Genomic DNA, 142032 nt, shown 5'->3' with positions numbered 1-142032 from the left:
GGAGTCTCTACCTTACAGAAGTCTTGAGAGAAATCGATGAGCTGTTAGACTAGTGCTTGGTACATAGTAAGTGCCGTATAAGTGTTCGCTATCATTCATTCATTCGTTCGATCATATTCAACCTTCCCTGTCACTAGTCTGTGGCAGGCTGGGTGGTGGAGGCTCAAATAGGAGTCAGGTCCAGTCCTTGCCCTCCATGTGGCACGTGCCCCCCATATGACACAGGAGACAATGGGCACAGGGCAAAGAGGCCACGGGGGGGGGCCTCCCCCACTATCCTTAGTGCTCACAGCTCCTGCGCTCGCTCATGTGTTCCTTTAAATCAGTTCTGAAAACTGATACCAAAACCAAAAATCAAGGCCCAGCCAGCTGCTGAGACCTCCCATCCATTTCTCATCCAGCCATCACTCTCCCGCTCTCACTTCTGTTTTCAACTATCTTGGATTCTGTGGTCAGTCGTTATGGTGCCCCTTTGCCAAGCCCCTACCCTGCCTTGCCGCCTCCGGTGTGCTTGCCTGGAAAGCCCCAGGCCTGCAGCAATCCAACCATTCACCTTCTCTGGGTGAGGAGGAGAAAGCCACCTGCCAGACAGCCAAGAGTTACAGCTCCCAGATTCAAAGGACGCGAACCAGGCCCAGCAACCCTCCGGTGCATTTCTTAGTAAGCTGGCCCTGTGTGTCTGCGCAGATGACCAGTTCACACCCTTTCTTCTGCCCTCCCTTTTCCCACCCTTTTTCCCCCTTCCCCAATTGCACTCTACATCCTCCCACCTTTTTAGGACTTCACGCCTTCTGTAACCTCCTCTCCTGCACCATGTCTTTCCCTCTCCAAAGAATTATCCTTTCAGCATACAAACAGGTTCTAGAATTTCCCATTAAAAAGAAAAAAACCCCAAAACCTTCCCTTAGAGAATTTAACATTTATCCTGTCTTTTTAGGAGGAGCTGCGGTTCATTCCTACTTGATGAAGGAAAGCTTTTCTTTGTAGAAGAATGCCAGCTAATATACTAGAGGGAATGTGAGAACTAGAAAAACTCCATGTTGCAGCCTCAAGTAGATGATAATCAATTTAGGCAAGAACTGTCAATGATGTGTTAGTCACTTGGGCTGCCATACCAAAAGCCATAGACTGCGTGGCTCAAACGACAAACTTTACTTCTTACAGTTCTGGAAGTTAGCAGTCCCAGATCAAGGTCGGGCAGGGTGGGTCTCTTGTGGGAGCGCTCTTCCTGGCTTGCAGATGGCCGCCTTCTCAATGTGCCCTCACATGGCAGAGACAGAAGGAACTCTGGTGTATCTTCTTTCTTTCTTTTTCTTCCTTTCTTCCTTTCTTTCTCGATACGCGGGCCCCTCACTGTTGTGGCCTCTCCTGTTGCAGAGCACAGGCTCCGGACGCACAGGCTCAGTGGCCATGGCTCACGGGCCCAGCCGCTCCGCGGCATGTGGGATCTTCCCGGACTGGGGCACGAACCCGTGTCCCCTGCATTGGCAGGCAGACTCTCAACCACTGCGCCACCAGGGAAGCCCTCTTTCTTTCTTTTCTTATGGCTGTGTTGGGTCTTCGTTGCTATGTGAGGGCTTTCTCTAGTTGCAGGGAGCGGGAGCTACTCTTCGTTGTGGTGCGTGGGCTTCTCACTGCGGTGGCTTCTCTTTTGGGGGAGCATGGGCTGTAGGCACGCAGGCTTCAGTAGTTGCAGCACTTGGCCTCAGTAGTTGTGGCTTGTGGGCTCTAGAGAGCAGATTCAGTAGTTGTGGCACACAGGCTTAGTTGCTCCGCAGCATGTGGTATCTTCCCGGACCAGGGATCGAACCCGTGTCCCCTGCATTGGCAGGCGGATTTTAACCACTGCGCCCCCAGGAAAGCCCTCTGGTGTATCTTCTTATAAGGACACCTGTCTGATTGGATTTGAGCACCACCCTTATGACCTTATTTAACCTTAACTACTTCCATAAGGGCCCTATCTCCAAATACAGTCACACTGGAGTTTGGGCTTCAACATATGAATTTGTGGCGGGGACACAATTCAGTGCATAGCTGGTGCTAAAAACGCTAGTTGAAAGGTTCTAAAGAGCACAATGTTCACATAACGCTGAAGGAGCCCCGCACAGCTGACCTGGCATTTGCAAAGAGGGTCTCTCTTTTCAATGGAGAGGTCTAGTGGACATCCTGCAACTCACCCCGTAACTGGCATAAGCTGGCAGTACGTGCCTCCTCATGTGATGACTATTAGGTATACACCATCAGTATGAAGAATTCTTGCTACAGATGCTTAGCCTAAATCCAGTCAGGGGTTAGCAAACCATGGGTCAAAGATGGCCCTCTGCCTGTTTCTGTGCAACCCCTGAAGTAAAAATGGTTTTTACATTTTTATTTTATTTTATTTTTTGCAGTACGCGGGCCTCTCACTGTTGTGGCCTCTCCCGTTGCGGAGCACAGGCTCCGGACGCGCAGGCTCAGCGCAGGCTCAGCGGCCATGGCTCACGGGCCCAGCCGCTCCGCGGCATGTGGGATCTTCCCGCACCAGGGCACGAACCCGTGTTCCCTGCGTCGGCAGGCGGACTCCCAACCACTGTGCCACCAGGGAAGCCCGGTTTTTACATTTTTAAATGGTTCTAAAAAATCAAAGAAAGAATAATATTGCGTGACATATGAAAATTACGTTAAATCCCAATTTCAATGTCCTTGAATAAAGTTGTAACTGAAACACAGCCACGCTCCATTTGCATACTGTGTATGGCTACTCTCATGCTACGACGACGGTGCTGAGTACTTGCAACAGGGACTGTATGAGCTGCAGAGTCCAAAATATTTACTTTTGGCCCCTTCACAGAGAAAATTTGCTATCCTGTGGTCTCCACCTAACTTCCAGTTACAAGCGACACCGGGTTTAGAGGAATATGGTAAACGACACTAGAGGGAACCTTCATGCTCACCTATAATGTGGAACATTCTGAAAGACAACTGACTAGGTCATTTAAAACAGTTGTTGTCTTTAAAAAAAAAAAAAGGCAGGATGGGGTCACTGTTCTCTATTAAAGGAGACCAGAGAGACATCATTGCCAAATGTAATGTATAAAATTTGGCTAGATAGTTTTGGGGAAAAAAACAGCTATCAGGGTGTGTATTAGTCAATGTGTTTTTCTGCCTCCCGCCTAGGCTTTTGGCTCCACTAGGGCAGGGCTTTGGTCACCAGGTCTGCCCAGCACATCGATAGTGCCTGGCACCTAGTAGGTGCTCGGTAGTCGTTGGTTGAAAACAGGAATGAAGAAAGGAATGAACTTTGCTTGGGGGAGAGGGATGACTCCCCAGGGGAGAGGGTATCTAGTGGGTTCTGAAGGAGAAATAGGAGATTGCCCACAGGTGAAAACTCTGATAGAGTCCCTCCCCCGACTTCCACCCCCCGAGGCTCTGGGATGACACTCCTTCTGGGGACCCAGACAGCAAAATTCTGACCAGCGGGTGCAGCCTCAGGCAGCAGAATTTCAGCTCAGAAGCAGGAAGAACTACGTTCTCAGAATAGCTCAGCAGCAGAATGGTTTGTCTCAGGAATCACCAGGGAGAGCAACAGAGGAGATCCTCATGGACTAGCCTCATGTATGGGCAGGGGATGGGCCCCCGTGGTGATGCACACAAGTCCCACTGCCAACCCTTGGCCCAGAGGTCTCCCCAGCTGGCAGCCTCTCTCTCCTTTTTTCTTGCCCAGGCTCAGCCTTCTAGGCAGGTGGTATTTTCTCCCTTCCCTGACCCTCGAGCACTTCTTGTCAGCACCGCTGGAGGGCGATTGGCACGTTCTGTCTTTTATGAGCAGCAAGTCTTTACCTGGGTAAGAGGCAGGGCCTCTGACGGGCTGTGTGACCTTGAATAAGGGTCTGCCCACCTCTGGACCTCTGTTTCCTGATCTGAACAAGCACAGGGTGGGACAGGATGCCCTATGAGGCCTATTCAACCTCCAGATGTCTGGCTTGGAGTCTAGTCCTCTTGTCCTCTATGGGACTGGGGTCTCTTGGAGGACAGAGATGGCACTGGCTCAGGCCCCACTGCCAGGACCCCCAGGAAGAGACCTGGCTCGTGGAGGGCATCAGGGTGTGGTGCTGCTCTGACTTCTTCCTTGTCAAAGGTAGGATGGACCAAATTTAAGCCCCATAAGTTACTAGCTATGTTTTCTTGGGCCGTGACTTAACAACGCTAAGCTTTAATTTCCACATCAGTAAAACCAGAACTTAATATTTATCTCCCAGGATGAGGAGTAAAGGATATGATGCCTTTGAAAGTACCTCGTACATAGTAGGTGTACAAAAGGCTGTCCAGAGCCAGGGAGGGATGTCTGATCAGGAGTTTTAGAATCTCTCCCACCATCACTGTATACCCTAGTCCCTGCACGCACGTAAGCTGATTGATGCAAGGAGAAATAATACATACTTTATGTCTATGCCTGATGCAGACCTGGCACATAGTAGACACTCAATAAATACTTGTTAAATGCAAGATTCATTCTCTAACTGCTAGTTCACTGGAGCTTTGAAGCAAACTGGTAAGGGGCAAGAAAAGTATTACTATCTGTTTCAAAGGTAAAGCGACTGCAGCTCAGAGGGGGAAAGTGATTGGCCTAAAGTAACACAACAGAGCTGGCCTTGAACCTAGCTCCTTCCACTTGCTAACCCATAATTAATATCACCTTCCATGCAGCCACCTCACGGTCAGGGACTTGCTAGGTTCTGGCTACACTCACCCTCACATAAGGGTGACCCAGTGGGTGGCACTTGAATAAGCACAAAAAAGGGCAGGTAGCCCCCCAAACCCTCCCCAGGGGCCCAGCTCCACTCCCTGGTGACTCAGAAGCCCTACTGGGTCACTGTATTCCTTGAACAGAGACAGCTTGGCCTTGGCCTAACTGCCCTTTTATCTTAGATCCATGGAGCCACAGGACAGGTGTCTCAGAGCAGCACAAGGGGGAAACCGGTCGGGCGCTGGAGCTGACTGAGCCTGCGGGATTACTCTGGGCAGCTGACCCAGCCAGGGGGTTCCTGACAAGTTGACCTGGCAAGTCAGTGGTGTGCTGTCCCACAGGGCCTGGGCGCCGCCAACCTTTGGGGACTACTATCATGTTTTGTTAGTGGGGCCCTTAACCTGGGTGGGGGTGGGGGGAAGATTTCTAGAAGGGGACTCTGTTTGGCTGGAGGACTGTGAGGAAGCTGGTGGGGTCATCTCACAGCCTCCTCCCAGCAGGGGTGTTGATGCTGCCCTATGCTGATGTCCAGGAGCCATCTGAGGTCCAGGAGGACGCCTGAACCAGCAGGAGCCAGAGCAAGTACTACCTCTCAGTATGTTCTAGGCAGGCCTGGGGGTCCATCTTTGTGGACAGACAGAGCATTACAGAGGTTTGGGGCTATCAGAGTGAGACTAGAGTGTTACTGAAGGGGCTGGAGGATTTTCACTGGGGGTGGAGACTATAATGGGAGTGAGGACCAGAGTATTATAGTGGGGTGAGGAGTATTACGCGTGTTGGCATATTTCAGGGGGACTGGAGTATTGAACTTGGAGCACACATTTAAAGTTGAGCTGCAGGACTTCCCTGGTGGTCCAGTGGTTAAGACTCCGCGCTTCCACTCCAGGGGGCACGGGTTCGATCCCTGGTTGGGGAAGTTCTGCATGCTGTGTGGTGCGGCCTAAATAAATAAATAAAATTAAAAAATAAAGTTGAGCTGCAGCTTAACAGTGGAGTGCTGTTTCAAAGCCGGGGCTGGAGTACTTCAGAGATGATTGGAATATTGTATAGTGAGGGAATGTCACTGAGGGCTGGGTTATTTCAGAAAGTGCTAGAATATTATGGGGAGTGAGGAGGATCTAGAGTATTTCAGAGAGAAGCTGGAATGTGGTAGAGAAGGTTGAAGTCTTCTGGGGGAGGCTGGATTATTTCAGAGGCAACAGGAGTACTTCAGAGGGGGCTGGAGTCTTTCACTGAGTGGGCTGGGATATTTCAGAGGTGAGTGAGAATAGTGGTGGAGATGGTATATGGTCTTGGAGGCTGCCCAGAGAGCACCGTTCAGCCCCGAGTCTGCAGTCCAAGGATTCTGGGGTCCCTGGAAGTCCCATGCTCTCTCCTGCCCCTCAGGGCAGGTCATCACCCTCCAGTTCAGCCATAAGCAGCCCTTCAGTATGGGCTATAAGGTGATACTCGTGACCATGGCCTGGGGGGGGCCAACATCCGCTGTGGCCTCCAAGTCAGTGGCACCAAGGAGAAGCCAGTCCTGATGCAGCGTCCCGTCTGAGCTCTGGGGCTTCCAGATAAGGGTCAGGTTAACTTGGCCATCCCTCTGCCTTTGGGCAGGACTCCTTTCCTTTCCTCAGCAGCCCTTTCTCAAGAATGGGACTCCCAGTTGAAGTGGGGAGCATTGCTGGGCACAGACCCTTCTTCCAAGGGTGTCTCTGCAGTCTACCTGCAGTCCCTCCTGCTTTATGGACGGCTTGCTTATTTCCAGAGTATAGGAGCCCTGTTGGGGTGGAGGAGCTACTCTGCTTCATAGCCTGTGGGACCTGAGGCCCTTGGGGGCCAGGGCGCTCAGTGAGAGGGTGTCAGTAGGTGGTGGGCGGAAGAAAGTGGGCCAGTTTGGGTGGCCCAGGCCCTCAGGGTACAATTCCTATTTGTTCCACCATGCGTAGCGTTAGCGACGCACTGGGCTGTCACTTGGACAAGCAGCAGCTGGACTGTGCCAACTTCTCCAGCTGCCGTCCACACAATGTGTTCACCTTCCAGCAGGTAGTAGCCCGGCAGCTCACTCAACATGGGGCAGAGCGCCAGCCACGCCCCTGCAGAGCACCAGTCCTTCTACCTCCTGTGTGCACATGCTAGCCACACACACACTGCGCAATGAGGTGGCACAATGCTGTGGTTTCTGTGTCAGGCCTGGGGCCGGAATAGCCCTTCTCCGACTGCGCTGCTCTCCATCAGCCTGGCGACTATCCCCTAGACCCCAGCAGGCAGAGGCTCCCTGCGAATGGAGTGACCCTGGGACTGAGGGGTACTCTCAGCAGTCCCCCAGGCCTTTTCATTATGGGAGGAGGGAACACAAATATTGTCTCTAAGACAGCTAGGTCAGCCCGCAGGCCTGAAATCCCTACCAGAGCAGGGAAATAAGGAAGGGAGGAGGGAACACCCTTTACTGAGCACCTACTCTATGCCAGGCCTTGTTCTAGACATTCTACCTGCATTATCTCCCTGTGAAGTAGAGTCATTGTTCCTGTTAATAGGGATAGAGGCCAGAGAGTTCCAGAGACTCACCTAAGGTCACACAACTAGTGAATAAGTGAAAAACTGGGGTTTGGCCCAGGGTCTGCTTGAACCGATTAACACTGCCTTCTCTCCATAACCTTGACGTTGGCCTCTAGACAAATCCTGACTACTCCATTTACTGACTGGGTAACCTTGAACAAGCTGCTTAAACTCCTTAAGCCTGTCTCCTCATCTGTAAAATGGCTATATTTATAAAGTCTGTAATGTGATGAACTGAGATGAGGCATGTGAGGTGCCCATTGTATTGTGTCACTGAGCACACTAAATGCACAGTAAGGTCAATCTCACTGTCCTTATTTTACAGATGGGGAAACTGAGGCCCAGGGAGGCTGAGTTACTTGTCCAAGAATATAGTGATTCATTGATAGTTGTCCCTTGGTATCTGTAGAGGATTGGTTCCAGGACCAATGAGAAAACTGGAGCACAGAGAGGCTAAATAACTTTTCCAAGATTACACAGCTTCTAAGTAGCTGTATTACTACTACAGCTTCTAGGGCTGCTATAAGAAATTATCGCAAACTGGGTAGCTTAAAACAACAGAAATTTATTCTCTCACAGTTCTGGAAGCTAAAAGTCCAAAATTGAGTTGTCAAAAAGGCTCATTCCTTCCGGTGGCTATAGGGAGAATTTCCGTGCCTCTTTCCTATTTTCAGGTGGTTGCCAGCAATCCTTGTCATTCCTTGACTTGTAGATGCAGCACTCTAATCTCTGCCTCTGTCTTCATATGTGTGTGTCTGTCGCTGTGTCCAAATTTTCTTCTTCTTAAAAGGACACCAGTCATATTGGATGTAGGGCCCACCCTAATCAGGGATGACCTCATCTTACCTTGATTACATCTGCAAAGACCTATTTCCAAATAAGGTCACATTCACAGGTTCCAGGTGGACATTTGGTGGGACACTACTGAACCCAGTATGGTACTAGAATGTGTATTTGTACTCAGGCAGTCTGGCTTCTGAGCCTGGGCTCTTAATCACTGGTTGCCCTGCTCCTCAGCAGGAATTTGAATATATAGTTGGCCCTTGAATGACACAGGTGGTTCCACTTATACAGGGATTTTTTCCAATAAATATAGTACCTGGATTTTCATTTTACAGATCTTTAATTGTGTGGGGAAAAGTTTGTGTTTGATTAGCGATCACAATCTATGGAATCAAAAGAGTTAGAGTCTGAATCCTGATTCTCTCCAAACTGTTTCCGTTCCTGCCCTTGTGTGAGTCATTTATCAAGTCCTTTGTTTATGAGGCAGAGAGAGCAGTACATGGGTTTTTCCACTGTGCAGGGATTCAGAGCCCCTAACCCCTGCATTGTTCAAGGGTCAACTGTGTATATAATTCTCCCCCCTTTTCCTACGAAAGGTGGGATATCATATATGCTGCTCTGCACTTTGTTTTTTAAACTTAATATCCCTTACAGATATCCTTTCCCCATCTGGACACACAGATCTCCCTTATTCTCTTTCTTAGTTGCATAGTATCCCATTTTATGGATAGACTGTGCTCTACCTAACCTAACACTTACTAATGGACAGTTGACTTGTTTCCAGTCTTTGGCTATTGCAAACAGTGCTGCAGATAATAACTGTATCCATACATCATTTCTCACTTGTGCAAGTATATCCAAAGGATAAATTCCCAGATGTAGAATACCTGGACTCATTTGTAATTTTGATAGATTTTGCCAAAATGTCCTTTTGGGGACCTGTACCAATTTATATTTGCAGATGTGAGAGTACGGTTTCCTTACAGAAATGCCCACAGAGTATATTATTAAATTTTTGGATTTTTTGCCAGACTGATAAGAAATGGTATCCTAGTGTGGTTTTCCTGATTTTCATTTCTTTCGAGTGAGTTTGATCTTCTTTCTATATCTTTAAAAGCCATTTGTATTTACTTTTCTGCAAACTGTCAGTTCATATCTTATGCCTATTTCTACAGATTGTTGGCCCTTTTAATGGACTTCTGGGAATTCTTTATAAATTAGAGAGATGACCCTTTATCTGTGATCTGAGATGCAAATATTTTCCTTTAGTTTTTCATTCATCTTATGACTTGATTTATATGAGTTTTCCATGAAACAGTTTTAAATTTTATATAGTTGACTTTATCAATCTTTTCTTTTTTATTTATTTATGTATTTAGGTTTTCTTTCTTTTTTTTTTTTTTGGCTGCGTTGGGTCTTCGTTGCTGCGCATGGGCTTTCTCTAGCTGCGGCGAGTGGGGCCTGCTCTTCGTTGCGGTGCGCAGGCTTCTCGTGGTGGTGGCTTCTCTTGTCGCGGAGCATGGGCTCTAGGTGCGCGGGCTTCAGTAGTTGTGGCATGTGGGCTCAGCAGCTGTGGCGCGTGGGCTCTAGAGTGCAGGCTCAGTAGTTGTGGCGCTAGGGCTTAGTCGCTCCGCAGCATGTGGGATCTTCTCTGACCAGGGCTCAAACCCATGTCCCCTGCATTGGCAGGCAGATTCTTAACCACGGCGCCACCAGGGAAGTCCCTATCAATCTTTTCTAATGACTCTTTTTGAGTCATGGTTAGACTTTTCCCACTATGAGATTACAGATTCTTTCCCGTTTTCCTTTAGTGCTTTTATTTTAAATTTATTTATTTATGACAACTAAGTGGCACACAGGCTTAGTTGCTCCGCGACATGTGGGATCTTCCCGAACCAGGGCTCGAACCCGAACTCATGTCCCCTGCATTGGCCGGCGGATCCTTTTTTTTTTTTGCGAAGGCAGCTCTGTAACTTTGTTGGAGAATCAGCAGTTAGTTGTCATCCACATTAACTGTCTGTAGATTTTTGAAAGTGGTGACAGGTACATAGGTAACCAACGTACAGAGCTTGTTTGGTGAATCTTCATCTTCATTCCGTTTTCTGGACAACCGCACACGGACACGTTATGGGACATTCCTTATTCCTTTGGCTCAGACAGCTTTGTTGAGCCTGGTGTCAATGCGTACATCTGGAGTTCCCATCTCCTCCATGGCAAATTTCCGTATTTTTTTGAGTGCCCGAGGGGCACGCTTCTTGAAACACACTCCATGGATGCGCTTGTGAATGTTGATGGTGTATTCTCTGGTCACCACCTCGATGATGGCGGACCAGCCCTTCTTCTTCCCGCCACCCTTCTTTGCGGGAGCCATCTTGCCTAGCCGGGGTTAGAAAGGAGCGGCAGGCGGATTCTTAACTACTGTGCCAGCAGGGAAGTCCCAGTGCTTTTATTTTATTTTAATATTTTTTAACATTTAAATCTTTGGAGCTTATCCTAATGCTCCATGTGAGGTAGAGATCTCATTTTTCCCCCAGTAGGCTACCTAGTTGTCCTAGAACAATTTACTAGAGAGTCCATTCTCTGCTTTGAGATGACACCTTTATCAAATACTAAATTCTCCTGTGCAGTTGGGTCTATTTCTGGACATTCTAGTCCAGCCCATTCCTTTGTCTCTTCCTGCAACCAAAGCAAGTTGTTTTAATTATTGAGGCTTTAAATATAATTATCTATAGTAGTATGGTTAATGGTGTCTTTTCTTTCTTCATAGTTTCCTGATATTCTTTTCTCTTCCCCCCCCCCTTTTTTTTCCCTGAGGGGTGGGGAACTGTAGGAGGTTTCATGGGACTTATACTCCTGTAGGGGAACACACAATAAGCAATACCTGTCATTTGGTAGGGCCAAGAAAAAGATAATAAAGCAGATAAAAGGACAGAAGGCAAGTAGGAAGTAGTATTTAGATGGGCAGTGAGGGAAGCCCTTGGACGAGGTGGAGACATCTGAGTGAAGAGAGGGAGGCCACCTGGCTACCTGAGGAAGACATTCCTAGCAGCACCAAGGGCAAATGCAAAGGCTTGAGGCAGAAGCATGCTTGGCAGGTTGAAAAACAGCAAGGCAGCCCATGCAGCCAGAATAGAGCTCTCAGAGGGGAGAGTGGGAGGCGGTGAGGTAGCTCATGCAGGCCTTGCAGGTCACAGCAAGGACACTGGTTTTTCCTCTGGGCTAGGGAGCCATGGGAGGGGGTTGAGCATAAGAGTGACATGTTCTGACCTCCCTTTTATCGGGATGGCTCAAGCTGCAGTGTGGAGAGCAGACTGCACCGCTGAGGGCAGAACAGGGGAAGGCAATAGGATTGGGGATGGGTGAATGAATTATAACGTGGTTTCCTTGTCAGTCTCTCCCTTTGCAAGGACCAGCACTGAGCTTATTCAGTGACACAGAGTAGGCATGGATAAACATTTGTGGGAGGAAGAGGGGAGAGAGGACAATAGGAGGAGGCAGGAGAGGCAGGGTCCCTTGGGGAATGGCTCTGCAAAGGCCACAGATAGTAGAGGGAGCAGAGGTGATGAGATCCGGCTCCTCAGCAGAGATGGAGGCCAAGCAAATAATTACCTGCCGTTTGGTAGTGCCAAGAAAAAAATAATAAAGCAGATAAAAGGACAGAAGGCAAGTAGGAAGTAGTATTTAGATGGGCAGCAAGGGAAGGCCCTTGGATGAGGTGGAGACACCTGAGTGAAGGGAGGGAGGCCACCTGGATACCTGGGGAAGCTATGCCCTCTCCCACCTGGTGCCTGCCCAACCCAGGATCTGTGACCCCCGTGTGCTGCCCAGACACAGCTGCTGAGGCCCCAGTGGGGGTGGGATCCAGCTGTGTGGAACAGGAGCCATGGGACCCTCAGAACTTTATGATGCTTCCGGCAGGATGGGCCTGGCAGCAGGGCAGGTAGACAAGAGACACCAAGCTGAGGGGTAGAAGAAAGAGGTTGGGCTTTGAAGTTTGCCCTGGCTTGGCCACTATCTCACATGTGACCTTAGGTAAAGTGCATCCATCCAGAGACCCCCGTTTGTGCCTCTGTAAAATGGGAACAGCATCTCCTGCGGGGCTGGCATGGGGTCTGAAGGAGGTAGGAGTCCAGTGCTACTCCTCGTCCAGCTCTTTGGGGTCTGAGTTTGGGGTGGGGGGAAGAGGTGAAGCGTGTCCAGAGGTGTGAGGGGGCAGTGGGGGGCTGTGTTTCTGGGACTTTCCTCGCTGAGGTCAGCGGCCCGAAATAGCCGCGCTTCAGTGAGCGCGTCGAGGTTTGGTCACTGGCTCTCTGCCCCGCCCGCTGCGGGCAGCCTTCCAGCCACAGCGCGGGCCCCTTCCGCTGTCACATGTCCCTGCAGGATGGCGAGAACCTGGCCAAACGCTCGGCGCTACGCGAACGCGACCTCAGGGGACTCCGATGAGCTGAGGCTGGCGCGGCTGCGGACGGCCTCGCCGAGGTCCACGGGCACGCCTTGCTGCGTTCCCTCGCCTTGGGTCCCACTGCATCTACTCCGACAGCAGTGGCTGTGAGTGCAGCCTGTCGTGGCGCCCGCCAATCAGGGAGCAGAGGCTGACTCCGGGCACGCCTCCCGTGCCGTCAATCATCCGGCCCCCGGAAGCCCCGCCCAGTGGCCTGGCCTGAGAAAGGCCTTGAAGGGCTGGTGGGTGGGGCCTCTAGAAGGATGAAAATAACACCCCTGTGAATCGCGCACTTTATAGCTGACCTGAGAAACACAGGCAGGTGAATAGTTTTATAAGTTTTAAAATATATTTGTTCACTCAGTCACTCGTCCACCCATCCGTCTGTCCATCCAGCTGTCCACCTATCTGTCCACCCACTCAACCAAAGCTATTGGACGCCTCTTGTGTGCCAGGCGCTGAGCTGGGTGCTGGCAGTAAATAACGATGAGTCCTGTGCTTGTGCTCAGAGAGCTCAAGTCTAGTGAGCAGGTCTGACAGTAACAAAATGCTTATACCAATCGTGCTGTTATTACAACCGTGATCAATTCTAGGAACATAAGGTACAGGCTGCTGGAATAACAGAGTGTTTAATTTAGACTGGGGGCTCAGGTCTCTGGAGAAGTTACATTCCAGCTGACTCCTGAAGCAACAAGAGTGTTCCAAGCAGAGGAAAGAGCTTGTGGACAGGCACTGAACTTGGCAGGCTCTTGGAGGGTTCTGGGAAGGGAAAAGAGGCCAGTATGGCTGGAAAAGAGTTGGGGGAGGGGAAGGAAGGTGAGATGAGACTCTGGAGATTTAGGGGAGCAGGTTATTAAAGACCTTGAAGGCCAAAGCAAGGAAGTAGAATTTTTTTAAAAAATAAATTTATTTATTTATTTTATTTTTGGCTCTGTTGGGTCCTCGTTGCTGCGCGCGGGCTTTCTTTTAGTTGCGGCGAGCGGGGGCTACTCTTCGTTGTGGTGCGTGGGTTTCTCATTGTGATGGCTTCCCTTGTTGCGGAGCATGGGCTCTAGGCACGCAGGCTTCAGCAGTTGTGGCACGCGGGCTTCAGCAGCTGTGGCTCGCGGGCTCTAGAGCACAGACTCAGTAGTTGTGACACACGGGCTTAGTTGCTCCGCGGCATGTGGGATCTTCCCGGGCCAGGGCTCGAACCTGTGTCCCCTGCACTGGCAGGCAGATTCTTTACCACTGTGCCACCAGGAAAGCCCAGGAAGTAGAATTTTATGCTAAGTGTGATGGGCAGCCACCGTTGGTTTTGAGGGGGTTGGGGCGGATGTCACTTGATCTACTTTGTTTTCAGATCTTCCTCACTCTATGTGGAGAATAGACAAGAGTGAACACAGGGGGGCAAGAGTGGACACAGGGAGACCCATTAGAAGGACCTTGTAGTTGCCCTCCAGGCCTGAGGGTAGTGAGCTAGATGCTGAGAGGGGGGCCATGTGGGTGGAGACGCGTGAACAGACTAAAGAAATAATTAGAAAATAGAATCTCCAGGCTGCCTGGTTGCTCAGTTGAATGGGGTTGGATGGGTGAGGCAGAAGGAGATTAAAATTAAGTTCCTTGATTGGACAGTCACTTATAGAGTCCCCTCTGGGTGCCAGGCACTGTCCTAGTGAGGCTGACTGGGTTTGAATCCTGGCCTGTCACTTGCCAGCTGTTTACCTCGGGGAAGTGATTTGACCTCTCTCTGCCTTGATTTCTTTTCTGTAAAATGAGTATCCTAATAACACCTAAGAAGATTGTGGTAAAGGGACTTCCCTGGTGGTCCAGTGGGTAAGACTCTGCGCTCCCAATGCAGGCGGCCCCGGTTCAATCCCTAGTCGGGGAACTAAGTCCCACATGCATGCCGCAACTAAGAGTTCGCACGCTGCAATGAAGATCCCGTGTGCTACAACTAAGACCTGGCACAGCCTAAATAAACAAATAAATATTAAAAAAAAAAGAAGATTGTGGTAAGGATTAAATGAGTCGATATATGTAAAACCTTGGATCTGGGTGTTTGGGACTGGGTTCTGAAGCTGAGTACTTGGACTTGAGTATTTGGGGCTGAGGGCTTGGGCCTGCTTCTTGAAGTAACCAAGCCCCATTTCTTTACTGGCCTTATATAGAAAATTGAAACAGGATGATATGCTAGCACAGTGGTTCCCACACTTGCCTGTCTGCACATTAGAATCACCCAGAGATTTTTTTTTTTAACTTCCAAAGCCCAAGGCTACACCCCAGACCAGTTAAATCATAATCTCTGTGGGTGAGACACAGGTATCTGTATGTTTTGAGGCCTCCAGGTAATCCCCAGCAGCGGATAAGTTTGGGAACCACTCTGGTAGAGAGAAACAAGGAGGCTGCTTTAAAGTAGTGGTCAGGGAGGGCTTCTCCGAGTAGGTGACATTTGAGCGGAGACCCCAGAGTGAAGAAGGAACTGTCACTGGAAGGTCATGGGGAAGGCCTTTGTCTAGCCTCGGTTCCTGCATGCCTGGAGGTGCCTTTGGGCCTACTTCTTGGAGTAACCAAGGTGCCATTTGTTTACTGGTCTTGTATAAATGAACTGCCCCTAACCTGACTCTCCTCTCTGTGGCTTCACAGAACATGGGAAAGGTGTGACCCTGCCTGTCTGCACTGTCTGCTTCATGGAGACCCCAGAGGGAAAGGAAATAGAAGGCTGCCCTGGGCCACTTCCTAGGGTCTTCCTAGGGCCTTCCTCTCCCTCTGAGCCAGGAAGCCCGTGCTCTCTAATCTTCTGCCCCTCCCTCACAGCCATCTGCTTCAAGGAAGTGGCTCTTTAGTTCTTCACAGGAAGCCACAGGCCTCCTCTGCCTCAGCTCCCTCCGGCTACTGCTGACCCAGGCCCTCTGCTGGCCCAGGTCCCCTTCAAGTCTGGGTCCAGGGATGCCCTCTTCCTGGCATCACCATCTGCTGCCCAGACAAGAAATGTTTGTGTGGAGTGTTCCTCTCATTGCCTTTAAATCCCTGTGGCTCCGGTCTGGAAGCACAGGCTGGAAGTGAGACCTGATTGCAGAGGGTCCTGAATGCTGTGCTCAGGAGATCCCAGCATTGCAGGACTGAGGTCTGGAAGGAGAGGAAGAGGCAGGCCCTGCAGGGATCCTGAGGGTTGACCACTCCTGTGAGCTTCAGGAGCTCCTGCTGCAGAGCAGGCGCAGGGCCTGAATCTTTTTGGTCTCTAACATCTATGGGGGGCCTGGCCCCAGGGAGGGCTGTTGATCTTGGTGGAACTGCTGGAGGATAATTCAGGCTGAGGATTCCAGGCTGGGACTGTATTGCCACCTGGTGGCCACATCCATGCATAGAGCAATGGAATTGTGGGAGGCTTGCCTGGAGAGGGAGTGAGTGGACTTTCAAGGGTCTGGGGGCCAGGGAGGGCCTTAAAGAATAAAATAAATCTCTAGATAAAGGGATTTGTATCAAAGAGCAAGACACCTCTAACTTGAGCACTTTGGAAAGACATTTTAGGTCTAGAGGAGAGTCCAACACTTCCCTTCCTCTGTTTTATAGACTAGGACACTGAGGTCCAGAGAGAAATGATGATGTCAGAGGACCTCAATGCTGTTTTCCATCAAGTAAGCCACACAGATGGGATCTATTTTTGGGCTTGTGTTAGGGTGTGGTCCCAGAGTGAGGAACTGCCCTGCTAGTTTCTAGCCACCCTCATTTGTGACCAAACAGGCATCTCTCAGCACCATCACCCACCTTAGTCACCAAAGTTGGCACCACAAGGTGGCTTTTGGTAGCTTCCAAAAATAAAATCTCAGAGGACCGGGACCTGACAGGACCCAGGGGATTCAGAAGTCTGTGCTTCAGGCTCAGCAGTTGTAGAGCAGGAAGCGCTCGGAGACTCTGATGTCCAGCCCCCCTGGTTTTGAAAATGAGGAAGCTGGGACTCAGAGAGGGCAAGTAACCTGCCTGAGTGCCCCCCCCGGAGCTGGGCCAGGACTCAGCATTGTGTCTTTCTGAAGGCCATTGTCAAGGAGAAGTCCAAAGGTGATTAGCATGTCCGGACTTGTTGCACTAGTGAATTCTGGTTTGTATTCATCATTCTGTCTCATACTTTGTAGACAAGACAATTGTGGTCCGTGAAAGTTGACAAGGGCCAGGATGGGTGAAAGGAGATGGGGGCGAGGAGGTGGTGACAGGGAGAGAGAAAGGGGGTCATGGATGCTTTGGGGGGCTCCTAGTTTGTACGCTATGGGCTCCAAGTACGTAGGAACTGGGTCTCTTCCACTGCAGTGTCCTTAACACTTGGCACAGTGCCTGACACAGAGTCAGTGCCCAGCAAACCGCTGCAGAATGAAAGCAAAGATTTATCCTGCACAGGCCCAAAGGGATCCTGTGGTAGGCAGAGGATCTCCTTAAAGACAAGTCATTGCCGGTGTCATTCAGCTTGAGAATTGCTGAGGCCTCAGATCTAAAATCTGGGGGTAGAGCTGTTCATTTCTCTCTGGCCTTGACGCTGTGCAAGGCAATATGATGTCTAAGGAGGGTGTTTGCCCCTGGGGCAGGCTGCCCGCCCTTAGGAGGAAGGAAGAACAGGGGCTGTGAGCCCCAGAAAGTAAACCCTGACTCCACAGTTAGAGCATCTCATTCTTGGCTGTTGTTTGGCTCTTTCCTCTCTGCTTCATGCAAGTCCTTAATCATAATAATAACGGACATTGACTGAGTGCTTACTGTGTGCCAGCGTCATGTTAAACTCTTTCTGTTCATTATTTCATCTAATCTCATAACAAAATCCCCGCGAGGTAGATGCTATTATCATTCTCAGTTTACAGGGGAGGAAACTGAGGCACAGAGAAGTGAAGGAACTTGTGCCAGGGCATGCAGGTAGGAGATGGCAGGGCGGGTTTGAACCTAGGTCTGTGGGACTCCAGAGGGACATCCCTAACCACTCTGCTCCACTGCCTTATTGAAAACCCAGCCTCATCTGTGCTAGAGAATATTGAATAAAAGGTTAGGGGCCTGTGTTTACTTGACCACAGTGTTAAAGGGGGTTGAGGTCCCCTCTCCGAGGCCTGCATGGCAGTGACAGCGGGTATTATCAAGGGCTCCCCAGGGAAAGAACAAGTGGTCCAGTCCCTCCTTCCCATGAAAGTTGGGAAAGGTAAAGGGACAGGTAGATGGGCGGAGACTAACCTCAGGTTCAATTCTACCCACATATATTGAGCACCTACTGTGTGCCAGGCACTGGGGAGGAGAGATGAATTAGATGCAGTGCCCGCCATGAAGGGGCTGAGGGATACACGTTTCTGTCTCTGGGATATCAACTCTACAGACTGGGGTGCAGTTACCAGGCCTGGGAGAGTGTGATGCTTGAGACCCCATCCCCTCCTGGGCAGAGGTCCACTCCATCTGCCCCTCAGTGAATGGCCCGAACAAAGGCAGGACTCAGCTGAGGCCCAGTGGTGATTATCAGGGCAGGGGACTCAGCTCAGCTTCCGCTCTTGGACACAAGCTGTGCAGACAGTGTTTGAGGTGCAGATAGTGCCTCCACCACCTGTGTCCCCTCTTCCACAAACACTGCTTCTCTGGGGGCCTGGGGCAAGCCAGCTAAGGCAAACCATTGCCACCTGCAGGGGTGGCGCTGGACCTGGGGATGGGAGCAAGCACGAAGGAGCCTCTTACCCACCTCCATACATTTGTAATCGAAGAAGAAATTCTGGATTAGAAGTGGGGCTGGGTAGGGGAGGCCTGAGGACAGCTGGCTTGGCCCTTTAGTGACCAGCTTTTGTAGTTCACACATGGCCACTTCCCAGGGGTGCAGATCTCTCTAGAAGGCTGGTCTGGTATCGAGGCTGGTACACCCACTCAGACCAGAACCACAGCACGATTGGTGCTAGAACCAGCCCTAGCTTTACTACCAAACAATTTCCAGGGCCTTTTTGCCCTCCCCCTGCCTAAGTCCTGGCACTCTCGTTCACTGAACAGGCCTCCCAAACCTCAGATCCTCCCAAGGGCTTGGCCTTCCCTTCCCCCTCAGAAGGCATGTAGGCTCCGCATGAAAACTGCCTACCCTGTCCCCAGAGTTTTCTGAGGGAAGGGAGGCCTTGTTGACCCCCCAGAAGCTGCTGTTACACCGTTTCCCCAAGACAAATGTCTGGCCTTCTATCCTCCGCCTGAGGGAGACTACTCTAGCACTTCTTTGGAGAATGGAGATCTGGCTTCTCCATCTCTGCCCAATCAGGGAAGTAGTTGGAAACTTCTCTCACTGAAAACAGAAAGAATCTGCCTCCCCAGGAACCCTGAGAAATAGAGCCTGAGCATTCAGGCTGTGACAGGAGTAGCAGCTCTGCTGGGAAGGAGTCCCGGAGGAGGAGCTGTCTGAGCTGGGTTATGAGCTTCAGAAGGACATTCTAGGCAGAGAGAACAGAATACGCCAAGGCTCAGAGGCAAAATCAGCTAGTTTTGCCCCAGGAGCTGTGATGGCCTTTGGGGGAAATGCGGGTGGGGTGTGTGGATGAGGCAGCCCAGAGCCAGATCTTGTTGGGCTTCTCATAGCCAGCACGACTCACAGCAGGACAGAGTGTTTTCTGAGAGAGGTTTATTCTGTTTTACCTAGGTCATTGCCAAGTGTGAAAGAGGAACCTCTGGACTGCAGCTGGAAAAGGAAGACAAGGAGGAAGGAGGGGGGTCCAGGGAGCTGCTAGCTACTCCTCATCCGCTCTCTCCTTCCCTCTGCTTTCGATTTGCTTGTGGACAGTATAGCCCAGAAGGGCCCCAATCTTGGCCATGAGGGCACTGCCACCGTTAGCCCCTGTAAAGCAAATACAGTTGGTGAGAGAACAACCACCTTATAGCACAGGACTGTTTCTAGCCTTGCCCACACCCTTCACCTCTCACTGCAGACCAGGGGTGCAGCCTGGTCTGTGTCTTCCTCTCTGCCCCCTCTGAGAAGGGCTGTGTCCTTTTGGGCTGGTTCTTTGGGCTTTTGCCATCCAGAATTGAGGGAAGATGGAGGGTTCAGAAAGGCAGAGGGGCAGTTTGTCAGGGGTGGTTTTTCTGTAGGATTTTGGACGCCTCAGAGGGGGAGAGGAAAAAAAAAAAGAAAGGGCTGGAAGAAAGGAGAGAGAGAGAGAGAGAGAGAGGTGAAAGCACGTTTTTTAGAAGCACCATTCTGTGCTCTGTATCCATCCCCTTCATGATGTTCAAGAAATGCAAGAGCAGGGTTGGTATGAGATTGAATCGGGTCGCTTCACCACATTTCCTTGGCACTCTGGTTCTCTGGGATTGAGGGGACTCATAAAATGTTAAATTGAGGATGTTTATCCTGGTTAACGCATGAGGAAACTGAGGGACTTGTGACTTGGCCAAAGCATTAGTGAAGGCTCTGGCCTTAGAGTCTGAAGACCAGAAGGCAGACTGACTGGGTTTGAATCCTGGCCGTGGTGCTAACTATATGGGAGAATTTGAGTAAATTCCTTAATCCCTGGGTGCCTCAGTTTCCCCATTAAGTGGTGGGGATTAGAAGAAGCCCCACCTAGTAGAGCTGAGTTAGCCTGTGAAAAGGGCTCAGGACAGAAAAGAGGGCCACCTGGGCCGGCCCACACTCACCCAGGCTCTGCAGCGTGGCCACCAGCCCCCCGGCGGGCACTCCGCCCCCGTTCGCCACGGCCGACCAGCTCATCAGCGAGGCAGCCACCGAGTTGGCGGCGATGCCTGTGCTCGTGAAGCCCAGCGCGGGCAGCGCCACGGCCATGAGCCCTGGAGGAAGAGGAAGCAGTGAGGGACGCCAGCCGCAGGGCCCGCCCCACCTTCCGGGGCTCCCCGCCCTCCAGACCCACCTCCTCCGACGGCCATGTAGGTCAGCGTGCCCCAGAACCCGGACTCACTTTCTTCTGGAAGGAGAGTGGGCAATGTCCAGTGGGGAGCAGGGTCCACCTACTCTGTGCCTGATGCTCCGGACCACCCCCGGAGGTGGGGCCACCATCCTCCCATTTCGGAGAGCCTCAATGAAGGGAAGGGACTTTTCCCAGGGCGCTCTGCCTGGTACAGAACTGGCATGAACTCATTTAGGGAGAATGGAAGAATTGACAGAGCAGGGATTCGAATCTGGGACTCCAGCTACAGGGACCCCGCGCCGCGCTGTCCATTGGAATAGCTTCTCTCGTTCAGAGGCACGCCTGGGTCTCGAAACCAGGGATCCTGAAACTCTCCGCTTCTTTATCCCGGAGTCCCCAGGTGCCCCAGGATCCTTACCTGTCTCCTCGCAGCCGCAGGTGTTGAGTAGCAGGTAGCACAAGACGAGCGATACCGCCTTCTGCCGCATGGTGGCACAGCGCAAGGCTTTGTCGCCGTACTTGGGATGGGGGAGAGGGAAGAGACGGTCCCCAGAGCCCTATTGGAGCCACTCCCGCTCTATTGTATTCCCTTTAGATTCGAGGGGGAGTCCACAAAAAGCAGCAAGATGCTCTGGACTGAGCCCAGGACCCCTCTAAGGAGCCGCAGGCTTTCCGTTTCCTCACGGCACCAGCGGGCTGATGTTCCTGCCACACCGGTGGTTATGAGAATTACAGGATGGAATCCTCTCCGGTACAGTGCCTGGCATGCACTGTGCACTCAGCGGAAGTCAGCTAGTATCATTACTGTGGTTTCTGTTTCTGGCTTTGTCTGGTTTTGTCATAAGCAGGATACCTGGGGCTTCTCTGAGCCTGTTTCCTTATCCCTAAGGTGGGCCTATTAATAAAGCCTATTTCGGAGGGTGGCTGTGAGTTTTGCAACCGTTCACCACTATATCCCTAGCAATTAGAACAGTGCCTGTCGCACAGAATGTTCTAAACGATGGTTGATGATAGATTTATTCTCCCACTGCATTGAATATTTACAGGCCCCAAACACTGGCTTCACATCAACTTCCTTTCTCACAAAGAAAGCAGAGAGGGGTAAAGGAGCTTGCCCAGGGTCACACAAGAAATTGTGCAGCCTAGACACAAACTCAAGACTGCAGAATCCAAAACCTATGCTCTTTCCATTACACAGCAAAATAGAAACACACTTCCCTTCCCCCACCACAACTCACCTCTAATGTGAACTTTGTCCGCTCAAAGCATTTTCCTTGAATTGAAAACGAACAAAAAACCCAAACAACTTCCCCTCTACTGAGCACTTCCTCAGCACTTTATGGTACAAGGTTATTTATACCCATAGCAACCCCATAAAGTAGGTACCTTTGTTCTAAACCACACGTTATAGATAAGGAAACTGAAGCTCAGAAAAGTAATAATCCCAAGCCTGCTAAACTAGGGAGTAGCAGTCAGGATTTAAAGCCACAATTGACTAATGCCCAAACCCACACTTTGAATATCTACTTCAGATCACTTCATCTATCCTCAAAGATAAACTCACTGTCACATTAGATTCTGCAATAAATGGGTTTCAGAAATCGTCCAGTCCTTTGGACAGGTAGCTTGATTCTCATTTTACAGATGAGGAACTAAAGCCCAAGGAGGTGAAGTGGCAGGGTTAAGGCCAGAGACTGCTGACATGGCACCTATAAGCTAAGTTTCATGACTTTTGGGGTTTTGCAACCCAACCCCCTAAAAGCCCACCAACACATCCCCTCAGACCACTCTGAGTCCAGGGCACTCAGGGGTGTAGACTCCCTGAAGAATGGGCATCCCGGCTCTCATGGCATGAGCCTCAAGGGCAGGCAGCCTGGCAGAGGTTGGCAGCTTGACACCCACATCTCATAGCTTCTGGGTTTACCTTTGAGGAGAGCAGAGAAGGAAGCTTCCTGCTTGCAGCCTGCTGATAGACGGGAACAGCAGTGAGGTAACAGCTCTTAGGCTTGTTTTTTATAGCCCTTTCAGATTGCCCCCAGGTGGCCAATCCCTGTCAGAGTTTCTAGTTTTGGTTTCCCCGAGCTCTGCAGAATCTTTTCTCTTCCCCTCCAGCTCTGCTCAGTGACAACATCTCTGCTGAGCTGCCTACTGGCCAAAAAGTGTAATTCAAGTCGGAGACTTTCCGAATAGCTAAGAGTATTCAAAGCAGGTCAAGCTAGAGTGAGATCCACAGCCCTACTGGGCTTAGTGAAGCCCGATCACCAGCTCCTCCTGGGGCAGAGGGTCTTTCACAGTTTAATTCAATTAATAATAATGCCTACCACTTATTGAGCACTTGCAGCATACAAGGGCCAAGAAAGAGATCCAATCCCACAACAGTCTTGTGAAGTACTAGAACTGTTTATAATCCTATTTTGCAGAAGAGGAGATTAAAACTTGCGGAAATGAAATCACTCCATTCCATTGTTCTCTCAGGCTGGCTGCTTCTGGGTGATGGGCATATGGTAAGACCAGTGAAGCCCATGTTCATGAGGCCATGGTCACATATCCTTTGCCATAAAATGAGTCTTCTGGCTCTGGGTAATGGATTGAGCATTCTTTCAACCTTTGGATGGCGATGCTTGCAGAACTAGAAATGCAAACCATATTTGGAGTACATAATTCCAGTAAGGATGAATCATTGCTTTCTGCAAGGTGGAAGGGGGTTGATACAATTGACCTGCCCACGGGGGCTGGCTGCCCTCCCTGACCAATGTTTCTATGCTGCTGCCTGCTGCTGGCTGGTTGACTAATTGTTGGCCATTGTCAGATCAGCCTCGATGAAAGGGAGCCCAAGTTGTTGGGTCCATTCATAGACTCCATCCTTGCCACTATGGCCACCATTTTATGGGTCTTTTGCAAAGCAACAGGGTGGCTAACTTTAGAGGCTGGCTGACATCCATAAGATGGGACATTTGGCCATCGGGCTGGAGAGCCTCGATGGTCTCTGGTGAGCATTAATGTGAGACACAAGATCTGCATACTTTGCACCCACTCCGATAAGTTCATCTATGTGCCCCTTACCCAGACCTGCTTGTCTCTGAAATTCTGCTCTTTCTCTTTCCATGCCCTTGACCAACTAGCCAAGCCATTTGCCAGTTATTAGGAATTAGTGTATATCTGTGCTTCAGTCATATCTTCCTCCATACAAAAGGAAGGACAAAGTATATTGCTTGGAGTTTTGCCCCCAGGGAGTTTACCGCCGTCCTTCAGGGCTACCCCTTGGGGTTGTAATAGAGTGGTTCATTTCCAGCTTGTGCCTATACTGACTTGCGTGTAAATTGGCTTCTACTCCCTTCCTCCTTTATCAGTTTGCTATAGGGAACCCTCCATGAGGCCATAGGTATGAATTAAAGCAGAGGTGTCAGATCAACAGAGTTAGATGCCATGGGAGTCTGAGCTACCTGTTCATTTGATTTACTCATGCCTCTGAACTCTTTGAGCCCAGCCCTGAATGTACCACTTCCATCATATTGGATTGCTGCTGTGCCTGTCTGATAACATGTAGCTTTAGACATACAGCCACCTGATATCTGGTGGTCACATGCTCAGTCACTACTGGGGCCCAGTGACACATCAGAACCTTTTTGTTCAAATGGACCATGGTAATTATGGCCTTACTCCAGAATCCTAGGGGTCCTCACTGCAACTCTCCTATTTGAGCTTTCAGAGACTCCCCACAGAAACTTTAGCCACCACAGATTCCTCAAGCAACATTGTATCTGCAGGATCATATAATCCAAAGTGGCCGCATTGCCTGTTTTATGATCTGAACCTGCTATACAGTCCTCTGTTGGTCTGGGCGCCACTCAGAATTGGCAGCTTTCCAGGTCACCTAATAAAGGGTTGGAGAAGTAGTTCTAAGCGTGTCTATTCTGTCTCCAAAATCTAAAGAGGCCCCCCAAAAACTGTGCATTTTTCTAAGAGATATGTGAGGTGAGATAACTTGTCCTGGCATGCCCCAAACCACTGAACCCCTAAAAATATTCCCAGTGTGGCAGGACCATGAATCTTCATGAAGTTTATCTTCCACTCTCTGGCAAATATGGTGCTTACCATTTCCTTTTCATGTCCAATGAGCATGACGTCATCAATATAGTGGACCAATATGATGTTCTGTGGGATGTCAAGGTGATCAAGTTCCCTGAAGACTATAGATAACAGAGAGCAGGAAAGTTAACAAAGCCCTGAGGGGAGAGAGTGAAGGTGCTCTCACTGTCCTATTGTGATGTAAAGGCAAACTAACTGCCTTTGATCATCTCTTCTCTCGGGTATTGAAAAGAAATCATTTGCTAAATCAATAACCACACACAAGTGTTCGAGATTGTGCTGATATGCTCCAGTAAAGATACCACATCCAGGAGAACATCTCTGATTGGGGCTATCACATGGTTAAGTTCACAGTGATCTATCCATCTTCTACCTGATCCATCTGTTTTCCTGGAGGCTAGACAGGTGAATTGAATGGGGATACGATGGGGAATCCAAGCTCAGCTAAAGTATTAGATCAGAAATAATACTGCACAAATCAGCTGTAGGGCAGTGTAATGGTTAATTTTACGTGTTAACTTGGCTAGGCCACAGTACCTGGATATTTGGTCAAACGCTACTCTAGATGCTGCTGTGAGGTAGTTTTTACATGAGATTTATATTTAAATCAGTATACTTTGAGTAAAGAAGATTACCTTCCATAATGTGGGTGCGCCTCATTCAGTCAGTTAAAAGCCTTAAGAGCTAAAAAATCCTGACTCTCCCTTGGAAGAGGGAATTCTGCCTGCAGTCTGCCTTCGGGCTCAAGCTGTATTATCAATTCTTCCCTGGGTCGCCAAGTGGCCAGCCTACCCTGAAGATTGTGCACTTGCCGGCCTCCACAATTGCATGAGTTAATTCCTTAAAATAAATCACTCCCTTACTATATATGTACACATCCTATTGGTTCTCTGTTTCTTTGGAGAACTCTGACTAATACAGGGAGTTTCAGGAGCTTCTGCTTGGCTTTTCCTATCATTATAGCCTTTACTCTGCAGATCGTGGAATCAATGAAAGGATTCTGTCAGCTTCTTTGGGACCCATTGGACTTAAACTCCATCTATATCACCTGCGCTCCTTTACTCCCTGCTCTAGCCAGAGAACTCTGTTTTGTGTCAATTCAGACTCCATTTCTTTAACAATCTTTCAATATTCTGAATATTGTCCTTTTTCCAATGCACAGTTATCCTGGTAAATGACAGCAGATTCCTTTGGGGAAGGATTGGAGGAATATTTACTATATATAATTATGGTATCACTGGAGAGCTGTTTCTTTAGGGGGATGGCCTCTGCTGTAGTCAAGGGGTTCTGGCTCTGTGAACTTAGATCTAGAATCTAGATGAGGGACTGTGGTTATCCATTGTAGCAGCTGATGTCAGTCGTCTGCTTACCAGCTCCTGATTTTTTAAAAAATATGAAAATAGAGGATCACCCAGTCAGCGGTCCATCCATTCCATCTCCATAACAACTTGCCATAGATTCCTGCAGATCGAGGCATCCTCATTGTCACTCTGGCCTTGCTGCCCTTGACAGTAATTATATTCACCTGGTCTTGGATGCCACCTCTGCCATTCTGGAATCCCAACATTAGTATTGATATTAGGGATCCCAATTCCATGGCAGCATCTATTACTCTTAATCCCAGGGTACCCAAAACAGTCACCACTGAGCTACTCAGAAGTGCTGGTGTCCCTTTTATCAGTGAGTTCCTTTTTGACTTAGTGCAGAGGGTGTCATGTGGGCCCTCCTAGAGAACATGGGTGCTGAGTTCTTAGATCTTACATTCCCACCTCCCTGAACTTTCTGACCTCTTCTTTTTTTTTTTTTTAAATTTTTAAAAATCTTTATTTATTTATTTTGGCTGCGTTAGGTCTTTATTGCCACATGGGGGCTTTCCTCTAGCTGTGGCGAGCGGGGGCTACTCTTCATTGCAGTGCGCGGGCTTCTCATTGCGGGGGCTTCTCTTGTTGCGGAGCACGGGCTCCAGGTGTGCAGGCTTCAGTAGTTGTGGCTCTGGGGCTCAGTAGTTGTGGCTCGCAGGGTGTAGAGCGCAGGCTCAGTGGTTGTGGCGCACGGGCTTAGTTGCTTCGCGGCATGTGGGATCTTCCCGGACCAGGGCTCAAACCCTTGTCCCCTGCATTGGCAGGCGGATTCTTAACCACTGCGCCACCAGGGAAGTCCCTGACCTCTTCTTAATACTCTACCAAGGAAGTTCTAGCATCTTGACCTCATTTATTGTAGGTCATCATCCTGCTTTAAGGAACCATCCTTGCAAACTATTAAGATCATATTTCAATCATCTATTGCTGAATAACCACCCACCCAAAACTTAAAGGCTTAACACAACAGCAATTTATTATTTCTCACAATTCTGCAGCCTGGGTTAGGCTCAGCTGGGTGTTCGTACGCTTCATGTATTGTTTGTAGGTGTTGCAGGAGGCACAATGTCCAGGATGTCCTTTTCACTTACATAAATGGCAAATCAGCTGGGATGGACAGAACATGTGGGGCTGGTCAGGCATCTCTCTTTCTCAGCATGGTGTCTCTTCACAGTGTAAGGGCGTCCGTGTGGTTGGATTTCTTACATGGTGGCTGGCATCCAAGAGGGAGGAAATGGAAGCTGCCAGTCTTCTCAAAGACCAGGTCTGGAACTGGAACAGTGTCACTTCTACCATATTCTGTTGGTTATGGCAAGTTGTAGGCCAGTCCAAATTCAAGGAAAGGAGGAAAATAGACTCCATCTTCTGATGTGAGGAGTGGCATGTACATAGAGGGAGGGAAGGAATTGATGGTGACCCTCTTTGGAAACTACCAGAGACCAGCTCAGGCATCCTTGCAAGCATATTAAAGCCTGACTTACTCAAGTGTGGTCCATGACGATGTATTCCCCATTAGCCAGTCTTATATTCTGCCATGCCTGCCCCCTCACTGCCATGTCTAAAACTCCCAAGATCACTCCCACATATATTAGCCAGGCCTTTCGATTCCTTTGATGTGTAGCTTATTTTTCCTGGGTCAGGACTTAAATCTCCCCACTTAGGATTTGCTAGGAACTGATCCCAGTTCTTTGAGTGTGTTTTGGGAGTGACATTTGTATTAAGGAGAACAAATATCTTATGAAGGACCTGCTTCATGTGAGATCATTGTATAGTCTCAAGGAAGTGAGAAACTGTTATTCCTTAGCAAGAGGGCAGGGGCTGCTTCTGCCACCCAGGAGAACTTATGAGATAAAGATTCTTAGGTTTGTCTACACTGATGTCCCTAGCCCAGGTCTCAGGATCCTACTCTTTCCCTATCAGGGCCTTGACTATGACAAAGGAGATCTACTGACACTGTACATTTAGAGACCTTTGCAACTCTGCCACTTATAATGTGATTGGCTGTGATTTTTTTTTTCTGCATAGCCTTCCCTTCACCACAAGTGAAAGCTTTACTAATTGTGATGCCAACTGAAGGGCAAAGTTATTATCACTCCATCTACTACCAACAATGAGATCCCTATTGCTTTCACATGGGTGAGAAATTCAACTACAAAATCACACCCTGGAGGTCTGTTTTCTAGGACCTCTTCTGGTACTAAATGTCAACCTATGTTCCTTAGAAAATGGAGCCTGAATCAAAGGTTGTACACTGATGCTTTCTTGGGTGTTACAATCCCAAGGAAGCAAAAATGAGAGGGAGAACAGAAGTGAAACAAAAAGAAGGAAAGAAATATAAGCTCTTACATTACTTAGCTGGCCAGAGCCCCACAGAAACCAAGGCCAGTTGCTCAGTCACATGGGATCTCTTCAAAGAGGTCACATGGAACCACTATGTCTTGAAATAGTCCATAGTAAGGCAGAAGAGTGAGGAATTTATCTGTCATCAATTTTTCATTGTCTAGTCTCATGGTTGCCAACAGGGTCTTAACAGTCTGCCCTTTGGAACTGTGTTAACTCCTTCCACTGGGCTGTTGCTGGGGAAGCCAGAGCCTTCATAAGCCCAGTTGGGTCAGACATGAGTGCCAAAGCTTCTGGTGTTCCTACTGTAGCAGGCTTAATTGAGTTCATGCCAAAGACTAGCTCTTGCCTCCTGATGATGCTGAGGCAGCCAGTAACGTTCGGCAATGAGGCAAGGATGTTGACTGCTGAGAGACATCTAAACTGAATCTGGTACAATTAAAGGAAAGACTTTGGCATTTACTTAGAATGAGATGGGAAGCTATTGGAGAGATTTGAGCAGAGGAGTGACATGTCTGAAAAGCTTTCACAGGATCACTCTGGCTTCCCAGGAGGGCAGGGACAGAAGCAAGGGGACCAGTTAGGAGTCACTTGCAATAATCCAGATGTATCCATCAGGGTTCCATCAGAGAAGCAGAACCATTAAGAGTGGTAAGAATAAGGGATTTATTATACATATTTGATTATATGCAATTATGGGTGCTGGTTACACAGTTTATGTACAGCTGTTGTTTGTGCTTCTGCTGTTGGGTTAGGAGTCAGCAGGGAAGTCCTAAATGATGGGTATTCTGAAAGGTGGACATGAAGTGGTGGAGGGCAAGGTCAAGCTGGCACCCATGAAGATGAACTGGAATCTATGAGAACAAACTAGACCTCCACCCCCGCATTTCTCTCTCCCCACCTCTAAGCCTCCAATTTTGATGATGACCGGCAAGAGAATCTGGTGCCTTTCATCAACACACACCTACCCTGGAGCTGGAGAAGCTGGGGCGGGGAGGGGGTGCTGGAGGAGCTACGGCCCAGCCGCTGCCTTACACCGACAAGGGGAGCCAACAGATCAGTGAAAACATGTATGAACTGCAGCAGCACTTGACCCTGTACTAGCCTTCCAAGCGTAAGCATGTCTACAGCTTCACTTCCACCTCCTAAATCCTGCCTAAATTTCCCTCTGTGGCCAATTCTCATCCAAAACTATACAAGGAAAGGAACTCTGGGAAACATAGTTGCAGCTTGGTTGAGTTGACGTAATACAAAGCCCACCACACCAGATGAGAAATTGAAATGGCTTGGACCAGAGTATTGGCAACAGGGGTGTAAGAAGTGCTTGAATTCTGGAAGTATCCTGACTATCCCTCACTATCTGAATCTATGTGGTTTCTGAGCTTGGATGGTGAGCTCTGATGTGAGAGTGGTCCTGTCACCTTGAGTTTGATGAGGGAGAAGCAAACAGGCCCACCACTCACTTCTACAGGGCCTGGGACAATGGTATAAATGGATGCTCACCTACCAGATGTCTAAATATTTAAAAACTCTAAATCAAGACAAAAACCTATTATTTAAGGTATATTCTATCTTCATACCTTAACAAATATAGTTTCATAACAACAAAATGAAAAATATGTATAGAAACCTATGGTTTTTATATGACTGAAAGTCTGTTAAAATGACTGAATATTAGTACATACCTGGGTGTTCTATTGGTGGACTGGAAATACTTGGATGAGGAGTAAGAAAATATGTACACAATTAATAAATTATGTATTTATTCCATTTAAGAAAGAAAAAAAAAAGGAGGCTGGCCTGGCACTCAGAGCTAGGTCATGTTATTGAACATAAATGACCAGACAGAATACCAGTCTTAGACAAGATTACTCTGACACCATGATAAAATGAGACAAAACAAGGCCACTTTATATTTTGTCTAAGCATAGACAACAAGTCAAAATATCAAACAACCCCACCTTAGCTAAAATGAGTGACTGCTACTTCTTACCAATTAGTTTTACCCTTGGGCTAGTCTCTTCCTTCTATAGATCAAACTTGCATCCCCAATCATAGCATTGTCCTTGCTTTCTATCTTTTTTTTCTTTTTTAAAATATTTATTTATTTATTTGGCTGCGCCAGTTCTTAGTTGCAGCATGTGGGATCTTAGTTGTGGCATGTGGATTCTTTAGTTGTGGCTTGTGAACTCCTAGTTGTGGCATGCAGGATCTAGTTCCCTGACCAGGGATGGAACCTGGGCCCCCTGCATTGGGAGTGCAGCATTCTAGCCACTGGACCACCAGGGAAGTCCCTGCCCTTGCTTTCTGACATCCAATCTAGAGCAATCCCTCACTTTCTTAGACCTTCCCCCAAGTCACTCAACCTTAGCCCAGATCCTATAATAGGTTCTTCCTAACACCCTCTGAGACATCCTATGATTCCCAGTGATGTGTATTCTCCCTCACTGCTGGGAGTTATAAATCCAATTCATTTAACTACAGGTGTGTTTCTGCTGGTCTTTGGCTGAAGGGTACTGACACACCTACAATGTATTTTTCTTGATTTTGTTTCAGCAAAATTACTAATATTTTTTCATAATTAAAAATTTCACATAATTTGTGTTCTCTTGACAGCACTGGAAAACTATAACCTGTGGGCCAAATCAGGCCTTTTGTCCGTTTTTGTAAATAAAGTTTTATTAGAACACAACCACATTAATTCATTTATGTATTGTCTATGGCTGCTTTCATGCTACAATGGCAGAGTAGTTACAACAGAGAATGCAATGACCAACAAAGCCTAAAATATTTAGTATCCCTCCCTTTACAGAAAAGTTTACCAACCTCTGATTTAAAGAATTAAAATTAAAATGTAGGGCTTCCCTGGTGGTGCAGTGGTGGGAGTCCGCCTGACGATGCAGGGGACACGGGTTCGTGCCGCGGTCCGGGAGGATCCCACGTGCCGCAGAGCGGCTGCACCCGTGAGCCATGGCCGCTGAGCCTGCGCGTCCGGAGCCTGTGCTCCGCAACGGTAGAGGCCACAGCGGTGAGAGGTCCGCGTACTACGAAAGAAAAAAAAAAAAAAATTAAAATGTAATTGTTTTCAGAATACACAAAATTTGAATATATTTTCATCAAAAGATTAGCTAAAAATTAAAATTTTATTATATATTTTAAAATTTAAAAAATTACTTCAAAAGATTTAAATCATATATTACAAATAAAAAAGCAAGCTATACATATTAATATAACATTTTTTTTTTGCGGTACGTGGGCCTCTCACTGTTGTGGCCTCTCCCTCTGTGGAGCACAGGCTCCGGACGCGCAGGCTCAGCGGCCATGGCTCACAGGCCCAGCCGCTCCGCAGCACGTGGGATCCTCTCAGACCGGGGCACGAACCCGTGTCCCCTGCATCGGCAGGCGGACTCTCAACCACTGCGCCACTAGGGAAGCCCCTAATATAACATTTTAAATCAAAATTTGAAGCTGATATATTTTGTTTTGGTAAAGTTTATCAAATCTTATTTTTTTTAAATAAAACTTTCTACCATTTTAGTATTCAATATCTATCTAAATGCTAATAGAAAGAATTTGTACTATGCTCCACATATAATCTAGAGCTATACATACCCAGGTGAGTAATAATTGTTTAATCGGAAAACATCCCTTTGCTGCCATGTGCAGCTGTTGTGAATGTTGAGGTAAGTTATGAGTACGTCTCATTTGGAATTGAAACTGGAAGAGAAGCAAGAAAATGGATATTGGGCACTACCGGCAAATGATGCTTTGTCATGCAAGGATTTATAACTACATTCATGCTATCGGAGAGGAAGGATTTGGCAGGTCAACCAGTTTGTTGTTTCTCTTACCTAAGCTCTTCCGTCTCTCAGTCTTCCCCAGACACTGTAGCCGTGTCTGTCCCTGATGTTGGCAGCAACGCAACCTGTAAACTTTTACAGCAATCGACACAGTCAACTTTTGTTTTGAGGACATAGGGCAAGAGATTTTAGAAGCATTCCCCAGGGCCTGAATGGTGCTAGTCCAAGAGCGGATGTTTATGATTACGAGCTGTGCTGTGCCAGTGCTGGGCTTCGGATCCTGGGAGTCAGAGGCACTTGTGTGTTCTTTATTTGATGTGTGTGATATGCAGGGTCCCCTAAAACACAGGGCCTAGGTGGAAGGCTGGTTGTAGTAGTAAGGGCTCAGATACTGAAGGACTTTTCAAAATAGTTATCTGTGTCTTTTTGGTTTCTGAGTTTGGATAACAGGAGTTCAACTAGTGAGGGATACGTAGCCTTTACTGACTGTCCAGATGTGAGATATGAGAGAAAGAGAGGAGTAAAGGATGACACCAAGATTTTTGGCCCAAACAACTGGAAAAATGGAACTGTTGTTAACAGAAAGGGGGAGGACTCCAGGACTTTTTCTGCCAGTTCAACTCTACATGAACTAGCCTGTGGAAGGAATCTGGGTGCCTGGATGACAAGAGAGAGCACAGCCACCAGATGACTTGAATGTTAGTCCTTAGACCATGATCGTCAGTTCAGGCTGCTATAGCAGAAGACCATAGACTGGGTGGCTAATCAACAACAGAAATTTATTTCTTACAGTTCTCTAGGCTGTGAAGTCCAAGAGCACGGTGCTGGCAGATTCAGTGTCTGATGAAGACACCTGTTTCCTGGTTCCTGTCTTCTGTGTCCTCACATGGTGGAGGGAGAAAGGGAGCTCTCTAGGGCCTCTTTTGTAAGGGCACTAATCCCACTTGTGAGGGTTTAGCCCTCTTGACCTAATCACCTCTCAAAGGCTCCACCTCCAAATACTATCACACTCAGGACTAGGTTTCAACATATGAATTTTGGGAGGACATATTCAGTCCATTGCAATTATACAAGAGAAAAAGAAACTTCTATTTCGTTCAAGCCACTGAGTGATTGTTCATTCTCTTTGTAACAGCAGCCTAGCCTTAGGTCCTCACACCCAACCCAGTCCAGGAGCAGTAGAAAAGGAATGGTTGGAGAACGTGACTCCTCATGTTTGAGGGTGGCACCGGGAGCAGTGGAACATTTTCTCCAGTGGCCTTGAGCAGAGTAGGTGTGGCACATATTGCTGGCAGGCATGAAGAGGAGGACACAGTAGCAAGCCACATGGGCAGATGACTTCACACCAGGTAGGAAGGAAGATGTCAGTAAGGACAGATGACCAAGACTAGGTATTCCTTACCCTGCTCCATTCCACCTGTGTTTGTGGTTCAGAAGACTCCTAGAACTTAGATGCAGGCCCTGGGAAGTGTGTGGGGAAAACTCTAAATTATTCCTCCTGCTATGCCTATAGGCAACTTTCAACTTATACACTGGATCCCATCCCCACTCACCTACTCAAAGACTTTGCTCCTGCAAATTTCTCCTCCTTCTCCTGTATCACTAATTTCCCCTTTACTGTCATAACCCCTATTTGAGAGAAAGAGGTCAAACTTCCCTTGACCCCCAGGCCCCCCTTCAATTATTATCCTGTTTTTGTTTTCCACTTTTTCTAAATGCTTCTCTATACTCCCTGACTCCACTGCCTCACCTCTCATTCTCTCTCTTTCTCCTCTTCTCCCCCCATTCTGTCTTTAACCCATCCCAAGCAGGCTTTTCTTCCTGCCACCCCAGTGAAACTGGTCATGTCGGGCTCACCAAACACCCTTTACCACAGATGATCACTTCTTTCTTGAAGCCATTTCTTCACTTGGCTTCTGAGACTCAAAACTCTCCTGGTTTATGGGGCTTTCCTGGTGGCGCAGTGGTTGAGAGTCCGCCTGCTGATGTAGGGGACACGGGTTCATGCCCCGGTCTGAGAAGATCCCACATGCCGCGGAGCGGCTGGGCCTGTGAGCCATGGCCGCTGAGCCTGCGCGTCCGGAGCCTGTGCTCCGCAACGGGAGAGGCCACAACAGTAAGAGGCCCGTGTACCACACAAAAAAAACCAAAACAAAACAACTCTCCTGGTTTTCTTTCTTCCTAACTGGTTGTACCTTCTCAGTCTCATTTGCTTATTACCACTCTCTCCTTCCTTCATCCCATCCTCAGTTCCCAATCTATTGTTTGGAGCTCCGGGCCTGTCTTTGGAATTCTTTCTTCACTCTTCCCAGATGATGCCACGACTTTTGAAGCCATCTACATGTTCATGACTTCCAAGTTACACTTGCAGCCCTCGCTGATACTCTACACCCCAGGTCTGTATCTCTAACTGCCTATTCATCTTATAATCATCTCAAAATTATCATGGCCAAAATGGAAGCTTTGATTTTCCCTTCCAAATTAGCACCTCCACGACTCTTCCCATCTCAGTAAATGCCATCACTTTTTACCCAGTTGCTCAAGCCAAAAACATAGGACACACATCCTTCATTCCTCTCTATTGTTCACACCAATGTCCAATTCCTTGGCTGGCCATTTAAGTTCTAGTCTCGAAACTTATCCCATCTTCATGATCTTGGATTTGGTAATAGTTTCTTAAGTGTCACAACAAAAGCACGGGCAACAAAAGGAAAAAATAGACAAATTGGATCGCACCAAAATTAAAAACTTTTATGCATCAAAAGACATTATCTTATTACTCAGCCATAAAAGAGAACGAAATAATGCCATTTGCAGCAACATAGATGGACCTAGAGATTACCATATTAAGTGAAGTAAGTCAGACAAAGGCAAATATCATATGATATCACTTATATGGAGAATCTAAAAAAATGATACAAATGGACTTGTTTACAAAACAGAAGTAGACTCACAGACACAGCAAACAAACTTATGGTTACCAAAGGGAAATGGGGGGAGGGATAAATCAGGAGTTTTGGATTAACATATACACACTACTATATATAAAATAAACAATGACTTACTGTATAGCACAGGGGACTATACTCAATATCTTGTAATAACTTATAATGGAAAAGAATCTGAAAAAGAATATACATATATACATATATATTATATATATATATATATATATAACTGGATCACTTTGCTGTACACTTGAAACTAACACAACATAGTAAATTAACAATACTTCGATTTTTAAAAATGTTTTAAAAAGACACTATCCAGAGAGTGAGAAAAAAAACCCACAGAATGGGAGAAAATATTTGTAAATTATATATCTGGGGCTTCCCTGGTGGCGCAATGGTTGAGAGTCCACCTGCCGATGCAGGGGACGCGGGTTTGTGCCCCGGTCCGGGAGGATCCCACATGCCGCAGAGCCACTGGGCCTGTGAGCCATGGCCGCTGAGCCTGCGCGTCCGGAGCCGCAATGGGAGAGGTCACAGCGGTGAGTGGCCCGTGCACCACCAAAAAAAAAAAAAAAAAAATTATACATCCAATAAGGGATTAATATACAGAATATATAAAAAACTACTACAGGGCTTCCCTGGTGGTGCAGTGGTTGAGAATCTGCCTGCCAATGCAGGGGACACGGGTTCGAGCCCTGGTCTGGGAAGATCCCACATGCCACGGAGCACCTGGGCCCGTGAGCCACAACTACTGAGCCTGCGTGTCTGGAACCTGTGCTCCACAACAAGGGAGGCTGCGATAGTGAGAGGCCCGCGTACCGCGATGAAGAGTGGCCCCCACTTGCCGCAAGTAGAGAAAGCCCTTGCGCAGAAACGAAGACCCAACGCAGCCAAAAAATAAGTAAATAAATAAATTTTTAAAAAAAAGAACTACTACACGTTAACAACAAAAAACAAACAATCCAATTTAAAATTGGGCAAAGGATTTGAACAGACATTTCTCCAAAGAAGATGTACAAATGACCAATAAGCACATGCAAAGATACCCATCATTAATCATTAGGGAAATACAAATCAAAACCACAATGAGAAGACCTCTTCAGACTCACTAGAATGACTATTAAGAAAAATAATAGGAAATAAGTGTTGGCAAGGATGTGGAGAAGCTGGAACCCTTATTCATTGCTAGTGGGAATGTACAATGGTGTAGCTATTGTGGAAAACAATTTGGAGGTTCCTCAAAAAGTTAAACATAGAATTGCCATATGATCCAGCAATTCCACTCCCAGGTATGTATCGCAAATAACTGAAAGCGAGGACTCGAACAGGTACTTGAACATCGATATTCATAGCAGCATTATTCACAGTAGCCAAAAGGTGGACAAAACCCAAATGTCCAACAATAGATGAAAGGATAAACAAAATGTGATATATACATACAATGGAATATTATTCAGCCATTGAAAGGAATGAGGTTCTGATACATTCTTCAATATGGATGAACCTTGAAAATAAGCCAGACACAAAGGGACAAATTTGTATGATTTCACTTATTTGAGATTATCTTGAATAGGCAAATTCATGCAGACAGGGGTTAGAATAAAGGTTACCGGGGCTGGAGGGAGGGGGAATTGGGGAGTTATTGCTTAACGGGTACAGAGTTTCTGTTTGGGATGATGAAAATGTTCTGGATATAAATATATAGATGGGTGGATATAAATAGTGATAGTTGCATAACACTGTGAATATATTTAATGCCACTAAATTATAGATCTAAAACTGGTTAAACTGGCAAATTATACATATTTTACCACAATGAAAGAAAAAAGACTTATCCCAAATCTGGCCACCTTTCACCATCTCTACCTTTTTCTCCTGAGTCCCAGGCATCATCACCTCTGGTCATCTAACTGGTCTCCCTGCTGCCATTCTCATCTCAGATCAGCCAGAGTGATCTTTTAAAATGTAAATCAGATCGCACACTCTGCAGTTCAAAACCTTCCAATGACTTAGCATAACCCTCGAACAACATCCAAACTCCTTATCATGGCCCATAAACCCTGGAGGATATGGCTGCTGGCTGCCTCTCTAACCTATCTCCTACCATTCTCCCTTTCACTGGTCTTATTGTTACTCGGACATGCCCAGCGCTCCTAGCCTCAGGCCCTTTGCACTTACTGTCCCCTTCCTCTGGAATTCTTTCCCCCAGATCTTCACATGCTTGACACCTTCACTTCATTTAGGTGTCTGCTCATGTGCCACCTCCTCAGGGAAGCCTTCTTGACCATTCTATCTAAAATAGAGCCTTTCCCATCATTCTCTGTCCCTTTCTCCCACTTTATTTATTTTATTATTTCCCCCACTTTATTTTTTATCAGAGCACTTAGCATCACTTGAAATTATGTTATACGTTTGTTTACTCGTATTATCGCCTGTCTCTCCCCTCTCTGGAATGGAAGCTTCATGAGAGCAGGGACTTTGTCATATTCATTGCTGTCCTTCCAAGGCCTAGCACTAGATACTAGATGTGCAATTCATGTTTACTGGATAAATAATATAGAAATTAAATTCAGTTATATGTCAATTATATCTCAATAAAGCTGGGGAAATAATTAACTTTAAAAAAATTAATTAATTTATTTTTGGCTGCATTGTGTCTTCAATGCTGCACGCGGGCTTTCCCTAGTTGTGCTGAGTGGGAGCTACTCTTTGTTGAGGTGCGCGGGCTTCTCACTGTGGTGGCTTCTCTTGTTGTGGAGCACGGGCTCTAGGTGTACGGGCTTCAGTAGTTGTGGCATGCAGGCTCAGTAGTTGTGGTGCATGGGCTTAGTTGCTCTGCAGCGTGTGAGATCTTCCCAGGCTGGGGCTCGACCCCGTGTCCCCTGCATTGGCAGGTGGATTCTTAACCACTGCGCCACCAGGGAAGTCCAATAATTAACTTTTTTAAAAAGAAATTGAATTCAGTTTTTTTTTAAGTGTGTTGGTATTTGTTTTCACACACACACTGTATTTTATTTTTACAAGAGATAAATAAACTGACACCAAGCATTGTAAATGGATGACCACAACAAAAGCAACAATGATTGCAATTACCAAACACGAAACACACTCATACTATGTCATAATATTGACATTCACTCCAGTAATCCTCCACTGTAACAGGTCCTTTACTTTGCAGTGAAAATTGATTTGAATATTTTTTTGCCTCTGAGCCCTTGTGGGATTTTTCTTTTATTCAAAAAGAAAGTCACAAAAATTATAATCATCCTCATCAGTTTGCTCAGACCCATGTAATTAATTTTTTTTATCTTGATCTTTTGTTAGCACTTTTATGAATTCATCAGTTTTCCATTAGAGTTCTAAAAATGCTTATTCATTCAGTTCAGCAGTATAGTCAGTTACCAGAAATCTGTACTTGTCAGAGTCTTTTCCATGAATTCCTTGAAGATGAAACCCTTTTATAGGAACATTTTTGCAAAAGCATCAGAGTACACCCAGAACTGTCTGTAAATGACAAAAGACTTTAAAATGACCACGTTAAAGATTTGATGAAAGTTCATAATAATGCAATTGACAAGGAAATTTAGTTATTTCTGAGATATACATTTTAAAGTAATAACTAGAATTATGACTTATAACATTATACCAGAACATATAAGATTTTTAGAAATTTCATGTAATGTCTGAAACATTTATATTAACATATTTCCATACAAATAACCCAAGGAAAGTTTAGTATGCTTTTTTGTTTGTTTGTTTTTTTATACTGCAGGTTCTTATTAGTCATCAATTTTATACACATCAGTGTGTACATGTCAACCCCAATCACCCAATTCAGCACACCACCATCCCCACCCCACTGCGGTTATCCCCCCTTGGTGTCCATACGTTTGTTCCCTACATCTGTGTCTCAACTTCTGCCCTGCAAACCGGTTCATCTGTACCATTTTTCTAGGTTCCACATACATGCGTTAATACACGATATTTGTTTTTCTCTTTCTGACTTACTTCACTCTGTATGACAGTCTCTAGATCCATCCACGTCTCAACAAATGACTCAATTTTGTTCCTTTTAGGGCTGAGTAATATTCCATTGTATATATATATCACATCTTCTTTATCCATTCGTCTGTCGAAGGGCATTTAGGTTGCTTCCATGACCTGGCTATTGTAAACGGTGCTTCAATGAACATTGGGGTGCATGTGTCTTTTTGAATTATGGTTTTCTCTGGGTATATGCCCAGTAGTGGGATTGCTGGATCATATGGTAATTCTATTTTTAGTTTTTTAAGGAACCTCTGTACTGTTCTCCATAGTGGCTGTATCAATTTACATTCCCAGCAACAGTGCAAGAGAGTTCCCTTTTCTCCACACCCTCTCCAGCATTTGTGGTTTGTAGATTTCTGATGATGCCCATTCTAACTGGTGTGAGGTGATACCTCATTGTACTTTTGATTTGCATTTCTCTAAGAATTAGTGATGTTGAGCAGCTTTTCATGTGCTTCTTGCCCATCTATATGTCATCTTTGGAGAAATGACTATTTAGGTCTTCTGCCCATTTTTGGATTCGGTTGTTTATTTCTTTAATATTGAGCTGTATGAGCTGTTTATATGTTTTGGAAATTAATCCTTTGTCCATTGATTCGTTTGCAAATATTTCCTCCCATTCTGAGGGTTGTCTTTTCGTCTTGTTTATGGTTTCCTTTGCTGTGCAAAAGCTCTGAAGTTTCATTAGGTCGTATTTGTTTATTTTTGTTTTTATTTCCATTACTCTAGGAGGTGGATCAAAAAAGATCTTGCTGTGATTTATGTCAAAGAGTGTTCTTCCTATGTTTTCCTCTAAGAGTTTTATAGTGTCCAGTCTTACATTTAGGTCTTGAATCCATTTTGAGTTTATTTTTGTGTACGGTGTTAGGGAGTGTTCTAATTTCATTCTTTTACATGTAGCTGTCCAGTTTTCCTAGCACCACTTATTGAACAGACTGTCTTTTCTCCATTGTATATCTTTGTCTCCTTTGTCATAGATTAGTTGACCATAGGTGTGTGAGTTTATCTCTGGGCTTTCTTGTTCCATTGATCTATGTTTCTGTTTTTGTGCCAGTACCATATTGTCTTGATTACTGTAGCTTTGTAGTATAGTCTGAAGTCAGGGAGTCTGATTCCTCCAGCTCCATTTTTTTCCCTCAAGACTGCTTTGGCTATTCAGGGTCTTTTGTGTCTCCATACAAATTTTAAGATGATTTGTTCTAGTCCCATAAAAAATGCCATTGGTAATTTGATAGGGATTGCATTGAATCTGTAGATTGCTTTGGGTAGTATAGTCATTTTCACAATATTGATTCTTCCAGTCCAAGAACATGGAATATCTCTTCATCTGTTGGTATCATCTTTAATTTCTTTCATCAGTATCTTGTAGTTTTCTGCATACAGGTCTTTTGTCTCCCTAGACAGGCTTATTCTTAGGTATTTTATTATTTTTGTTGCAATGGTAAATGGGAGTGTTTCCATAAGTTCTCTTTCAGATTTTTCATCATTAGTGTATAGGAATGCAAGAGATTTCTGTGCATTAATTTTGTATCCTGCAACTTTACCAAATTCATTGATTAGCTCTAGTAGTTTTCTGGTGGCATCTTTAGGATTCTCTCTATATAGTATCATGTCATCTGCAAACAGTGACAGTTTTACTTCTTCTTTTGTAATTTGTATTCCTTTTTCTTCTCAGATTGCCATGGCTAGGACTTCCAAAACTATGTTGAATAATAGTGGTGAGAGTGGACATCTTGTCTTGTTCCTGATCTTAGAGGAAATTCTTTCAGTTTTTCACCATTGAGAATGATGTTTGCTGTGGGTTTGTCGTATATGGCCTTTATTATGTTGAGGTAGGTTCCCTCTATGCCCACTTTCTGGAGAGTTTTTATCATAAATGGGTGTTGAATTTTGTCAAAAGCTTTTTCTGCATCTATTGAGATGATCATATGGTTTTTATTCTTCAATTTGTTAATATGGTGTATCACATTGATTGATTTGGGTATATTGAAGAATCCTTCCATCCCTGGGATAAATCCCACCTGATCATGGTGTATGATCCTTTTAATGTGTTGTTGGATTCTGTTTGCTAGTATTTTGTTGAGGATTTTTGCATCTCTATTCATGAGTGATATTGGTCTGTAATTTTCTTTTTTTGTAGTATCTTTGTCTGGTTTTGGTATCAGGGTGATGGTAGCCTCATAGAATGAGTTTGGGAGTGTTCCTTCCTCTGCAATTTTTTGGTAGAGTTTGAGAGGATGGGTGTCAGCTCTTCTCTAAATGTTTGATAGAATTCACCTGTGAAGCCATCTGGTCCTGGACTTTTGTTTGTTGGAAGATTTTTAATCACAGTTTCAATTTCATTACTTGTGATTGATCTGTTCATATTTTCTATTTCTTCCTGGTTCAGTCTTGGAAGGTTATACCTTTCTAAGAATTTGTCCATTTCTTCCAGGTTGTCCATTTTGTTGGCATAGAGTTGCTTGTAGTAGTCTCTTAGGATGCTTTGTATTTCTGCGGTGTCTGTTGTAACTTCTCCTTTTTCATTTCTAATTTTATTGATTTGAGTCCTCTCCCTCTTTTTCTTGATGAGTCTGGCTAATGGTTTATCAATTGTGTTTATCTTCTCAAAGAACCAGCTTTTAGTTTTATTGATCTTTGTGATTGTTTTCTTTGTTTCTATTTTATTTATTTCTGCTCTGATCTTGATGATTTCTTTCCTTCTGCTAACTTTGGGTTTTGTTTGTTCTTCTTTCTCTAGTTCCTTTAGGTGTAAGGTTAGATTGTTTACTTGAGTTTTTTCTTGTTTCTTGAGGTAGGCTTGTAGAGCTATAAACTTCCCTCTTAGAACTGCTTTTGCTGCATCCCATAGGTTTTGGATCATCGTGTTTTCATTGTCATTTGTCTCTAGGTATTTTTTGATTTCCTGTTTGATTTCTTCAGTGATCTCTTGGTTGTTCTGTAACGTATTGTTTAGCCTCCATGTGTTTGTGTTTTTAACGTTTATTTCCCTGTAATTCATTTCTAATTTCATAGCGTTGTGGTCAGAAAAGAAGCTTGATATGATTTCAATATTCTTAAATTTACTGAGGCTTGATTTGTGACCCAAGATGTGATCTATCCTGGAGAATGTTCCATGTGCACTTGAGAAGAAAGTGTAATCTGCTGTTTTTGGATGGAATGTCCTATAAATATCAATTCAACCTATCTGGTGTATTGTGTCATTTAAAATTTGTGTTTCCTTATTTATTTTCATTTTGGATGATCTGTCCATTGGTGTAAGTGAGGTGTTAAATCCCCCACTATTATTGTGTTACTGTCGATTTCCTCCTTTTTAGCTGTTAGCAGTTGCCTTATGTATTGAGGTGCTCTTATGTTGGGTGCATATAGATTTATAATTGTTATATCTTCTTCTTTGATTGATCCCTTGATGATTATGTAGTGTCCTTCCTTGTCTCTTGTAACATTCTTTATTTTAAAGTCTATTTTATCTGATATGAGTATTGCTACTCCAGCTTTCTTTTGATTTCCATTTGCATGGAATATCTTTTTCCATCACCTCACTTTCAGTATGTATGTGTCCCTAGGTCTGAAGTGGGTCTCTTGTAGACCGAATATATATGGGTCTTGTTTTTGTATCCATTCAGCAAGCCTGTGTCTTTTGGTTGGAGCATTTAATCCATTCACGTTTAAGGTAATTATCGATATGTATGTTCCTATAACCATTTTCTTAATTGTTTTGGGTTTGTTTTTGTAGATCCTTTTCTTCTCTTGTGTTTCCCACTTAGAGAAGTTCCTTTAGCATTTGTTATAGAGCTGGTTTGGTGGTGCTGAATTCTCTTAGCTTTTGCTTGTCTGTAAAGCTTTTGATTTCTCCATCAAATCTGAATGAGACCCTTGCCGGGTAGAGTAATCTTGGTTGTAAGTTCTTCCCTTTCATCACTTTAAGTATATCATGCCACTCCCTTCTGGCTTGTCGAGTTTCTGCTGAGAAATCAGCTGTTAACCTTATAGGAGTTTCCTTATACATTATTTTTCATTTTTCCTTTTCTGCTTTCAATAATTTTTCTTAGTCTTTAATTTTTGCCAGTTTGATTACTATGTGTCTTGGCGTGTTTCTCCTTGGATTTATCCTGTATGAGACTCACTGTGCTTCCTGGATTTGGGTGGCTACTTCCTTTCCCATGTTAGGGAAGTTTTTCACTATAATGTCTTCAAATATTTTCTCTGGTCCTTTCTCTCTCTCTTCTCCTTCTGGGACCCCTATGTGAATGATGTTGCGTTTAATGTTGTCCCAGAGGTCTCTTAGGCTGTCTTCATTTCTTTTCATTCTTTTTTCTTTATTCTGTTCCACAGCAGTGAATTCCACCATTCTGACTTCCAGGTCACTTATCCGTTCTCCTCCTCAGTTATTCTGCTATTGATTCCTTCTAGTGTAGTTTTCATTTCAGTTATTGTATTGTTCATCTCTGTTTGTTTGTTCTTTAATTCTACTAGGTCTTTGTTAAACATTTCTGGCATTTTCTTGATCTTTGCCTCCATTCTTTTTCTGAGGTCCTGGATCATCTTCACTATCATTATTCTGAATTATTTTTCTGTAAGGTTGCCTATCTCCACTTCATTTAGTTGTTTTTCTGGGGTTTTTATCTTGTTCCTTCATCTGGTACATAGCCCTCTGCCTTTTCATCTTGTCTATCTTTCTCTGACTGTGGTTTTTGTTCCACAGGCTGCAGGACTGTCTGAATTCAGTTTTTGAAAGTTTTATTTCTGAGTTTGCAGATCAAGAATTTACACCTGCCAATAGAAGGCAGTTTCGATTTTTATCAACTCCCCCCTTCCACCCTGGACCTATACCATCCTCCTTAGCATGAAGATTTTTCTGGAGATTGTGAACAGGAGGCAAGCAGTGACACTCTGGGAGAGCTGACCCCGTTGAAGCTAAGTGTCCCCTCCGTGTACTTCCACAATACTCTAAGCACAGCACAATTCAGTCATCCATTATTCTGTCCATGGTTATTCCCTTTTTGTCCCCCTTTTCTTTTGCTACCATGAACAATCCTGCTAGAAATACCCTTTTTTCCTACTGTTCCCACAGGGACACACCCAACTGCTGTTGCCAAAGACACATGGAAGGAAACTTGATAAAGGGAAGGAGGGATAAGGTTTGACAGGCTAGACATTCAGCAAACAGGTGTGTGTTCAGATCAGTTCAGGAAACATCAGTCACTGTCATCACTTTAGTCTCCCAGTAGCTGATGCCACTGTTGACTGATGTCTCCTGCTCTTCTCTTGGCTTCTGTGAAACTACTCTCCTCTCTGAACTCTCTTGCTCATGGCTCCTTTGCAGGCATCTCCTCATGACAAGATCTCTGTTGGATGGACTTTCTCTTGACTCAGGAAGGGGCACTGCTATCTTCTCTCTCTAGGCTTCCAAGGTAATATCGTCCAGTCTCAGGGCATATATGCTGATCATTTCCCCAGAAACTCTCTTCATCCCAGACCTCTCCTCTAAGAGATATACAGACTAGAGCCGCCACCTACATAATGTCTCCCTCTGGAGGTCCCATAGGCATTTAGAACTTACTATGTCAAAAATAAAACTCTTGGCAATTCCCTGGTTGTCCAGTGGTTAGGACTTCATGCTTCCACTGCCAAGGGCCCAGGTTTGATCCCTGATTGGAGAACTAAGGTCCCACAAGCCATGTGGCGTGGCCAAAAAAAAAGCAAAGAAATAAAACTCTTGGTTTTGTCTCTGAAACCCGTCCTTCTAGTCTTCCCTTTTGCTGGAAATGATACCATCATCTGCACATAGCTGGGCACATAGACCATAATTTCTTTCTTTCCCTCACCACCCCCTAAATCCACTCCACCCCTAAGTCCTGTTGACTCTATCTTCAAAATATATCCTGACTCTTTCCACTTCTCTCCACTGCAAACTTGTCATCATCACCTCTCACCTGGATGACTGCAATAGCCTCCTCACTGATCTCTGTGCATTTATGCTGGCCCCCTACAGTCTATTCTCCTCGTAGCAGCCAAGTAAATTGTTAAAAAAATTTATATCTGTCACTTGACTGCTTAAAAACTGCCTATGGCTTCTTTCCCATTATACTTCATACGCTGTACTTTGAAAAAAAAATCATATGCGCATCAGGGTCTACAGGCTTTGCACATCTGGCCCCTGCTAACTCCTGCCAACCTCTCCACTTGCCCTCTGTCCAACTAAGCCCCAGCTATACTGGCCTCTCCTCCATTTCTTGAAGATGCCAAGAAATATTCCACCTCAAGGTCATCACCTTTCCCTCTGCCCAGAACATTCTTGGCTAAGTCATATGTCTAAGTCCTTCTCAACCTTCAGGCCTTGGCATCCCCTGGCCTTCGCTCTACCCAAGTGACTCCCCCTACCTTCTCCCTATCCCAACTTTGTTGTTTATCCCTGCGGCATGTTTATTCGTTCATAGTCTTTGCTATTTAACTGTCTTTGCCACTAGACTGTTGGCTTCACAAGGGCAGGGATCACATCTGTTTTACACACCAGCGTATGCCCAGCGCCTAAGCCAGAGCCTGGCACATAGTAAATATGTAAATATTTGTTGAATGAATGGGTTAATTAGCCCTGCACTGGATGAATAGGATACAGAGGACCCAGATATGGTCTTTCTGTTCCATAATGCCATAATCTGATGCATGAAAAAGAAGTAGATAGGTAATTGCAAAACTGGTAAATAATAGAGACCAGAACTGGAGGCAGTAGAAACATAGAGGGGCCCATACCCCAGTGTGGAATATGCATGTGAGCAGAGAGGAGGCTGTGTTTCCACGATCGATGGCACCAGCATCTCCCTAGAAGAAATTCAGTTTCTCCTAATAGCATTTATTTAGTGTACCAAGTTCCATGTACTGTTTCTTGTTTGTTTGTTTTTAATAGGCCCAAAGTCATACAACTTCTAAGTGATAGAATTGGGATTCAAAGCCAGGCAGTCTGGTTTCCAAACCTGCATCTTTTAAAAATTTTTTTAAATTAAATTGTTTATTTATTTATTTTGGCTGAGCCACGTGGCGGCTTGCAGGATCTTAGCTCCCCAACCAGGGATCGAACCCAGACCCCCCTGCAGTGGAAGCACAGAATTCAAACCACTGGACTGCCAGGGAATTCCCTGCATCCTTTTTTTTAAAAAAATAATTTGAGGTGAAATTCACATAATATAAAATTCATCATTTTAAAGTGAACAATTCAGTGGCAGTTAGTACTTTCACAATGTTGTGCAACCATCTATCTAGTTCCAAAACATTTCCATCATTCCAAAGTAAAACCCCTTATCCAGGAAGCAGTTTCCCATTACCCTCCATGTACTGTTTCTGATCCCCACAATGACCCAATTGTACAATTGAGGAAAGAGGCTCTGAGAAATTCAGCTATAGTGAGAAGTTCAGAAGTTCAAGGTTACCTAGCTAGTAGAAATGGAGAAGTGATTTTTGAACCTTTGTTTTCTGACCCCAGAGTCTAAATCTTTGATTAATACGGGTCTTTGGGCAAAGTCACAAGTAGCGGGCTGGATTTGGGTATCAAAGAGAGTAAATGGAGGGGGGGGGCACGGACTTATAAGCCATAAATGCGCCCTCGGTTGTTAAAAAACGCACGTTTAGGTAAAACTGCAATTAGCATCGCTCAGGCGAGCACAGTCAAAAGTAAGAGCAGGGTCTTCCCTGGTGGCGCAGTGGTTGAGAGTCCGCCTGCTGATGCAGGGGACACGGGTTCGTGCCCCGGTCTGGGAGGATCTCACATGCTGCGGAGCTGCTGGGCCCGCGAGCCGCGCGGGCCGCTGAGCCTGCGCGTCCGGAGCCTGTGCTCCGCAACGGGAGAGGTCACAACAGTGAGAGGTCCGCGTACCGCAAAAAAAAAAAAAAAAAAAAAAAAAAAAAAGTAAGAGCGGCTATAGGGCAGAGACCTGGAAAGGTCAGCACTGCCGGAAGCTTTGCCAAAGCCTCAACAACAAGTTTGTAATTCCTTGGACAGCCCCTAGATGCACCACGCTGGGACCTGAAAAGAGACAGAGTAGCTGGGAGGGTGTGGCTTGCCTTCCTGTGGCCGGACCTAACCAGGAAACGCCAGGGAGTTGTTCGACAGAGAAGCTGAGGGTGCAACTGGATTAGGCACAGTAGGAAGCAGTCCTCAGGCCAATTGCATCCCACTCAGAGTGGGCCTCCTGGGCACGAGTACTCTCAGGGGTGGAGGGCCTCGCCTTAGTACCCGTCTTCTCCTTCCGGGAGGAGCTGTCATCACTCTAGCACCCCTCTTCCACAAAATAGGGGTGCTCTCTCTGGGGCTTCTTTCTTTCTCTCGGGAAGTCAGGGACCCTGGAGGTCCCTCTTTTTTAGGGATCTCAGACAGAGGGCATCCCTCTAAGTTGCCTCTCACGTTTCCTCTCCTCCCTCGAGTGAGAGGGCTGTGCGGGCCCCTCCTACCCCGACGTTGGAGGCGTTTTCTCAGAAGCCCCCATCTCCTTCAGGCTCGGGGTGGCGGCCGAGTTCTAGTTCAACAATGCACCGCGCTCGGCTCAGCCAGCTGCGAGAGGGCAACTCCATGGAAACCAAAACATCACAACTCCGTGGAGATATCGCGAGAAGCACGGTGGCTCCAGCTGCTGAGAGAGGAGGAGCGAGGGCGGGAACAGAGAGCGAAGTGGGAGGAGCCTAGGCACTTCAGAGTCCCCCGCGGGAGACCTTCCCTCCCAGCGGCGCCCCCTCGTGACTGCGCTTTACATAATCGAGGCCGCGCGCGTCATAAGTGGCGTACTCCAGTCCAGACCGAATCAGAGTCGTAAGGAGCTCCGTGTTCCGCCCCTTCCTCCTTGATAGACGTCAAAATGAACCAGTGAACGGGCGTCCAGCGCCGCCGCGCCAGCCCTGGTCCGCTCGCACACGAGAACCCGCCCGCCTGCCGCAGCCCGCAGCCTGCCGCCGCCAGGTTGTGCTTCAGACTGTCAGATAAAGCGGCGGGCCGGGCCGGTAGGGTTGTGAGCACGGCCCGGGCCGGACATGGCGGCGCTCTACGCCTGCACCAAGTGCCACCAGCGCTTCCCCTTCGAGGCGCTGTCTCAGGGGCAGCAGCTGTGCAAGGTGCGCGGGCTGGGGCGGCAGCCGGGAACTGGGACGCTGGAGGCGCGGCCCGGAGCTCCCGGTTCTGTGGGAACGCCCGGCGGGGTCCCCCGGGCAGGGCGTGGCAGGCCCGCCTAGCTGCGGAACCGCACCCGCTCCGCCGGGGGCTGGCGGGGCACGTGGGGGAGACGCGGGCCGTGTCCAGGCCCCAGCGGCCGGCGTGTCCGGGTGCTTAGCAACAGCGAGGGATTGTTCTCGGACCCCGTGAGGTCGGGGGAGGGGACAGCTGGTCCCCCGCTCGCCCTCGACCAGCCGCGGCGGAGATCCCTTTTGGGCTGGCTTCCTCCCGCGTCGGGGTCTGCCGGGTTTCAAGCTTAGGAACCTCCTGCCCCGCCTGGGACAGAGCTCCAGAGTTGGGTGCTGTCTGGGACGATCGTGTCGAACTGGGCGCTTCACGGGCACTTTTCAGCCAGTTCCAGAGTCGGAGGTAGCCAGGCTTTATAATAAAGCCCCACAGTCAAACGCACGAAGCAAAAGGATGATATTTCAGCTTCTAGTTAGTGACCTTCTGTCGTCGCAGTAACCAGCTGCTGATCAGTTTTTACCCCTGAAGGTCCAAGTTCTCTTTTTTTCTTTTAAGTTGTTTCATCTTGCTTTGCCTATTTAAATGAATAGAGGGGCTGTGAAGCGACAGTTAAAAGTCACCAAGCCGGCTGGAGAGTGATGTTGAGATATCTCCAGATAATCCAGAGTTTGTGTCTCTGGTATGGCTAACTCATAATTGTGTGTCATCAATGCTTTCAGTGGCCATGACTTTGTCTCTTTTGTTTACTAGGTATGAGAGAACTCAAAAAGTCAAATGTCTGAATGCCTTTTTGGCCTTAAAAAATACATATTTGATTATATGTTTGTATATGTATATATTTATTGATTTTAAGGGGGTTTTATATATGTAAGCAATAATGATTTTAATTCAGTACTTTGATTTCACAAGTGAACCTGCTCAAAAATCACACAGTGGCGGAGGCAGAACTGGACTAGAATCCAGGGCTTCTCATTCCCTAGGTCTGAGGCTTATTCATACCTTTGTTTTACAATTTATGACTAGTTCCATATAAATTCTTACTTAACTCCCACATCAATGCAGGGTGGTGGTGCCAGTTTTACAGACAAAAAAAAATTAGTCCCAGAAAGTTTAAGTGACTCACTCAAGCACAGTGGCTATGCTTGGAATAGTACCCAGGTCTTCTGCCTCCTACTGAAGACTTTCCATTTCTGACTGCCTTTTAAAATTATATCCTCATTTCATTTCAGGAATGTCGGATTGCACACCCTGTTGTGAAGTGTACCTACTGTAGGACTGAGTACCAGCAGGAGAGGTACAGTTTTCGTTGACCATGAGCTTTTCCTTTGAAAATCTGTAATCGATTGCATTTCAATATACAGATTTGTAATCAGTTGCATTGTAATATATAGATTTGTAATCAATTGCATTATACACAGATTCTGCCATTTCCTGTTATAACACAATGGAAGTAAAATACACATATTTTTCCCTAGTTATTCATTAATTGCTTAAATTATTAGTTACTTATTTTTCACATCCTTGATAATTTTATATTGTGAGGTTTTTAAAATAAATAAATTTATTTATTTATTTATTTTTGGCTGCATCGGGTCTTCGTTGCTGTGTGCGGGCTTCTCATTGTGGTGGCTTCTCTTGTTGTGGAGCACGGTCTCTGGGCACGCGGGCTTCAGTAGTTGGGGCTCGCTGGCTTCAGTAGTTGGGGCTCACTGGCTTCAGTAGTTGGGGCTCGCGGGCTCTAGAGCGCAGGCTCAGTAGTTGTGGCCCATGGGCTTAGTTGCTCCGCGGCATGTGGCATCTTCCTGGACCAGGGATCAAACCCGTGTCCCAGGGAAGCCCTGTATTATGGTTTTGACATTTTTGACACTAAGAAACCAATCCCACAACAGTAAAACATGAGCCTTGTGCTCTAGTATATTTATATGCAGAGTTTGAAGAACTTATAAGCCAAAAGAAGATACTTCTGAAAATGTGACAATCTGATAAAGAGTTTGTTAGCCCTAGTCACATTTGAAAAAACTCACTTGCCTTTACACTTGCCTTGTGTGAATCTCATTTTGAAAAGTGTGAAAAATATTTAGGTGTGAATGAACACACATCTTTGGGGGACTTTTTAATAGCAGCAAAGTGGTTTATTGGTATAGTAAGTTAAACTTTTGGGGAACCGTGGCTGTAGGTAATATTGCCTTAAGCAGGATGGGGTCTGTTTGCCAGCTCACACATGGACCCAGAAGCCTAATTTTGGTCAGCTTCATTTCAATTCTAGGAATATTTTCCCTGATATTTCGTTATGTATATTTTCAAAGGAAAAAAAGCTAAAAAAACTAGATAGTAAACACTCATCTACCCACTACTTAGATTCTACAATTTACACTTACTACTTTTGCATCTATCCATCTCTCTATCCATCAGTGTATTAATCCATCTTATTTGTGATGCAGTTTAAAGTTGGGGACATCAGTGTACTTGACCCTAAACACTTCAGCATGCATATCATTAACTTAGAGTTCAATATTTGTTTATGGTTTTTAAATTTTTTTAGAGGTAAAATTTGCACACATTGAAATGCTCAAATCTTAAGTGCATCATTCAATGAGTTTTACAAACAGTATATATCTGTGTAACCCTAAACCCCATCAAAATATAAAACATTTCTATCACCCCAGAGATTCTAACCCCAACCCAGTCAGTCCCCACCCTCCTTGCTTTTTCCAAGCAACTACTGTTCTGATTTTCCTTTCCACCATAGATTAGTTTTACCTGTTCTAGAACTTCATGTAAATGGAGACACACAGAATATACTCTGGAAGGTTTATATTTTAGCTTTTACATTTAGGCCTATGATCCCTTTCAAATTTATTTCTGTGTGTAGGGTGAGCTTTGAAGTATAACCCTTAATTCACACCATACATAAAAATTAATTCAAGATGGATTATAGAAATAGGTTTTTTTGCATTTTTTTCTAAAATGTCAAGAGCATTTGTATATATTGATATATATGTCCCACTCCTTGAGTAATAAATCTAAAATAAACCCAAATGTTCAACATCACAGAATCACTGATGCTAATCCTCTTTCTAGAGGTCTCTTTCAATGTACTTCACTTCCTGAACTGCCTTTTTTTTTTCTTTTTGGCCACCCCGTGGCTTGTTGGATCTTAGTTCCCCACTAGGGATTGAACCCGGGCCACGGCAGTGGAAGTGCTGAGACCTAACCACTAGACCCCACTGGACCACCAGGGAAGTCCCTGAACTGCCTTTTTAAAATGGCAGAAAATTGCCCTGGGAAATATTTTGTTTGAATATCTCATTTTAATTTAATGATTTTTACTTTGAGGTTTTTCTTTTGTCTTTTAAGTTTGTAGTCACTTTGATAGGAACTGTATGGGAAAAAAATCACAAAGTAACAATATACTGGATTTTTATGTGATTTTGTTTTTAGCCCCCAAATATTGTTTAAACTGTTGTTAAACATGAAGCATTTGTTTGTACCTCCCTTTGTGAAGGGTTAGACTTTATTTGAAGATAATATTTTTTCCCCAAGGCAGTTTATCAGTTTAGGCATGTAGGTAATATTATGACTTGGATCTTCACAAGGGAAAGGGCGTGTTTATTTTTGTCAGTGCTTAGCTCTTAGAGAAATTGGAAATATTGAAAAAATATTTGGTGTTAGCATCTATTTCCCCACATCAGGGATTTTCACATACTTTTACTTTTAGAGGAGAACATAGAGTAAGGTCAACATGGATAGAGTCTCTGAGCTTATATCCCAAACACAAATACTTTACTCCTCATCTCGAATTTCTCAGCTGCTCATCTGAATTGAGGAGAATTAATTTCTTTTTTGCTAGTCCATTTTGGTCTGACATAATATTCTTTTCAGGGTCCTTTGCATATCTGATAATTTTACTTAGTGGTACTTGGAGATGTCATAATCATAAATAACTCACTCTTCATTTTAACCAAAGCCTCCTTGTATTTGAGCTAATAAAATTTATAACTACAGAATAATTAAAAGAGTTACTGGCCAGATACTCACCCTTCAGTTAATCAAATGTCCAAACCATATTCCACCTTGGCACTTAGTAAGGAACAAATTCCTTGGACTTAAGGAAGAATCAGTTTTCAAATGTTGTAAGTAAAATGATTTTTTTCTTATAAAGCCTTGTGTCTCTTTCTTCCTTAACAGTAAAACCAATACAATATGCAAGAAATGTGCTCAGAATGTGCAGTTGTATGGAACGGTAAGTAGGGTTTCTCTGTACCTAACAGTCAGGTCTCTTGGGACCGTACATTCTGTGGACTATTAATATAATTACAATATTTTTATTAGAAGACCTAGTTATGCGTAAAAATGTTCTCAGAAAAATTTATGTAGTGTTTTAGCTTTCAAACTTAGCTAATACTTAGTATTAAGGAGTTCTGTGTTTATAGTCACTGTGGCAGGATTGTGATTATAATTTTCCTTGAGAAGCTTCAGTAACCAGTATGTAAAGAGAAGGGGAATGATGAATCCTATGACGTGACCTCTTTGTTTGGTAACAGTTGACTATTCATTTTGATGAATGATTTTTTTTCTTTCAGTGTTAGGGTTCAGCATACTGTGTCCTTGCAGGCATTCTCCCCACATGTTTATACACTGATAATGTCAAAGAGGCCTTTTCAGAAATTTGGACGCACTTGCTCATTTCTCCAAGAGCTGGTTCTGTTGAATTGGTTAGAGAAGTCCCAGCATATATGCTAATGGGTTTTTGTTATTTGTTTATTTATTTAAAAATCAATAGTCCTGTGCAGAAAAACACTTTACATGGTGTTAGGAATTGGGCTTTATTGGATCAGTGTAAAAGGAAATTTATGAAGTTGGGAATGCATTTTTACCATGACTAATGAACTGTGTATAATAGAAATCATTGCTTTAAAAAATGCACTGGAAAAAAAAATGCACTGGTATTTTACAACATACTTACTTGACACTTTTTTTTTTCTCTTTAAGCCCAAACCTTGTCAGTATTGCAACATAATTGCAGCATTTATTGGCAACAAATGCCAACGCTGCACAAATTCAGAGAAGAAGTATGGACCACCATATTCTTGTGAACAGTGCAAGCAGCAGTGTGCATTTGACAGGAAAGATGATAGAAAGAAGGTAAATCTCTGTGTTTTTCTGGATATTTTTTTCTTTCAGAGAAATTCAGGTGGGCCAATTGTGTTAAAAAGACATATAACCAAGATTGATTTCTCAGTTCCTCTCCAAATTCTGTTATTGACTTTGAAGAAGATATTCAGCCTTTGTTTTCTTCATTTATCAAATGTGGACCATTATATTATAACATTTCATAGGTTAGTATTTCATGAGAATTTGAATTACAGTGTTCAACATCCCTTATAAGTGAAGTGGTGATTGGCAAAATTCTACAAAACTCTTTAAAGGAGAGATTGTGACTTAAGCAGGATATAGTCTGTTACCAGTTTTACTATCTGGCTCTTTAAATGTTTCTATCTGTTGAAGTTAAAGACCACAAGAAGATGATATAGATAAACCTCTATGTGGAATGATGGTACCTTGGTGGAATTAAAATGATTTAGATTTGGTCTGTTTAAAACCCTCAACTGGCTTCCAGTTGCACTTAGAATGAAACCCAAACTCCTTCCATAGCCTGCAAGGCCCATACCTGACTCTCAGTCTCATCTTCCATCACACTCCCCTCCTCCTCCCTTGGTCCAGCCACACTGGCCACCTTTCAGTCCTTCAGATATACCAGTCTCATTTCCACCTTTGTGCCGGCTGGATTTGCCTGATACACAGCCTTCTCCAGAGTGTCATAACTTGTTCCTTGCATCAAGTCTCAGCTCAATTGCCAGCTTCTCACAGAGACCTTCTTTACTAACTCCCCCGATCACTCTATCATAGTACCCTGTTTATTGTCTTCATAGCATGTAACGTTATGAGAAATTATCTTGTTTGTTTACATGTTTGTCCACCCCCACTAAAGTATGAGTTCTTTGTCCATCTGTTTTCATGCTGTATTACCAGCAGCCTGGCACATAGTAGGTACTCGATAAATTTTTTTTGAATGAAAGAATGTAGTACAGAAACTCTCAGTGTCCAGAGATGCTTTTCAGAGATGCTTAGGCTCTCAAAAGCTGATTCGTGGTAACCAAATTCATTAGTTTACAATGGGAGGAAGTAACTTTCCAGTGACCAGAATACTCCTGCCTGCCAACCAGGGCACCTCTTCCCTGAATCAAGATACTAGAGAAGCTGAATTAGTAATCAGAAGGTAACATATAATAATAGTTGGAGCACAAGCTTTTTAGTCCCATAGATCTGGGTTCCAGCCCACTTCTGGCTTAGCTGAATGATCCTGGGCAAATTATTTACTCCTGTTATGCATCAGTTTTGTCATCTTTACTGTGGGAATAACAGTAGCTACTTCACAAGGGCATAGGGAGATTTAATTGAGATAGGTATATAAAACAATTTTGAGCCTAGCATATACTATACTTCATTAAATGGTACCTATATTATTATTATTTGGATTACACTAGAATTCATTGTTTCTACTTTCTAGTTACAATCCTATCATAAGAGTTTGCGTATTTGTAGGCATCCTCAATCATCTATTTATAAACTTTAGGAGGACCAAGCTTAGGGATTGAGAGTGGATGATCTGGACTCAGAGTGCCTGGATTGAAATCTTTGTCTGTCACTTATTTGTTGTGTGACTTCAGGTGAGTTAATCTATCAGTGCCTCAGTTTCCTCATCCGTAAATGAGGCTGCTCAGACCTCATCGTTGTTATGAAGGTCAAGTGTAATCCCCTTCAGAAGGAATCTGGCACATGATAAGTACTCAGTGTTATCTATGATTATTTCTTTATGATAGTTTAATTCTGAGAGGGTGATTTTATATTTTTAAAGTTTGTGAAGGAGAGATCTGAAATAAAGTGTCCTGTGGTTCAGTGTGTGATTTTCATGTTTAACGTTGGCTCTCTTTCAGTGCAGTTGCTTTGTTTTCAAACCCTTCTTCAGTGAAAGCTCTTTCGTGGAGAAGGTCTCCTATTTTTTTTTTTTGGCTGCATTGGGTCTTTGTTGCTGGGCGCAGGCTTTCTCTAGTTGCGGCGAGTGGGGGCTACTCTTTGTTGCAGTGTGTGGGCTTCTCATTGCGGTGGCTTCTCATTGCAGAGCATGGGCTCTAGGCATGCGGGCTCAGTAGTTGTGGCTTGCGAGCTCTAGAGCGCAGGCTCAGTAGCTGTGGCGTACGGGCCTTAGTTGCTCTGCAGCATGTGGGATCTTCCCGGACCAGGGATCAAACCCGTGTCTCCTGCATTGGCAGGTGGATTCTTAACCATTACGCCACCAGGGAAGTCCTCCTAAAGTCAGACCTTCAGGCCATATCCCATAACCATGAAATGCAGCAAATTGAAGTTTGGTTTCAAAATTCATTTATACATTCGTTAACAAATAATTAGATGCTTATCATATCTCAGACACTGCTCTGGGTGTTGGAAATACACTGATGAACTAAGCAGAAGAGACCTTATTCTCTCAGAGCTTTTATTTATGTGTGTAAGAGATGGATGAGAACAAACAAGGAAATAAATGAACACAGATTTTAGGTGTAAGTGCTATAAGGAAATAGGGTATATGGTAGAGAGTGACTGAGGAGGCCAGTTTTGATTGGGCAATCAGGAGGACCTGCATGGAGTTAAAATCTGAGCTGAAACAGGAAAGATGAGAAGGAAGCAGCCATGGGAAGCCCTGGAGGGCAAAGATCCTGGAAAGAGAGACCAGCTATGAAAAGACCCAGAGGCAAGAATGAGCTTGGCAGATGGGAAGAACAGAAAGAAGCCAGAGTGAACAGAGAATGAGATTATAAAGGCAGGCAGAGGCTACATTAAGTCAACATAGGCTATGGTAAAAAGTTTAGATTTTATATTTTAAGGCGAGGAGAGACATAATCAGATTTACATTTAAGGAGCCCTCTTTGGCAGCTATGTGGAAATGGTTGATCTGGAGAAAAATAGTGAGATCATTTGGGTGGGTCTTGCAGTTGTGACAAGTAAGAATGGCTTTGCTTGGGTGGAAGCAGTGGAGTTGGAAAGAAGTGGGTAGATTCGGACGGATGACTTGCTAATAGGTTAGGAGAATAAGGTGCAAAGAAGCTTTTGCTAACAAGACAAATACTTTAGGTAAATGATGGTCTGGCTTACCCATGTTCAAGATGGGGCAGAAGATGTAATTTAGAGGCAAGACATGAAAACTAAGATTCCATGAAATATCAGCACACTCCCTCCTCAACCTGAGTAACTGCAACCAGCTCTGCTGCCCTGCCACTTGTACCAGGCCACCCCACAAACTTACTTTTGCCATCTGAGTGCTGTACAGAGGCACCCCAGCTTCAGAGGATTGTGGAAGCCCCATTCCGCTTTCCTAGCCCTGTGCCCTGCACCCTGGTACAGAGCTGCTTCTGCCCAAAGTGATCAACTTTTTCTAAATCAAACAAAGTGCCATGGTAGGCCACCACCAGGGATTGGGGCCCTGGAAGCTACTTGCCCATCAGTCTTTTTCTGGAGACATTTTTTTTTTAACAGAAGATATTGGGGATAGGAGTTTATTAATTAATTAATTGATTTTTGCTGTGTTGCGTCTTCGTTTCTGTGCGAGGGCTTTCTCTAGTTGTGGCAAGCGGGGGCCACTCTTCATCGCGGTGCGCGGGCGTCTCACTATCGCGGCCTCTCGTTGCGGAGCACAGGCTCCAGACGCGCAGGCTCAGTAGTTGTGGCTCACGGGCCTAGTTGCTCCGCGGCATGTGGGATCCTCCCAGACCAGGGCTCGAACCCGTGTCCCCTGCATTAGCAGACAGATTCTCAACCACTGCGCCACCAGGGAAGCCCTCTGGAGACATTTATTTCCATCTGAGAAAAGATATCCAGCATACCATTTTATGAGCCATTTATAAGGTATTAAAGCTAAAGTATAGGGCTTCCCTGGTGGCACAGTGGTTAAGAATCCGCCTGCCAAGGCAGGGGACACAGGTTCGAGCCCTGGTCTGGGAAGATCCCACATGCTGCGGAGCAACTAAGCCCATGCACCACAACTACTGAGCCTACGCTCTAGAGCCTGCGAGCCACAACTACTGAGCCCATGTGCCACAACTACTGAAGCCTGCGCGCCTAGAGCCCATGCTCCACAACAAGAGAAGCCACCGCAATAAGAAGCCCATGCACCGCAACAAAGAGTAGCCCTCACTCACCACAACTAAAGACAGCCCATGCACAGCAACAAAGACCCAATGCAGCCAAAGATAAATAAATAAAATAAATTAAAAAAAAAAAAAAGAAAAGGAAAAGCTAAATTATAAATTTTATGTTTCATCTTCTGTCTTCTCTTTTCCCTGCTGTGTTTTCCTTGATGAGCACCATAGAGATATTTGTGTCTTTTGAAATTCTTATGGGAACTTTGCTCTGGTCTGTGTTAAGTTGAAGAAAAACAAAATAAAAAAAATAAATAAAATTAGCAGCTCATTTTTATTTTATTTATTTATTTAAAAAATTTTTTGGCCATACCACACAGCATGTGGGATCTTAGTTCCCCACCAGGAATCAAACATGTGCCCCCTGCAGTGGAAGTGTGGAGCCTTAACCACTGGACCGCCAGGGAAGTCCCCAGCTCCTATTTTATTGAGCAATTTTTATGTACCTTGCACCATGCTTTACCTACATTATGTCACTAGATCCTTGCACCAGCCCTCTGAAGTAGGTTCTATTATCCTTCATTTTATAGATGAAGAAATTGACCCCATGAGTACCCAGCTGACTTCCGTAAGGTCACACAGCTTGTAAGTGGCAGATCTGGACTTAACCAGAGGTTCTAGCTCCTAATACCCATGTTCTCAGCTACTGCACTAGCACATTCCTTCTTCTTTATCTTTATCTCCTCATCTTCCAGGTAGATGGGAAATTGCTATGCTGGCTGTGCACACTTTCATACAAACGGGTCCTTCAGAAGACCAAAGAGCAGAGGAAGCACCTGAGCAGTTCTTCCCGTGCCAGCCACCAGGAGAAGGAGCAGTACAGTCGACTGAGTGGTGGCAGCCATTATAACAGGTAACCCTGAGATGCATGAGATAGGACTAGAGGTGCTGGGAGGTCAGATGTAATACTCACACAATTAGCCATGGAAGATACCATTTTGTCTAAATTTTCCTATTTTCTCTCTAGTTATTAGTCTATAGAGGGAATCTCCTTTGTCGTAGTTTGTAATTCATGTATCATCCAAGGGCCAGAGAGACTTCCATAAGGCATCAGGATTTTCTGACTTGGTTTCTGTTGTGTCTTAAAAGTTTGTGGAACTTACTCCACTTTAACATGTAATGTTCTCCCCTCCGTTAGAGTGGGTTATCTCCCTAGAAGATTGGGGTAACATTTCACAGTCTGAGGGATGCAGCTTTTTTATGCATATTGGCTAGGAGATTGATAGATATTCTAGGTTTGTCCTTGTGAGATCCAGTCAAAATGATGTCCTTTCATTGTCTTAAGCTTCGTTTCAGAGTATCTGTAGAATTGTTAAGAGTTCTGGCTTTGGATTGAATCCTGGGTCTGCCAAGTTTTCTGTATGGGATATTGGGCAAGTTTTTTCATCTGTGAAATGAGGGAAATAATAATATTACCTCATGGAGTTGTTGCAGAAATAAATTATATAGTATGTGCATACTGATTAGTTTTATAACCGGCATATAGGAAGCTTCAATACATTTTAGTTATTCGTTGTTATTATTACCATTGTGATTTTCTTTGTTCATTGTTAAGTACTTTCATGAGCCAGGTTCTCTGCAAGGAATGCAGAGATAAGTAAAAGACTCACGCTGCTATCCAAGAGTATGCGGTCTGGTAGGGAAGACAGACCTGTAATCAAATCATTGCAGGATAATTCGATGGGCATCACAGTGGAAACATGTCAAAATACAGGCATAAGAGGCAGTGGTAATTAACTGCCTTGGGAGGTTAGGGAACGAAAGATCAGAGAAATGCTGGTGTTGGAGCTAGATCTTAGGATGGGTCAGAATCATCAGATAAGGAATGGGCAGAGACATTCTAGGCTGAGGGAATAGCATTTGCAAAGGCATGGAGGGCATGAGACCACACGGAACTTGGGAACAGCAAGTCCTTTTATTTTGCTGGAGCTTATGATTGGGAGCTGGAAAATGGGAGGAAAAGGAATCCAGCAGACCTGGTAAGGAGCATGAACTTGATCTTAGTGATCTTAACGGGAAGCCACTGAAAGGATCTATGCAGGGGAGGGGCCAAATCTGCATTTAAAAAAAAATTAACCCAGACTACTGGGGAGAATGCATTGGAGGAAAAAGAGGCTGGGGCCTAGTTAAGAAGCTTTTTTGGTAAGAGTCCAGATAAGAGATGTTAATAGAGAACCTCAACTTGAGGCAGTGACACTGAAGAGGCAGATTCAGGAAGATACTTTAGAAGGAGATTTTTGAGTAAATTAGATAATGTGATGAACAGATAGATGGTCAGGAGCTGGGTGAGTAAAGGACAATTCTCAAATTTCTTACTTGGGTGAATGGGTAGATCCTTATCTGAGAGAGCGTATAGGAAGGGGGAAAAAGAAGTTCAGTTTTGGAAAGTTGAGTTTAAAGCATCAAGAAGAATTATTTAGCTCTTTTCCGTAGCACCTTGGAGGTGAACGGCTGCTTCAGGATGAAGCTGAACATCTTTCCCAGCCACTGTCTGCCAGAAACTCACTGAAGTGAACTATGAACGCAAACTTTATACCATCTGTGAGAAGTTTATGGCCATGGAAATCGCTGCTGATGCTCCAGGTGAAGAATGGACGGGTTATGTGGTGAGAGTGACAAACAAGGGACCATGAAGCCGGGTGGCACGACCCACAGCCGCGTCTGCTTGCTACTGAGTAAACAGCATTCCTGTCACAGGCCAAGGAGGACTGGAGAAAGAAAGTGCAGATCTGTACAGGGTTGCATTGTGGATGCCAATCTGAGTGTCCTGAATTTGGTCATTTTGAAAAAAGGTGAGAAGGATATTTCTAGATTTGCTGATACAACTGTGCTGCATTGCCTGGGGCCCAAGAGCTAGAATCCGCAAACTTTTTAAGCTCTCTAAAGAGGATGATGGGGCTTCCCTGGTGGCTCAGTGGTTAAGAATCTGCCTGCTAATGCAGGGGACACGGGTTCGAGCCCTGCTCCGGGAAGATCCCACATGCCGTGGAGCAACTAAGCCCGTGCGCCACAACTACTGAGCCTGCGCTCCAGAGCCCATGATCCACAACTACTGAAGCCCGCGCACCTAGAGCCCGCGCTCTGCAACAAGAGAAGCCACCACAATGAGGAGCCCAAGCACCGCAACGAAGGGTAGCCCCTGCTCACCCCAACTAGAGAAAAGCCCGCGCGCAGCAACAAAGACCCAAGGCAGCCCAAAATAAAAATAAATAAATTTATTAAAAAATAAAAAAAATAAAGAAGATGATGTCTACCATTATGTTGTGAGAAGGCCCTTAAACAAAGAAGGTAAGAAACGTAGGACTAAAGCACCCAAAATTCAGCGTCTTGTTGCTCCACATGTTCTGCAACACAAACGTCGGCATATTGCTCTGAAGAAACAGCATGCTAAGAAAAATAAGGAAGAGACTGCAGAATATGCTACACTTTTGGTCAAGAGAATGAAGGAGGCCAAAGAAAAATGCAAGGAACAGATTGTCAAGAGACAGAAGCTGTCCTTGGTCAAAAAGAAGATGTTCTAAGAGTAACAAATAAATAGATACGACATCCAAAAAAAAAAAAAGAATTATTTAGTGGAAGTTTAGCCTAAACTCACAAGAGAGGTTTGAACATGAGCCATTGGTAGCACATAAGAGTCAGTGGTAGCAGAGATTAGTTTAAAATGTGGATTTCTGTGGCCCTACCTCAGAGTTTAATTCAGTAGAATCTAGGATAGAGTCCAGGAATCTGCTTTGTTTTATAAACATCTCAGATGATTCTGATGCAGGTGATCTGGGGAACATCATTTCTAACCACTATGATAGATAGTTGTTAAAACCATGCTCTTGAATGACACGACTCAGGTTGGAGGCTGAGAACAGATTCTAGAAGCACTCAAGAAGGATGGAGTGAATATTTGAAAACCAAATATCTGATCAGGGTTAATATCCAAAATATATAAAGGACTCAACAGTATGGTGTTTCCTGAAAAAATTAAAAATAAAACTATCATATGATCCAGCAATCACTCCTGGGTATATATCTGAAGGAACTGAAATCAGTATCTCATATTCATTATAACTTTATTCATAATACCTAAGATATGGAAGCAACCTAAATGTCCTTCGAGGGATGAATGGCTAAAGAAAATGTGTATATACATACAATGGAATATCCAGCCATAAAAAAAGAAGGAAATCCTGCTATTTGCTACAATAGATAAACCTGGAAGGCATATGCTAAGTGAAGTGAGCCAGAGAGAGAAAGACAAACACCATGTGGTATGACTTTTATGTGGAATCTTAAAAAAAATAAAGCTGATTTCATAGAAATAGAGAATAGAATGGTGGTTGCCAGGGGCAGGGGGAGAGGGAAATGGGGAGGTGTAGGTCAAAGGGTACAAACTTTATAAGAAGAAGTAGTTCTGAGGATCTAACGTGTAGCTTAGTGACGATAGTTAATAATACCATATTATATGCTTGAAAGTTGCTGAGAGTAGATCTTAAGCATTCTCACCATTAAAAAAAATAAAAGAGGGAATTCCCTGGGAGTCCAGTGATTAGGACTCTGTGCTTCCACTGCAGAGGGCATGGGTTCAATCCCTTGTCGGGGAACTAATATCCTGCAAGCCACATGGTGCAGCCAAAAAATAAAGTAAAAGAATTAAGTATTCGAGGTGATGGGTGTATTAATTATCTTGATCTTGGTAATCATTCTATAATGTACATGTATATCAAATTGTCACCTTGTACACTTTAAATATGTACAATTATATTTGTCAGTTATTCCTCAATAAAGTCAGGGGGGGAAATAGATGGCATGGTCAGTGGTATCAAATATTGAAAAGAGGCCAAGTAAGAAAAGGTCTGAAACATCCTTTGGGCTTGGCAATTGGACATCCATCAAAGTAAAAGGGTTGCAGACTAGTTTTAGGGGGTCAACTTATTGGGGCTAAAACTGATCTTTAGTGTTGTTGTGGGACTCAGACACCAGAAGATTCACAGAAATAGAGTGAGGAAGAACTGGACTTGGAGTTCAAATATGTCAGCCTGGTGTCTAGTCCCAGCTTCACTGCTAACTAGCTGTATATCCCTGGGTAGGTCAGTTAACCTTGATGAGCCTCAGTTTATGCAAAATAGAAATAATCCCTTGTATATACCTCACGGTATTATAAGATACATGTGAGACAATGAATGTGAAAGTACTTTTTAAATTGTAAGATAGATTATACTTCTGAGGTTTTATTGACTCTGTTCTCATAGTTATTAATAAAGCAGATAATATTTAATCAAGGCCAAGAATTTGGGGGAGGACGATAGAAACGAGCTACCCATGCATCCAGGACCTATGAAATCAAGACTTTGATGGATTTTGATGATCAAGAATAATTAGCTCTTAGATCTTAGATCAGGCCACCTGGACATTTGTGCTTGTTGTCTGTTTCACGCGGACATTGTGCCCCACCTGACCTCAGAATTGAAAGCTTTACCCCCTTTAAGTAACAACACAGGTTCATGTGTGTTCCTTGTGTTATGTTGTATTTTTTTAAGTAAAATAAATGAAAGAGAAAAAAAGAATAATTAGCTCTTGCATAGAATGGGTACAGTATTACATTGGTCCCATTTGACAAGACTTTCATTGTGATGTTTTATTAATCTTTGATTTCTAAAGTGTGTGTATCTCTCTCTCTCTCTCCTTTTTTTTTTTTTTTTTGCCACTAAAAGTCAGAAAACACTTTCTACTTCTTCAATTCAAAATGAAATCCCAAAGAAAAAATCCAAGTTTGAGTCGATCACAACCAATGGAGATAGGTAAGCCAATTCAAGTGTGTGTGCATGCTTCTGTTTGAAATGCATACACAGTTCCTGAAACAGGAATACATTCTAGGGTGTGTCATGGAGCTACTCTGTGGTTGTCAATGAACTTCTCAGGTTTGCTACACTAGCCACTTGATATCTTATAAATAAACAGTACTGATATTTGTTTATAAATCTAATCTTGTCTAGAACATATAACTGGATTTCATAGCAATTGAATTCTGCAGTCCACAAATAACTTCCTCACACGAATTCAAAGAAGTCAATAGCTAGATGCTTTTTATTGTGATCTGTGCCTGTAGCCTCCTCCAGGCAGGGCAGGAGTTGGTCTCCAGAGGCAAAGCAGAGACAAGTTGGGATTTTTCTTTTTTGGCTGCACTGCACAGCTTGTGGGATCTTAGTTCCCCGACCAGGGATTGAATCTGGGCTACGGCAGTGAAAGTGCTGAGTCTTAACCACTGGACCGCCAGGGAATTCCCGACAAGTTGGAATTAAGGCAGTATTGCTCAGTCTGTGAGGGATAATCCATGCTTCCTTAGCATTAACTGAGATAGCCCAATGCAAATGCTGGCTCAGGAGAGAAGATGTGTTTAAATATTTTTGTTTCATTTTAAGCCTTTCTAAATGCATTTTTATTCCTCACTTTGCCCTCTCCTTCTCAGTGATGCTTCGCTTACGAGCTACTTTCTCCTCATATCCAGGGTGCCCCATCCATGTTGGTGCAGTGGGCTGCTTCTCAGCAGAGTCTTGGGGCCACCTGTTTTCCTGTTCTTCCAGGCCTGGGCATCCTGAAGTGAGACCACCTGACACACTGTTCCCTAAAATCCTTGGAATCCTCTCCATTCTGAAAACTTCCATTCTCGGTTCTCCCTCCCAGGCAGTGGTGGGTATGGGAGCAGACCAGCATATAGGCTTACCAGCGCTGAATTTTGTTTATTTAGCTGGTTACACAGCATCTATGAAGTTGGCTTTTTCATTAACTTGATTTGAGACTCTGCAAGCTGTCTTCTTAATGCTAGTACTAGTGACTTTAAACTTCTTGAATTGATCCTTCTAGAAATGCTTAATTAGATATTCTGATTACATAGGGGAAGGAACCATAAAGACCATCTTTCTGGTCAGCTTTATTGTTTATTCTCTGAGCAGCTAGTTTGACCATTCTGAAGAAAATAGATGTGGCGCTGATTGTCCCATCACCTCTGCCAGGATTCATGATCCTGTAAAAACTACTTTTTAAAAGAGTGAACCATTCTGAATGCCCTACTTTATAAAGGCCTAAGCCAAGACCCACAGCCTTTAGATTCATCATTTCTGTTTTGTGCTATTTGTGACGCAGGCTATGTTTGAATGACCCAGAAAAGCTCATTTAGTTTAACTTTTAGTTTAACCAACAGTCCTTAAAGTTTGCCTTCTATTAGCTCATTTTGTTCTTGAGATACTGCCACTATTCTTTCTGACTATTGTTATGGATACACCAAGCCAAAGACTTAAACTTTCTGCTCAGTGTTTTATTGCGTCCGGTTACCAGCAATGATTGTTTTCCTCAAGTAGGATGCCGATCCTTAACTTAGGTCTGTAGTCTTTCATAATGTCCTCTGGGAAAGATCTTTAAAAATAATTTTTCCTTTAAATGTACATGGTAATTAAAAAAATAACTTATCCTAATAACTTGAAAATTTGGAAAAAATTTTTCTGCTGCCAAAAAAATTATTTTCATATACAAGTTCCATTTGAATGTTCCTGTATTAGCAATCTTAACAATCTATTCCACTTGTTTACATTTCTGTCTTTTAAAAGTTCATATACAAGGTAAATTACATTTTTCCTTTTCTTTTTACTTTTTGTGTTTTTTTTCCTTGCTTTTCCTTCACTTAGAAAACATTCTGACAAGACTTTTTTTTAACAGTCCTTTTTTTAATGTCATGCAAACCAAAAATTTTTTCCTGAGTATCCATTTTGAATTCAGTTCTGTAGTAAATGTTACCAGTTTTGTTTCCTAACTATTGTGACTGCCTCCCAGTTTTTAATTAATCACAATCCACTTTGCTTGTCGCACTCTTAAAATATCCATATACTTTTTATTTTATTACAGTATAGTTGCTTTACAATGTTGTATTAGTTTCTGCTGTACAGCAGAGTGAATCAGCCACACATAATATACATATACTTTTAAATTTATGCTTTTATTCTTTCATTTTTATCCCTTCATGTCTTCTGCAGGTTGCTCTCTAACAGTTTTCCATTGACCTTTCTATACTACCATATTCTCCTCTCTTTTTTTTTTTTTTGGCCGTGCTGCACGGCATTTGGGATCTTAGTTCCCCAACCAGGGATCAAACCCGCGCCCCCTGCAGTGGAAGTGTGGAGTCGTAACCACTGGACCATCAGGGAAGTCCTCTTTTTTATTTTTTAAATATCGAGGAATATTTGATTATTTTTTCTCATCTTTTTCTTTTTTTTTTTTTTTTTGCGATACGCGGGTCTCTCACTGTCGTGGCCTCTCCCGTTGCGGAGCACAGGCTCCGGACGCGCAGGCTCAGCGGCCATGGCTCACGGGCCTAGCCGCTCCGTGGCATGTGGGATCTTCCTGCACCGGGGCACGAACCCGTGTTCCCTGCATCAGACTCTCAACCACTGCGCCACCAGGGAAGCCCTCTTCTTTTTCTTTATTCATTAGCCTTCCATATCATAGAGAACCCATTACTTTAGGAGTTTTTTTAAAAAAATAAAACCATTTTTCTCATGGTTTTATACTTATAAAATGCCTTAGTCTTTTTATTTTTTAGTATCCTATAAAATTCACAGCCTCCATCTCAATATTTTATAGTTTGTCAAAATTGTAACAACTCTTCAATTTGAAGAAAATCGGGGTTCATTTCTAGCTTTCCTTCCCTGAGAAATGCACTTTTTGATCATATTTGTTTATTGTTCTATGGGCAGTAAAAGCAGTGGGTGACCTCCAGGCACACCTTGTGGTTTATTGTTTCTAAAGGGCATTCTTTTCCTTTCCTTATAGTTTTATTTTATTCTCCCTCTGAAATATGCCTGAAAGATTAGACTTACTCTGTGTGGCCTTTGAGGACAGACCCAGGACTAATGGATGGGACTGATAGGGAGGCAGCTTTTGGCTCAACCTGAGGAAAGATGTTCTCTTAAGCTTTTGGAAAAGACAAGAAGCTTCCTGGAGAAATAGTGAGTTCCCTGTCTTTGGAGGTATTTAGAAAGAGACTGGATTTGATTTTCTGCCTTGGTAACCTAGCCATCTGTTTTCATTTTGATACCCAGCAGTTCTTATTAATCAGGAGTTACAGAGTTAGAGGTCAGGACCTAACACAAGAAAGACACAACTAGTTTTGTCAACGATTTATTGGTATAGGAAGACTCCTCCCTCAAGAAGCAGGTAGAGCCAAAGCAATCTTGAGAATGAAGAACAAAGTTGGAGGTGTCATGCTTTCTGATTTCAAACTGTACTACAAATCTGCAGCAATCAAAACAGTATGGGATTGGCACAAAAACAGACACATGGACTGATGGAACAGAATAGAGAGCCCAGAAATAAACCCACACTTATATGAGCAATTAATCTGCAACAAAAGAGGCAAGAATATACAGTGGGGAAAAGACAGCCTTTTCACTAAATGGTGTTGGGAAAATTAGACAGCTACATGCAAAAGAATCAAACTGGACTACTTTCTCACACTACTTACAAAAATAACTCAAAATAGATTAAAGACTTAAATGTAAGACCTGAAAACATTAAAATCCTAGAAGAAAACATTGACAGTATGCTCTTTGACATTGGTCTTAGCAACGTTTTTTGGATATGAATCCTCAGGCAAGGGAAACAAAAGCAAAAGTAAACAAATAGGACTACCTCAGACTAAAAAGCTTTTGCACAATGAAGGAAACTATCCATAAGATGAAAAGGCAACCCACTGAATGGGAGAAGATATTTGCAAACGATATATCCGATAAGGGGTTAATATCCAAAATGTACAAAAAAATCATATATCTCAACATCAAAAAAGCAAACAGTTCTATTTAAAAATGGGCAGAGGGGACTTCCCTGGTGGTGCACTGGTTAAGAATCAGCCTGGCAATGCAGGGGACATGGGTTCAAGCCCTGGTCTAGGAAGATCCCACATGCCGTGGAGCAACTAAGCCCATGCACAACTACTGAACCTGCACTCTAGAGCCCGCGAGCCACAGCTACTGAGCCCGTGTGCCACAACTACTGAAGCCCGCCCGCCACAGAGCCTGTGTTCCACAACAAGAAAAGCCACCGCAATGAGAAGCCCACGCACCGCAACTAAGAGTAGCCCCCACTTGACACAACTAGAGAAAGCCCGCACGCAGCAACGAAGACCCAGTGCAGCCATAAATAAATAAAGTTTATCAAAAAAAATAAAATGAGCCAAGGGCCTGAATAGATGTTTTTCCAAAGAAGACATACAGTCACATGAAAAAATGTTCAACATCACTAATCATCAGGGAAATGCAAATCAAAACCACAATGAGATACCACCTCACACCTGTCAGAATGGCTATCAAAAAGACAACAAACAACAAGCGTTGATGAGGATGTGGAGAAAATAGAACCTTGTGCACTGTTGGTGGGATTGTAAGTTGGTGCAGCCACTAGTATGGAGGTTCCTCAAAGAATTAAAAATAGTACTGCCGCATGATCCAGCAATTTCACTTCTAAGTATTTATCCAAAGAAAACAAAAATACTAATTCAAAAAGATAGGGCTTCCCTGGTGGCGCAGTGGTTGAGAGTCCGCCTGCCGATGCAGGGGACACAGGTTTGTGCCCCGGTCTAGGAAGATCCCACATGCCACGGAGCGGCTGGGCCTGTGAGCCGTGGCCGCTGAGCCTGCGCGTCCAGAGCCTGTGCTCCACAACGGGAGAGGCCACAACGGTGAGAGGCCCGCATACCGCAAAACAAAAACAAAAACAAAAACAACAAAAAGATATATAGACCCCAATGTTCATTGTAGCATTAGTTACAATAGCCAAGATAATGAAAGCTACCTAAGTGACCATTAATAGACAAATGGATAAAGAAGCTATGATGTGTGTGTGTGTGTATGTATACACACACACACACACACACACACACACACACACACACAGTGGAATATTACTCATCCATAAAAAATGAAATCTTGCTGTTTGCAACAACATGGATGGATCTAGAGGGTATTATGCTAAATGAAATAAGTTGGAGAAAGACCAGTACTGCATGATCTCACGTATATGTGAATCTAAAAAACAAAGCAAAATGAAAACATGCTCATAGGTACAGAGAACAAACAGGTAGTTGTCAGAAGGGTGGGGGTGGGGGATGGGCAAAATAGGTTGAAGGAGATTAAGAGGTATAGACCTCCAGTTATATAATCAGTAAGTCATGGAGATGTAATATACAGCATAAAGAATATGGTCAATAATATAATGTTATATGGGGACAGATGTTTACTAGACTTCCGGTGATCATGATATATGCAAATGTCAAATCATTATGTATGAAACTAACATAATATTGTACGTCAACTATATTTCAGTTTAAAAAAAAGAAGAAGCAGGTAGAGCAGAGTATTAGGAGCTGTGAGGACAAGAAGAAGTTATTTATACTAGCCCATTACTCTATTTCATTTGTTGCTCTGCTTATGGGTTTACCTAGATTCTGTTGGGTTGAGGGAAGACAGTCCCTTGGTGAGCATGAAAACCGGTGGAGACAATGATGGGTCCTTTCAATATTTTCTCCTGCATGCCTTGTTTTATTATTTTACATTTACTTTTTGTTACCCAGTAATTCTGCATGTTTATCAGTTAGAAAAGCAGTGATCCATTCTTCCTCTGACATTCTTCTCATATGCTTCGTGTAGACAGAGGGGGAATATTCTTATCAATGGAGTGTGTCTTCCCATTCTAGCCATAGAAATGTTTGACTTGGTAACTATGAGGAGGTTTGTCCAGTGGTTCACCTTGTTATTTGGAGTTTCTACCTGTGTAGAGAATTATTAGTTATTAGATGTTGTTTAAGATGTAGGAAAGAACCAACAGCAGGGGGTCTCTAGAGTAGTCGCTATATTGATATAGGGAGTTGGGAATCAGTATTGCAGTATCTGTTAGGAGAAACAGGTTTGTGTTTTACTTTAAAGGTTGCCCTGGGAAAAGTAAAGAGCTTCCTTTGGGAAGTCTGTAGAGAAGGGCAGGATTTGACTCTCTTGGCCATGATTCCTTAACTTGTTTGGGTCTAAGACACCTCTGACCAGCCTTAGAAAGCTATGGATCCTCACCCTAGAAACCATCCATTGTATGTATACATAGAATTGTACATACAATTTCAGAGCTTTACAGATTCCCTGAACGTGTCCTGGTTACTCTACTAAAAGGATGGAGTTCACCTGGCACTTTGACAGAGTGTAGTGCTCAGAGACTATTACTGGGAGGAATCTGTTGAAAACCCCAGGTTGTGGTGTGGCTTTGCAGTTTGCCACCTCTTTGTTCTTTTCCTAACTAAATATTGCAGAATTCTTGATATTGGAAGTGACAATGAATAGGCCAGTTGTAGTGGGGGAAGTTGGCTTCTTTCCTATTAATTTCATCTTCTTTCTATCACTTTTTAAAAAAGACTGACTGCTCCTGGGGCAGAACACAGCAGCTGCACCACATCGTGGGCTTTGGAGCAGAAAACAGAGTCAAAAACTCTATGGGTAGCTTTAAAGAAAAACGCATGAACTTACAATTGATAATTTATCCAGATTCTAGGGAAATTATCTAATCACAAAAAAATTATGACTCTCACCCATAAATAATCGGAGATCTTCAGTGAACCTGGGACAGAATATCCTTGGCTCTTGTGAGAAGGCATTTATTTTAGTCCTGAATGTGAGCAAAGGTGCTGCAGGAATGCTATGGGTTGTGGCTTTGGTTGGTATAATTATCTGATGGCTACCTTACCTTACAGTTTAGCAAATACTCTCAAGTCAGGTGTGTATTTTGCTTGATGCTGGGAATTCAAGTAGTTGCTCCTGCTCTTGCACTTGCAGTCAAGTGGCCTACGATGTGTACTCAGGTAGAAAAAAGTTTATCAATCCAACTGATTTTCTCCCCCTCCATTTTTCCACTCAGCTTTTCCCCAGACCTGGCTCTGGACTCACCAGGCACTGACCACTTTGTCATCATTGCCCAACTGAAGGAAGAAGTAGCCACTCTAAAGAAGATGCTGCATCAAAAGGATCAAATGATTTTAGAGAAAGAGAAGAAGGTACTGTTTAGTTAGTGCTTCCCAGGTCAGAATGAGACAGGCGGGTAAGATATGTGGTGCAGGGCATGATGCTGTTTTTTTGTTTTTTATAAATTTATTTATTTATCTTTGGCTGCGTTGGGTCTTCGTTGCTGTGCACGGGCTTTCTCTAGTTGCGGTGAGCGGGGGCTACTCTTTGTTGCGGTACATGGGCTTCTCATTGCGGTGGCTTCTCTCCTGTTGTGCGGTTTCTCTCTTGCACCTGGGCTTCAGTAGTTGTGGCATATGGACTCAGTAGTTGTGGCTCGCAGGCTCTAGAACGCAGGCTCTCAGTATTTGTGGCGCATGGGCTTAGTTGCTCCGTGGCATGTGGGATCTTCCCGGACCAGGGCTCGAACCTGTGTCCCCTGCATTGGCAGGCGGATTCTTAACCACTGTGCCACCAGGGAAGTCCCAAAAGTTGATTTTTCTTTCTTGCATTTGGAGGAAGCTTCCACTTCTAAGGGAGGACCGATGTTGACCAAGCTTACAGAGATGATGTGTAAAACTATAATGTCTGCCTCTTAATTCACAACTATAATGTCTGTCTCTTAATATAACGGAGTACTACTCTTTTCAGCATAAGCTGTCTAGGAAGCTTGTAATCAGAGGGTGCTGAATGAGCACGGAGTTGAGACAAGAGGAAGTAGTTACATAATTGGAATTTTTAGTGCTCTCAGGCTAGGAGAACCTGATGCCTCCGTCTCTATTATTGGGATGGCTGTGTCCAGGGGACAGTAATACTCAAAATATGTGGACCAGGTCTCTCTCCTCCCTGGACAGTGTTCAGGTAGGCCTTCCTCTGTAACTGCATCACTTTGTTTCTATTGCTGATAACTCCCTTCCTGAGTGACCTACTCTTTGAGCTCATTAATATCTTCAGTAAAGCCTTACTCTGGTCTAAGAGCCATCTCCCCCTCTTTCGGGGAATTTTTTATGTCCTTGTTCTGATTCATATCTATTGTTTCTTATTTTCAGATTGTTAGAGAATATCTCATTTTTGCCTTAATATTTTAATAACAATAAAAATAATAGCTAACTTTTTTGGAGGCTTATTGTGTGCCTGACCCCATTCTAAGTGCTTATATATATTAACTCATTTATCCCCATAACAACACTTTGAGGTAGGAATTATTATTATCATCATTTCATAGATAAACAGTACCTTCAGTATTTTTCCCCTTAGGGTTCCAGTCCCTTCCTCTAGCTCTGTTTTCTTCCGGAGGCTGTTATGTTGTTTTGCACTGTGTTCGGAATGCTATGATTCATTCTGAATGGCTAACAAAGACATTTATAATGTTAAAATCTTTACGTGCATTCTTTGCATCTGATTTCTACCTCATCTTACAAATGAGGAAGTGGACCCAAGAGGATTAAACAACCAAATTAAATGTCCGAATCACACAGCTGATAAATGACAGAACAAAGGAATGAACCCAAATCTTCCTGACCCTACTGTGCTGTGTTTCTACTCTGCCAGAAAGGTGGAGATTCATGGGAAGAGACCAATATTCTTTCCAATTTACTACATGACTGTCAGATGAAAGCAGACCCAAGTATATTTTCTTCATGAACTAGATCAGAATGACACATAAAAGGATTTTTGCAAAATGGAGACAAAATGAACCCTTGTTTCTAGTGCTTTGCAGTTGCGGGATCTTAGTTCCCTCACCAGGGATTGAACCTGGTCCAGGGCAGGGAAAGCGCTGAGTCCTAACCACTGGACCGCCAGGGAATTCCCACAAAGTTAGGGTTTTAGAAAGAGCAAAAACAAGTAGTAGATTATTTCCCATAACTTTCAGGATCAAGGTCACACTCTTGGGTTGGAACACAGGCTCTTCCACATCATGCCTGCCTATCAGTAGCCTCATCTCCTGACACTCTCTTCAGTCATTTGAACACGCTCTCAATTATCTCGCACTCTGCCTGTGCCCATACTGTTCCCTTTGCTCGGATGCCCTTTTCCTTACCTCATCTGCCAGTTGCTGCTTGTACCTCAAAACTCAGCTCACACATCACTTCTCTGATTTAGATACCTCTTCTCTGTGTTCCTTGAATAGCATAGTCAATAGAAGGCCTGGAGTTTGAATTCTAGCTCTGCTACTTGCTAACATGTATGATCTTGGCCACTTTACTTAACCTTTTCTAAGGCTTTGATGTTCCCATCTATAAAATGGGAAGAATAACATTACTGCCCCACAGGGTTGTCATAGGATTGAATGAAATAATATAATCAAACAGTTTGCCTGGAACAAGGTAAAAATTCAGTAAATGGCAGCAGCTGTTATTCTCATGGCTTCTCTCAAACTGTCAGTCATATTTGTTATAATCACTGATTTATTTGGAGGTATTTGAAAGATTATTGCATATATTAAATACATGAAATATCTAAAACCTTCTAGTAAGTGGTTAAGTATCAAACATGCTATTTCAGGATTTTGTGTAATTTTCAGGAAATCATTAGAAAAAATAGGATACACAGTTCCCTGGCTTTGATTTAGGTATGAATCTTTAGGAGAGCCCTGGATTTCATTAATTTGGGGGACCATTTAGCACTCTGGTACCAAACCATTTCTCATTGCACAGAGATTTCTTCTGGTCACTCTGCCTTTTTTTCCCTCAGATCACAGAGCTGAAGGCTGATTTTCAATACCAAGAATCTCAGATGAGAGCCAAAATGAACCAGATGGAGAAAACCCACAAAGAAGTTACAGAACAATTGCAGGTGACTCTTCCTATTTAATATGGTAACTCTGGTTTATTTAGCTGATGGTATTTTAAGTGATCATCTCTTAGATTTCTTTTTTCTCAGAGAATTAAATCACATTAATCCACCTTATAGATGTCTTTTAATATTTTCTCTTGGATGTGTTCTGATCTTTTTCTCTCAAAAACAGTGGAATTAATAAATGTATTCTTTGATTTTTGGGTAAACCAGATGTGATTCCAGATGTCTGAATTGTAAATTCTGTTTATCCAGCACATTAAGGCACTCCACAGTTCGTTTGTGTTGCATAAAGCATCCTTTTGTAATAGTGGATCCCAGGAGATTGAAGTACACTGATTAATCTCCAGCAAATACTTTCTTCCCTCTGAACCAAACCCTAGAGCTTTCTATTGTTTTCTGCCTCTAGAATTTGTTCACCTCTTCCTGACCTCTGCATTGTCTCCCTTAGCATCTGCATGAAAAACATAGCCTATCCTGCTAAAACGTCTTGTGTGCACTGATTTTTTTTTTTTTTTTAAAAGGCCAAAAACCGAGAACTCCTGAAGCAGGCAGCTGCCTTGTCCAAGAGCAAGAAGTCAGAGAAGTCAGGAGCTATAACCTCTCCATGAGAGACCACAAGGACGCTCCTGGCAATAGCAATGGATTCCTGGGTTAGGGTGGCAACGTAGCTGTTCTCTGGGAATTGCAAGCTTTCTTAAGAAATCTCTATTTTACTATAGTTATCCTTCTTTGTGCGATTGCAGTGGGGCTGAGTGGAAACACCTGGTTTGTGCTATATTATGACTGCATGCTTGAATGTTTGGGGTTTCAGGCTCTCTCTCTCTCTCTCTCCCACTCTCTCTCACTCTCCCTCACTCCCCTCTCTACCCCCAACCCTCCTCTCAGTACTACTGTCTCTCTGTCTGTCTCTATTTTGTTACTTTTTTATGTGTGTGTGGTGTTCACTGCTCAGTGTTATGTGCAGAATGGTTTGGTTTTTTTTGTTTGGTCCATCATGGCATCCTGCCATACCCATGAGCAAATAGTTGGCATTAATTACATATCACTGCCACCCTCTGAACTTTGAAAACTGCCACCTTAAGACTTGGTACAGTGGAAGAGAATTTTTCTCTCCAGTAAACCTTTTGCTTCAGGGTATACTCTTGGGTTTTTTTCCAGGTGTATTATGTACTTTGTACTATGTATAGCCAGAGTTTTATTTATTTTTTAAAAAAAGAAACTTTTTCTTGTTAAAGGAGTAATGGTAGCCTAGCGTGTTCTTCTTGTAAAAGTGATGCCTCTTAAAAAAAAGTCCTACTCTCTAGCGTTTAGTAAAAGAATCAGATCTTTTCTTTCTTGTTACCTTGGAGTCTTAAAAACTGATTGCTAAGGAGAAACAATTCAATATATAAGTATGGAGTTAAGTGCCTTTTGGAGGATTTCTTGGAAGACCATGTAAGAAGATACTTAAGGAAGGTAGCAAAGATTTGGGCAGTCTGTCTAAGTAAAGGCAGAAAGAAGGGTTGTCCAGGTTGTACTGGACACTTCTCTCCCCCACCCCTTTCTTGATTGTTTTACGTGACTGATTTTAAATTCTCACACTGCCACCTCTTTTTTAAAAAATGCCCTTTACTTATATCAGTTGTCATACTGGGCCATTTTCAGGTAACTTTTTTTTTTACATGATTCAAAATGGGATAATACTCAGACTACAGAGCATTTTGGAGGTTAGTATGAGCTGCTCAAGTATGGACTGTAAGTCCTGGGAGAATGATATCACTGTACCTTTTCCCCACTCCTCCTCACCCACCCCAGCCTGTACACTCCCTGCCTTTAATGGAAATGTGTTGAAAACAGCTGCTTCTCAAAAGCAGCTTGGCCGCAGCCTGAACTGTGTCCTGTTTTCCCTTCTTGACCCAATAGGCACATGGATTCTCTTTTCCAGGTGAGAGGATAGATTTGCATTTCTAGCTGTACTCTCAGGTCCTCTAGATGATGTTTGTGAAAGGAACTAGAGATGTGTAGTGTGCCATGAAACAGTAAAACCAGCTACCTTGGAATCATTGATGCAGGGGGTGGTACTAGAGTTAGAGGTAATCATAAGGGCAGATGACATTTGTACCTCAGTCTACCAAAAGTGTAGCAGTAAGTTTAACTTGCTAGGCATTTCCTAGGAGCGAATGCTTCTAATCTGTGAGCATTCTCACAAGTGGAGCCATGCACATAATTGGACAGAGATGTGGCAATGAGTGGCTTCCTTCTGGTAAGAGGAACAATGGACCATGTTACTTATCTATCACTCTAGTAGAGGATGTAATTTTCCCTTCTAAGCAAGGGAAATGGCAGTGCTAAACAGTTTTGTAACTTTTTGAATGAGAAACTTTTAGGTAAAGATAAACTGTCAGATAATATTTTCAGCTGCATTTACATTGACTATGGGGAAAAGATTGTGAAAAAAGTTACAGTCATCTTTTTTTTAATTTTAAAGACTTGAGAAATTCTGTTACGTGAAGTGACAATGTAAAAACACATTTAGTTTTATACTAAATCTTTTTTTAAGGTCTTGGCATTTAATATAAAGCAAATCCACACATTTTCTAACTTTCCACAAGTTCCAAAAAGGGAAGGAAGAAACCTCAGTCTTGAAATTTTGGTTTTTAAAAATCATGACACTGTTTTACCGTGAAATTGAGTAGCTAACTTTTGGTAACACCTTTTGTTTATTTGTATGTTTGTAATAATGGACCTTTTAAAACACAGGAATGTTTTGGTTTGTACAGACTTTGAAAAATGTGTGTTAATAAAAATTCATATTGACTTAAGTATAATTGTTTTTTTTTTTCATTTCTTGCTGGTTCACCAATAGACATATCCCATAATCCCCTTCAACCTAGAAAAGAGTCAGTTTGTCTTGCTTGTAGAATTTAAACAATTAAAAACCTAACAGTGCTAATAGGGAGTTTTGTGTCCATAAAATCATTCTCTTTCTTCTTTGAGTTTATTTATTCAGTTTAAGTGCTTGCTTTGTTATAAGCATTGGTAGGCAATGAGGATACAGCAGTGAAGACAATTGACAAAGTTACTCTCCTCATGAGGCTCCCATTTAATGGAATATTGGACTACACCATTGTTCCTTGATTTTATATTTACCATTATTACTCAAAATTAATACGGGATGAATCTTTGTAAGGTATGAGTGAAAGGTTTTTGAGATGTCATCTCAAGGAGAGGAATGTATTGGTTTGAAACATTGGTGCTAGTAGGTTTCTAAATAACAGGTGCCTTTCAGACATTATCACTGTCACATCCTGGTCATTCTATTCTATAGGTGCAATGACAACTTACTTTCTCTAAATAAAGATAGTTTTATAGGTGCTATGGTCTGAATGTTTATTGCCCCTCTCCTCTCCGCCAGATTCATATGTTGAGATCCTAACGCCTAGAGATGGTAGTGTTAGGAGGTGAGGACTTTAGGAGGGGGCTTAGGTTCTGCCCTCATGAATGGGATTAGTGCCCTCATAAAGGATGCTCCAAATAAATCCCTTGCCCCTTCTACCATATGCCAGCTATGAATCTGGAAGAGGGCCTTCATCAGAATGCTGACCCCTTGATCTTGAACCTCCCAGCTGCCAGAAATGTGAAAAATAAATTTCTGTTGTTTATAAGCTACCCAGTCTGTGATATGTTGTTATAGCAGCCCAAACAGACTACAACAGTAGGTTATGTTTATGACCGCATTTATTGTGTGAATTACCTTAATTTACCCATTTACACAGCCGTATGAACGGCTGTAGGGGAAGGATATAGTATAAACAGAGAAAGATATCTAGTTCTTCAGGAAGTTCTTCAACCACTCTAACTAACCTTAAAAGCAACTTAGCAGGATTTTGGTTGCATCCTTTTCAGTTTAAGACCGTATGTTACCTGCAGTATAGCTATCTTCAGCTAACGGTCAGTTCGAGGATTTGGGGGGAGGGGCCGTTTTCGGGAAGGTCCAAACTGTCAGGACCTACAGAGTGTTGTGGTTATTATTCCTGCATAACAAATTACCCCCAAATTTAGGTGTTTTGTTTTTGTTTTGTTTTTTGGCTGTGCCGGGGGCTTGCGGGATCTTAGCTCCCTGACCAAGGCAGTGAAAGCACTGAGTCCTAACCACTGGACCGCCAGGGAACTCCCCAAAATTTAGTGTTTGAAAACAACCATTTTAATATGCCCACAAACTCTGTTGATCAAGAATTTGGACAGGGCACTGTGGGGACGACTGGTCTTTGTTCTTTAATGTCTGGGTCCTCAGCTGGGAAGATTCAAAAGCTGAAGGAAACTTATTGGAACTGAAATCATCTCTCTGAAGGCTCTTCTTACTTGTGTATCTAGTGCCTGGACTGAGATGACAAAGTCTAGTAATGCTGACTGAAGCACCTATGTAGGGCTCCTCCATATATACCTTGCCTTCTCCAGCATGATGGGCTCAAGGTAATCAGACTTCTTCCATGGTGGATCAAGACTCCAAGCACAAGTGAACAAATCTGAAGCTGTGTTTCATCATCTGACCTGTCCTCAGAAGTCACATTACCTCACTTCTGCAGCATTTTATTGGTCAAAGCAGTCAGGAGTCCATGCAGACTCAAGGGGAGGGGACATAGATCCCTTCTCTTGATGAGAAGGTGACAAAGTAGAAGAGCATGTGGGATGGAAGCTACTGTGGAGGCTATTTTAAAAAATATAATCTGCCAGACTTCCCTGGTGGCGCAGTGGTTAAGAATGCGCCTGCCAATGCAGGGGACACGGGTTTGAGCCCTGGTCCGGGAAGATCCCACATGCTGTGGAGCAACTAAGCCCGTGTGCCACAACTACTGAGCCTGCTCTCTAGAGCCCGCGAGCCACAACTACTGAGCCCATGCTCCACAACTACTGAAGCCCGTGTGCCTAGAGCCTGAGCTCCGGAACAAGAGAAGCCACCACAATGAGAAGGCCACGCACCACAGCGAAGAGAAGCCCCTGCTCGCCGCAACTAGAGAGAGCCTGCACGCAGCAGCAAAGACCCAACAACGGAGACCCGACGCAGCCAAAAATAAATAAATAAATTTATTTAAAAATATATATATATAAAATCTGCCACATAGAGAATGGATTTTGGAAACAAACCGAATTTAAGAGAACAAGGCACAAGGCAGAAGCTGCAATGACTTTCATGGCCTACCTTTGGATGTCACACTGCATCATTTCTGCAATACCCTATTGGTTACAGAGGACAAATTACACTGGACTTCCCTGGTGGCACGGTGGTTAAGAATCCGCCTGCCAATGAAGGGCACACGGGTTCGAGTCCTGGTCCGGGAATATCCCACAAGCCATGGGGCAACTAAGCCCATGCGCCACAACTACTGAGCCTACATGCCCCAACTACTGAAGCCCGTGCGCCTAGAGCCTGTGCTCCGCAGCAAGAGAAGCCACCACAATGAGAAGCCCGCGCACTGCAACAAAGAGTAACACCCGCTCGCTGCAACTAGAGAAAGCCTGCACACAGCAACAAAGACCCAACACAACCAAAAATAAGTAAATAAATTTTTTTAAAAATTACTGACACTATTCAATGTGGAATGGGACTACCCATGTGCATTCACATCAGGAGGCAGAACCACTGGGGTCCATCTTGGAGACTGGCTACCACATTGACCTTTGACCAATAAGATTGATTAACAACTATGTGAATCTCTGGATTTTGAAGGCAGGAATGACAGTTGGCATTTGGGGGAAAGGAGTTCATATTTCCTAGTTATGACTGGAGTCAAATAACCACTTTGCCTGCCAGTGCTTGTCAGGCTGTCACTGAAGCAGATGATCAACTCTACTTGAAAAGTGAGACTGTGTCAGGCTGTGGTTAGCTCTAAAGTCAGACTGCCTGTGTGTGAGTTCTATCTCTACTTAGGGTTGTTGTGAGGATTAAATAATGTATGTAGAAGTCTCTAAAACAGTGCTTGGCCCATAGTATGCACTCGATTTTTTAAGCTATTATTATCACAGAATCTACATTTTCTGTTTCTTGAGAGAGAAAACAGTGACAAAATAGAGTGAACATATATGTTCACTTTTTAAAAATTTATTTTATTTATTTAAACTTTTTTGGCTGCATTGGGTCTTCGTTGCAGTGCACGGGCCTTCTCCAGTTGCGGCAAGTGGGGGCTACTCTTTGTTGCAGTGCGCAGTCTCCTCATTGCGGTGGCTTCTCTTGTCGCGGAGCACGGGCTCTAGGTGTGCGGGCTTCAGTAGTTGTGGCACGCGGGCTCAGTAATTGTGGCTCGCAGGCTCAGTAGTTGTGGCACACGGGCTTAGTTGCTCCGCAGCATGTGGGATCTTCCTGTCCCAGGGCTTGAACCCGTGTCCCCTGCATTGGCAGGCGGACTCCCAACCACTGCGCCACCAGGGAAGCCCTGTTCACTTGTTTTTTGTTTCCAAAGTTACTTTATCTCCAGATCACTTTATCCCCAGATTCATGCAAGACACAACTTTTATATCTTTTTTTCAACTCCACATTACCCACCTCATGCGTGCCACTTCATTACACTGATCCTTAGAGTGCCATTTTTCTTTACGTTTAATAAGATATAACTTGCATATGGTAAAATTTATCCTTCTCAGTGTATAGATCAAAAAGATTTTGATGGATGTATGCAGTTGTGTAGTCACCACAATCAAGACATGGAACATTTCCATCAGCACAAAAACTTCCCTTGTGCCCCTTGGCAGTCAGTTCCCTCCCCCAGCTCCAGGCCCTGGCAACCATTAATCTGATTTATATCCTTATAGCCTTGCCTCTTCCAGAATGTCATATAAATGGAATCAAACAGTATGTAGACTTTCATGTCTGACTTCTTTCATTTAGCATATGCATTTGAGATTCATCCACGTGGTTTCACGTCTCAGTAAATTTATTCCGTGTTTCAGTAGTTTGTTCCTTCTTATAGCTGAAAAGTTTTCCATTGATAGATGTACCACAATTTGTTTATCTATTCAGCAGCTGACGGATATTTGAGTTATTTCTAATTTTTGGTTACTATGAATAAAGCTAACACATTTGCATATATATCTTTATATGAACATGTGCTTTCATTTCTCTTGGGTAAATACCTGGCACTGGGATTGCTGGATTGCGTGATAAATTTATGTTTAATTTCCTAAGAAACTGACAAACTTTTCCAAGTGGTTGTACAAGTTTGCATTCCCACTGGCAATATATGATGAGTGCTAATTTTAACACAGTCTTCTTTGCAAACTTCTTTGAATTTCTCCACTGATTCTTCCCTACATTTCCCAGAAAGCTTGTTATATTGGTGATAATGATACTTTATTTTTAAAATATGAGATGTATTTACTGAAGTGTAGCATATATACAGAAGAGGACACACATCACAAATGTATGACTTGATGAATTTTCACAAAGTAAACACAGTTATATAATCACCATCCGGATCAAGAAAGACTGCTACCAGCACCCTAGCCCATCTCATGTGCCCATTCCTAGTCACTCCCTCTCTTCCTCAAAACTGAGAGTTCCATGGTGGCCTAATGCTTAGGATTCCAGGTTTTCATTGCCGTGGCCCGGGTTCAATCCCTGGTCGGGGAACTGAGATCCTGTATAGCTGCACAGCAAGGCAAAAAACCAAACAAAACCAAAAAACTAACTACATGCTACTCTGAATTTTAATAATATAGATTCATCTTGCTGGTTTTGAACCTAATAAATATGGGATAATACAGAGTGTACTCATCTTTGTCTGCTTCTTTTGCTAGACGTTATGTTGGACAAGGTCACCCACATTGCTCACATAGCAGTGGGCCATGAATTTTCATGCTCTATGATACTACAACTTATCCATCCTACTGTCGATGTACATTTGGGCTGTTTCCAGTTTGGAACTTGTAAAAATAAATGCTGCTCAGGCCATCTTCATAATAGCTTCGAACTGGAAACTATCCAAATGCCCATAAATAAGAGAATGGATAATCAAATTGTAGTAAGATCATATGATAAAATACTACTCAGCAATAAAGACCAAACCACTGACATATGCAATATCATGGATAAATCTCAAAAACATTATGTTAATTGAAATAAGCCAACACTAAAGAATACATAACGTATGATCTCTTCTTGATGGAGCCTGAGAATAGGCAAAACTAATCTGTAATGATAAAAATCAGACAGTGATTTCTGGGGATGAGGAGAATTGATTAGAAAGGAACACAGCCTGGACTTCCCTGGTGGCGCAGTGGTTAAGAATCCAACTGCCAATGCAGGGGACACGGGGTCGAGCCCTGGTCCAGGAAGATCCCATATGCCGCGGAGCAACTAAGCCCGTGTGCCACAACTACTGAGCCTGCTCTCTAGAGCCCGCGAGCCACAACTACTGAGCCCATGTGCCACAACTACTGAAGCCTGCGCACCTAGAGCCCATGCTCCACAACAAGAGAAGCCACTGCAATGAGAAGCCTGTGCACTGCGACGAAGAGTAGCTCCTGCTCGCCGCAACTAGAGAAGCCTGCGTGCAGCAACGAAGACCCAACAGAGCCAAAAATAAATAAATTTAAATAAATAAATAAAAATAAAAAAGACATTGGTGACTTACAAAAGAAAAGCATCTCTTAAAAGAAAAAAAAGAAAGGAACACAGCCTGAGGAAACTTCCTTGGGTAACAGTGAAAGTGTTTTATTTCTCAGTTTGGATGGTTGTCATGTGGGTATATACAAATGTCAAAATTCATTGAAATGAACACTTAATACCTGTGTACTCTATTGTGTGTTAATTATGATGAAATAAAAATTAATACAGAGAAATGCTGCTTAGTCGTAAAAAATGCTGTCATGAACTTTCCGATACTTGGTTTTTGGAACACATATGGATGCACATCTGTTGAGTATACAGGTAGGAGTAGAATTGCTGGGTCATAGAATATGTATGAATCATGGCTCTGCAATTTAATAGCTGGATGACATTGGGCAAGTGCCCAGAACCTCTAGAGAACACCAGTTTCCTTATCTGTTACCAAGGAGCTAATCTCACCTTGATGGGTTCGAACCATGAAAACTGTTTTTGTCAGTTAGCAAAAAGACATAATGTTGAGAAACCTCATTTTCTAAAAGGACTGCTTTTTCAGAAAATTTGCTATTTGAAATATCAGTAAGAACGGAATATTCCACTCTCGCCTGGAGGATCTGAGTAACTTTGACACAGAGAAGCAGCCTCAATTTCCAACCCAGGTGCAGAGCTTCAGATAAGGGGTTTCCAGATACAGCATTCCACATTTATCTTCACGCTGTAGTTTCCAAGGAAACAGGATTCTGAATCTTCTTGTTAGCTCAGGCCTGATGATAATCCCTTTACACATAGCCTGGTGTGCTTTGAGGCTATCAAAAACACTGCTTCTTTTAAATTTTACCTACACTCCATCTTTCCAAATCCTGGAATAATTCTATCTCTCCTGTGCTTGGTGAGATACCCCATGATTCCTCTGGTGTGTAGTCCCCCTTGCAGCAGTAAGTTAATAAACCTAACTTTGTCAGACCATATAAAGATAAAGCCACTTTATCAGATGGGCTTTATCTTGGGTATTACCAATAACTTCGTAAAATGTGTTCACATTACCTGGATGGACATTAAGAAATGATAGTTATTTTTTATTATTCATGTATAAATTCAATATATGTTCATTTGACATCTAGTATTTGCGAGGCACAAATGTATTGCTATGAGAGATAGCACAAGATAGCCATGGCACAGATGGAAAACCACTTTTTATTTTAGCTGGAGAAAGAAACCAACAATAACAACCACCACTATGTTTTCAATCCTAGGAGAAAAATACCTTTACTGAACTTCACTTTAAATAGAATCAAATGTAAATGAAAACATTCTCAAGACTATTTTATAGGTAAAAAAGTACAATGTACACGATTTACTATAAGATAGGACATAAAACTATGGATTCTAAGAAATCATATGGTTTTAATAACCAGAATGAGAGGACCCAAATGTCGTCTGACCTTTTCTAAAGAGAAAAAATTGCTCTTATAAACGCTCCAACGAAAAATAGAGACAGCATTGCTTACAAAAGCTCTAAGGCTGAATGCAGGCTCATTCACCCATTTAGGGTCCCCTCCTACACAGGCAAGCAGCTTCCTCTCTTGGTCATTCCCCAGAGATTGCAAAGCAGACTGGAGTGAAGTGGGGTGGAGAATACAGGAAACAAACACTGCCAGTTCCCCTTCACTTCTCTCTATCTTGATCTCCTCCCAAAGCAAAATCCTACTCTTGTCTTTCCATCTAACATACGCTCACAAAATGCAGTCTTCTATGGGAACATTGAGGTCATACACTCCAAATTACTTAAGAGAATGATTTTAAAAATTTGACAGTCTAGTTCTCCAAGAAATCCTGGTTTGGGATATAGATGAAGAAGTTATTTGGGAGGGATTTAGATGGAGAATGAATTTGGTAATATGAGAATGCGTTTTAGGGACATAGCAAGATGAAAATACAATTAGCTTAGTGTTTGGGTTTTGCAGTCAAATCTCAGAAAAACAAATTAACCTCTATGGTCTTAACTTTCTCAACTGTAAAAGGGAAAATAATAATGCTTGCTCTGTCGAGTTACTTTACTTCAACATTAAAAAAAATCGATTGTCCGTTATCTAGTCTGAAGGTAAAAATATAGTTAGAACATCGTCCCTTGCTGTGAAAGAGCTTATGAACAACTGAATTGCAGTGAGGGGATCACAAATAATACGTGCTCAAGAAATCTTATTATTATCATTTTATTGTTTAGACTAGAAGAGGGGTGGAGGGAGAAATGAAAGTAATTTGTAAACCATAAAAGTGCACTCCAATAAAGATGTAAAAAAAAAAAAAAAAAAAAAAAGTGCTCCACAAATCCTAACAAAGCCCTAGAGGATGGAAGCAGAGTGAGGAATTTCAGGAGTTTGGTTACGGATCTGGGTTTCAAGGCTGTCGAATTCTCCATATTTGGGCCTGAATGCTCAGAATAGAACAGAATAGGATGTTAGGGCTGAGATCATCTGGTACAATTTTATGCTAATCGAAAAATTCTTGCCTTCTGTCACCGTGCCCTGGCGATAAACAACACCGCCACCTCAGATTCTCCAATCCGAGCCCCAATGGTATGATGTCATCGCCCCGCCCCGCATCCCCAAGCTCCAGGGCGTCACGTCTCTAAGCTACCGTGCCTACACCAGTTCCAGAGGCGCCTGCGCAATGTGGGGGAGCCAGGGCGGACGTGTGCGCGCTGCGAGGGGGCGGGGCTAGCGCTCACGCAGCTTTAGCCCCTTCCCCGCCCTTTCTCTTCCCGGTTTCCCTGTCAGCCTGCTGGTCGGGTCTGGCGGCTGCTTCCGGTAGGAGCGCGGTGCAGGGCGAGTCGGTCTCGGCTCCTCGTCATGTCCTACGGTCCCTTAGATATGTACCGGAACCCGGGGGCCTCGGGGCCCCCGCTCCGGGACTTCAACAGCATCATCCAGACGTGCAGCGGCAACATCCAGCGGATCAGCCAAGCCAGTGAGCCGGGGTACCGGGCTGGGGGGCGGGGGCCGTCCCGGGGACAGGCCCGGGTGGGGCTGCCGGGACGCGGAGCCCGGCTAGGGCTGCGGCCAGGGCCACACCTGAGGCCGTCTTGGGTGCTCTACTCTGGGTACGGCGGGCTGCTATCCCCGAGTCTGCCAGGCCCAGGCACCCCGAGGGTCCGGAGCCCCAGCTGCAGCTCGAGTTTCTTCTCAGGAGTTCTGCTCTTACCGTGTTGGGGCCAAGACAGCAGTCCTGACAGCCGCAGGGTGGGGGTGTGTGTGTGTGTCCCCTCCAGGCAGTGAATGAGTCGACTGGCTCCAGTGGTCAGCCTAGTTTTTCCTGTCATCTGCCTCCCTCCACCCACCTGTCTTTCCTCTGGCCAGCTTGGATCGGGAGCTGTTTACTGGTTTAGACTTTACATTCTGCTGAGCTTCTGGCTTCTTGGAAGTCAGAACCTTTCAATTAAGGGAAGTGGAGAGTGCATGTGTTTTGGTGAATTTTATACAGTTCTTCCTGTAAGGAATTTGGAAATCAGATACAATGACTTGTATTCGAGGGGTGAGATGACTTCTACTTTAATAAAGAGAATTCACCAAAAACATTTTAGTTTACATTCTTTTGTCTTTTGTAGCAAAAGATTTGCATATATTTTTGGATTTCAAGCCAATGAGGCTTTCGTTTTCCTTCCCCACCTAGTTACTCTTTTGAACAAGCATGATACACAGAGAAGCTCAGGGACATGGCCACAATCACATAGCAAGTAAGACATGGTAGAGGTGGTGGTGGATTTCAGAATGTCATTGCTTGTCTTAAAACTCCCTCCCCACCATTAGGGTCTGAATGATACTATAGTTGAATGAGTCAAATACACGTTATTCCTTGTGCCTGAAAATTAGCTCAGAGCCTTATAAACAGGAGGTCAGCAGCAGCAACTACTTGGAAAGAATGGTATCATGATCCTTGTTGTTTATTATTGTGTTTTTGTGAGCTTGGTTGTACCCTGTTAATAGGTACAACTAGTTGGTCCTGAATTACAATTATGTTCTATATTTTAAAGAACAATCTATCACTTAGCTTTTAAATTTAAATATATAATGAGAGAGGGAAGTTTCTGATGGGAAGCGTTTGAATCTGGGCACTTTGGAAGTGGAAAGAAGAATATGTGGTCTGTTAAATCCAGAAATTTGAAACAAAAATTAATGTGACCACTGGTTAGAAAGTATAGTACTTTGTGTTCCAGTTTCCTTTTGTGAGGGAGCTGTAATACAGGTTAGATCAGAATATTCTCGTTCAATACTGAAAGTTTCTTATTGAGGCCAAATATAATTTTAATGTCTATTTGTGAAATTTTCATTCTGCATGTATTTGAGTATGGGGCATGTAGTATGTATAGGAACTGACATGGATTCCTTCAACAGGGAGCCTGTGGCGTACATAATGACTGAAAGCGATTGCTACTGTAGAAGAGATATAATAAAATTATAGATATTCAGGAGAGAAAGACACCTTTTTCACTTGGGAGAGGCCAGGAAAGGCATTATTGGCATTTGAGCTAGGTCTGGAAAGATGGTGGAAAGTATTTGAACTTTCGAGAGTAGAGAAGGGAAGAGCATTCCAGGAGGGAATAAAATGAACAAGGCATGGTAGTGGGAAAGCATGTGGTGTGTATAGAAAAGTAGAGTGATTTAATTTGGCTAGACTGGTGGAGTCCAGAAAGTAGTGGAAAATAGGATTGGAAAGGTAAGTTGGGGCCCAAACATGAAGTGCTTTAAGTGCTACACTAAGGGGGTTTGGATATAATTCTTTAGAAATGTGTAAATTGAGTTGGAAGGGAGAGAGACTGGAATCAGAGACACCAGTTAGGATCTGAAAATGAAAAGAAGGAAAGGATAGGAGAGGTGTCTGGTGATAGAATTGTTAAGGTTTAGCTGTTGATTAGGCATCAGGCTCAAGGGATAGTTGGATTCATTTCATTAATAACATTAATAGCTAACATTTGAGTACATACTGTATGCCAGGCAATATAAGTGCTTTACATGCATTCTCTTAATTTTGTAACAAACCTGTGAAGTAATTACCAATATTATTTCTTTTTATGGGTTAGGAAACAGGCTGAGAAAGGTTAAATAATTACCCAGCTTACAAATGGCAATACCTAAATTTGAAACCAGATCTGTCTCTTATGACCAGCATTCAGCCTTTTTATAATTTTTAATTAATATTACAGTTTTATAACAGTTAACACTTCAAGTTACAAGTGACTTTTCTTTCTTTTTTTTTTTACTCTTCATAGGAAGCTATGGGGAATACCTGAGGCTGTGGAACTTTCTCTTCTTGTGGTGTGTCTGCCTCTCCTGCTAGATTGTTAGTTCCTTTGAAGAAATGGGACATGACTTATTCATCTTTATATTTCTAGTACTTATCTCAGACCCAAGTATATGTTAGATTCATTCATTCACTGTTCAACAAATATTCTATGAGCACCTGCTGAGCACTGGGGCTGGAGTGATGAGCAGGACAGACAAAACCCTGCCCTGATTGTGTGTATGTGTGTGTGTTTGTGTATGTGTACGTATACACACATATGCATACATGCACATATATAAACAATATTGAGAAATAATAAGTGCTATGAAGAAAAAAATAAGGGGACAGAGAGTGAGGAGAGCAAGAGGGTGGGTGTGCTATTTTATATTTTTACATCAGTTGGTCAAGGAAGGCCTCTCTGAGGGGGTGATGTTTGAGTAGACACCTGAATGAAGTGAGGGAGGGAACCTCGTGAGTAGCTGGGGGAAGGCATCCTAGGCAGAGGGAATAGCAAGAGCGAAAACCTCAGTGCTTTCAAGAATAGCAAGGAGACTAGTGTGGCTGGACTGCAGTTAGAGAAGGGGAGCGTAGTAGGAAAAGAGGCCAGGGAGGTAGCCAGGGATCATATCATTTAGGGTCTTGATGCTTAGTAAATTGTATTTAGTAGATTTGAATGAATGAGGTTTCTCTACCATCTTGGAACTCTTCCTGACTCATTTACCTTGTGCTGTGTGGTTCCTACCACATCTTATGACCCTAGTCAGTGTGAGTTGGAATTCTCCCCTTGGGATTGTTTACTGAGGCACTGGGAATTTGAAATTGGTAGGGTGACATTGCTTCTACCCACTTATCAGGCTGGTGCCCATCCCCCAGACGTGGCCAGCATACCTAAGTATACAGTCTGAATGTGACCTCCCAGACATATGCCCACATCCATAAAGTCCTGCAAGGACCTGTATCTATTGAAAATTTGAGAGAATAGCTATTCTTTTTTTCTCAACTGTGGGTTTTTTCACATATGTGGGTTTGGAATTGCTGAGCATATCAGCCTGAAATACGGCAGGCCACTGCATGGGTTGTTATAGGTACAGCTAAGGTTGACTGCCTGGTACAAGGGGTTGTTACCAGTATGTGTGGGCTACAGAAGAAAACTGCTTGACTCTGTCTATTGTGAAACAAAGGGTCTGGGCAAGTATTGCTGAGGCAGATATAAGGAAATAACCTTAACAGGCGCCAAGTTATCTCTGAAGAGATTTAAAGAACATCATTTCTGTTCTTTAACGTTGCTAATTTTTTAAAAAAATTTATTTATTTATTTATTTTTGGCTGTGTTGGATCTTCGTTGCTGCGCGCGGGCTTTCTCTAGTTGCGGCGAGCGGGGGCTACTCTTCGTTGCTGTGTGCAGGCTTCTTATTGTGGTGGCTTCTCTTGTTGCGGAGCACAGGCTCTGGCGTGCGGGCTTCAGTAGTTGTGGCACGCGGGCTCAGTAGTTGTGGCTCACGGGCTCTAGAGCGCAGGCTCAGTAGTTGTGGTGCATGGGCTTAGTTGCTCTGCAGCATGTGGGATCTTCCTGGACCAGGGCTTGAACCGATGTTCCCGGCATTGGCAGGTGGATTCATAACCACTGCACCACCAGGGAAGCCCAACGTTGCTAATTTATTGATATGGTTCTGTTTACTAAAAAGATGAAAAGCAGTTGAACTTTTAAAACTGATTATCGTGTGCAATCCTCTGGGTTGTTCTTTCAGAGTTATTTTCATATTGGCCCCTTGCTCTTTATTTCATTGTCCTCCTCATAAGTCTTCATGATCTCAGCCTCTGTCGTCCAGCAGCATAGTCTCAGTGTCTCTGTTCCCATTCTAGTTCATCCTGATAAGGCTATCAGCAGTTTGTCTAAAGTCCTGTTTTCATTATACCACTCACCTCCTCAAGAGCCTATGGCGGCTCTCTGTTGTCTGCTGTATCAGATCTTAACATTCCACCTTGCTTTCACTGTCTCTGTCATCTTAACCCAAATTAGCCATATTTTCTACTTCTCTTTGTTACAGGCAGGCTGTTTTTCTTAACATCCCTAAACACGGGGTTTTGCTGCAAGTTTTTGCTCTTTCTGTTCCTCCTTTCTTTAATCTTTCCCTATCTCACTAGCTACCTAAATTATAAAAATCCTTTGAGTTGCGCTTAAATCCTGCCCCTTGTAACTAAGCCTTCCTTTGCTTTTGAAAGAGTGAAGTCAGGAAGAGCCTGGGCCTTAAGCTCAGTAGATCTGTGACTGAGTCCTTGCTCCTCTGTGTTGTACTGTTCACCTTGGGCAGGCTAGTTCCCCTTTCTGTCTGTTACCCCATATGTAAAATGAATGGTGTTGTTAAAGTGGGATGTTTGAAAGTGCCTAGTCTAGTGCCCGGTACATAGTAGACATTCAGTAAACGGTGATATCATTGGTTGAGCCCCCTGCTCCACTATAGTTTAGTAGTTAAGTGAGCAGGCTCAGGAGTCAGACTGCCTGGGTTTGAGTCCTAGATCTGCTTCTTACTAACTATGTAAACATATTGCTGTACCTCTCTATTTCACAGCTTCCTCATCTATAAGATGGAGTTAGTGATAGACTCTACTTCACAGGATTGTGAGAATTAAGTGAGGTAATTTATATAAAGTGCTTAAAGCAGTGCCTGCAACATTGTTTAAGAAATGTTAGCTATCATTTTGGTTTTTTCCTTTGAACTTGCAAGCTTAGCACTTACTTTATTCTGTAGTCTTTAATTCATGCTTTTTGACCTTGTTATTCCAACTGAGAGATTACTATTAGTTTTGTTGTGGGGATAGTGATCACACATTGTACAGCTGTCTTTAGCTTCAGTGCCTGGCACAGCAGTGGATATGTAGTTAGCATTCGATATGTACTTAATTGATTTTATCGTTGCTAAGTACATTTTTCTTGGTCTCAAGTTTGATAATAATAGCTATCCTTAATTGAGTTCTTTTAAGTGCCAGACGTGTTATAAATTTAGCTTCATATTATCTTAGGTCATCCTCACAACAACCATATGAGGGTTCTCTTGTTTTTCCCATTTTTTAGGTGAGGAAACTGAGGCACAGGGGAATAGAAACTTTTGGTAGGAAGTGGTGGAACCAGGAATAGCACACAGCAGTCTTAACTGAGAGTCTGTGCTCTTAACGAGTTCGTGTCCTGTCATGGGTATGGTAAATAGAAGATTATACCTTTGATGTTTAGTATTCATGTTCAGTTTAGTTTAGAGCTTTACTATTGTAGTATAGTGGCTACTTTTTTTTTTTAGTTGTTTTAATTTTTTAGCTGCATTGGGTCTTCGTTGCTGTGCGCGGGCTTTCCCTAGTTGAGGTGAGCAGGGGCTACTCTTTGTTGCGGTGCGCGGGCTTCTCGTTGCTGTGGCTTCTGTTGTTGCGAAGCACGGGCTGTAGGCGCATGGCTTCAGTAGTGCGGCACACGAGCTCAGTAGTTGTGGCGCGTGGGCTCAGTAGTTGTGGCTCGTGGGCTCTAGAGTGCAGGCTTAGTAGTTGTGGCACACGGGCTTAGTTGCTCTGTGGCATGTGGGATCTTCCTGGACCAGGGTTCGAACCCATGTCACCTGTTTTGGCAGGCGGATTCTTTTTTGTTGTTGTTGTTGCTAGAAATCTCTCCTGTCTTAGGAAGTTGACAGAGAGATGCTACTTTTTTTTTTCTTGAATTTTATTTATTTATTTATACAGCAGGTTCTTATTAGTTATCCATTTTATACATATTAGTGTATATATGTCAATCCCAATCTCCCAATTCATCACACCACCACCCCGTGGCAGGCGGATTCTTAACCCCTGCGCCACCAGTGAAGTCCTATAGTGGCTACTTTTAAAAAGTCAGGTCATTTTCATCGTAGCTTTGCAAAAGCAGTGCAAACCTAATTTTCAAAGACACTGAGATGACTTCATTGTAATAATGACCACATAGGCTATCACTTTCTCATTTAATGTAAATATTGCTCTTTCTTTTTTTTTCTTTTCTTTTTTTTTTTTTAATGCTCTTTCTTTGAATTTATATTTGCTTGTTTAATATACTGAATTAGAGCATTCGAGTCTCTCAGATGAAGAAATTTTTACCTGTATGGTAGTTGCTTTTGATATGACTAGACGTTGATTTGGATTAAGGTTCATTTGGAGATTCACATTCTGCCTATATCAGCTAAAAGCACACGAAGAGTGTTCAGTTTAGAGTAGTTCCTAGTGTGGATGTTAGCTGTAATGTGCAATAAATTGATTTGCTTCGTAGTCTTTTAAAAATTTTAGCCAGGACATGCTTTTAAAAGTGAGAGGTCAGTGATAGGAGAAATTGAGGCCTAGTTTTAAAAATAACAAAATTGCTTACACGGAACTGAGGCCTAGTCATCTGGTTTCCAGGATTATGTAGCATTTCATAGAGAATAGATACCCAATTATTTTCATCCAAAATATTGTGACAAATCAATCTAAAGTAAAACTTTTATTTACTAGAATGCTTAGAAAAGGAGTTTTCTCATTAACCAAGCTGACCAGAAAACCCTTTTAGATGTAGCCCATTTTGGTAAAAATTGTTCCAAGAAGTATCACTGTACTTTTTGACATTTTAAGTACATTCAAGTGAAAATAAGCATGTATGTAAACATTCACACTATTCTATTTCTTTTTGTGCTTTAGGTTTAAGGGATTCATTTCTTAGTTGTAAAACAGATGGGTCATTAAGTCACTATTTTCAAATAAACCTCTGATGTTGGTGGTTATGGAGGGCGGTATACAAAACAATGATACTTCCAGTAGATGTAGACACCACTGTCTTTATCGTTTGAGTTTTGGGGCATCTGATACCTGAGTCTTGCTGGAAACTTTTAGGAAAATATCAATATGCAGGAATTTAGATAGAATTGATGGAGGCTTGGATTCATTCTGGTGCTAAACTAGTAAGTGACCCTATAAAGTCCTCCTCCGCCCCACCCCCCATCCCAATTCAGGTAATCTCTGCAAACAAAAGAAGTCAGAAAAGTCTAGATAAATAAAAGTTCTCAGCTGAGAATATACAAAGAGCAGCTGAATTTCAATTGATTTTTTCCCCCCAAAGTCTGTAAAGTCCCCTTTGCTCTCTAGGGCATTTAATATGGTTTGATAGACGATTAACAACTTGAAACTTTGACATACCTGTAGAGTTTCTAAGGAGAATGCTCAATATAAAGACAATCAGTAAGATGAAATGTTTCCTTGAACTGCCATACTAGTAACATTTCCCTTTATATGTCACCCTGTAACCAACTATTTTCTGGAGGGGTATGTATGTGTGTGTGGTTATGCAAAAATGAGTAGAATGTGGTCAGTGCCATCAGAGGCATATAGTCAATCCAGTCCCATTTGTACACAGGCAGAGTCTCTCTAAGCCAAACTCTGGCTTAAAAACACTGCTTGGTTACACAGCATCATTCTGGGACTAGAGCTTCTTCATTATTGCTGAATTTTAGCATTGAGCAGTGGTGGGAGTACTTAGAGATCATTTAGTCCTTACATAGTTGTAATAATTTAATGAATACAAAGCCCCACACAAATAGTAAGTACTGTGACAAATAGTAAGTACTCAATATATGTTAGTTAAACCTGAATAAAATATACAATTGATGAAAGAGACCCAGCAACATGAAATGACTTGTCTGGTGCCATACATGTAGTTAGTGGTCGAATCTGGCTTAGAGTTTAGGTCTCATTATTCCTAGCTCATGTTTATTCATATCTTCTGCCTTGAAAGTGGCATGACATAAAACAGAGGCTAACTCAATTAATCAGCAGTTACTTATTACCCGCTGGGTGCTGGCACTCTGCTGAACTCTGGTGAGTACACAGGAACCTTACCAAAGGTGGGAGGGAGTCCGGGAAGGGAGCAGGTTAGAGCAAGGGCATCAGCCTATCTGGAGCAGAGAGCTATTAAGTTAGGAAGCTATCAGATAAGCAGGTGGGGCGAAGTGGAACACTGGGAAACGGAGGCCTGCCCTAAGTCACTAGTTCTGTGTATTTCCTTTAAGCGTCAGCCTTTTGAGAGAACCTAGTGTGGCATAAAATATATAGTCATTGGGGGCTTCCCTGGTGGCGCAGTGGTTGAGAGTCCGCCTGCCGATGCAGGGGACACGGGTTCGTGCCCTGGTCCGGGAAGATCCCACATGCCGCGGAGCGGCTGGGCCCGTGAGCCATGGCCGCTGAGCCTGCGTGTCCAGAGCCTGTGCTCCGCAAGGGGAGAGGCCACAACAGTGAGAGGCCCGCATACCGCAAGCAAAAAAAAAAAAAAAAAAAAAAATATATATATATATATATGGTTATTGGAATTAGCCCTCCTGGGTTTGAATTCTGGTTTTTATGACACTCTGCTCAAAACCATCAGTGGCCTTACATTTCTTTAAAATTCGAAGTCCTTGCTCTAGTTTACAAGGCCCTATGTAATCTGGCTCCCCTCTCTCTCTTACCTCTCTTTTGCTCCCTCTAGGCCTCCTGTGCCTCCATCACAAGTGCTCTTGCCTTGGGGATTTTGTGCTTAATGCTCTCTGCTACAGAGCTCCCCCAGAAATTTCGCATGGCTTGATCTTTCACTTCCTTTAGGTCTCTGCTCTGTGTCACCTTATCAGAGAAGTCTCTGACCGCCCGTGTAAACTAGTACCCCCTCCCTACCAGCCTTTATCTGAATTTATTTTTCTTTATAGCACTTATCACCACCTGATATATGCTTATTATCTCTTTTCCTTAAAATGTAAGCTTCTCGAAAGCAATATCTTATAGAGCATATAACAGTGTAGAGCAGGTATTCTAAATGAATGAATGAATGAGTTTTGTAACACTCAGTGTGAGCCTCAGTGTGCCCATCTGTAATAATGCTTATTTAATAAGATAATACTTATCAAGTGTGAAGGAAACACACTTCTGTGTTTCCTCCACTGTCAATACTTCTGACACCAGATGTGTGGATTTACCACACACCAAGCAATTATCATATTCTCTGGACTTCAGTTGGGTGTCCTCCAATTTAACTCAATTCTGACACTACCTGGAGTTAGCATCAGATTCCACAAATTAAGGACTTAGTCCCACAAGACTCCCCCCACCCCACCCCCTTCAGATGCCAATTGTAAGTCCAAGTTCTTATCTGTGCTTCTGACCAGTGAGCCATATTGGAGGTTCCCATGAGCCCCTCCTCAGGTTCAGCTAGTTTGCTAGCTCAGCTCACATAACTCAGGAAAACATTTACTTACTAGATTACTGGTTTATTATAAAAGGATATAATTCAGGAGCAGCCAGATAGAAGAGATGCATAGGGCAAGGTATGTGGGAAGAGCTCAGAACTTCCTTGCTCTCTCTGAGCGCTGACACCCTCCCCGCATCTCCGCCCCCACCCCGCCCTGCCTTTCCAGAGGTTGATGGGTGGAACTGAAAGTTCCAACCTGATAATCACTTGATCTTTCTGGTGACTAACCCCACCCAACCTGAGCCTATCAGGAGCCCTACCCTAAGTCACTTCAATAGGTAAACTCAGTGTGCTCCAAAGGAACCCTTTATGAATAACAAAAGACACTACTATCACTCAGGAAATTCCAAGGGTTTTAGTAGCTTTATGCCAAGAACTGGGGACAAAGACCAAATATATTTTTTATTATACCACATCAAGTATGTAGCCCAGTGTCTGGCACATGGTGAATGCTCAGTAAATGCTAACGTCTGTCCTCTTTCTTAAATTATTTGTTTGGCCACCCAGTAGATAGCTTTGACTCTGATTCCCATTTGACTTAGGTAAGAAGGACATTATACATCTTAGTGATGAAAAATGATTATTTATATCTTACATAGTGTTTTTTTTAGCAGAATGCAGTATTTTATAGTGCTTACATTTTCCAATGGAACCAATAAGCTAAAAACCCTCATTTAATAGAATAGATATATTTTAGGAAAGTTTGTCAAAAGGCAACTTTTTAATCAAGTGAATTCTATATTTCTATTGTAAAAGTGGAGTTATAGTTTTACTTAAAAAATGGCCTCAAAATAAGATAAAATCATAATTTGAAGTGTTGGTTTCCAATATATTCTTGACTTTGCAAAATTTTGCTTTGTTACACCCATGATGACACAGGGATTTGGGCTAGTGAGTGTTGACCTAAAACAGAGACTGCCAGATATTTCTCCAGCAAAGAGGGGTTTATTCACGGTCAGCAGAGAGTTGCAGTTTGGGGTCTGCAATCATGGCTAGCCAAGTGGAATCCCCCTCCTGGCAAGGGAAGGGGAAAAGGAAGTTGGGAGGGGTATAGCAAACAAAGAGTCCGTGGCTTTTCATTGGCTGAGAGGAGTCTTCTTCATAGCAGTTGGGCTTGGCTGTTGTGGCAGGGTGTGCGAGCTCCCCCTTCTGGTCTCCCAACTCTGTTTAACTGAAGTTTCTGTTTATTAATTTTTTACAGGAGAAATAACTTGTACATGCTGCTAAGGACTAAGTTGTTCAGTTTCTACTTAGGAGAAGAGTCACTCAGCAATCACCTGGAAGATTTTGCTTAATTATTGTTTCTTAACAGACTTAGAGGCTATTAACACATCTGTGTTTTTGTAAGGTAACTGGTACTTAATAAACCTCGGCTTGCCTTTTTACTACCCTTGGTGACCGAATAAGGGCCAAGGTTATGACTCTGACCCCCAAATTTTGTTATTTAAGAAGCATCTTATCATAAGAAACAGTTAATTTTTATTTATTAATTTAAAAAAATATTTATTTATTTTGGTTGTGCTGGGTCTTAGTTGCGGCAGGTGGGCTCCTTAGCTGCAGCTCACGGGCTCCTTAATTGTGGCACGTGGGCTCCTTAGTTGCGGCAGGTGGGCTCCTTAGTTGTGGCACGTGGGCTCCTTAGTTCTGGCGTGCGAACTCTTAGTTGCGGCATGCGTGTGGGATCTAGTTCCCTGACCAGGGATCGAACCTGGGCCCCCTGCATTGGGAACACAGAGCCTTAACCCCTGTGCCACCAGGGAAGTCCCAGGAACAATTAATTTTTAAAATTTAAAATTCTAATAAGTGCAATTTCGTTTTCATTGGACATTGAAGCTTTGTTTATATATTGTTACTATGAGATATATACAAATGATACAGTATACAGTGGTTTCCTCATCTTCTTCCACTAAGCCAGTCATTTAGCAGTCTGGTGTTTCACAGGTGAAACTTGGGCATTAATCCTGAGAGGGTAGGAAAGGCCCTCACAAAGGACACTGTCTTTTGGCTAGAGGAGCCATATATTACCTATTGTGTTATAGTATCTCTTGAAGTTCTAGTGAAACTTGAAGATAATTAATTGTGTTTCCCCTGGGCAAAAAGTACTCTATTATTGTGTTCTGTATTCCAGCTACTTGCAATAGAAGACAGGGAATGCTCTTAAAATGCAAGCGTGTAAACAAACAAAAAAGTCGTACAATAAAATTCCAAGCTCTGCAAATGAATGAATGAATGAATCTCCTTCGTCCTCCCTACCAACCAGAAAAAGAAAATAGAAAGCAGGACATGGGAAATCAGGGACTCTGTTCCTGTTGCAGAGGTCAGTGAGGGACAAGGGTGTTCAGATTCCCAGGCAGGCTGGTGTTTCTCCTTATTGAGAGATAATCCATTCCTCTGCTTTCCTAGTCCAGGACTAGGGGCTTAAACATCTAGGATTCAAACATGACCATTCCAAATCTTAGCACAATATCTAGGTAGAGTAATCTGAACAAAACAATACACTGTCTACAGACAGCGTAGTTAAAATATAGGCATTGCAGTCTGATGTACCTGGGATTGATTTTTTTGCCCTGCTACTTTTTGTGTGCCCTTATATAAGATATTTAACTTCTTTAAATACATTTCCTCATCTGCACAGTGGAGATACATCTGCTTCAGACTGTTGCTGTGAAAATTAATAAGATTATGTATACAAAGCTCCTAATATAGTACTTGGCACATAGAGGTGCTCAGTTAGTGGTAACTTAACAATAAGGGTACATTGTCTTTCCGAAAATGTTTGCCGTATAAAATATTGTGTATGAGTGAATTTAAATTTTTATTGTTGTGAATTGATATTTGGTATCAAGGCCATTCCAAAAGCAATGAACATTTTAACCAGTGCCATGGGAAATCTGGCAAAATGTGGGAGTTCTTTGGGAGTGACGAACAAAACCACCACCCTCTACTTAGTGGCACAGTTACTCTAGAGGAGAAAGGCGGACCTTATAAGTAGCTTTAGACGGGAATATATATGCCAAGGTCTTGATCATAGCATGCTTTCTATTAGTTGTATGTACTTATTCAGGATGTGGAGAGAGACCAGTGATCTGAGAATTAGGATGCTCGTGATGAATGTATTTTTCTTTTTTTAAAAAATTTATTTATTTTATTTATTTATTTTTGGCTGTGTTGGGTCTTCATTGCTGAGCGGGGGCTACTCTTCGTTGCGGTGCACAGGCTTCTCATTGCGGTGGCTTCTCTTGTTGTGGAACACGGGCTCTAGACGCGTGGGCTTCAGTAGTTGTGGCACGCGGGCTTCAGTAGTTGTGGCTCACGGGCTCTAGAGCGCAGGCTCAGTAGTTGTGGCGCACAGGCTTAGTTGGTCCACGGCATGTGGGATCTTCCTGGACCAGGGCTCGAACCCGTGTCTGCTGCGTTGGCAGGTGGGTTCTTAACCACTGTGCCACCAGGGAAGCCCTGTGTTTTTCTTTTCAATAAATCTTTTTTTCTTCTCTCCCCAGCTGCTCAGATAAAGAATTTGATGAGCCAACTAGGAACTAAGCAAGATTCAAGCAAGCTACAGGAAAATCTGTGAGTAGCTTCCTAACAAGGTTGGGATTTGTGAGGACCTTCTGGGGACACACTTAATACCCTTGCTGCCTGGCAGCTGAGGTTTCAGGCCTGTGAAATCAGAATGAGAGGCAGTGGGATATGAGGTCATAGCTGGATCTAGAAGGGGAGCAACAAAATATATTAATGGGTTGTGATCTCCGTTGCCTCGCAGAGTCCTTGAACGCTGCTTCTTTCCTCCCTTGGGCAGTTTAGCGGAACAATTTAGGGAAGCAGAGAGGGAATCCCTACCACTCATAAACTACATTCTGCCTAAATGAGCTTCCTTGTTGGCAGAGGCCTCCTGATGAGCTACAGCGCTCGTCTAATCGGGTTGGATTTCCAACTGTCTATCATATTAGAAAAATGTATTCAGAATGACCCGAGGAGAGTCTGAGGGAGAGAATAGTGGAATAGATTCTTTTTATTATGTCCTTCTTGACTCCATCTCTGCTTTTAGAAGTTCTAGTTTTCATCTTTAACACGCACTGAACAATATTCTTTGTTTCCTGTCCTAGACATTGTGAAGTGAGAGAATGACTTACTACTTTGAGCTTTTTCCAGGGAGATGTGAGATAGCTCTGGGTATGTTAGTACTGTCTACGATGCTCAGGCTTCTGATTGACTTCCCTCTTGGGGTTTTTTTGTTTGTTTGTTTTGTCTCCCTCTTGGTTTTGACTCCTTTGTTTTATTTATTTTTTTATTATCTTGGAGGCCCCTTTGCAGGGAAAAAACATTAGTAATTAGTGGTGTGGTTTCCCTGTCCTCCCTTAAACCCTTTGTACAAATGGCCAGATAGTAGAGGAAACCATGACTAAAGGAGCCTTTTTTTTTTTTTTTTTTTTTTTGCGGTACGCGGGTCTCTCACTGCTGTGGCCTCTCCCACCGCGGAGCACAGGCTCCAGACGTTCTCCCGTTGCGGAGCACAGGCTCCGGACACTCAGGCTCAGCGGCCATGGCTCACAGGCCTAGCTGCTCCGCGGCACGTGGGATCCTCCCGGACCGGGGCACGAACCCGCGTCCCCTGCATCGGCAGGCGGACTCTCAACCACTGCGCCATCAGGGAAGCCCTAAAGGAGCCTTTTTTGTATTTCTACTACCTTTCAATCCCACTTTATATAGCACACATTCTTCCCTCTTTAATTTCCTTCCCCCTCTGCTCGTTACATTTTTTTACACAGTATAGGGCTTCTTTGTTTTGGAGGGAAGAGCCAGAAAGTCAGGCCTAAGGGACAGGTAGGGAGCCAAGGATAAAGCTGAAAAAGCATGAGCTTTAAGCAAGAGCGTGGGAGTAGATCTTTGGAGGTTGTTCCCTAGGGTGGAAGCTGTGCTTCTAATGCACATTTCGTCCAACCTCCAGTGCCTGGATTCTGTCACTAGTCCGTGGACTGTGACAGACAGTACCCATGCAGAACTCCTGGGCAAATCAATACGAGAGTTTTGAGAGAGCGTTCAGTGTGTTAAAACTCTTAGATTGAGGTGTGGGGGCAGTTGCTCTTCTTCTATCAGAACTGCTGAGAATGCTTTTCCTTCCTCCCCGAGGAGTTAAAATACCCAGTCAGCAGGTTTCCTTGAGGCAGGTTCTTTCTACTCAGTAACATGAAGACGACTTGAGGTGAGTATGACTGGATAGTATTTCCGGAATTTTGTTGTGAACCTGGGCATCTAGGAACCCATTTCTTCAAGTGCCCTTTCATTCCCTGCGTTGTGAGACACTGAGAATGAACTGATACCAACAGCTCTCAAGAAGTGAGAATATCCTAAAACATATCTTTTCTCTCTTAGGCAACAGTTACAGCACTCTACAAATCAGCTTGCCAAGGAAACAAATGAATTACTGAAGGAATTAGGGTCCTTGCCCCTTCCTTTATCTACTTCAGAGCAGGTTGGTATTTTGTGGGGTTTTGGCTTGTTTTTTAATAAGAAAGGACTTTGTTTTTGTGGAGAGGCAGTGTGTGAAACAAAAAATAACTTGGCCTTTGGTTCTAGATAGACCTTCTCTGAACCTCAGTTTCCTTATTCATAAAATGGATAAGTGTCTTTTGTGACAACAGAAAGAACGCATGCACCAGATCTTGCAAAGTGCCTAGCATTTAGTAGGTACTCAATATGGGTAGTGGCTGCTGTTACTAGTAATAATATATTAGTAAAATGGGTTTAACTGGAGAAGAATGTCCATGTTTGCATCTTGTTGGGGTTTGACCTGCAGCTTTATGCTTTCAGGCTTGATCCTAGTTTTCTTGTATCCTGTATCTATACATTTCAAGCAGACGTCTTTTATATTTTGTAGTCACTTTCATGTCGCATCATGAATCATTTATAGGTCTCAGGTTGAGGAAATGCTCAGGGAAATAGATTTCTCTATTTAAGTCATTTTATTCAGTGGCCATATAAATCCTTTAAAAACACACAATTTTTACTGGAATTCATTTTTCCCTTGATATGCGTGCCTTTTCTTCAGACGTTCCTGAAGTCAGATGTGCCCCCTCCATTGTGGCTTGACTTTTTAATCTATTATTCATTGTCTGCCTCAGGCCTCAGATCCTCTCTCTTCCAGGGCAAAAACCTTCTCCATCTATCTTAGCCTATTATGATTCTATTTTGCTTTTAGTTTCTGTACCATTCATGGGAGCACTTAACTTACATTTCTTTTTATTATTGAATTTTTTTAAATGATGGTATCCTATCTCTGATGGCTCTAAAGATGAAGCCTACCACCCCCCTATCCCGGGTTGTCTGTGCATTGTGACTATTGGAACATAAAACAATTTTAGTGTGTTGTGATCATCATTTATAAAAATGAAACAAAGTAGAAATATCAGAGTGTGTAACCATGTAATAAGGGTAAATACTGTTAATGAAACTTTCATACATATATATATATATGGTGCTAGGTCAAGATGTCACATTCTTATTCTGTGTCTCCATCAAAAAAGTTTGAAAATCATCAGTTTAACCCACTCCTGGCAAGTCATTTAATGAAGTATACGTTCAGTCTTTGGAGTTTTGGCATCCCCTCGCACAAAAGAAAAGAACCAAAACTAGGTGCTTTTGTCATCCTGCTACAAAGTAGTAACCTTAATGTAATCACCCTTTGACTATCCGCATGTGCTGTTTGTTTTGTTACTCATCCTGATATTTCAGCTATGGACCAGTTCCCCCTTGCCATTCATTATCTCAAATTGTTCCCAAATCACCCCTTTCCTCCTCCCAGCTGTGCACTTAGGGAATACACACTTGCAGATAGTTTTAGCAGTAATAAAAAGGGAGTCTAAGAGTCTGATGTAAACAGAGTATTGAAAGTACTTAAGTGTTAAATAGTAGCCTAAGCAAAATATAAAGTTCAATCTGCTTAAAAATAAATCTAACGTATTCCAAAATCAAATAGAATTTAGTTTTGGATTATGCATGCTCTTGTTCCCTTACGTTATCTTGGATCATTAAGAACATGAAATAAATCTACAGACATATTCTCTCTGGTGAAATACAAATCCTTGATTCCCTTCCTCCTATTGTGCTGAATATTCTTTGCACTTTCAATTGTTTCTTTATCTAATTAATGTTAGCCCTGTCACCCATCTTTTTGTTACTGGACTATCAAACCATACATCCTACTCTCAACATTTTTCTCATACTTACGTGCTATCATCAGTAATCTTCTAGTTGCTAAATCCAGTGGCCTTTTTTGAGTTTATTCACTTTTCTTTGTTTCATTTGATCCTCTTGCCCATCCTGTCTTCGCTGAAACTTTCTTCTTTCCATGATCTCTGTAGTAGAGCCTACAAAGTAGTTTTCATGTCTCCCAACTCTGGTGATCCCTTTCTGGCCTATTTTCTCTTACCCCAGGTTGAGTCTCAGCCTCCTTCTCTGACTTTATATCTTCCTAGAAGTGGGTGTGCCCCAAGGCTCTGCCATTGATCCTGTAATTTTATTACTCTATGCTTTCTCCCTCAGGAGTCTTTTCTACTGTACTTTTATGAGCTTCCTGTCACCTTTATGAATGTGATCCCCAGATCTTTTTCAAGCCCTAGCCCCTAAACCTCTAAGTATTTGACCCATATTGCCAATTCCTGCTCTAACATCTCCTCTTGAATATGCTGCCTTCATCTAAAATTTAATGTGTTGTCTTATACTGAATTCCTCCTGTTTCACCCAAACCCCTTAACTAAGCTGATTAACAATGCTTATTGTCATAAAAAAGTTTGTGCCTTTTGACCTAATGTTCCCACTCATGCAGATGTGTCTGCGTTCTAAGAAAAAGAAACCAACTATATACTCTGGAGCCAAATTTCCTGGATTTAAATTCTACCCCTGCCATTTACTGTGTGATCATAGGCAAATTGCTTAACCTCTCTGTGCCTCATTTGTCTGATCTGTAAAATAGGTACTATAATAGTACCTAATTTATAGGTTGATGTATGGATCAAATGAGTTATTATATAAGGTACTTATAACAGTACTGGTACATGATAAGCACTGTATAAATATTAGCTGTTACAATGGGGCTCACTTTAGCTTTATTTATAATGGTTAAAAATGGAACAGTCTAGAAGGAATGTTTACCTAAAATTTACTAGATCAACTTGATGGAGTGTTATATAACAAAGACCATAATTGTGAAGAGTATGGTAACATGGAAAATGTTAATGATATACTTAAAAGATAGTACTTTTGTATAGTGAGATTGGGGAGTGATGGGTTTTTTCCCCCCTATTGTTATAATGTTTATGTAAAAATTAAAATCCAAGAAAAGGGATAAAAAGTCCCTTATCTAAATTTGCTTTTCAGTATTACCATCGCTCTCCCAGGTGTGAAATTTGAGTCATCCCTTGACTTTATACCCCTTTCCCCACAGCCAGTCACATAATATTCCTTAGATTCATTTCTTTGTGTTCCCATTCCTGATACCACGTCTTCCTAACCTTAAACCTAGATTATTGCAGTCATCTTTTTGACTTGTTTCTTTTTCCCATTCCATCACCATCACGGACTAATTTTTCTAAGTTATCATTTTGTACCCATCGTGTTCTCCACACAGAAATCTTCGTTGCTCTTTGTTCTGTAGAGGTTGAATCCCAAACTCATTATCTTGGCATTTAAAACCTGCCGTGGCCACCCCCTTTCCTCCTTTTCCAATTTTATCTTTTAGCTATGCTCATGAAAAAGCCTTTGGTTCAAGCCAAACTATCTTTTTCTAGATCCTCTGCAAATTTCTGCCACCATGCCTTTGCTCATGCTGTTGCCTTGCCTGGATTCGCCTTACCCCTTCTCTCTGTTCTTCACGCCTTACTCTTCCTTCAGTGCCCACCTCCTCTGGAGGCCTTTTGATCACTTAGATTCTTACTGATCATACTTGCCTCTGTATAATGTGTACAGTACTCTGTATAGTACTAATTGAATATAGCAATTATTTGTATTGATTTGTTATTTGTATATCTAAATTCTTTATCTCCAAATAGATGATAAGCTGTTTGAGGTCAGGGGTGACTTTTTACTTCTGTGTTCTCAGCACCCAGCAAGTGCTCTCAGTATGTGTTTTTTGAGATGTAGCATCAGTAAGCTTAGTAAAGGTAGCTTGTAACTCTACAAAGTAGTTTTCAGGTTCTCAAAGGTTTTGAACCTCACTACAGTGTGAAGGAAAATGATTCCATGGTTTTCAGGTAAGCTGTGAACTCAGTATAGATGAATACAGTTTTAACATTTTAGCAAGAAAACAATCTCTGTTGGGTATTCTGCTTTTAGATTCTCCTGGGAGCTAACGTTTTGAATTGTGGTTCCCTCTGAGATTCCCTTACCAGGTAAATGATACCCAATTCCCAGGTTTGTCAGAATGAAAGAAGGAAAACTCTGACTTGGCCTATAGTATTAACCAGGGATTTGAGTTAGAAAAGGACAAATTTATTAATTTAAGGAAGAGCCTATTTCATAGTAATTTTCCTAGTTGGAACTCTTTAGGAGGTATAATTTTGCTTTTAATGGGAATTAAAACCAAATGATTCTGGGTTAATGTGAAATTTCAAGTTCTTATTTAATTTCCTTAGCGCCAGCAGAAACTTCAGAAGGAACGTCTCATGAATGACTTCTCTGCAGCCTTAAACAATTTCCAGGCTGTGCAGAGAAGGGTATCTGAAAAGGAAAAGGAGAGTATTGCCAGAGCAAGAGCTGGATCTCGTCTTTCTGTAAGTTTATTTCCAAAAGAAGACCTTTGCAAATTTCAGGATGTTCTTTCCTAAGTTTTTAAAATTTTTTTGACCATTTTCTTTGCTTACTATCCCTCCAAATAATAAACATAGACATTAGCTGCTGTGAAAATGTCAGATTGCTTTACCCTTTGTTTAAAAAAAAAAGTATACATATGGTCACTTTGTACACTAGACTAGAAAAGAATGTGCCCAAAGATTTAGAAAAGTGACAGGTAGAATTGTGTGTAATTTTCTTTTTCCTTTTTTCTTGTCATGTTGATCTTATGTTAAAAACTTAAAAAAAGAAAAAAGAATACATCTGTTTCCTAGAATATCGCAGGCTAGGTTATTTGGACAAGCCTTCTCTTTGAAAAGAATTAACAAATACTAGATTTTAACAACCCAATTTCTTAAAAATATTAAGAGCCATGAAAATATTAAGGTCAAAGTCTAAGAGAAGGTTTGAACCCATAGACATAAGCAGAGCACTGAAACTGCTTTTCCACTGAGTGCATTTACTGAGGGCCAACTTAGATTCAGTTTTGATGTCCTCATGGCATGAAGGGGGACAAAAGTCAAAGCCAAGGATCCATGCATGGTGGATAGTCTAAAAGAAGGTGCTCCTCAAATTAAACTGGGCCCTAAAAAATGAAAAGTAAGCCCTCCTTTCCCCTAGCAGACTGCAAAAAAGATCGCATTAGCACTGAGGATGGCAGGAGGGAGGGGAAATCCAGACAGTAAGTTGTACCACAAAGTAACCTTCAGGCAGATTTACTGCCCAAATTCTACCTGAATGGTCCAAAAGCCTAAAGCTTCAAGTAGTCCTGGTCTGGTTGAGTACCTACATGCCAGACAGAAGCAAATAGAAATCCTTTCTGTTTAGAGGCCTTTATCCTAGCCCTAAAAGAATACCCTCAAATAATTTTTGAAGTGTAATGAGCAGCCCAGGGTACACAAATAAACAAATAACCCCGGACAAAAACTAGTAGAAACAAAAGTGAGGTGAAATAGACCTATAAAGACTTAATGTATTAGAATTATAAGATAACTATACTTATTGGGTTTAAAGAAATAGAAGATCTTGAACACATCTGCAGGAAGAAGGAAACTACAAAAAGCTTTGTAAAGAGTCAAAAGATTTTCTAGAATTGAAAAATATAATGTGGAAATTAAAAACTTAACGGGTGTGTGGTTTAACTGGAAAATAGGTTAGAAGATATTATCCAGCATGTAGGACAGAGGGTTAAGAAGTTAAATAGGGAAGAAAGGTTATGAGAAATGGAGACTGAAGTAAAAGGATCTAAAATAGTTTTTTAAAAATAAATTTATTTATTTATTTATTTATATTTGGCTGCGTTGGGTCTTTGTTGCACACGGGCTTTCTCTAGTTGTGGCGAGTGGGGGCTACTCATCGTGGTGTGCGGGCTTCTCATCGTGGTGGCTTCTCTTGTTGCAGAGCATGGGCTCTAGGCACACGGGCTTCAGTAGTTGTGGCACATGGGCTCAGTAGTTGTGGCTCGCGGGCTCTAGAGCGCAGGCTCAGTAGTTGTGGTGAACGGGCTTAGTTGCTCCATGGCATGTGGGATCTTACTGGACCAGGGCTCGAACCCGTGTCCCCTGCACTGGCAGGCAGATTCTTAACCACTGTGCCACCAGGGAAGTCCCTATAATAGTTTTAATTAGAGTTACAGAATGAGGGTAGAGCAGACATAGATCAGAAGTCATATTTGAAGAGAGAATGGCTGGTAATATTTCAGAACTGATGAAAGTCACTAATCTACAGTTTCAAGAACCCCAACAAATCCCAAGAAGGATAAATTTAAAAACTCTCATTCTAGGTATATCAAAGAGAAACTTCAGAACACCGAAGACAAAGAGAAAATCATAAAAATAGCCAGGGAGGGCTTCCCTGGTGGTGCAGTGGTTGAGAGTCCGCCTGCCGATGCAGGGGACACGGGTTTGTGCCCCGGTCCGGGAAGATCCCACATGCCGCGGAGCGGCTGGGCCCGTGAGCCATGGCCACTGAGCCTGCACGTCCGGAGCCTGTGCTCCGCAACGGGAGAGGCCACGGCAGTGAGAGGCCCGTGTACCGCAAAAACAAAACAGCAACAACAACAACAAAAAATAGCCAGGGAAACAATAGAATATCTTCAAAGGTGCAATAGTTAGACTTCTCAACAGCAACACTTGAAGCCAGTAGAGTGTTGTCTTTAATGTTATGAAGGACGATAATTGCCTCCCTAGGATTCTAAACCCAGTGAAAATAGATAACCAGAATGAGGGCTAATTAAAGACGTTTTCAGTCAAAAGAGAGTTTGCTATCAGCACACCTTACTTGAGAACATTCTAAAGAATGAACTTCAGGCAGAAGGAAGGTGATCCCAGATAGTAAGCCTGAAAAGCAGAAAGGAGTAAGAATAAAGCAAGTGGTAAATATGTGAAAAGACAAATCACAAACAGGGAGAAGATACTGCTGTTTGTACAACTGACAAAAGACTGGTATCAACAATATATAAAGAATTCTCAGGAATCAATATGAAAAAGACACAACCCAACAGAACAATAGTTTCTTAAACTTTTTGATTTCAGGGCCCCATTAAACTCTTAAAAATTATTAAGGACCCCAAAGAGCTTTTGCTTGTATGAATGATACCTATTGATATATATTGTATTAGAAATTAAAACTGAGAAGTTTTAAAAATGTTTATTATTTCATTTACAAATAATAATAAACCCATTACCTACTAACATAAAAATATAAATGAGATTTTAATTAATACTACTTTTCCAAAACAATAAAAAAAGTTTTAATGAGAAGAGTGGCATTGTTTTCATTTTTGCAAATCTTTTTAATATCTGGCTTGACAGAAGGAAGCTAGATATTCATACCTGCTTCTGTATTCAGTCTGTTATGATATGTTGTTTTGGTTGAGGTATCTGAAGAAAATCCAGCCTCACAGAGGTAAGTAACTGGAAAAGGAAGGAGTATTTTAATTAACCTCTTCAGATCATTGTTGATATTTTTCCTTGATACTACATCAAAACTGGACAAAACTTAGTTGCATTGTGGAATCAAAAACCATTGTCAATGACTTGTTCATACTCTGACGCATTAAAATCTTGTCTGTCTTATGCTTTTATTGGATCTTTTATCCGTGTATGATTTTTATAACATCATATATTTATCATTTGGAAAATATTGGTTCCCTGACTTATGCAGGTCTTCTAAATGTTGATATATTTCATTATACAATATCAAAAAATCATGTATTATCTTCAGCTTGACCAGAAAAGTCTTTAAATATTGAGAATCTCTCAAGTTCACAAGCAGTAGATACAAGTTTTCCAGAATTCTTTTTTTTTCTATTTGAAAGCTAGATTTTTATCACTGGCAACAAACACTGTGCATTATTTTCCTTGAAGTGACAGGCTCACATTGTTTATCTTGAAGACCTTGTCTTTTGAATACCCATCTGAGTAACCATAGATTGTTAGTTATTCTTTTATATATATCATATATAATATATGTTTGTGTATAATATATATGTGTATATATATATATATACACAAATTGTATTAAAAGTTTATATATTTTAAAAGTTTTATATATAAGTATAAACTATATTGAATAAGTAAAAATGCTATTCCCTAAAAAAAGTAGCTAGTTCACCCAGCAACTCAATTACACAAGTGCTTTTCCTGGAGACAAACATCGTATTGCTGTTTGTAGCAGGAGGGCTTTATGTATACTTCCCATTTCATCATACAGAATATTAAAAAGACATGTACTAAAAAAAAAAAAAAAGAGACATGTACTGAGATTTAGTTAATTAATACATTTAATGGCTTCATTAAGGACGAACTGGCTTTTATCCCCGTATGTGTGGTGATAAAGAATAGAAAACTAGTATGGTTTGGTGCCACTGCCTTGATTTGTGTTAAAGTGCAAGTGGTAGTTTTGTCCACCTTTGTTTTTGTCAACACAGTGAAAAAAGCAAATAACATCTTAGTATTGCTTTGAATAATGGTCAAATGGGCCATTTTTAGTAGTCATGGAATTACACATTAAAACCACCCTGAGATACTATTTCATGTCCAAAATAAGGACAGAAAAAAAAAAAGGCAGAAATTTAAAATTCTGTGAAAAGGGAGGGTTGTTGCCATGGATATGATGCACAGGAACTTTCCTATCTGGCCAGTGGTAGTATGAGTTGGAACAACCACTGGAAAACATTCTGGCTGCAACTTCAGAACACATGCACACCTTATGACCCAGCAGTTCTATGCTAGAGAACACTGTAAGTCTGTACCAGGGTATATGTACAGGAATGTTCATAGCAGCATTATTTGTAGTACTCAAAAATCGGAAACATCCAAATGTCAATTAACAGTAGAAGAGATAGGGCTTCCCTGGTGGTGCAGTGGTTTAAGAATCCACCTGCCAATGAAGGGAACACGGGTTCGAGTCCTGGTCCGGGAAGATCCCACATGCTGCGGAGCAACTAAGCCCATGCGCCACAACTACTGAGCCTGCTCTCTAGAGCCCGTGAACCGCAACTACTGAAGCCTACGCGCCTAGCGCCCATGCTTTGCAACAAGAAAAGTCACTGCAATGAGAAGCCCGCGCGCTGCAATGAAGAATAGCGCCTGCTCGCCACAGCTAGAGAAAGCTCGTTGCGCAGCAACGAAGACCCAAGGCAACCAAAAATAAATAAATACATTAATTAATTTTAAAAAACATAAAAAATACAAGAAAATGATGATCACAAAGTCAGGATGATGGTTACTCTAAAGGAGAGGGAGGTGGTTGTAACTGGAGGAGGGCACATAGGTAGGCTTTAGGACACTAGCAGTGTTCTGTTTCTTTTTTTTTTAATTTATTAAATTTATTTATTTTTGGCTGCATTGGGTCTTTGTTGCTGCGCGTGGGCTTTCTCTCATTGTGGCGAGTGGGGGCTACTCTTCATTGCTGTGCACAGGCTTCTCATTGCGGTGGCTTCTCTTGTTGCGGAGCACGGGCTCTAGGCATGCGGGCTTCAGTAGTTGTGGCACACGGGCTCAGTAGTTGTGGCTTGTGGGCTCTAGAGCTCAGGCTCAGTAGTTGTGGCGCACGGGCTTAGTTGCTCCGCAGCATGTGGGATCTTCCTGGACCAGGGCTCAAACACGTGTCCCCTGCCTTGGCAGGCAGATTCTTAACCACTGTGCCACCAGGGAAGCCCTTGTTTTGTTTCTTGATATGGGGAAAGAGTAAAAATGTTTTTTAAAAAAACCCACAGTGTTCCTCTGGGTGGAAAGAATTTTGAAATTTTCTTTATTTTGCTTATCTTTTTAATTATTGTTATCATAAAAAGGGGCGGCTTTTTAAAAATAGGAAAAGATTGCTCTTTTAACATTTTTTCTTGGTTGTTAAATTACAAAAGTAATACATAATTAGACTGATTTTTTTAAGTCAGTTTGCCACTTTAGTACCTAATATGCTTTAAATGTCCATTTTAGAAAATCTTCACATATTCTGAAAATTTGTTTCCTAGCAAATTTTCAACTCCTTCCCTTAATCCACCTGCCTCCAAATTTTAAGATAGGTTATCATTATTATTAATTTTTATTCCTTTCTCCTATCCATGTTTTCTCCGTCCTACTTAGTATGGTTTCTGTTCTGAATCCAAATTGGAATGCAGATTTGCTTTCAACTACTTCACACCCATTTCCTGGTCCAGTCAGATTGCCAGAGCCCTGTGTCATCTTACAGAGTCTGTTGGAGCCAAGGGATGTTACTTCTTTATACTGTAGCTAAAGGAAGCCATTGTGTGTGTGTGTGTGTGTGTGTGTGTGTGTGTGTGTGTGTGTGTGTGTGTCTGTCTGTCTGTGACATGTTTCTGGATAACAGCAGCAATAATGCCATCTGCTTTCTAGGTGGAGGAGAGGCAAAGAGAGGAGCAGCTCGTCTCATTTGACAGGTAAAGGAATTATTCTAATGTAGAGAATTGAGATGGGATTTTATACTTAATTTTAATTTTAAAAATCAATGAGAAAAAAGGAGGAAAAAGAAAGGGAGTCCTGGAGTAGGTAATTTATAATCCATCAAATAAAAAAGTCAAAACTGGGGGCTTTTCCAAGATCTTTGAATTATGGAAGGAATAATTTCAAAGTGAATAAAAAACTTACAAGAAAGCTTTGATGTCTATGTGTTGAGGAGAGGGTGTGGCTCAATAAGAATAAGTATGAGCCCCCAAATCTACGGATTCGGAGGTCTAAATAATTTTACCTCAAATTCAGATTTAAATTATTCAAAGTTCTTGGGTCTGTGTTTACTCATCCCTAAAATGGAGGCAACCCATCCTTCTAGGAGTATTAAAAGAAAAAGCAAATAATTTGTATCTGAAGAACATCTCCTTTCTTAACTTCTCCAAACTGAATTAACTAATTCCATAAAAATGTATTAGTATTAGTTGAGAACATAAAATGTTTTCTTATAGGTATGTATCTATCTCCCCCCCACTATACTGTGAGCACCTCAAAGGCCTGGGGTGCTTTCTTATTCAGTTTTGTATCTCCAGCACATGGAGGAAATTCTTTAAATATTGTGGAGATGATTTGTGATTTATGTGTACTGTTGGAAAATGCTTAATACTGAATTTTCAAAGTGTTACATTTCTAGTATAAGATGTCGTATGCGTTTCTTTTAAATATGGTACCTGAAAAGACGAGTTATAACATTTCACTAGCTTTTTACTTTGGCTTTCTGTTAAGAGGCATTTAACCTAAAGCATAACCTCAAAGAGATTCTCGAAAACCAGGGGATATGATTCTATCGGACTAATTGGTGAAGCACTGACAGGTCACTTAACCTGCTCTCCTCCACCTGTCTAGTACCTGAGATACCAATACAGCTTGCACTTTGAGAGTGCCCTGGGAGAGAATGGGCCAGTGTACTTTGTTGATTTCAAATCTCTGCCCACTTCTGTCTAGCAAGCCCTAGCAAGATTGTAGAGTGTACCCCTGAAGGGGAACAGCAAGGAGTCCCATCCTTATAATTCTGCTTCCTCTTAGTTTTGCCCAGGAAAGCTGAGACTTTGTTTTCTTGGTATTACCAACTCTTTGCCTCTGGATGTGAAGAATGTGGCCTCTGACACTTGTATTGATACCAGAGGAGTTGGAGCCCTGGTACTGTCTTTGGGCAGGCTCTGCTGGCAGCAGAGGTGGTGAAGGTATGTCTTATGCACACCTTAGAGAGGAGGAATCAACTAGTGTGCTTGTCTCCCTGCAGCCATGAGGAGTGGAACCAGATGCAGAGCCAGGAGGATGAGGTGGCCATCACTGAACAGGATTTGGAACTTATTAAAGAGAGGGAAACGGCAATTCGGCAGCTGGAGGTGAGAGCCAAGTCATGTTTTTTGTTTAACTCAATGTAGATGCAGTCTCTTAATTCACCTGGTTTTTCTCGCAGTGATTATGAAAAAGGATGAAATGAGTTGTTGTATGGCTAATGAGACATATTATGTCTCAGTGTAATCACAGTGAATTTGAACTACTCTTATGTTGATATTGGCCATGGCACCTGAGAATACCTGAATCCTCTCCTCAGTTACTATATCTTATGTGGTCTCCATGAGACTATGCATAGAGAACAGAGCAAGGCCAACAAATATTTTATTGCTCATTAAGACTTTGTCCCCAAACCTCAATGCCAACCTCTAGGTTAGGTAGGGCTCTATGGAGAGCCCTTTGCTTAGTCTGAACAGCCCAGAATAAAGATAGGCCAAAAAGGTTTGCTCCATTTTTGTGTATCCCAAAGTCCACTCCCAAGTTTTGGATATCACGTCAGTGAGTCAGAGAAACAGGAAGAGTTTTTGAGGTGGGGGTTGAGAGAGCGGTCTCGAGGCCTCTCTTCCCTGAGTTCCCAACTTTAATCTTGCACAGTGACCAGTAAGATATCCTTAAACCTGAGTACTTTTCTCCTCCATGGAGATAGAAAACTGCCATCCCCGGGGGCAGTGGGGAGGGGAGGCTTGAGAGAGGAGAAACTTGGAGCTCCTCCTTGACCTTCATCTGTGGCAGTCGTTTTGAACCATGACTGCACTTTAGAATCACTTGGAGATTTGTTTAAAATTCCCCAGCTCTCCTCCTCCACTACCAATTACTATGTTTGGACTATATGATTTGCCTATTTTTCATAGATTAAAAATGGGCAAACATCCACAAGAGGCCCTGGCCGTGGACACTTTTCGCCTTACAAACTTCGCAGGTGATTACAACGTGCAGTCGAGGTTGAGCCCCACTGCCCGAGAGCCCATCAGTGTCAGTTTTTTTGATGGGACAGCCCATCCTCAAGTTTGATTATTACCTTCAAAAATGTCATGTCTTTTCTCTGTTTCACCTATTGCTACTAATCATTGACTTGGTTCTTTAACATGAGAAATCCTGTTATAGCAGGGAGTAGAGTGAGATATATGGAGCTAAGGAGAAGAACGTAATGTAGTAGATGTCAGGAGTGTAATGGGCACTTCACATTCAACAGAATTAAGGCCAAATTCCTTAGCCGGGGCTGGATTTTCATATCCAGTCATTTCCTGCATCTAACATACAAACCCCATTCTAATGGTGAAGCATCACACTCCTGTGTGTCTCTTCTACTCTCACACTACACTTCTGACACTTCTGGCCCCCAGATGTGTGGGCTTATTCCCACATCAAGCAGTTCTGCCACACCATCGGGTTGTCCTACAATTCAACTCAATTCTGACACTATCTCCCTGGAGTTAGCCTCAGATCCCACAAGACTGACCCCCCTCCCTGTGACTTCAGATGCCACTCCCAAATGCAGGTCGTCACCTGTGCTTCTGACTGACAGGCTGGAAACTGGAGGTTCTCACGACCCCATCCTTGGGTTTGATTAATTTGCTAGAGCTGCTCACAGAACTCAAGAAAACAGTTTACTCACTAGATTACCGGTATATTATAAAAGGATACAGCTCAGGAACAGCCATATGGAAGAGATGTATGGGGCAAAGTATGTGGGAAGGGGTACAGAGCTTCCATACCCTCTCCAGGCGCACCACTCTCCCCAAATCTTGTGTTCACCAACCAAGAAGCTCTCTGAACCCTGTGGTTACATGACATGATTGATTAAATAATTGGCCCTTGGTGGTTGATTTAACCTTGAGCCCTCCTCTCCTCCCCAGAGGTCAGGATTGGGGCTGAAAGTTCCAACCATCTAATCACCAAGTTGGTTCCCCTGGCAACCAGCCCCCATCCTTACTGGTTTTCCAAAAGTCAAGCCATTAACATAAACTTAGGAGTGGTTGAAAAGGGCTTGTTATGAATAAAAAAAGACATCTTTATCTCTTTTATCACTTAGAAAATTCTAAGGTTTTTAGAAGCTCTGTGCTGGGAATGGGACAAAGACCAAATATATATTTCTTATTATGCATCACAATATCACACCTTATGTTATAGCCAAACTGGGCTGTTTGTTCTTTAACCCAGTTACCTTTCTGTGTATATGGCTTCTCTTTTGCTGTAAGGCACAACTCAAGTCCTACCTCTTCTGCCATAGTCTTCCTCCTCTGCTAGACTTCCTATACCATTTATTAGTCATTTACCATGTAACACCCTTTCTTGTTATTTATCTTATTGTATACTGATCCCTCCCCGCCCCCCCCCCCGTTAGCTATTATTAAGCCCTTTTATATTCACAGCAATTAGCAGACTCTCCCAACTATAGTAGACTCTTAGCAAGTAATTGAGGTTCTGGCAAGAACTATTCTTGCAAGTTATGATTAGGAAGTCATTGCTTTGAAGGCATCATTTTTTATTATAGCATTCTGAGAGGCAGTACACTTTGAAAGAGCGTGGGCTTTAGGGATATAATCCTGGCTGCAATGCTTAGTTTCCTCAGTGACGAGTTGTATGACTAGACAAGTTACATAACCTCTCTCAGCCTCATTATCCTCAAAGATACTTAATTCATAGAGTTACTGAATGATTAATTCAAGTATCAAGGAGGCATAGTAACAAAAGATCATGAACTTTTAATTCTCAGTTCTGCCACTTGCTAGCTGTGAGACCTTGGGACAAGTCATTAAACCTCTTTGAGCCGTGATTTTCTCTTCTGTAGAATGGGGATAATACATGTCTCATTGGGTTGTCATGAGGGCCAATTAAGTAATAGTTAATAATAGCTGACCGTTATGAAGTGGTTATTTCACAGTTTTAAGAACTTTTTATTTAGTACTTCTGAAAACCCTATGAGATGGGTACTGTCATTGTCCACATTTTAGAGGGGAGGTCCAGAGAAGTTCTTAATTTAAGGTTGGACAACAAAACTGGAGGATTAACAGTCCTCTGTAGCTGACAGGCTCCAAGAGACTGTGCTTTTAATTACCTACCTGGTATAGTACTTGGCACGTAGTAGTCATTTAGTAAATGTTAATAATTAACTATTTTTCATTTTCTGTTTATGGAGAAAACATGATTTATAAGCTTTAAAAACACATGTGTTGTTACTAGACAAAACTTCAGGTAAGTAGAGGAAATGAATCTTCTAACATGTTGCTTAATGTTAATTGTTTTTTTGTGTTCCTTAGGCTGATATTTTGGATGTCAATCAGATATTTAAAGATTTGGCGATGATGATCCATGACCAAGGTGATCTCATTGGTATGTATTATTGATACCTTTAACATGAAGGTGAGTTGACAGTATTTGTGTGCAAAGAAGTCAGTAAGATGTGTCTTAGGAATTTTGGAATACCATATAAAATCATTAAATTCATTTTCTTAGCAATTTTCTTATGTTGTCAAATGTGTAAGTTAAAATGAGGCTTCCGTGAATAGTCAGCTCCATTCACTTGCCATAGCCTCTTCGTAAGTCTTTGGCTGTTTAGGGAAATATTAGCTGTCAGCTCCCCAGTTTTTATCTCCAGAAACTTGCACAACTATGGGCTTAGAAACCCTTTTTTTTAAAAGCTTTTTATTTGGAAATAGTTTCAAGTTTATAAAAAGTTGCAAAAATGAAAATAATAAGGAACTCCTTGGGCTTCACTGGTGGCTCAGTGGTTAAGAATCTGCCTGCCAATGCAGGGGACATGGGTTCGAGCCCTTGTCTGGGAAGATCCCATGTGCTGTGGAGCAACTAAGCCTGTGCGCCACAACTACTGAACCTGTGCTCTAGAGCCCGCGAGCCACAACTACGGAGCCCACGAGCCACAACTACTGAAGCCCATGCGCCTAAAGCCCCTGCTCCGCAACAAGAGAAGCCACCGCAGTGAGAAGCTTGTGCAACGAAGAGTAGCCCTCACTCACCACAATTAGGAAAAGCCTGTGCACAGCAACAAAGACCCAACACAGCCAAAAATAAATAAATTAAATAAATAAAAAATAAGGAACTCCTTTATAAACTTTACCCAGATTTACCTCTTGTTAACGTTCTACCCCACTTGCTTTTTATTTGTACTCACTCTTTCTCACTCTATGTATATACCTGATTTTTTTCTGAACCATTTGTGGGTAAGTTATATACTTCATAACCCTCCACCCCAGTATTTATTTCCAAAGAATAGAGCTATTCTCTTATGGAGTTAGTAACTTTTGATTTCATGCCTGGATAGTTGGAGTGATGGTGGTGAACCAGGACCCATAGCATCATAATTGTCTTCAGTTTGCAGTCTTGAGACATCTGAGTGTGGTAAAACATCCACTGCCCTTCTTTTTTGCAGACAGCATAGAAGCCAATGTGGAAAGCTCAGAGGTGCATGTAGAAAGAGCCACTGATCAGTTACAGCGAGCTGCTTACTATCAGGTAAAAGCAGGTACTAAAGAAAGTCACTGTGTGCTGTAGACTTTTTGAGAGCAAGCTGCAGCCTTTTGCTTAGACTTAAGCTGGAGACAGGTAGTCATAATTGCAGTCCCAGCTCCATTTTTAGTATTTTTCTTTGCAGAGAGATCTACAAAAAGGCATCAAACTTTGAATAAACTGACATAGAAGCCTCTTAGCTGCAAAGCTAACCACGTAAGCTAGCATGATACCTAATCTGGTATAAGGCTACGTTTATAACCTAAACAGCTGAAGTTTGTTTCAATTAGGATAGTAATAGGTACAAAGTAGAACTTTGCAGATGGTTTATGTTGACCTTTGCCACAGAGGATGGACAAAGAATCAACTCCGACAGCTATTTATGAATTAATAGGGGCTTATCATTTTGGGGTTATTTCATATGAATAAATAGGGGTTAATCGTTCCACTTTCTGTAAAGTGATATTTTTCTACATATGAGTTGAAACTCTAGTTTTATGACTTTTATCTGGGTCTTTACCTCAGTTTACAAATATTGTGAATGAGGTCCCTCTCATTTCTCCTCAATTTGGTGTTGCATGGCTTTTTAGAAATAAATAGCATTCAGTCAGTTACCATGTTCCTAAGATAGCTGTATTTCACCTGGAACTGTTCTTAAAGAAATTCATATTTAATAATAGTGTTTCCCTTTAAAACTGAATGATGACTTTAATATCCAACAGTAAAGGAACAATTAAGTAAATTATATACATCCACTCAATGTTATGTGGGAATTAAAAGAGATGTTTATGAAGAGTTTATAATATCAAAATTTTTATGCTAAAATATTAAGTGATAAAAACATCAAACATCATACAGTATGGTCCCAATTATGTCAGATAACAATATGCATGGATAAAAGATCAGAAAGAAATACAATCAAAATGTCAACTGTTTTATTATCTGTGGGTGATTATTTTCTCTTCTGCTCGTGTGTATTTTTACAGTGAACATAATTTTACAGTGAACAAAATTTTATACTAGGTATAAAACCTTTATTAAAATACACATGTATGGATAACTTATTTTATTGCAAATAATGCTTAGCAACATTGGTATAAACAGTTCCTTTGCAAAATTGTATTTGGGAGCCTGGAATTAGAACTTGCGCTGCTGGCTAGCACTGGTAATTTGAGATTTTTGAGAAGGTGTCCGCATAGTCATACATGGATAGAGTTAATTTTGAATTACCAGGAGGCAGATTGATGAAGCACTCTTGGGGTCTTAGATTGAAACATTTTTTACTTGTTTCATGAGTGTCTTCTTTACATATTTCTCTCCTCAGAAAAAATCTCGCAAGAAGATCTGTATCCTGGTGCTTGTCCTGTCAGTGATTATTGTAATCTTGGGACTTATTTTGTGGCTAGTTAATAAATGAAGTGATTGCCTCCAAGCCTTCTCCTGCTGAGCTGTTTTCAAGGGCAAGTGCTTGCTGGAGTCTTGCCAGAACAAACTGATCACAAGAAGACAGAATACACCAGAATGTCCTGTAATAATTTAGTTAGAAACTAACTACTAACTAGTCCTTGGAATTAGTGACCTGTGGAAACAGTATTTATCAATTTATGTATACATTTTATTGATTTCTCAAATTAAGAATTAATTTATGTGGATTTTGCTTTCTCTTATACTCTGATTGCCCTTCGTCCCAAGTGTTTACTGAAAATTACATTCTAGATATTCTTGTTTTGGTAGGTAACACTATAGTCTTGTAATATTGTCTTTCTATGTACATACAAGATTTACCTTTTTACTAGCAACTGAGATAGAATTACTTTCTGTCACCCAGCATATTGGAGTCTGTCAGAAACTGTATAATAAGCCAGCAATTTTTATTATTTAATATTTGTTTGAATTTCTAAGAAGCCTGCCCCCTATATGCTTTGAAAGGTTTTGGCAATGTATTTAACTAGAGAATAAAAAATTGCACAGGTGATCCAGATTAAATGAGAAGTAACTATTTGAGCTGGTCAGCTGTTGGGGTGTGTGTTAATCTGTGTTTAAGTTTATTATCTGCTAGTGTCATCGACTGCAATTCATCCATATATACACTAAATGATTTTGTTCACTTTTTGAAGAGTTTCATTTAATTAACATGATTCTCTGTGGGGTTCCTCTCCCACCTGTCTGTATAGAAGGGGAGAATTAGACAAAGCGTTCTTCTGGAGAGCAAATAGGAATTGTTTGGAATGATTTAATCTTTTGTTGTTGTTGCTCAGTTGTGGTTCTGCATTCCTGGTAAATGATGAATGTTGCCATCAAAAGGCTGCCCCCTACCCTAATAAGGTTTGCTGGGCATTTGATGGCAGGAAGATTTTAAAAGCTAGACTGAAGTTGGTTTAAAATTTAGTCCTGTGAACCTGGCGATAAAGCAAAGGTTCTTTTTTGTAAATAATACTGGTTTGGAATAGTGATGTTAGACTTATCCTAATTTATGAACAAGAGATTAATCTCTCCATGCATAGTTTTAGACAAAAAATGTTTCAATAAACGATTGCTGTCTTGTAACATAAATGTTGTCCACTCCCCTTTTTCACAAGTGTAGGGAAGTTAAAGGGAAAGTAATTTCTCTAGGCTCTCACATAAATGTGAATTGGGCCGACGATTTCAGTTCATCCTTTAGTGAATCAGAGGATCTCACTACCCTGGATATATTTATACTTATTTCTTCCATTCCCTTTAATGTTACTTAATCTTCTTTTACTAAACTAATGTGAACAGCAGGGAAACAGGGCTAAATGCATAAGTTTCTTTGCACTCTTGCAGCATTCCACCCACATAAGACAAATAAACATTTGAAAAGCTTTTGTAGTAAGTTTTTATGAGTTAACATCCTAATGCAGTAGATATTGGGTAATGTGCTGTCCAGAGAAAAATTGAGACCTGCAAGAAGACTGGAGATCAGGTGAGGACTGGTTTAGGGGTGGAATAGGTCCTTTCCTTGAGGAACAGGATAGAGCTATTGGGGCATCAAGTGGCCCAAGCAGCAGCTTCAGAGGTAATTCCTTGGTTATACAGTCACTGCCCCTTCAGCTCTAAATTACGGTTGGACTTGAATACATCATTTGTAACATTCCAGGCAAGAAAAAAGTCTTGACTGTAAAAAAATACCAAACAAACAAAAAAAAAAAACACGAAACCTTTCAGTTTGGGTAAAATGAAGCCACCATAGTTCTGTTCTGTGTTATCCAATGGTGGTGGTAATAGTAGTCATGGGTAGCAAATATGACCTTGGCCTAGAATTTCAATGGCCTGGAATTTGTAGTAGTCACCAAGAGGTTCTGCTAAGTGGTCCTAACAAACCTGTTCACAGAATCCTCCTTGACTGTGCTTTGTCCACCTTTAGGGCACCATGGTTTAGGGCAGTGGCTCTTAACCATGGCTTCACATTAGAAACTAAAAAAATACTGATACCTAGGTGACCGTGCCACAAGATTCTAATTTAGTTAGTTTGGGATATAGCCTGGGTATAGAGACTTCTAAAAGCTCCAGATAATTCTCAGGTATAACCATGGTTGAAAACCATTGGTTTGGAGGTCAGAAACTAGACTGGGGTACAGAAGGCCTGGGGAATCTTAGCTCTGTCATTAACTTGCTGTAGGTATTTGGACAAGTTATTTAACCCACAGGCCCCTAGTTTCCTCAGTAGTTCTCTTAAAGCTGTAAAATTCTTTGATTATAAAGACCATAGGGATGTGGTCTGAACATACCAACTGTATGTTTGTCTCTGTATTCCTTTCCTTTTCTCTTTCTCCTTTCTTTATAGAATGTTTTCTCTTCAAGTGAATTAGAACAGTAGTACTGTAGTAAAGGGTAAAGTAGAGGTGTCATGCTGGCCACTTCCTCTGCGAATGTTCCAGAACAAGAACTTGCTAGCTGCTAGACTAATGCTTCCTGGGTAGGTTTTGTTTTGTTTTGTTAAGGGGTGGTGACACACTGCCTTGCACCACTGGGGAAAAAATATCAAAATGAAATCATGCTTCAGTCAGTGCAAACTAAAACATACCGAGCCTCCTCCATTCAGTTTTTTTGTTTTTTGGGTTTTTCCCCCTTCTTTTGTTCAGGGGCAGTTCTCAGTCATGGGAATAAAGCTTTTGCTTTTGGTCACTAAATGCAGACCAGAACCTCACTCAGATTTCATTCTATCCTGTTTCCTAGGGCTAGAAATCTGCTTCCTCCCTTTTCTAAGCATGTTTAGCATATCCCTAGGTTTCAAGGAATTTTTCAGTATTGCTTTCCAGTACTATGAATTACATCTACTACTTTAGAATCTCCATTTAGCCAGGAAATAGCTTGAAAGGTTTTAATTCCAACCCTTGATCCTGCTTTTAGGCCAACTGAGTAGTTCATTTTAATACGTATCCAAAATGAAATTTGATTAACAGTATACTACTTAATTTTTAAAAGATAAACTTGAAATAATAGAATTTTTAATGTGGGACTCTGATTAAGGACCAAGTTTTTACAGTCCATGGAGAAATGAGAAAAATAACATAGTGGGCTTTTTAAAGTACCATCTTTGAATCTGAGCTAATGGTCTTCTCACTTTTTAAAAAGATTATGAAAAGGTGGTGATGTTAGGTGACAGTCTTCATTTAAAAATCTCAGTTGGCAAAATAAAAGTTGACACCCCTATAATACTTATTTTCCCCTGGTCCATGACATCTCGAATATCTGAACCACTCATCTATAGACTAGCCGCATCGCTTTACAACTGAAGAAGCTGAGGCCACGAATGGCAGTATACTGCAGGAATTTAGAGCCTTGAGGAAGTGCTCTGTATGTGAATGGTCATTTGTGGGGTAATACTGGAGCCCTCACTACAAGCAATTTACTATGCTGAATGTTTTACCTTTATCATCTTACACACACAAAACTATCGAGGAGATATATTTTTCTCGTCCTCTTTTTATGGATTAGGAAACCGAGGCATAGTAAGTAAGCGACCTGGCCAAGGGCACACAGTTTAGGAGCAGTGGAGCCAGGATTTGGTCTCAAGCACACAGACTTCAAAACCACACCTTTAGACACTATACACTGTCTCCATTCATCACTGATACAAACTATCCTGTTCACCACGTCTTTCATGAAGGTTTAACAATGCGGAGTAATGGCAATTTCTATTCAGTTTTCATGAATATCTTTTCTTTTGTTGGCACCTTGTAAACTTTTCATTCACCACCCTGCTAAATGAAGTCTCCTGCTGTACCATCTCTACACAAACACACAATTTTTTCAGTGTCTCCATTTGATCACTCATATATAAAAGATGTTCTAAGAAGTTTTTTGATATCAATATGCTCCTTATGTCTTTAGATTCTATTCTAAGGAAGTCTCAAAGTCTAAGAAATTAATGTCTTTGTTGAGATACCAAAATCCAAAGGCAGCTAGCCCATCAGTCTTTACATTTCAAAAGGTTCATGTCCTAGACTGCTGTCCTCCAGTTTGCTGATCTCTATTGACATCATTGGTGCCCAAAGAGCATTTTGCTTTATAAGGCCCAGGAAAGTGTAAGGTGCCATTACATCAGAGGTCAGTGTGAATATCAGCTATGCTGGAAACAGGGAACATGGCCAAGGAATAAAACATTATAAGGGTAAGAATATAGCTTAGGTTTCTTGGGTGTACATTCAGCATTATAAGGGATTAAATAATAGACCACCCACAGAAGCTGAGAAATTGAAAGGCAAAGCTGACATAAGATGGTATTAGGTCCCTGATAGTTAGACATGGCTTCAATACCTCTTCATGCCTGGAAAGGGCATGGGACCTTAAAGGCCCACACAACTCTGTAGATACAAGCACCTTGCTCCTTTCTGTTACACTCAAATGAAACTATTTAATTCTTTCTTAAGAATCAAGTCCTTGTGCTCAAAGGAGGAAGCTATAGCCTGGTTTCCTGAAACCAAGTTTAGAGCTATCAGCCTAGTCTATTTTTGGAATCACAAAGCTGGAAAGTAGGATATTAACCAGTTTGTGGGATAAGTGATCTGAGGGAATTCCCTGACAGTCCAGTGGTTAGGACTCGGCGCTTTCACTGCCGAGGGCTGGGTTCAATCACTGGTCCGGGAACAAAGATTTGCAAGCCCCGAGGCACAGCCAAAAAAAAAAAAGTGATCTGATCAGTTAACATCCTTGCTGGATGAGTTCACTGTGCATTTGAAGACCAGGAGAAAATGTGATCCTCCTGCCTAAGAGTTGATGATTTTAAATTCTAAGTTAATATTATGCTGCAGCTAAATCTTGATGCCTAGAGATGTCACCAAGGGCAAACTCTTTTGAACAGGCTGATGTTCGATTTAAAATCTAGAGGAACAGTAGCAAGCAATCAAGAAAAGAAATAACTCCACCATAGAAGGAGATAACTTGCTGTGCAGTCAGTGCCTCTTTATGGGTGAACAATAATTTTGCATTCGGTTTCCTTAAAAGAAAGAAAAAAAAAGGTCAGATAATCCTCCCATGTTTTCTACAAAAGTGAAAAAGTGTTGGGCTTTAGTTGCATGCTAGTATGATCACACCAACATCAAAATGTGACAGATAGCGATGATTAAACAGCATGGCCTTTGGCATCACACTGATTTAGATTTGAATCCCACTCACCACTTGTTCTAGGGTGAGGCTGGGTAGCTCAATCTCTCTGACCCACCCCTCAGGAATCATAATACCTATTTCAAGAGAGTTGTGAGAATTAAATGAGATGATTCATAGAAACTATATACTTGCACAGATAGGTAAGCACTCAATAGACATAAGCCATTACAACCAGAGGACCTGCTGCTGGTCTCTTTCACCCAGCTGTTGGCCTAAAGCAGGCCTGAATCCTAATTCTTCCTTACACTATCTAGTCACTATGACCAAAGTTTTAAAATCCAAAGGGGCCTCAACTTGATTAACCATTTCATTCATGCACACTGAAGATCTGGACGCCTGCCATCTGGTTGGATCCGTCCCTGGCTCCTGTTTGTCCAGAGTTTAGATGACCCCCAAAGGTAGCTTCCCAGATAAACTACAGAAGCTCTCAAGTGCCGGATTTGGGTTACAATGGGGAAGGGAGTACGGTGCATGCAGCTCTACGCAGAACGACCGGAAGAAGAGAAACAGAAAAGTTGGAGTTTTTCCAATCGCTGAGCTCTACCCTCTAGCTTCTCTCCAGACTGGGGTCGAAAGGCTGAGGGGGCAGGCCCAGAGCAAGGGTGGAGTCGCAACATTTTAGAGCCTGGGAGCGTGTTTGCAAAAAGAACGTAGAGAGAAACCGAACCCCTCCTTACGAGCCCATTTTCCTCAAACAACTCCCGGCCAAGGAAAACCCTGACCTCTGTAAATAGCGAACTATCAAGCACTGAAAAAGACCTCAAAACCCTATCCCTGTTCCCCCCGCTACTAGAAGCGCCCTGTGCGTCTGCGCGTCCATGCGTCCGTGGGTGGGCGCGCGCGCGCATACGCACAGGCTGCTGGGAAGCCGCCTCTCTCCTCTGGGTCTTCCAGTTTCCCGGCGTGCTTCAGGCCCGCCAAATGGGAGGGGGAGAAGCAAGATGGCAGCAGCCGCGAACTCCGGCTCTAGCCTCCCGCTGTTTGACTGCCCGACCTGGTGAGTGGCGGGGCGACCAGCGCTGGAGTGGCCTAGCCTACGCTGGCCAGGGCTGGCCGGGCGGCTCGTTTCTCGCAGCGAGCCGAGCGGCCCAAAGATCCTGGGACTGACTGAGGGAGAACTGTCTGTAGGGCCGGGCGGCGTGTGGAGGAACCGGGAACCCGGAGCCCGGGCCCAGGAACTGGGGAAACCCAGAGTTGGGGGCTCTGAGGCGCTCGCTTAGGCAGCCCCTCGGGCAATCAGCTGGTTGCCGGGGCGCTTCGGGGCCTTGACCCCGAACTTACCCCAACTCCTGTCTGGTGCTCTTGTGGAGCATCGTATCTGCCCCCCTGCTCTCTGTCCCGAGCGCGCACGAGCTAGCTTCCCGGCCCCGGCGCCCCGCTCAGAGCCCCGCATCCCGCGGTTGTTGATGCAGCCTGGGTGCGGCACTTGCCTGTCTCTCGCAGACTGGGAGCTCCCTGAGGGCAGGAACGGCTCTGACCTACCCCCAAGCTCGCCTCAGCGACCAGCGCGAAGCCGGGCAGCAGAGGGCATCCTTGCTTGTTAGGATGAACCCCTTTCCTCCTTTCGCAAGTTCTTGGGAATAATGGAATAATTTTAGTCTTTGAGTAGAGTACACGATGAATACGTATGAATTGCCTTGCAAGGAGACCCATCCGAGTTGGGGCTATTTCTGCTCATCACAGTGTATTGTTTGTGTTACTCTCTGGCCCCCGTTATATAGAGATCCTCAAAGGCAAGGGCTGCCTAACGCATCTTTATATTCCGAGTTCCTAGACCTGAGCCTGGCACGTAGTAGGAGTTCAGAAAGCATGTTTTAGACATAACTTGGCTTTCCCTGTTTTCCAGACAAAATGGGCTTTTGTCCAATGCACTTGTCTTACTGACAACCTCCATAGAGGAGTTGGGTCAGGATTGTGAGATGACTGTGTTGCATCTTAAGTTAGATGTAAACAGGTGCATTTTTGTGTGTGCATATGTAGGGACTCTGGCAAGATTGTTCATCCTTCAAACTTCAAAGGAGCAAACACAGGAAGCAAGTGAATGTGTGGCTATTTTCTGGGTCCCTCTGCACTTTTGTAACACCCAGTTGCTTCAGTCTACAAATTCTGTGTCCATTTTGGTTCCTTGCTGCATTGATTTCAGAAGTTGGGCCAGGACAGTAAACTTATAGTTAGAAGAGGCTGTATAAGATCACCTACCATTTCCTCAGCGTCTGTTAGGCACCGGGCACTGTGTTAGGTGCTTTGACATACATGTATCTCCCTTGGATGGTGTGGTTACAGGAGTGTAGAGAAAAGTTCCCTTACCCATGCCATTGTAGAATGACCTGTTCAAGGTTAACAAATATGTCTTGTATTTATTGGTACCTGGTTTCATGGGCATAGTTTTGGATTGCCTTAGCTCCCTAATTACACTTCTCTGATTTGGACTCAGAGCTCAGGACAGTACCCTCTGCTTATTCTGTGATGAGTCTAGTCTTGATCAGCCCCGGACACCAACTGATTTATTCTGCCTTTATATGGTATTAATTAATGGTAGTGGCAAATCTTAGATTCAGACTCGAAGTGACCAGACAACCCCAGCTATAGTACTTGCAGTCTTTGTGCTGCTTTCTCTCCAAGGTGGATAATCCAGTGCTAAAATATGGGTTTCTTTGGTGCTGCTCTAAATACAGATCCACTAAAATATGTTTCAGAGCAGTTGAATCACTGGGGAAGTAAGTGTCAAATGTAGAAAGGAGCTATAATAACAGTGAAGTAGATGGCATTTCTGCTTGAACGTGAACTAATTATAGGCTAGTAAGAGAGCTATAGTGTTGAATGGGATAATGATTGTAAATAGCATCTACAAACTCATCCTGAAAATGTTTTTTCACACTTATTTTTCAGGGCAGGTAAACCCCCTCCTGGTTTACATCTGGATGTAGTCAAAGGAGACAAGCTAATTGAGGTATGGAAGTACATGTCTTCCCTTTTTTTTCCCACCACACTAAAGATTTTTGCCAGTGACTCACTTTTCCACCTCCTCTCCTGTGCTTTGTTTTACAGAAATGCTACTTTCGTTCATCCTGATTTTTTTTTTCTATTAAAAGCACATGGTGATATAACACATTAAAACCATGTATCTCCACAGACACTCAGTTTTTTGTGACTCCTCTCACCTTCCAAATGAAGGGTTTTAATAGATCATGGCCTTGTAGGCCTCAGTCAAACTGGATGTCCTATAACTTGGTGAATTCCTTCTCTCTGAGTATGTGGAGTTGTATGGAAGGTGCAAGATCTGTAGTAATTGAAGAAGAAAGTGAATGATGTAGATTGAATTTAACTTTTAAGTTGCTTTTATGAGATTCAAGCCAAAACTCTTCAAAGAAGATAGTAAACTACGATACTTGCTCAAAAAAGAGAATGGAAATGGTGACAAAATTCATTCATTCATTCAAAACATTTACTGAGTACTTATTATGTGCCAGTCATTGTGCTCGGCATAGGACTATAGCAGTGAACAGAACAAATGTGGTTCCTGTCCTCAAAGGAATCATCTGATGGGAACAACAGAATCAAACAAAAATTTGCATGATTATAATTGAAATAAGTACTATAAAGGACAAGTTGAGCAGAATTCCAGCTTTTCTACAAGTCTCTAGAATGAAAACCACATAGAACTTCAAGAGAACATGAATTTTGATTAGCTGTTAGGTTGTGTACTTTTTTTAAATCCTTATGTTACCATTTATTTACCAAGAGATGGAGATTAAGCCCACTCTGACTGTGGAGTTGTGAGTCTCTGTGTCTTCAACCAATTTTATGTTTCTTGCTCAGATAGAATTTAAGTTCAAGGCCCTATTATTGAGTGCAGTTATTTTTCTTTGGTATATATAGTAAAAACATTGCACTCCATAATGAAAAGCTATCTTTGAGGTCTCCTGCAGGATGTTCTATAAATACAGTGTTTTCACTTTCAGGATGTTGTAGAGATACCCACGTATTTGGCAAAGTATTAAGGCATGAGTTGTGATGAATTCTCTTATTAATTCATCAAGCCCTGAGCCAGTCACTTAGAGCCCCTTTGTCATGTGTTCTTCTGTCTTAAAGATTACAGAGTACCAAGATTATTCAAGAGAATAAGTTAGCTAAAATGTTTTTTGTTTTGTTTTGTTTTGTTACACTGTAGACTGTTCCACACATATAAAATATTGTTGCTAAATAGACATATAGGAGTCTTTTTTTATATATAACCAGAATTTAGTAAATCTTTAGTTTACTACAGGAAGAAACAGACAAGGAGGGCTAGCTTTAATGATAATGTCATATTCCTCTGCGAAATAATTTATACTTTCAAAGCACTCTGACTTGTCAAACATCCTTCTAATTACTGGTTTCCATTAAGTGATAATGTTCTCTTTCAGTGCTCTTAGGTGTGCTGAGTTGCCACAGAACTGTCATGTTACAATACTTAGATATCACTGTATTGTTTCCGAGAGGAATAGACACGAGATGTGCTTATTTTTTAAGGATTTAGGCAGCACTTGATACTAACCGAGCTATCTATGTCCTAGCCTTATGTCAGAGGCTTGTGATGTGTTGTGATAGCTGGGTTTAAGAAGTGCAATATTAAAACAAAAGCCATGAGTCTTTTAAGCCCAGTGTGTAAAGATACACTCTGAGTTATAACTCAGAGGCACAACTGAATAATGGTACTAGCCATAGCTAGTTAAGAAATTGTGGCTTAGTGGCTATTGAAAGACCAATGCATTATTTCATTCACTTGGACAGAAGAAGCATATTGTCTAAGAATTCACACATTTTCTTGCTTCTGAGGCATACTTTTTTTTCCCTACATTTTCACATTTCTATAATTGAGATGCCTTTAATAGTGAATGTATATATTTAATTTGGAGGCCCTTTTTTTTCCCCTCTAAACACCTAAATCGCTGGTACTGGCAGCTTAGAATCATAGAAATGTGGTCAATTTTATATTAGAGCCCAAGTGCTGGTGATCTTATGTACTGTTTCTTTAAGTCTAGCCTGTGAACACTTTGGTTAGCAAATTTAAGCTTATGAGGACATAATCTGTGTGCACATAAATATGAATGAGAAATGCAGTGAGATTCAACCTGCATAGATATTATCTAGAGAGAATAAGATGCTGAAATTTCAGGGCTCTCTCAATTCTGAAGCATTGTCTTATTTTTAACCCAAGTCTTAATACTTGGGTCTGAGCAGACATGGGGATGCTTGTGTGACTGAGCTGTCAGGCTGTTGTTGAATCTTGGTGCTCCCTAGCACTAGGGGCCTGGGACAAGCTCTGCCAGCAGCAGGTGGGCACTGTTGGACAGGGTTTCCCAGAGGTGACCCCCATACCTATTTTGAGCCTTAAAGGCTAAGCTGGGAAGGAACTGGGTAAGTGATTGTTTAAAAAACAATTAAGAGTGTGACCCATAGTACTTGTTCATTCCTTAAAATGTTTTTTGCCATATGGTGGATTTTTTGATGCAGGAAGAGTGAAGAAAATATATAATGTAGTGGTTTAAAAAGATTAGACTCTGAAGTCAGACAAACCTGAAATTTCTAATCCAGTTTATAAATATCTAGCTGTGTGAACTTGCATATATTAATTAATTTCTTTGTGCCTCACTTTTCCTATCTATAAAAATAGGAATAATAGTGCCTGCCTACTTCACAGAGTGGTTGTGAGGATGAAATGACATAGCATAAAACTCATAGCATAAAACTCATAGCACATAGGCACATAAGTACTCAGCAGTTGTTAACTGTTATTAGTACGTGAGGTGTATTTCTGGTTTTGTAAGAACCAGAACCAGCTACATAAAGCATAGGGGAGAATTGTAGCCCACTGTGGATTCAATGACATAGCCAGGAATGAAACATAAGCCTCTTGATTCCTAGCCTGGTACATCCTAGTTTGACTATACTTCCCTACTCAACTTTGTGCTGTCTTCTCTCAGGGATTTTAGAAGGAGCATAGTGTGAAATGTGAACTAGAGCTTAGTGAGACCTTGTGTTTAAAGGAAAACAGGGAATTCCCTGGCGGTCCAGTGGTTAGGACTCGGCACTTTCACTGCCGAGGGCACTGGTTCAGTCCTTGGTGGGGGAACTAAAATCCCTGCAAGCCGCGTGGCACAGCCAAAGAAAACCCCCAAAACTTAAAGGAACAACATAATGTATATGAATGAGGGTTATTCTTCAAGTACTCATATTGTAGACTTTAAGAACTGAAAGCAGTGTTAGCGAAAATTTATCCAGAGTCCTTCATCTATGATGGCCCAGTCTACAACCAGTCTGTGGCAAAGGCTTTACTGATCATGGGCTAAAAGAAAAATAAAGACAGTGTAGTGAGTTTTTCATAAATTCAGCACAAAGAGTGGTCCTTTATCCCTCTTCTTACTTATTTGTTAAAATGACCTATCTTTCATAAAATGATTATAATACTGATTGGTGACAATTAAAAAAATAGTTCTCATATGGCAAAAGAAAAGTTAACAATACTGTGTCAGCCCCTACAATTTTTAAAATAATAGATTGCTGGTCTGCGAAATCCTCTTTTCTGCTATTATATTGGGGCCTTATACAGTTTTGTTTTTTCCAGTACCACAGCAGTGGCTAGAAACATTTTGGAGCTCTTCTCAGAATTGTTTCAGACCCATGGCACTGTTGTTTAGAATGTTAGCATTGCAGGTCATTTCACACCTGAGTTTAAACCCCAGATCTGCTACTTAACCAGCTGGACTGCCTTGGATACGTGGCTTCATCTCTCTGAATCTATTTTCTTATGTTTAACAGTAAAGGTGATACTTGGTTCACAGAGTTGTTTTGAGGATTAGATGACATAATACTTAAAAATGCCTAGCAAGGGCTTCCCTGGTGGCGCAGTGGTTGAGAGCCCGCCTGCTGATGCAGGGGACACGGGTTCGTGCCCCGGTCCGGGAAGATCCCACGTGCCGCGGAGCGGCTGGGCCCGTGAGCCGTGGCCGCTGAGCCTGCGCGTCCGGAGCCTGTGCTCCGCAATGGGAGAGGCCACAACAGTGGGAGGCCTGCGTACCGCAAAAAAAAAAAAAAAAATGCCTAGCAATAATAGTTCTTCAATAAAGGTTTAATCCCTACATCCCCTAACCCCTAATCTTTGCCCTGTGAGGTTGTTCCGTATTTGGACACAGCAAATACTCATTTAGAGTTAACTTTGAGTAATGCTTTTTTGTGGGCAAAGTGAAATGAGACAATAAAGTTAGATTTAGAGGCTCATACAATGATGTCTAATGTAATTCTAGTTTCTAAAGAGGGTTCCAGAAATACTCTGGGTCTCTGGCAGCATGATTAGAATATAGATAGGTGTTTCTATCCCCTTCCTTTTTGAACCAATTGATAATCTTCATTTGAATATATATTTTTCTGAAAAGCGGTCTTATTACTTTATAGGCATGCTTTGTGTTTCCTGCTTGACCTAAAATTAAGATTCAGTGAAATCTTAAATTTCCAATGGTCAGAAGACAACCACTCTTGCATGCCATTTACATCTAATACGATTAGGAAAGTTCTTTTCATATCAACACTAAACATTTGACCACTACATTTGGGGAGATTAATTGCCATCCATCCCCCAATGTTCGTAAATTATTCTGAGCTCTTTATCTTGAAGAATAATAGTAAATATAAATATTTCCTTTGACAAGGAATTTTATCTTAAGATGCTCTACTTAGTTTATTGGAAGAATTTTTGCTAAACCCTGTTGAAACAAGCTTTAAGTAATATTTAATTTAATTTATTTAGAAACTGATCATTGATGAGAAGAAGTATTACTTATTTGGGAGAAACCCTGATTTGTGTGACTTTACCATTGACCACCAGTCTTGCTCTCGGGTCCACGCTGCCTTGGTCTACCATAAGCATCTGAAGAGAGTTTTCCTAATAGATCTCAACAGTAGTAAGTAACTCATATCCCATCCTATTTCACACATTGTCTTTTGGGCAGTGTGAAAATGCTCTTTGGGTTCTTCAGTTTTGAAATTGTGTTTTGTTGCTTATCAAGGAAGTTTATGTTTGGTTTTTAAATTAGTTGTTCTCCATTCCTGTGATATTTCCTATTTTACTGGAATAATTGATGACTGGAGAGAGAAGAGGGTTTTGGGGAGCACTTTCCTGGAGAGAGCAATAAGTATATACAGAGAACAGAAAAAGCATCCAGGAACTAAGGAATGTGTTTATAGGCCCATGATAGATTGTGGTCCAATTTAAGCAGAAGCTGTGATTAGCTCCATTAATGTAGTAGAGTTGTAGTACAGTAGGACATTAAAAAAAAAACAAAATTTGTTTTGACCAAAAGTTAATTTTTTATAATGGGCTCTTTATCCCAGCTACATTTTGCTGTGATATTAATAATATCAATTTTAATTCTATGAGCATACTCCAACTAATAAGATTTTCAAGTTTGTCAAAGATAATCCCAGAAATGCAGTTGAGACTTGACTGCATGGGGCCTTGAAATTTGTTCATTTTTGCCTATGTATAATTACAGCTTGAAATGTAAAGGATCTGCTTCCTGGGTTGATCGTGTTTTACTCCTTTCCCCGCTCCCCATACACACGCACACATCACCCCAGTATGCTTATATAATGGTTTTGGAGAGCATTGTCTCATAAGTACTTACTTGCAAATTTATCTCATCTTTTCTCTCCATTTCATAATATGCAGAATGCAGACATGGAAAGATATCCAGACTCTCCAGTAGGATTTTGGCTTGCCTTGCCATTGATATTGCACCTGTTTCAGCCAACCTCATTTCTTATCCTGGGGAAACCCCAAACATAACTGCCACCAGGCCAGCAATTTCTATGTTCCTTAGACTTGGGGCTGGAGAGGTCAGACCATAGCAATTCCTGTCTCCTGCCTTAGCGGGCATGCCTATTGCTGGGTTGGAACCATTCCTGCTGGACCCAGAATGGAGCCAAGCCTGTCTGGCAGCAGAGAGCAAGCAGTGGTATTTGTTATGTGGGGTAACAGCAGGTCTGAAGATGTGTAAGAAATCCACTGAAGAGATTCAAGATTCAGTGAAGGAGTTTCCTTTTCATTGTGACCCATGACAAGGGATGCAAAGTGGACCCAGTGCCATTTCCATTTTAAAAAGCAAAACTGATGTGCTGGCAGGAGCTACTCTCCCTTCTACAACTCAGGTTGGTTTGTTTGTTTGTTTGTTTTCCTCTCTTACATTTCTGATTTGGTTATTCCCAGCACACGGCACTTTCTTGGGTCACATTCGGTTGGAGCCTCACAAGCCTCAGCAAATTCCCATCGATTCCACGGTCTCATTTGGTGCATCCACAAGGGCATACACTCTGCGTGAGAAGCCTCAGACATTGCCATCGGCTGTGAAAGGAGATGAGAAGATGGGTGGAGAGGATGATGAACTCAAGGGCTTACTGGGGCTTCCAGAGGAAGAAACAGAGCTTGATGTAATTCCATTGTCTATGTCATTGTTATGTCTTTTGGGACGCTGGCTTTTGCAGTGTGTAGCTGTTCTGTGTAGTTTGAAATGCCAGTGACTTAGCAACTGGAGGTTTTCTTGAGCCCAGTGATAAGCCTTTGCCACTTTGGCAGTGTGGTGTGGCCCTTGGAGAGCTGCATTGTGTGGGTTTGGTTATGTATAACCAGGGCTAACTAGGAGACTGGGTCTCCTGCCAGTAGACCTTTATGGTTGTCTTGTGCACTTTCAGTGGATGTTAGAAGCCAAGGCTGGGAGTTACATTTCTCTAGAGCTGCACTGTCCAATGCAGTAGCCACTAACCACATTCCAAGTTCTCAGTAATCACATTTGGCTAGTGACTAACCATATTGAATAGCACTGATAGAAAACATTTCTATCATCCAGAAAGTTTGTTTGAACAACACTAGCTCACAGAGATTGAAGCTTTCATTCATTTATGTAGCTGTTTTTGATATTGTCCAGTCAGCCCAAGAATCTTCTGAGTAGAACTTGATTACTTTTGCTCTGGGCCTGGCTGCCCTGAAGGCCATGAATTTTACAAGATTTAATTTTAATGTGCTAAGGTTTTCTTTTCTAGAGCTGACCCCAGTAGTTTGTGATGTAGCTTTTGTCTTCACGTGTCTGTCACTGCATTGGTGTGGCTGGTCTATCCAGGTAGATCAAACGCCAGCCTGTCCTTAACCACCCACATGCATTTACTATTCTTGTATACCGAGACAGTTTCCCAGCCCTTAGGAAGAAAAGCACAGTAGCAGTCTTACAACTTAGAAGTTATTTTGTTCTAAAGAAGTAGCCTGATAGCCAGGGACCTGGTTGGCAGTCACTCTTGCACATTCTCTTCCAGGCTGCTTCCATGCCTTCCTGTCTTTTAGTTCAGTATGTTAGGTCATCTCTGGGTCCTTGTTCTCAAGACATTTGGGATGTCTCAAACTGCAGTACAGATTGGAATAAGTCCAGGTGATTGGGAAGAGGCAGGCAGCAGTGATGAGGCCAAGTTAATCACTGAGATGGATAGATAGTTATGAGTAGAAATGGGGCCAGATGAAGGGATGGGGAGTGACAAAACATTAATGCCAGATATTCAGTGCACTGGTAACGTCCTTACAAGTTTTAAAGGAGAGAGCTACTGGGAAAGAAGCTGTCAGTTGTCCTTTCTCGTCTCTGTTACTTAAAAACAATTCTTGGATTTCTTCCCAGTTGTATTCCTTTAATTCTCAGCATGAAGACATGATAAACTTTATTCAGAAAAACCCAAAACCTCAACTCAAGGGTTTTTGCACAGATGACCTGTCTTCATCTCAAGGTCCTTCACTCCCTTTTGAATATCACTGCCGCGCTAGTCAATGAAGATGTTCCACATTCTGTCAAATTGAGGCTTGCTGGTATTAGCTGTCTAGGGACGGTAATGAATCTTTTCTGAATGCAGAAAAGAATCTCATCTGTGTGGAGAGGTCAAGGTTAGCTCCTAATATCTTCCTGCCCTTTATTTGGTAATATTCTCCTTCAAATTCCTTGTGTACTTATTCCTGTCTTTCCTGTGTGAACCCTGTCCCAGAACCTGACGGAGTTCAACACTGCCCACAACAAGCGGATTTCCACTCTCACCATTGAGGAGGGGAATCTGGACATTCAGAGACCAAAGAGGAAGAGGAAGAACTCACGGGTGACCTTTAGTGAGGATGATGAGATCATCAACCCAGGTGAGGTATCTTCCTAGTTTTTTCTGATGAAAAAGCTGTGATGTCAGAGAGTAGTGTACACAGCCTGTAGGTCAGTTGTAATGTTTCTGTACAAGGTTTAGGATAACAGGTGCTATGTTGAGGGGAGATATTTTTGTACAGAACAGGCATACCTTGGAGATATTTTGGGTTCAGTTCAAGCATTGCAATAAGGCAAGTCACATGAATTTTTTAGTTTCCCAGTACATGTAAAAGTTACGTTTACACAACTTCAGTCTGTTAAGTGTGCAATAGCATTATGTCTAAAAAAGACAATGTACGTACCTTAATTAAAAAATACTTTATTGCTAAAAGATGCTAACCATGCTAGTCTGAGCCTTCATTGAGTTGTAATCTTTTTGCAATAGTAACAACAAAGATTGCTGATCACAGAGCACTGTTACAACTATAGTAATAATGGAAAAGTTTTAAATATTGTGAGAATTACAGAAATGTAACACAGAGACACGAAGTGAGTGAATGCTGTTGGGAAAATGGCACTGATAGACTTGCTTGATGCAGGGTTTCCACAAACCTTCAATTTATAAAAAACTCAGTATATGTGAAGTGCAGTAAAACAAGGTATGCCTGTACATTGATGGAGTGCCCTGAAACTCAAGCATTATCCAGTTGCAGTGTGAAAGAAGTAGATGAAGGAAGGCTGTAATTCTCCTTTGCTGATCCAGGTATAGTGGAGCTTAAGTATAGGTCAGAGCAGACACTATTGTCATGGGGTTCCATGTATGATTGGTAACTCTAAGATTGGAGAACTTTCTGCTACTATTAATCGCATTGAAGACTTGCCTCTGTAAGGTCCTAATTTATAGATAGTTTGTATGGAAACGTCAGCAAGATGAGAGCATCAGTTTCTGGGAAGGCCATTGAGTTTACCCATTTGTTCCATCATTCACCATTCGTTTATTGGGCTCATGTTATATCTCAAGTACTCTGGGAGGTGGATGGCATGGAGCTGGGAGGTGCAGTTTATACAGTGAAGATGGAATTGGGATTCCAAAAATCTTGTTTGAAAATAAACCTTCATGGATGGAAACAAGGATCCCAGACTAACAAGTTGCTTTTATATCCCAAATTGAAATGCAGTGAGAATAACTTTCAAGTCCTGCATTTAGTTTCAGAATGTCAATTATTTAAATGGAGAAAATCTGCTCCAGTGACAGCTCATGTTAAAAAAAAGGTATAAGGATTTTAGTTAGTTAAAAATGCAGTCTGAGTCATCAGGGGGATATGGAAACTAATCAAGTACAGTTTAAAATTGCATTAATAGAATAATGGGGGACAGTAACCCGGTGGCCTGTGTTCTGAGCAGAACTCACCCAAATGTGTTACTAAATGCAAGCATGGCCTTAAGTACTAAATGTGTTATGTAGTCTTGAGGGAAGGAGACTCCCAGCTATGGAAAGTGGTCCCTAAATGCTGGGAGCTGTACATGAGGGAGAGTAGATTGGAGGGAGGCACCCTGAGGTGGATGTTTGCAAGGCTGTCCTTCGGGAGGACGGAGGAGGTGAAACCAGAGCCTGTGAGTAGCAAATATTTGGCTCAGCATGAAAAGCAACAACAAATCCTTCTTATATTTAGAAGAAGAATTAAAAGAATTCCTGTGAAAGAGATTGGGGCATTCATTCTAGTGACTTTTGTTCACTTTTTGATGATGTGTGAAGTGGAATGAATTACTTCTCAAGGTACTGAATGCCCAAGGGAAATGTTTGGGCAGAAGCTGGATGACTAATCTGGGAAGTTTATTTCTGAGTGCCAGATAAGAGTTTCTAGGGGTTGGACCTAGACATTTGTAGTTTTAATAAGCTCCTGTTTGTACTGATGAACAGCCAACAGTTTGGGAATCACTGAACTAGATAATTTGTTAAGTCTCTTTCAGGACTCGGGGTCTGATATGTTCTGTTTTTCTCCTTGAAAATTATTGTGGGACTTCCTGGCGATTCAGTGATTAAAACTCTGCACTCCCTGGTTGGGGAACGAAGATCTCACATACCGCACGGCATGCCCAAAAAAAAGAAAAAGGAAAAAAAAGAAAATTATTGTCCTGCAGCTTTATTAAGGCAGTACGTTCAGACAGAGTATGGCGTAGTGTTTAAGAGCGTGGGCTCTGATCAGAGGGCCTAGGTATGAAATCCACCTCTCCGCTTAGTAGCTCTTTGACCCTGGCCAGTGACATGACTACTGGTCTCAGGATTGGTGGGGAGATTAAATGATTAATATATGTGAAAATACCTCATATCTGTGCTTGGCACTCAGTAGCCCTTGGTAAGTGTTAGCCATTGTCCTCATCATCATCCGCCACCCCTTTTGCCTTTACCTATGCAGACTTTCCTATACTAGAAGTAGACTTAGCAAGAAACTTCTCGGTAGATCTTCCAGGAGCAGAGATTTCCTGCAATGGGCAGACCCCCTCTCTAGGAGTCGAATGGCTAGAGAATGAGGAGAGGGTGAGAGGCCTGAGCACCGTTCAGCCAGCACAGGACAGGGTCCCCCAGATGGCTTAGCCCCCACTTCCGCAGGCCTCTTGTGTTTGTGGGCCACATACCCCGTTAGCCATGCCTCTTGGGCTCCAGTTGCTCTTGCACTTGATTTAGCTTTCCTGAAGGGATGATTGGAGCAGGGCTGTTACGGTAATGAGAGAGAAGATAAGGGTGCCTTTTTTAGAGACCTCTCCTTCCTGATGAGCCTGGATATCTTTTCCTCTTTCTTCTTCCATATAGAAGCTATTCATTCATTGAACATCGATTGTTTGTGAAAATAATTCCAGGGTATGTTCCTTAGAGGCACCCTAATATGTGAAAAGCCAGACTTAAAACAAATAAACCAGGGACTAATTATTCAAGTTAAATAAGGAATCTTTGTATTCCAAAGGGACTCACAAGAGTGTTTCTTAAATAGCAAGTGCCCTCAACACATTAAAATAAGGTGAACAACATCTATTAGGGAAGCAGCTCCTTTCCTGCCACTGCATTAAGATAAAAGGGCCCTCGAGTAGTGTTTCTAGTAATGATAATAAGTCTATGCTTGCCTGTTTCCCCACACTCAGTCTTCAGTGAGAAAACTGTTCATTCTAGGTGATCCAGCCCAATCTCCCCTCTGTGCTCCAAGAAAACTATTTTTGCACCACTCTTCAAGCACCTCCATTGTATCCTAGCCTGTCTGGCTTTACAACTGTGAACTCCTTACAGGCAGGACGGTGTCTTGTTCTTTATTTCCGTGCCTGATGTCCAGTAAATGAGAGACTGACTGACTACAAGCATGTCCCTTACTTGGTCTTAGTGCATTCTTCTGGCACAGTGAATAAATGAAGCTAGAAGCTTCGTAGGGTTCAATAGTGTGTGTATAAGCTGTGAAAAGGGAGCCGCGGTCCCACCCTGCCTGGACAGGGGCTTCAGATCCTTTAGTGAGTCTTAATTGTACAGGCATACCTTGGAGGAATTGTGGGTTTGGTTCCAGACCACTTCAGTAAAGTGAATATCAAAGCTAGTCACACATATTTGTTTGGTTTGTCAGTGCATATAAAAGTTATGTTTACATTATATTGTAAACTGTTAAGTGTGCAGTAGCATTATGTCTACAAAAGCAGTGTACTTGTTTCTTTACAATGCCTTAATTACAAAATACTTTATTGCTAAAAAATGCTAACCATCGTCTGACAATGCACGGTTGCCACCAACCTTCAATTTGTTGTTTTTTTTTTTAAAAAAAACAATATCTGCAAAGCACAGTAAAATGAAACTCAATAAAACAAGGTATGCCTATATACAGTTGTTCAGGTTGAAAGGCGAAGTTAAGCTAGAAGCCTTGGGTCTGAATCCTAATTCTGTTATTTGCTAATGAGCGGGTGTTAGCAAGGTATGTGGTGTGTGACCTCTTTTTATCACTAACATGAGATTATTGATGTCTTCCCTCAAAAGAGGGAGGTATGTGGAATGGGAAAGAACCTGGGGGAGCCGGTGTAGCGCATAGTCCGGAGCACAGGCCTGTTTCTGGCTGCTTAGATTTATATCCTGGCTCCTCTCCAGCAAGGTGACTGGGCCGGTCACTTTCCTTCTCCAAGCCTGAGTTTGTTTTCTCATCTATTAAATGTTTATTGTAGTGGTACTTACCTCATAGGGTTGTTGTGAGGATTTAACACAGTACCCAGTAAACACTTGAAGTGTTAGCTGTATTTTACTGTTTTAATATGAATGACTGTGATTGCTTTATTCGCATTGAGCCCTATAACTTTAATCCTCCCAGCTGGTTGCTGAACTAACCCTGCCCTCGTGTCTTTTTGCAGAGGATGTGGATCCCTCAGTTGGTCGCTTCCGGAACATGGTGCAGACTGCAGTGGTCCCAGTCAAGGTAGGAAGCATGTTGTGACAGTATTTGAAATGTCATATAGTCTGGTTTAAAAACCCACTCTTTTATATGTAGGTACGTGTTAAGTGTGTGCTTAATTTTAAAACATTCTCTGCTCCTTTCCCATTTTTCATACTGTGGAAATCCATTTACCCCATCTGTGTGTAGGGATCCTGGAGTGCCATAGAGAGGCTGCAGGTGACCAGCTAGCTTGATCCTGCATGTAAATTATGGTGTGATGTGGGTCTGTAAATTTACCTCCCAGCAGGGTGCAGAGAGACCCACCTTTCTTTAACCTTCCCTTCTTGACTCAAAGTAAGCTATTAGGCAAAGAAGAGACATTGTTGCATTTCTGCATGGCACCTCTGGCCTTTACCACATCTTTACTTTGTGAATGGGGATGGCACAGATAGGAAAGCCAGCCCACATTGGATTAGGTTTAAAGAGCAGCTCTGTTGAAGAACCAAGAGGTGGAAGTTACAGAGGTGTTCTGATTGCTCAACGTGTGGAGAACCACCTGCCAGCTAGGGCTCCAAAAGGGAGCAAGTGGCCCCTGGAAGTAGATCCCTATTAGTAGAGGTATTCAAATGTGATTGGAAGATGCTGGTCAGAGATGCTATAGGGAGTTTTATTTTTTTTAAAATCTTTAGAATATATTAGAATAGATTGATAAAATGTGTCAAGTTCATGCAAAAGGAGTAGAGGGGTGAGGGAGGATCTTTCATTGAACTTTAGTCCAGTGTGAAAAAGTATAAGATGAAATTTTTCCATACAACTCCATAGTATTTGTGTTACATTTCCCCTTGGGCACTTTTCTCTTTTTTCTTCACCCTTTGGAATTTTCTGTTGCCTTTAAAGTATAATTTGAATTTTGACAGATATATACACCTGGGTAACCACTACTATAATCAAAATACAGATTTCCATCACCCCAGAAAGTTCCCCTGTGTCCCTTTGCTGTCAGTTTCCTCCCACTCCCAGGCAACCAGTAAGCTGCTTTCAGTCACTACAGATTTGTTCTGCTCTCAGATTAATGTTTAAAAATTAGGTGCCCAACAGGAAGATACTAACTTTTTATTTTCCCCCCAAAAAAGAAAAATGGAAATACTTACTCCATCTATTATCACCTCTGATTCCTGAAAGGGCATTTTAACATTGAAAACAAGAGGGAGGAGTATGACCTTAGGGTAAAGAATGGTCACTTAAACTGGATAAATCTTACTTTATGAAAAGTTCACACACTAGCCTCATTTTTCTCAGTTTGATGTAGGATGGTGACCACTTTGTGTGGGGCAGTGTTCGGGAGCCGTGATGTTACATGACCACTGTAAGGTCTCTTCAAACCCTGAGATTTCAGGAGAGTGAGATGGGTTGTTTAAGAAACAAAACAAGTTAGAGGTTTAGGGGCCTTCCCCAGTTTTTCGAGGACTGCAATAGAACAGGCTAACAGCACTCTTGTGTCTCACTTCTTGTCTTCTCTATAAACCACAGAAGAAGCGGGTGGAGGGCCCTGGCTCCCTGGGCCTGGAGGAATCAGGGAACAGGCGCATGCAGAACTTTGCATTCAGTGGAGGACTCTATGGGGGCCTGCCCCCCACGCACAGTGAAGCCGGCTCCCAGCCGCATGGCATCCACGGGACAGCACTCATCGGTGGCTTGCCCATGCCATACCCGAACCTCGCTCCTGACGTGGACTTGACTCCCGTCGTGCCGTCAGCAGTGACCATGAACCCTGCACCAAACCCTGCCGTCTATAACCCTGAAGCTGTCAACGAACCCAAGAAGAAAAAATATGCAAAAGAGGCTTGGCCGGGCAAGAAGCCCACACCTTCCTTACTGATTTGATATTTTTGGTAATGGAGGAGGGTGGGATTGGGTGGGAACAGGGTGGAAGGGTGATGGGGGAGCTAATGAATTAGGGAGAAAAACTTTCCATGTGTGCAGTATCGTCTTTCAGAATGTCTCCTGGGGTCCTAACCATGTAATATTAAAACTGGGGGTGGGGTTGAAGTATCCCAGAAAGACCTGTCTTCAGAACACTTTCATTGAAGAGAAATGTTTCATACATCCTTTTAAATAGACTGCCCTGGCTCTTTTGCACTCTTTCCATTATCTCCTTTTTTCTTTTCTCCCTCTTTCTAGGATCACTTTTTAAAAAATTATTTACCCCAGGGAGAGACTCCAGGCCCTCAGGTTGAATGTAGAGCTGTGGAGGTGACAGTAGCATTGCCAGCTTTGTGGGTTTAGCAGCCTGATTTATATTTACTATCCTGCAAGTCCCAGGTAGCAGAAGGGTTGCCACGGATTCCAGGTTAACAAGAGGGTTTAGAATGCTTCAGTTAAGCTAAGGTTTAAAACAACTCAGAAGTTTTCCTGGGTCGGTGGTTTTGAGGTCCAGTAGTTAGGCTTTTCTCTTTTGTCCTTTCTGTTAGAATGAGAACATTTTGATTTTTCTTCATCTGTGACCAGTGCCATAGACACAGGTTGATAGTTTTAAACTTACAGTATTGTTTGAACTTTACCTGTTTTTCCTGTCAAACCTGAGTACTCTACTTGCTGAAGTTTCTCATTTGATTCCAGAGTACTGTCCTCTACTCTCTAAGGCATTACTTTCCTTTTCAAGTGTGTTATGAAGGCAATATAAAGGATATGACCAGTTAGAGCAATTTCAATTAAAAAGGAAAAGATTTTACTTTGAAGTGACGGATATCTCGAAGAGGACATCTTCAGATGTTGATTTGGAGGCTCTTTCCCCCCCTTGACTGAGAGCTCTCGTTGTCCAGAGCTCCAAGACTAGACCTGGTTAACAAACATAGGAGACGAAGGTAGGACACATTGATGTGAGCTTTGTACAGAGATTTGTACATTTGTGTAATAGGCCTTTTCACGCTTTATGTGTAGCTTTTTACCTGTAACCTTTATTACATTGTAAATTAAACGTAACTTTTGTCATTCGGGTGCAGTCTGTGATTCAGTTGCCATCACCTATTTCTACTGCCTTTAGGGAATATTTGTCAATACACCTGTCAGGCTTGGGAGGTGATGCTCTGTCCCCATTTTATTACTACAAATAAAGATGCCCCCTGATGAACGTGGAAATTCTAATTAGAGATTCCAGTCCCCAGACTGAAGCCTCAGCGAGCAAAGTGGGTTAAGAAGTGCTTGCTGCCCTTCATCAGGAGGCAGAGCCGCAGGTCTGACGAGGAAGACTGGGCTTTGGGGCCCTTGTCCTGGGTGTAACCATTGCCCTCTGGTTACAGCTGCATGCATTTGCGCTATAGCTCAGGAGGCACAGGAGTGAAAGGAAGCTAAAGATGAGTACATTTAGAAGGGATTTCAGCCAGAGTTTGGATTGGATGGGTGGGTCTTGCATACTAGAACCTCGTGTGCAGGAAGTGCATTTGTGTGTGGTGAGACTTAATATATGTGGCTTTGTGGTGAAAATGCCAACTAGGTTCCAAATCCCTTAGATTGAGAGTGTGGACTCACGGCAGGAGCAGCCTGTTAAAGAGCAGATCTGTGAAATCACAGACAAGTTAACTTCTCCACTGGCCTCCGTAACAGTGAGTGTCCTCGTCCTCATGAGGGTGCCTTCCTCTCATCACAGCGAAGGTTACTGTTAGTGCTGGTTAACTGTCGCTCGTTGAGCACCTGCCTACTGTGCCAGCCATCTACAAGCATGTCATTTAATTTTCATAGCCCTAAGAGGAATACTGTTTTTATCCCCATTTTACAGATGAGAAAACAGGCTCAGAGCTAAAGTAAACTTCCTTATGATTTCATGTAGTAAAGTCAGGATTTAAACTGTAGCCTGAATCCAGAGCCTGAGCACAGGTTTACACGGCCTCCGGGATGAGTTAAGGGGAAGGATGTGCCGGTCTTAGGTGGCTCGTCATTGTGCTCCGTAGACTGGAGCTAGGTGTTTGTTCTGAAGTTTGAAAAAAGTATTTTTGGGACTTCCCTGGTGGCACAGTGGTTAAGAATCCACCTACCAATGCAGGGGACACGGGTTCGAGCC

The 142032-nt window shown here is 42.7% G+C and overlaps 5 protein-coding genes, 1 long non-coding RNA gene and 1 other non-coding gene across 15 annotated transcripts; 4 read left to right on the top strand and 3 right to left on the bottom strand.

Moving 5' to 3' along the window:
- Positions 1–10014: 10014 nt before the first annotated feature.
- Positions 10015–10447, bottom strand: LOC101290364 (60S ribosomal protein L31-like). Its single transcript, XM_033422449.2, is given in 1 exon segment — positions 10015–10447. A coding segment is annotated over 1 exon segment (378 nt). The 5' UTR covers positions 10425–10447; the 3' UTR covers positions 10015–10046.
- An 8644-nt stretch (positions 10448–19091) lies between these two features.
- IFI6 (interferon alpha inducible protein 6) lies at positions 19092–22387 on the bottom strand. Of its 3 annotated transcripts, XM_049712030.1 has the most exons (5): positions 22245–22387; positions 20739–20838; positions 20324–20377; positions 20094–20243; positions 19092–19296 (listed from the first exon to the last, which is right to left on the bottom strand). In XM_049712030.1, exons 2-5 carry the CDS (start codon positions 20806–20808, stop codon positions 19190–19192), a joined length of 381 nt encoding a protein of 126 aa, XP_049567987.1. In that variant the 5' UTR covers positions 20809–20838; positions 22245–22387; the 3' UTR covers positions 19092–19189. The 3 variants fall into 3 exon arrangements, with proteins under 3 accessions (XP_049567987.1, XP_049567993.1, XP_049567991.1); XM_049712036.1 differs by lacking the exon at positions 20324–20377 and having other exon boundaries at positions 22245–22386; XM_049712034.1 differs by lacking the exons at positions 20324–20377; positions 22245–22387 and having other exon boundaries at positions 20739–22161.
- Positions 22388–31725: 9338 nt separating this feature from the next.
- Positions 31726–33369, bottom strand: LOC125964956 (uncharacterized). 2 transcript variants are annotated; one of them, XR_007478308.1, is made up of 4 exons: positions 33310–33369; positions 32698–32781; positions 31959–32039; positions 31726–31824 (listed from the first exon to the last, which is right to left on the bottom strand). It is a non-coding gene; the product is annotated as an uncharacterized LOC125964956 (long non-coding RNA). The 2 variants fall into 2 exon arrangements; XR_007478307.1 differs by lacking the exon at positions 33310–33369 and having other exon boundaries at positions 32698–32905.
- A 14387-nt stretch (positions 33370–47756) lies between these two features.
- On the top strand, positions 47757–75935 carry FAM76A (family with sequence similarity 76 member A). 2 transcript variants are annotated; one of them, XM_004266602.3, is made up of 9 exons: positions 47764–48004; positions 49298–49362; positions 52257–52311; positions 53061–53213; positions 58018–58175; positions 63025–63111; positions 70253–70388; positions 73030–73131; positions 73656–75935. In XM_004266602.3, the coding sequence occupies exons 1-9, from the start codon at positions 47924–47926 to the stop codon at positions 73740–73742; spliced, it is 924 nt and encodes a 307-aa protein (XP_004266650.1). In that variant the 5' UTR covers positions 47764–47923; the 3' UTR covers positions 73743–75935. The 2 variants fall into 2 exon arrangements, with proteins under 2 accessions (XP_004266651.1, XP_004266650.1); XM_004266603.4 differs by lacking the exon at positions 63025–63111 and having other exon boundaries at positions 47757–48004.
- Positions 75936–84416: 8481 nt separating this feature from the next.
- Positions 84417–118363, top strand: STX12 (syntaxin 12). Of its 3 annotated transcripts, XM_033422444.2 has the most exons (10): positions 84417–84679; positions 97748–97817; positions 99621–99720; positions 103877–104014; positions 109931–109974; positions 111285–111390; positions 114604–114676; positions 115734–115816; positions 115956–116026; positions 117135–118363. In XM_033422444.2, exons 1-9 carry the CDS (start codon positions 84562–84564, stop codon positions 115983–115985), a joined length of 762 nt encoding a protein of 253 aa, XP_033278335.1. In that variant the 5' UTR covers positions 84417–84561; the 3' UTR covers positions 115986–116026; positions 117135–118363. The 3 variants fall into 3 exon arrangements, with proteins under 3 accessions (XP_033278335.1, XP_004266649.1, XP_033278334.1); XM_004266601.3 differs by lacking the exon at positions 115956–116026 and having other exon boundaries at positions 84430–84679; XM_033422443.2 differs by lacking the exons at positions 84417–84679; positions 115956–116026 and adding an exon at positions 96382–96564.
- A 4919-nt stretch (positions 118364–123282) lies between these two features.
- PPP1R8 (protein phosphatase 1 regulatory subunit 8) lies at positions 123283–140966 on the top strand. Of its 3 annotated transcripts, none has more exons than XM_004266599.4 (7): positions 123283–123437; positions 125330–125390; positions 130227–130380; positions 131685–131905; positions 133493–133637; positions 137953–138017; positions 139506–140966. In XM_004266599.4, exons 1-7 carry the CDS (start codon positions 123382–123384, stop codon positions 139857–139859), a joined length of 1056 nt encoding a protein of 351 aa, XP_004266647.1. In that variant the 5' UTR covers positions 123283–123381; the 3' UTR covers positions 139860–140966. The 3 variants fall into 3 exon arrangements, with proteins under 3 accessions (XP_004266647.1, XP_033278332.1, XP_049567879.1); XM_033422441.2 differs by lacking the exon at positions 131685–131905 and adding an exon at positions 131148–131626; XM_049711922.1 differs by lacking the exons at positions 125330–125390; positions 131685–131905 and adding an exon at positions 131148–131626 and having other exon boundaries at positions 123355–123437.
- Positions 126961–127126, top strand: LOC117200244 (small Cajal body-specific RNA 1). Its single transcript, XR_004481725.1, has one exon. It is a non-coding gene; the product is annotated as a small Cajal body-specific RNA 1 (non-coding RNA).
- Positions 140967–142032: the final 1066 nt, after the last annotated feature.

Source organism: Orcinus orca, chromosome 1 (assembly GCF_937001465.1).
Source record: "Orcinus orca chromosome 1, mOrcOrc1.1, whole genome shotgun sequence".
NCBI lineage: Eukaryota > Metazoa > Chordata > Mammalia > Artiodactyla > Delphinidae > Orcinus > Orcinus orca.
Note: the sequence above shows the minus strand (reverse complement) of the source record. Positions and strands in the feature narration are given on the sequence as shown.

Bases quoted from the DNA above. Each gene is read 5' to 3' on its own strand.
- PPP1R8 (XM_004266599.4), top strand. From the start codon at position 123,382: ATGGCAGCAGCCGCGAACTCCGGCTCTAGCCTCCCGCTGTTTGACTGC. The intron at 130,381-131,684 runs GTAAGTAACTCA...GGTTATTCCCAG, and splicing joins CCTAATAGATCTCAACAGTA to CACACGGCACTTTCTTGGGT. The intron at 131,906-133,492 runs GTAATTCCATTG...ACCCTGTCCCAG, and splicing joins AGGAAGAAACAGAGCTTGAT to AACCTGACGGAGTTCAACAC.
- IFI6 (XM_049712030.1), bottom strand. From the start codon at position 20,808: ATGCGGCAGAAGGCGGTATCGCTCGTCTTGTGCTACCTGCTACTCAAC. The intron at 20,378-20,738 runs GTAAGGATCCTG...CTCTCCTTCCAG, and splicing joins CTGCGGCTGCGAGGAGACAG to AAGAAAGTGAGTCCGGGTTC. The intron at 20,244-20,323 runs GTGGGTCTGGAG...CTCTTCCTCCAG, and splicing joins CTACATGGCCGTCGGAGGAG to GGCTCATGGCCGTGGCGCTG.
- FAM76A (XM_004266602.3), top strand. From the start codon at position 47,924: ATGGCGGCGCTCTACGCCTGCACCAAGTGCCACCAGCGCTTCCCCTTC. The intron at 52,312-53,060 runs GTAAGTAGGGTT...TTTCTCTTTAAG, and splicing joins ATGTGCAGTTGTATGGAACG to CCCAAACCTTGTCAGTATTG. The intron at 70,389-73,029 runs GTACTGTTTAGT...TTTTTCCCTCAG, and splicing joins TTTTAGAGAAAGAGAAGAAG to ATCACAGAGCTGAAGGCTGA.
- STX12 (XM_004266601.3), top strand. From the start codon at position 84,562: ATGTCCTACGGTCCCTTAGATATGTACCGGAACCCGGGGGCCTCGGGG. The intron at 84,680-97,747 runs GTGAGCCGGGGT...TTCTCTCCCCAG, and splicing joins CCAGCGGATCAGCCAAGCCA to CTGCTCAGATAAAGAATTTG. The intron at 99,721-103,876 runs GTTGGTATTTTG...TAATTTCCTTAG, and splicing joins CTTTATCTACTTCAGAGCAG to CGCCAGCAGAAACTTCAGAA.